The sequence below is a fragment of the Sus scrofa genome, chromosome 10, assembly GCF_054392235.1.
Source record: "Sus scrofa isolate SSC_HxYL_T2T_F1_AM1 chromosome 10, Sscrofa_HxYL_maternal_Yorkshire_Landrace_v2.0, whole genome shotgun sequence".
Classification (NCBI taxonomy): Eukaryota; Metazoa; Chordata; class Mammalia; order Artiodactyla; family Suidae; genus Sus; species Sus scrofa.
The window spans coordinates 51,839,741-51,983,919 of NC_139392.1; the positions used below are offsets into that span (position 1 = coordinate 51,839,741).

A 144,179-nucleotide genomic window follows, 5' to 3' on the forward strand; every position below is an offset into this window, starting at 1 on the left:
ATAGGTCACAACTATGGCTTGGATGTAATCCCTGCCCCCAGGTACTCCATATGCAATGAGACAGCCAAAAAAAAGGTGTTCCCATTGTGGCTCAGTGGGTTAAGGACCTGATACAGTTTTCATGAGAATGCGGGTTCAATCTCTGGCCTTGATAGTGGGTTAAGGGTCTGGTATTACCACAAGCTGTGAGTAGGTTGCAGATGTAGCTTGGATCTGGTGTCTCTGCGGTGTGGCATAGGCCTGCAGCTGCAGCTCCAATTCAGCCCCTAGCCTAGGAACTTCTATATGCCACAGGTGCAGCCATTAAAAAAAAAGAAAAGAAAAACAAATAAAAATAAAAGGCATTCAAATTAGAAGGGAAGCAGTAAGTAAAACTATCACTATTTGTACATGACATAATGCTATATTTAGAAAACACTAAAATCTCCACCAAAAAACTAGAATAAATGAATTCAGAAAAGTTGCAGGATATAAGATGAATGTGCAAAAATCTATCGTTTTTTATTTACGTGATAATAAACTATCAGAAAGAGAAAGCAAATTTTAAAAAAATTCCCATTAACAATTTCATCAAGGAGATCCTGCCATGGCGCAGCATGTTAAGAATCCAGGAGTTCCCGTCATGGCGCAGTGGTTAACGAATCCGACTAGAAACCATGAGGTTGCGGGTTCGGTCCCTGCCCTTGCTCAGCGGGTTAACAATCCGGCGTTGCCGTGAGCTGTGGTGTAGGTTGCAGGTGCAGCTCAGATCCCGCATTGCTGTGGCTCTGGTGTAGGCTGGTGGCTAAAGCTCCAATTGGACCCCTAGCCTGGGAACCTCCATATACCATGGGAGCAGCCCAAGAAATAGCAAAAAGGCAAAAAAAAAAAAAAAAAAAAAGAATCCAACTGCACTGGGAGTTCCCACTGTGGCTCAGTGGATTAAGAATTCAATACAGTATTTATGATGATGTGGGTTCAATCCCTACCCTCATTCAGTGGGTTAAGGATCTGGCATTGCTGTAAGCTGTGGTATAGTTCATGGATGTGGCTCAGATCCAGTGTTGCCATGGCTGTGGTGTAGGCCTGAAGCTGTAGCTCCAATTTGACCCCTAGCTTGGGAAGCTTCAGGTGTGGCCATTAAAAAAAAATTTCAACTGCAGTGGCTTGAGTCACTCTGGAGTGAGATGTTTGATCCCCAGCCCTACACAGTGAGTTAAAGGATCCAGCCTTACCACAGCTGCAGCATAGGTTGCAACTGTGTCTCAGACTCATCTCTGGCCTAGGAATTCCCATTTGCCATGCCATGGGTATGGCCATAAAATATATATTAAAATTTTTTCACCAAAATGAATAACATATCTAGGCATAAACTTAAGCAAGGAAGTGAAAGACCTAACTCTGAAAACATTGAAGGAAACTGAAGTGGAAGCAAATAAATGGGAAGATATTCAGTGTTGATTGGAAGAATTAATGTTGTTTTAAAAAGTCTATACCACATAAAGCAATCAACAGATAAAATACCCATGACATTTTTCATAGAACTCGAACAAGTAATCCTAAAATTTGTCTTGAACCACAAAAGACTTTGAATAGCCAAAATAATCTTAAGAAAGAAGAACAGGACTGGAGAAATTATGTTCCCTAACTTCAGACCATATTGCACAGCTACAGTAATCAAAACAGTATGGTACTGGCACAAAAACAGACACATAGGTCAATGGAACAGAACAGAGAAAGCGGGACTGAGAGATGGGTTTTCGAGACACTAGTCTGCCATCTCCTCAGCACTCCAATTAAAATCATTATTCCTTGCCTAACAACTCGTCTGTGAATTTATTAGCTTGTCATGTGATGAGCAGAATGAACTTGGGTTTGGTATCAAGACCACAGCTCTCATAATTGTGGCCTCTTCTGCCAGGTTCTGGTAATATTACTTACCCTCACTATCAGACTGGTGATGGTAATGGTTCCTTATCATCATCAGTTATAGGATGTTTGACCAACCCTACCCAATTTTTCTTTTTTTTTTTTTGTTCACCCCAGGCATATGGAGTTCCCAGACCAAGGATCAGATCCCAGCCACAATTGCAACCTATGCTGCACCTGCAGCAATGCCACTGCCAGATCCTGTAACCCACTGTGCCCAGCCAGGGATTGAACTTTAGTCCTGGTGGCTGCAGAGATGCCAACAATCCTGTTGTGCCTCAGTAGAAACTCCTACCCAACATTTTTTGGAGACACATTTATTAGACTCAAGTTTCCCTTTGTTTCTTGACAAATGACACCTGTTTCTTGAGGTAACCCTGACAACAACCTGGATCATAAACCCCATAAGGATAGGAAATTTAATATCTTTTATTTAATATTGCTTTCATAACATCTAGAAAGATGTCTGTTGCATAGTAAATCTTCAATAAATGTTTGTTTCATGAAGTGATAATTTTCTATCCATGGGTGATCTTTATGTTAAAGTCTATTATGATTGATTTAATATAATATTGATTTTGGAGTTCCCATTGTGGCTCAGTGGAAATGAATCCAACTACTATCCATGAGGTTTGATCCTTGGCCTAGTTCCGTGAGTCAGGGATCCGGATGAGCTGTGGTATAGGTTGCAGATGCGACTTGGATCTACTGTTTCTGTGGGTGGCAAAGGCAAGCAGCTGTAGCTCTGACTCGACCCCTAGGCTGGGAACTTCCATATGCCACTGGGTGCAGCCCTAAAAAAGCAAAAATACATACATATACATATATGTAATATTGATTTAATACAATTTGACCAGCATTTTTGTGCTTATTTATAATTCATTAATGACAAAGGATAATGTCAGCAAAAAGCAAACAAACTTATGTGCACAGAAATCCAAGATCAATGGAATTTAATCAACAACATTTGTTGAAACAATAAAAGAATTCAGCTGGAAACCATGTGGTTTTTTTGAGATAAAAAAAGTTTAAATTTTTGTTTGAAAAATAGCTTGTAAAGAAAGTTTCACATTTGTGACTATACCAGTGGGTATGAATATATTTACATAGGAAATGTGGAAAGGTGTAATCAGATATTACAGGTGGTTATTATATTTAACTTTTCTATTTTTTGTTAGTTTAATTTTATAATAAACAGCAATTTTAAACAATTATTTGCTATTTATAACATACAGCAATCACTAGGAAATAATGTTTATGCATAAATCCAACAGATTCCCTGTATACAGTTACAGCTGCAGCACTGTCCTGAAACCCCACCCCACCCCCAAGAGAACCTCCACACTGGATTCTAGGCATCCAGTACGGGGCTTAGGGGTTAATGGTGCTGTTGGCTGCTTAGAAACAGGGTACAAGCCCCACATGAAAAATAATAAAATTATAATTTTACAGCTATTTAATTTCAATCGCCCTGCCATTTTTTTTCTTGCAAAATCAATTTTCCTACATAACTCCAAAATTCTATCACACTTTACCTAAGTATTGGTAATTTTAATATTTTCAAAATCCAATACATATTCAAGTTTCCCCAACTGCTTCCAAACCACTTATCAAAAAACAAACAAACAAAACTGCTATTTCAATCGGGAGTCAATAGAGGACCACACTTTGCATCTGGCAGTTAAGCTCAAGTTTAACCCGTTCTCTTCCAGGTTGTTGAGATCCTGGGCAGGAGACAGCACTTTCTAGACTGACCCCTTCAGCTTTCTAAACTGCGCAAATGCCAAAGTAGCGACCTCCAGAGCGGACGCGGAGGTGTATGGGAAATGTAGTCTCGAATCAGTCTGTTTTACCTCGCGGCACTCTGGGAAGGAGAGGCTAGGCTTCTTTTGCGCGTGCGCAGCAGTAGTCCCGTCACCTCACTCGTCTTCTCTGGGCTCCGGGAAGCGGTTTGGGAACCTGGGGGGTCTGCTCGGAAAGTGAAGGAGGCGCACCTGGGGTGAGAGTGCGGGTGACTAGCTAGGAGGGGTGCATTTGTGCCTAAGGATGGGAACGGAAAGTCTTTGGGACTCCCTCCAATGAGCGCTAGTGTATGAGCCCCAGCAGGCCCTCTGCCTGTTGGAAGGCTGGTAGCGGGGTACCCCTGCCCGCTGCTCCTGGGGCGCAGGTCAGGCTGATCCGGTTAAGAGCAGATGTTCAGGAGTTCCCTTGGTGGCTCAGCGGTAAGGAACCCGACTAGTAGCCATGAGGACATGGGTTCGATCCCTGGCCTACTCAGTGGATTAAGCATCCAGCCTTGCCCCAAGCTGTGGTGTAGGTCGGAGCAGTGGCTTGCATCCGGCTGCTGTGGTTGTGGTGTAGGACAGCTAAACTCCGATTGGACCCCTAGCTTGGGAACTTACAAATGCCGTAGATGCGGCCCTAAAAATACCAAAAAAAAAAAAAAGCAGATGCTCATTGTAGGCCTGGGGGTGTGGGGACCGTGTGCCCAGCCTCGCCTGCAGCCTTACAGGGAAAAAAAGCCCATGTCAGCAGCAGGGGGGAAATAATTGCATTTATGGTACTGAGGGTGGTCCTGGCCTCTGTGATGAGAGCCCCAGCTCTGGATCCAGAAGGGCCTTGGTAAATTCCCCCTGTCACCTGTACGCAGGGTGACAGAACCTGGATAAGAGTACAGTTTCTCGAGTGAAAATGGTATTAATGATGACTGTTTTATAGCATAGATCAGAGGCATCACTTGTAAATTATTTAGACAAATGCCAGATACTGAGCACTGGGTAAGTGACAACTGCTATTGTAGTTGGAAGACACTTTATTCTTTTCATTTGATGGCTTTATGTAACCCACACAACCACATTAACAAATACCGAGGCACAGATTGGTGGAACGATGCTCAGGTCACACACAAGCCAGCAGTGAGGGAGTTTGGATGCAAGGGCATGTGTGCGGTTTACTTACAGCCTCAGGCTTTGTCTCAGTATCACACCTGCCCAAAACCATCATTGTAGCCTTAACAGCACTTAGCAAAGTGGCCTGTCCCCAATTTCCAGAAATATGAAGGAACGTGAATGTAGATGGATTCCAACCATGTGTCAAATGTATTCTGGGACTTCTAGTGTCTCTTCAAGTCACTTGGGTCAGAGGTCCCAGGCCCCTTCTGCATGGTCAGGCTCTCTTTTAAGTCTGATATTATAATGAATTCCGAGAGTTAGACTTTTACTCCTAAAATGAATTTTTTTCTTGGATCCATGTTCCAGTTACCGTGAAACAAATGGACCCTTGTGAGGTAGGAAGCAGGGAGTCTCTATAAACAGGAGTCTTAACCTGGAGGAGAGCACCGCCTGACCTTAAACCTGTCTCCAGAACTTCAGAGCAGAGACAGAAGAACCCAGAAAGGAGCAGATCCTAGATGCGTAAGGTCAGAAGTTGTTCTTAATCTCCCTGCTGAGAATGAGCCAGTCTTGGAAATGACGCCACCTCTAGAAGCCAGCAGACTTATGACACTTGGGAGTTTGGACAGCCTTGAGAAGAACAAGGTGAGCTGGGTGGCTTAGGGACAGGCCACTTAGGAAAGGCCACTTTCTTGGAGACCTTGTGAAGGTGGGGGCATAACCAGGCAGAAGGAGGAAATGCTGTTTCCAATCTCCTCAAATGGCCCCCGCTCATGACACATGCTCTGCTGCTGTTGCATGTGTCCATCACTATATGTGACACTAGTGACCTCCTGACCTCACAGGATCCCAGAATGATGATGTGTTAAGGGTTTTTCAAGGTCACCTATTTCTAACTCTTCAAAACTTTAAAGACATTGGGCCCGAAAGGTTCAATGACTTGTTCAGGGAAGCTCAGTTTGCGACAGAATCAGGAGGAAAACAGTGCGCTTCACTCTCACAGGTAAGTCACCAAGAGCATCTTATCAAAAGGGCCTTTCCATAAATACATCACAGCTGAACAATTAAAATTTCCTGCCTTAAGGCATCCCATCTCCTTTACTAGGCTTTCTCTGGATTGTTTATACCAGGGAGTAAACAATATTACTAAGAAAAATAGATAAATGACAAAAAGAAAAATGAATAAATGATGCATACTGAGTATTTTTCTTCTAAGTTAATTTTTTTTTTTTTTTTGGTCTTTTTAGATCTGCACCCATGGCATATGGAAGTTCCCAGGCTAGGGGTCAAATCAGAGCTGTAGCTGCCAGCCTACACCACAGCCACAGCATCTCAGGATCCCTAATTCACTGAGCAAGGCCAGGCATTGAACCCAAGTTCTCATGGATACTATTCAGGTTCGTTACCGCTGAGCCACGAGGGGAACTCTGTCTTCTAAGTTAATTTTAATGAACAAGGTCTTATCCTTTGGTATATTTAATTTAACAAATCTGCTGTTTTTATTTTTGTTAGAAAGACACATGAATTATTTTTAAAACAGTTGAGAAAAGTTCACATTCATTCAGTAAAAAGCTGTAGATTTGGAATTCCTGTTGTGGCTCAGTGGGTTAAGAACCTGACTAGTATCCATGAGGATGTGTGTTCAATCCCTGGCCTCACTCAGTGGCTTAAGAATCCAAAGTTGCCATGATCTATGGTGTAAGTTGTAGTTGTGTCTTCAATCTGATGTTTCTGTGGCTATGGCTCCCGTATGACCACTAGCCCAGGAACTTCTGTATGCAGATTTATGCCTCCTGGTCATCTCTGAGTCACACAAAGACAAGTGGTGCCACCTGTACCTGAAACCTCTCGTGCCTTTACAAGGCACACAGGGCCCTGTGTCTATAAGGAAAATGTGCTGAGGTTTTTGGGAGGTGAATCTAGGAGCTATCAGGAGGTTAAATCTCATGACACCCATCTTTTGTCCCCCTCAGCTGCACCACAGTTCTCAACCCTCCCAAGAGCACAAAATGAACATACCTCAGGTGAGCTCTTTATTTTTTCCCCATTTTGCATTGTAATGGACCTAGAAGGTTCAGAGGATGCATGCATTAAATGAAAAAGGAAAAATAGAAATAGATCAAGTCAATCTAGAAAGAAAATATGCACTGTTTTACTATTAACTGTGATGTTCACTGTCAGCTTTTGGTAGGTAACCTTTGTCGGGGTTGAGAAAGTTCCCTCCAGGTACTGGTTTGCTAAGATTTCATGTTAGTCATGAATATGCTTTGAATTATATTGATTACATTTTGTGTATCTATTGGATCAGAGCTATAGCTTATTTCCTTAAACCTATAAATACTATACATAGTATAACAGATATTGTAATGTTAACTTAAATCCCTATATAGACCCTAATTGCTAATGAGTGTGACAAGTTGCTTCTTAGGTATTTTCCTAGGACTTTTTGCTAATACTGTATCTACAGGTTGGATTTGACTATATTTTCTTGTTTCTCTGTCCAATTATGGTATCATGGTCATAGTCTCATAAAAGGAAATGTGACATTTTCTTGCTCCTTTTCTTTAATAATAATTTAGATGAGAAACTTGTGTTACATGTAGATTGTGTGAAACTCACCTATCAATTTGGGCCTTATGAAGAATTTTTGCATGAAGATTTTATTTTATTGGTCATAAGTCTATGCTGGATTTGTATTTTTTTAGTATAACTATGGCCATTACAGTTTTGATAGAAAACTGTTCATTTTTATCTGTATTTTCATGAGCTTGTTGGCAGTATTTCTTAGGATTTCAAAGTCTTTATCTGTTATATCAATACTTTCCTTTTTTGATCAGCTTTAAAATTTTATTTTAGTATAAAGACTGCCACTCAGAAGAGGACAAAGTAGGTTCTAGCTGGCCTAATATAAAACTAAGAAATTCTGTGTCTGAGGGTCTTAGTAGTCTGTCCTGGCAGTGGAATCTAAATGTTGGGAGTGGAGAAACATACACTTGCCATGTTTTGTGCTCTCTACCTTTTCAAACCCATCCGTCAGCATCATTTGTTGACAAGAATATGCTTTTCTCCATTGAATTGCATTGGCATCTCAGAGGGAAATTAGCTAGCAACCTATATAGGGTCTGTTTCTGGACTCTGTTCACTCCTGATGTTCTTATTTTTCTTTTGTTAATACCACTTTGTCTTGATGAATGCCTATTTATAGTAGCTCTTGAAATCAGATAATATGTGTGTTCCAACTTGGTTCTTTTTTAAGAGTGTTTTGGATATTCTAGGTACTTTGCGTCTCTATAGAAAGTTTTGGGCTTTGGGGGTTTTGTTTTTGTTTTTGTTTTTTGCTTTTTAGGGCCACACCTGCAGCATATGGACGTGCCCACGCTACGGGTGCAATTGGAGCTACAGCTGCCAGCCTGCACCACAACCACAGCAACGCTGGATCCAAGCCGTGTCTGCGGCCTACACCACAGCTCATGGCAATGCCAGGTCCTTAACCCACTGAGTGAAGCCAGAGATGGAACCTGCATCCTCATGGGTCCTAGTCGTGTTCGTTAACTGCTGAGCCATGATGGGAACTCCTATAGAAAGTTTTAAAACAGCTTATCTATCTCAAGAGAGTTGGCTGATATTTTGATTTTGACTGCACCGACTATAGAATCTATAATATAGATCAATTTGGGGAGAATCTTGATCATAGTGAGTCTTCTAATTCCTGAACACATTATCTCTCTGGGGAGTTTTGAGGGTTTTCATTTTTATTCTTTTGAGTCGAAAGGATAGTTTCGAATAACTATCTGGGAGTACCTGGCGACTCAGTGGGTTAAGGATCTGGCATTGTCACTTCTTGGACAGGGGTTTGATCCCTGGCCCAGGAACTTCCACATGACATGGGCACAGCCAAAAAGAAAAAAAAAAGGAAAAAAAAGAATAACTGTTCATGTTTTGAAGATAGACTCTAGTGGGATAGTAGTGAAAGCAGGAACAATATAGGAAGCTATTTCTGTAATCCGAGCAAGAAATGATGATCATAAGGGTGTTAGTTCCTTTGAAGTGGTCAGATTCTGTATGTAATTTATGGTAGAGTCAACAGTCTGAGTGCTTTTTCTCCAAAGCCTTACCAAATAGAGTCTGCCATCAAACTTTTAGAATTTTTACCAATGTGGTATAAAAAATGATGATTCAAGTTTAGTTTTAAAAGCTTTCCTCTCGGAGTTCCCGTCATGGTGCAGCAGAAACGAATCTGATTGCAGGTCAGTGGGTTAAGGATCTGGTGTTGCTGTGAGCTGTGGTGTAGGTCACAGATGCAGCTCGGATCTGGCGTTGTTGTGGCTCTGGTGTAGGCCAACAGCTGTAGCTCCAGTTAGACCCCTAGCTTGGGAATCTTCATATACCATGGGTGCAGCCCTAAAATGACAAAATAAATAAATAAATAAAAGCTTTCCTCTTCTTATAAGTGAGGTGGAACATCTTTTTTTGTTTGTAATTTTATTTCTTTTTTGTTGAACTGTTTATCCTTCATCTGTTTTCTTATCCATGTGCTGATTTTACTTATTATATTCAATGTATCTTTTATATATGTATCTTTTTGTTAAAATATAGTTGATTTACAGTGTTGTACCACTTTCTGTGTACAGAAAAATGACCCAGTCATACATATATATGCATTATTTTTCTTGTATTATTGTCCATCATTGTCTATCCCAAGAGGTTGGATATGGTTCCCTGTACTCTACAGTATGATCTTAGTATTTATCCATTCTAAATGTAATAGTTTATTCAGTATATCTTTATAACCCTTTTTCAGTGATATAGATTGCATAATTTTCCTAATTTTTTGTGTTTTTGCCCTGCTCATGATTTTTTGTTTGTTTTGTTTCGCCATAAAATCATTTGATTTTTCTTTTCTTGGCCACACCATGCAGAAGTTCCTAGACCAGAAACTGAACCCCCACTACAGCAGTGAACCGAGCCACAGTAGCGACAATGCTGGATCCTTAACCACTAGGTCATCAGGGAACTTCTTTTGTATTTTTAAAATATTTATTGAAGTATAGTTGACATACAGTGTTGTATTCATTTCCGGTCTACAGCAAAGTGTGTGGAAGTATTTGGAGATACTTTTGACTGTCCTAACTGGGGATGGCTCTTAATATCTAATCAATAGAGGACAGGGATTCTGGCAAACATCCTAAAATACACAGGACAATCTTCCACAAAAATAGCATTATCTGTTTCGGGGTGTCACCAGAGCCAAATTGAAAAAATCCTGCTCTAGAGCATTGCTCTTAAAATATAAATCTGGTGGTATGTAATACCTCCTGGGCTTACATGTATCTTATTGGTCCTCCCAGCAGAGATTTTCAGGTTAGGGTGTATATATCCTACAGAGTGCTCAGCGTAATCCATTGGTGCCTGGGAAATATAAACAGGAATCCTATTTGTAATAACTGTACCTGAAAAAATAAAGGATGAAGCTTTCTCAGTGTATTAAGTGGCAATATATGTGTTTTGTTTTATTTTGTTTACTTCTTTATTGTCTTTTTAGGGCTGCACCTGCGGCATATGGAAGTTCCTAGGCTAGGGGTCAAAGCAGAACTATAGCTGCCAGCCTACACCACAGCCAAAGCAGCAAGGGATCTGAGAGGCACTTGCGACCTACATCACAGCTCACGGCAACGCCAGATCCTTAACCCACTAAGCAAAACCAGGGAACAAACCCACATCCTTGTGGATACCAGTCGGGTTCATTAACCACTGAGCCATGATGGGAACTCCATAATTTTAAAATAAGTATAAATCAATCAGAACATGAGAATAATTTTTTTGACTAATCGTATCCCCGAATGTAAGACAGACTTAGTCACCCTTTATAGCATTTTGTTTTAAACTCCAAACAGTAAACTTAGTAGGAGTTAGCTTTCAAAAATAGTTTCCTTGTCCTGATTCTGAATCCTCAGATTGATTAGAAATGTGCTGTTACAGGCAGCAGTGTCATTCAAAGACGTGACTGTGGCGTTCACCCAGGAGGAGTGGCAGCAGCTGGACTCTGCGCAGAGGACCCTGTACAGAGATGTGACGCTGGAGAACTACAGCCACCTCGTCTCAGTGGGTGAGCAGACCTTACCATGTGAATCCCTTGAGAACGCAGTTCTGTGTTTCTGATTTTTAAATGTTAATCTCTTCTGTCGAGGAATAGTAAATGGAAAATAAAATTGAGCACTTGTCAATGGACAAGTCAGTGAGCTTTAAAAGATTACACAACAGATAGAGCAAAGTCATGATTTGGAATATTTTCATCATCTCCCCCAAATTCCTTGTACCCCTTTGCAGTGAGTCCCCTCCCTGCATCCCTACTTCTCAGGCCCAAACACTCACTGATCTGCTTTCTATTTCAGTAGTTTTTTCTTTTTTTCAGATTTTATAAAAACGGATTCCTAAAATAGGTACCTTTTTTGGTCTGGCTTCTTTTGTTTAGCATGATGCTTTTGAGACTTGTGCATGTGTGTCTTATCCCTAGTTTATTCTTTTTATCCTGAGCAGTATTCCTTTGTATGCATATACCACAGTTTGTTATCCTTTCAATTGACAGATAACATGGGTGTTTTTCCAGTTTGGGGCTGTTATGAATAAAGCTGCTGTGAACCTTCACATATAAATCTTTGTGTCAACATGTTTTCATTTCTTGTGTAAATACCTAGGAGTGGGCTTGCTGGGCCTTCTGGTAAGTATATATGTAACTTTATCAGAAACTGCCAAATGTTTCCTAGTTGAGTCTACTGTTTTTCATGCCTATAAGCAGTGTCTGAGAGTTTTCATTGCTCTTTGATTACCAACATTTGGTTTGTTAAGTCTTGTTACTTATAACCATTCTAGTTGATGTGAAGTCGTAATGTATCTTATTGGGTTTCAGTTTGCTTTTCTTTGGTAATGAACAGAGAACCTCTTTTTGTGTGCTTTTTAACCATTCGTAAATCTCTTTTAACGAAGTGTCTCATCAATTCTTTTGCCCATTTTTTGTTTAATTTTTTTACTTTGATCTTATTGTTGAGTTGAAGGAGTTCAGATCTTTATCAGATGTATGCTTCCAACATATATCTTTTTTTCTCCCATCTCTGGCTTGCCTTTTTAAGAAGAAAATATTTTCACCTTGTCTTTGGTTTTTATATATGCTTTACCATTTTTTATATGACATATTTAAGATTCATAGAATTAGCACAACTGTATTCTTCACAAGTTTCCCCTAATGGTTATAATATTATATAACTATATTATAGTTATAGTCTAGCATAACTATAATATGTAAATAGGCATTTGCACAATATATGTGAACAGTTCCGTGCTGTTTTATCATATGTAGAGATTCATGTAACCACCACTGCAATCCAGATACAGAACTATTCCATCACCACAAAAACTTATCCCATGCTATCTCTATTATCATACCTATCACACAGTTGAGAGAGGGTGGATAGGTATGATAGTGTATGCCAACTATTAATCTACTCTTCATCTCTGTTATAATTTTCCCATTTCCAGGACATTTATATAAATGGGAATCATCTTACAGTATTTGACGTATTGAGATTGAGAGCCAAGTTGTAGTGTGTATCAATAGTTTACTTCTTTTTTTACTACAATGGTATTCCACTCTCTTAATGTGTCATAGTTTGTTTAGCCATTCACCTATTAGCAGACATTTTGGTTGTTTATAATTTTAGGCTATTGTAAATAAAGATCCTACAAACATTCACATTCACATTTTTTGTGAAAATAAATTATTGTATCTCTGGGATAAATGCCTAGGAGTGTGATTGGAGTTGTAAGTATATGTTTCGTTCTTTATGAAACTGCCAAACTCTATCATCAAAAAGACCACAAATAGCAGATGTTGGTGAGGATGTGGAGAAAAATGAACCTTTATACCATCTTGATGGGACTGTAAGTTGGTGCAGCCACCATGGGAAAGTTTGGAGGTTCCTCAAAAGATAGGAGTTCCCGTCATGGCTCAGTGGTTAACGAATCTGACTAGGAACCATGAGGCTGCGGATTCAATCCCTGGTCTTGCTCAGTGGGTTAAGGATTCAGCATTGCCGTGAGCTGTGGTGTAGGCCGGTGGCTGCAGCTCCAATTAGACCCCTAGCCTGGGAACCTCCGTATGCCATGGGTGCAGCCCTAGAAAAGACAAAAAGGCAAAAACAAAAAAGCTAAAGACAGAACTACCATATGATCCAGCAATCTCACTCCTGGGTCTATGTCCAAAGAAAATTAAAACATTAATTCAAAAAGATATATGCACCCCAATGTTCATAGCAGCATTATTTACAACACCCAAGATATGGATGCTACCTGAATGTCCATCAATGTGTATATATAATGGAATACTACTTGGCCATAAAAAAGAATGAAATTTTCCCATTTGCAACAACATGGATGGACTTGGAGGGATGCTTAGTAAAATAAGTCAGACAGAGAAAGACAAATAGTATATTCTATCACTTATATGTGGAATCTAAAAAATGAACAATCTAGTGAATATAATTTAAAAAAACCAGATTCACAGAACACACTAGAGATTACCAGTGGAAAGAGGGAAGGGAGGAGGGGTAAAATAGGGGTAGAAGATTAAGAGGTACAAACTACTGTGTATAAAGTAAATAAGCTACAAGGATATATTTTACAGCATGGAATATAGCCAATATTTTATAATAACTGTAAATGAAGTGTAATCATTAAAAATTGTGAACCACTGTGTTTTACACCTGGAACTTACATAATGTTATAAACAAACTATCTCAATTTTAAAAAACAGAAATTGCCAAACTGTTTTCCAGAGTGGCCACACCATTTTGCATTTCCATCAGAAATTTATGAGAAATCCAGTTACTTTCTGTCCTCTTAGGGCCACACCTGAGGCACATGGAGGTTCCCAGGCCAGGAGTCAAATCAGGGCTACAGCCACTGACCTATGCCACAGCCATAGCAACGTAGGATCTGAGCCGCGCCTGCCACCTACACCACAGCTCATGGCAATGCCAGATCCTTAACCACACTGAGCGAGGCCAGGGATCAAACCTGTATCCTCATGGATAATAGTCAGATTGGTTTCCTCTGCACCACAACAGAAACTCCCACTATTTTTTATATTAGTGGTTGTAATACTACTTGTATTTCCTTAGTGGCTAGTAATGTTAAATATTTTTTCATACATTCATATGCCATCTCTATATCCTTAGATAGTAAATGTCTGTTCATTGCTCTTGTGTATTTTTTTTTCTATCTTTACTGAGGTGTAGTGACATAAATTTCCTATCCATCACCTGACATAACCCCCTTGCTTGGGGGGACAGAGTGGGGGAGTGTAAGAACACTTAAGATCTACCCCATTGGCAAATATGATACAGTATTGTTAACTATAGTCGCATTTGTATATTAGATCTCCTAGCTTATTCATCTTAGATAATTGGACTTTGTACCCCTCCACCAACATCTTCCCATTCCCTGTCTCCCAATCCCCTGGAAACCAACATTCTGCTTTCTGTTTCCATGAGTTTGACTGTTTTGAATTCTACTAAGGTCATGCAGTATTTGTCTTTCTGTATCTGGCTTCTTTCACTTAGCATAATGTCCTCTAGTTTTATCCATGTTGGGACAAATGTCAGTATTTCCCTCCTTTTTGTGGCTGAATAATATTTTATTGTGTGTAGATACACCACATCTTCTTTCATCTTTTATCCATCACAGGACATTTTTAGACTGTTTCCATATTTTGACTATTTTGAATAATGCTACAGTGACCATGGAGTGCAAATAGCTCTTTGAGATCCTGGTTTCACTAAATTTGTATATATACCCAGAAGTGGAATTACTGGCACATAAGGTAATGCTAGTTTTAGTTTTTTGTGGGAGCTGTATTGTTTTGTGAAATGGCTGTACCAATTTACATTCCCACCAACAGTGTACAAGGGTTCTGTTTTCTCCACATCCTCAACAACACTTACCTTTTGTCTTTTTGTTAATCACTATTCTCCAACAGGTGGGAACTGATATCTCATTGTGGTTTTGATTTGCATTTCCCTGATGATTAGTGATGTTCAGCACATTTTTCTAAAAACCACCGATCATTTGTATGGCTTCTTTTGAGAAAAGTCAACTCAGGTCCTTTGCCCATTTTTAATTTGGTTATTTGCTTTTTTGCTATTGAACTCTATAACTCCCCTATACTTCTGGATATTTACTCTTTATAATTATTATTATGATTTGTAGGTATTTTCTCCCACTCTGTTCTTTTTCACTCTGTTTATTATTTCCTCCTCTATCCAGAATCTTTTTCATTTGATGCAGTCTCACTTGTTTGTTTATTTATTCATTTATTTATTTATTTATTGTCTTTTGTCTTTTTTTGTTGTTGTTGTTGTTGTTGTTGCTATCTCTTGGGCCACTTCCGCGGCATATGGAGGTTCCCAGGCTAGGGGTTGAATCGGAGCTGTAGCCACCGGCCTACGCCAGAGCCACAGCAACACGGGATCCGAGCCGCGTCTGCAACCTACACCACAGCTAACGGCAACGCCAGATCGTTAACCCACTGAGCAAGGGCAGGGACCGAACCCGCAACCTCATGGTTCCTAGTCGGATTCATTAACCACTGCGCCACGACGGGAACTCCTCACTTGTTTATTTTTGCCTTTGTTGTCTGTGCTTTTGGTGCCATATAATAACCATTGCCAAGACTACCATAAAGGAGCATTTTCCCTATGTTTTCTTCCAGAAGTTTTACAATTTCAGATCTGACATTTAATTCCTTAATCCATTTTGAGTTGATTTTTGTATGTAGTATGAGACAAGTGTCCAGTTTTAACTTCTACATGTGGATGTCCAGTTTTCCCAGCACTGTTTATTGCTTTCCCCATTTTGTGTCCTTAGCACCCACTGTAGAAGACCAATTCACTATAGATGTTTGGATAGATAGCTGGGCTTTCTGAATGGTTCCGTTGGTCTGGAACTCTGTCTTTATGCCAGTGCCATACTGTCGTCATTACTGTAGCCTTATAGTATATCTTGAAGTCAGGAAGTATGGTGCCTCCAGCATTGTTCTTTCTCAAGATTGCTTTGGCCATCCAGGGTCTTTTGTGTTTCCTATATGAATTTTAGGATAGTTTTCTCTATCTCTGTAAAGAATAGCATTGGGATTTTTGATAGGGATCACACTGAATCTGTAGATCACTTTGGACAGTTTAACAGTATTTATTTCTTCAGTTTGTGAACATGGGTGCCTTTCCATTTATCTATATGTTCTTTAATTTCCTTCATCAGTGTTTTATAATATTTAGCATACAAGTCTCTGACCTCTTTGGTCAAGTTAATTCCTAAATACTTTTTAATTTCCTTTTTTGATTACTCATTCTTGGATTATAGAAACACAGCTAATGTTGTGTGTGTTAATTTTTGGATCCTCTGACTTCACTAAATTTGCTTATTAGTTCTAATAGGTTTTTTTGGGTTCTTTTCAGTTCTCTACATACAGGATTCTGTCATCTGCAAACAGAGATAGTTTTACTTCTTATTTTTTATTTAGATGCCTTTTATTTAATTGTCTAATTGCCCTGGATAGGACTTCTAATGCTATGTTGAATACAACTGAGAGTGGGCATCCTTGTTTTGTACCGAATCTTAGAAGGAAAAATTTCAAGTTTCCCCATTAATTGTAAACTTTTCATATGTGGCCTTTACTATGTTGAGGAAATTTTCTTCTATACCTATTTTGTTGAGAATTTTAATCATGAATGGGCGTTGAACTTTGTCCAATGCTTTTTCCACATCTGTTGAGAAGATATTTTTTTTCTTTCATTTATTTAATGTGGTGTAACGCATAGATTGATTTGCATGTAGTTAACCATCCTTGTGTCCCAAGGATAAATCCCACTGTTCATGGTTTAAGATTCTTTTAAATGTGCTATTAAACTTAGTTTGCTAGTCTTTTGTTGAGAATTTTTGAATCTCTATTCATTAGTAGTATTGGCCTATACTTTTCTTGCAGTGTCTGTTTCTGGGTTTAGAATCGAATCACTGTGATACTGACCTCATAAAACAAGTTTAGAAATGTTTCCTGTTCCATATTTTTAAGAGTTTAAAAAGGATTGGTATTGATTCTTTGAGTGTTTGGTAGAATTCTACCAGGAAGCCATCTGTCCCTGGGCATTTCTTTATCAGGAACTTTGTGATTACAGATTAAGTTTCCTTATTTTTCATAGTTCTGTTCAGGCTTCTATTTCTTCATGATTCCGTTTTGATAGATTGTATATTTATGGGAATTTATCCATTTCACCTAGGTTTTCTAATTCCTTGGCATGGTTGTTCATCATAGTCCTACATGACCCTTTTTATTTCTGAGGCATCTCTTATAATAGCTATTTTCATTTCTGATTTTATTTATTTGAATTTTTCTCTCTCTCTTTTAGTCTAGCCTAAGGATTTGTTGATTTTTGCTTAGCTTTTCAAAAAACCAACACTTAGTTTCTGTTATTCCATTCTCTATTTCTCCTCCAATCATTATTAGTTCCTTCTTTCCACTAACTTTGGGCTTAATTCTTTTTTCTAGTTCCTTGAGATGTAAAGTTAATTGTTTCTTTGATATCCTTCTTTTTAAATGTAGACTTTTATTACTATAAACCTTCTTCTTAGTACCAATTTTGTTGCCTGTCATAAGTTTCAGTATGTTGTTTTTGTTTTTCTTAAGATACTTTTAAAATATTCTTTGTAGTTCCTTTTAGACCCAATATTTATGCAAGAGTATGTTATTTAGTTTCCACATACTCGTAAGTTTCTTACTTTCCTCCTGTTGTTGATTTCTAGTTCAGAAAGGATTCTTAGAATGATTTCAGTCATATTAAATTTGTTAAGACTTGTTTTGTGACCTAGCATCTATCCTGCAGAATGATCCATTTGAAAGAATGTGTATTTTTCTGTTGGGTGAAACATTCTGTATATGTCTGTGTATATATATGTGTGTATGTGTGTGTATGCACACTCTGGAGTTGGGTAAATATATGTATATAATTGTTATATATTCTGTGGAATTGACCTTTTTATCATTATATAATGACTTCCTTTGTCTGCTATAAGTATAGCCACCTTTGCTTTTTTTTTTTGGTTACCATTTGTGTGGAATATCGTTTTCCATCCCTTCATTTTCAACCTATGCTTGTCTTTAAATTTAAAATGAGGCTCCCGTATATAGCATATCTCTGAATCTTTACTTTTTATCCATTCAGGTACTCTATGCCTTTGATTGTCTTTTAATTTTTATATTAGCATTAAAAATAATTTATTACAGTGCTATATTACTCTGTATTTATTTTATTTACGTTCATTAGTGAGGTTATTTTGTGTTGATGTTTTATATTTTTTCATTTCCTTAATTTAGCATTTCTTGTAAGGCAAGTCTAATGGTTACAGACTCCATAAGTTTGTCTTCGTCTGGAAAAGACTTTATTTCTTCTTCATTTGTAAAGGATAATTTTGCCAAGTGTATTATTCTAGGTTGGCATTTTATTTTCTTTTAGTGTTTTGAATATAGCACTCTGCTCTCTCCTAGTCTGCAAAATTTGTGCTGAGAAATCCATTAAAAATTTTGTGGGAGTTCACTTCTATATGATGAGTCACTTCTGTCTTGCCATTTTCAAAATTCTCTTTGTCCATAGCTTTGACAATTTGATAAAAGTCTCAATGTACTTTACTTTAGGTTAGTCTTATTTGGGGCCTTTGAATTTCGTGAATCTGGATGTCCATTTCCCTCCCAAGATTTGAGAACTTTTTAGCCATAGTACCTGTATTTATTCTTTTTACTTTTTAATTGAAATATATTTGACATATAACATTGTATAAATTTAAGGTGTACAACTTGTTTGACACATTTATATATGGTAATATGTTTGGCCATTTAGCACCTCTAGTACACTACATAATTACCCTTTCCTTTTAGTAGTTGGAATAATTAAGTTACAGTCTCTGCAAATTCGATGATTATAATGTAATATTGTTGCCTGTATTTACTGTACTGGGCATTATATCTCTAGGGCTTATTTACTACTTGTTGCAAGTTTGTACCCTTAAACAACATCTGTCCTGCCCCTTCCCCACCATCTCCTGGAAGCTTGATTTCATTCTCTATATTTACAAGTTTGGCATTTTAAAATTTCAATTATAAGTACTATCATACAGTATTTGTTTTTCTGTCTGATGTATCTTACTTAACATAATGCAGATGTGCTCAAGGTCCATCCATGTTGTTATACATCAAATGGCAGGATGTATTCCTTTTCATGGTTGAATGTTCTGTTTTATTTATGTACCACATGTTCTTTATTCATTCATCTCTCAGTGGATATTTATGTTGTTTCCGTATCTTGGCTATTGTAAATAATGCAGCAGTGAACGTGGGGATGCACATATCTTTTTGAGTTAGTGTTTTTGTTCCCAGAAGTGGAATTGCTGAATCATATAGTAGCTCCACCTTTCAACTTTTTGAGGAGCTTCCAATACTCTTTTCCATAGTAGCTACACAAGTTTATATTCCCATCAACAGCGCTGACACTTGTTATTTATTGTCTTTTTGATAATAGCTTTTCTAACAGATATAAAGTGATACCTCATTGTGGTTTTAATTTACATTTCCCTGATGGTTAATGACATAAAGCATCCTTTTATGCACCTGTTGGCCATCTATATGTCTTATTTTTAAAAAGTCTACTCAGATCTTCTGCCCATTTTTAATTGAAATGCTGTTTTGTTATTAAATTGTATGCGTTCTTTATATATTTTAGCTATTATCAGATATGAGGTTTGTAAAATTTTTCTCCCATTCTCTATGTTGCCTTTTCATGTTGTTAGTTGTTTCTTTTGCTGTGCAAAACTTTTAAATTTAAGGTAGTACCATTTGTGGGTTTTTTCTTTTCTTGTTTGTGCTTTTGGTGTCATATCCAAGGACCTTCTTCCTTGTGTTTTCTATTAGGAATTTTATAGTATCAGGTCTCATGTTTAAGTCTTTGATTCATTTCAAGTTAATTTCTTTTTTGGCGGTACACTCAGCACACAGATGTTCCCAGGACAGGGATTGAACCCATGCTACAGCAGCAACTCTGCAGTGACAACGCCAGATCCCCAAGCCCCTGTGCCACAAGAGAACTCCAAAGAAGAGCAATTTAAATATTCTTTTTTTTTTTTTTTTGGCAACTCCTGCAGCATGTGGATGTTTGGGCCAGGGATCAAACCTATACCACAGCAGCAATCCGAACGTCTGCAGTGACCATGCTGGATCCTTAAGCTGCTGCACCACAAGAGAACTTCAAGTTAGTTTTTGTGAGTGGTATAAGTTAGGGTCCAGTTTTATTGCTTTGCATGTGTTTATCCCGTTTTCTTAGCACATTTATCGGAGAGACATCTTTTCCCCATTGGGTGTTCCTGGCTCCATTGTCAGATATTAGTTGACCCTATAACAGAGATTTCATTCTATTACCTCTGTTCCTTTCCTTTGGTCTGAATTTTTGTGCCAGTACCATACTGTCTTTATTACTGTAGCTTTGTAGTATAGTTTGAAATCAGGGCATGTGATACCTCTAGCTTTTTTTTCTGTTTTTTGGGGTTTTTTTTTTTTTTCTCAAGATTGCTTTGGCTGTCTGGGGTCTTTGTGGTTCCATACAAATTATAGGATTTTTTTCTATTTCTGTGAAGAATACCATCAGCATTATGATAGGGATTTCATTGATTCTATAGATGGCTTTGGGTAGTATGGACATTTTAACAGTATTAATTCTCATCATCCATAAACACAGATCCATTTATTCGTCTTTTTTGATTTCTGTCAGCAAAGTCTTGTAGTTTTCATCGTAGAGATGTCTTACTTCCTTTGGTTCAGTTTATTCCTAAGTATTTTATTGTTTTTTATGCTATGGTGAATGGCATAGTTTTCTGTTTCACATTTCATTCTTAATATAGAAATGCAACTGATTTCTGCATGTTGATTTTGTACCCTGAAAATTTACTGACGTTGTTGATTAATTCCAACAGTTTTTTTGGCTGAGTCTTTGGGATTTTCTAAATACAGAATTATAATATCTACAAATAGCAATGATTTTGCTTCTTCCTTTCCTCTTTGGATGCCTTTTCATTCTTTTTTTTTTTCTTTCCTAACTGTTCTAGCTAGAACTTCCAGTACTATATTGAATAATAGTATGAGAGTAGGTATCCCAGTCTTGCTCCTGATATTAGATGAAAAGCTTTTCAATTTGCCATATATGGCCTTTGTTATATTGAGGTATATTCTTTCTATATCAAATCTTTTGTCATGAAGGAATGTGAGATTCTTTTTCAACATTTGTTGAGATGATCATGTGATTTTTTTCATTTTATTAATATGATATATTATGTTTATTGAGTTGCCTTTGTTGAACCATCCTTACATCCGAGGGGTAAATCCCACTTGATCATAATGTATAATCCTTCTTATGTGTTCTTAAAAATGCTTTACTAATATTTTGTTGAGATTTTATGCCTCTGCATTTGTCAGGGATATTGGTGTATAGTTTTCTTCTTTTTTTTTTTTTCTCTCAAAGACAGTGTCATCTTTATTAAAAAACAGATAGGCATAGCAGCACTTACAAAACAATAGTTCATAAAAGGCATTGCACACTGTCAACTGATATATGAAAAGGGCAGACCCCCAGCACAGCTGGTTGTGGGCTGCACATCACAACACTCAAAACCACCTGCTCCACTTAATACAACACAACCCAGAACACTCAAGGGGAGGCCAACAGCAACATGGTACTCCTCAACTTCAAGCCTTTGTTATTTGTGTGACTAGTCAATCAAGTCAAGTATCACCCTCTTAGCAGCATCTGGAGCACTCGTTGGTGTTCTGGAGGTGGCTGGTGTACTTGACCCACTTATTAGAAAATCTAAACGTTCAATAAAAAACACTTCTCCCTGTTCAATGCTATCCACAGAAACCTATGGTGGAAGAGATGTGCTCCTCCATTTAAATATCTGTAAAAGCTAATGCAGGCCTCTGCTGCAGCAGACAGGAGAGAACCCGGAGCAGGCACTTCCACACACCTGTCTTTGGTGGAGGATGCTGGTGTGGTCATGCTGTTCCCTGCCCACTGCTCTGCTTCTTACTGCTCTGCTGGGGGGGTGAGGACTCCAGTGGGGAGAGGAGAAATCCTATTTTCTTCAGACAATATGGCTTTCTTTGCTTGGGCTTTGTCCAGCAAATCCAAGCTGTTTATATGGGTCTGGATGTTATGGATATCTTCAGCAGGAACCCCTCTGAAGTGCTTAAGTTTTGAGCTTCCTGTCTCCCTTATAACCATGGCAAATGGAACCATCCACTTGACACACTTCTCTATATCACACCACTGATACCCTGAAACCTTCTTCATCAATTCGGATGAAGAGGAATGATACAAGGCAGAAGCAGCAGGTACATCATAGGAAAATTCTAAGCAGCCAACATCCAGGATACAGAGATCTAAAAGCTCTGCGATCTGTATGAAGATTTGCTGGGGATACTGTGGCAGGAGCACTTCCTAAAAATCATTTAGATATACAACCTGCATGTATACATTCAGCCAGGACACAATGGTCAGGGGACTTAAATGCCATTAAGGGCCTTCATAATGATTAATTCCATGGTAAGAATTTCATCTCCTGATCAAGCCCCATCTGTCACATAAGCAAACTGGTGCAACTTTGGAGGATAGATTTCCTCAAGTTTGGCAGCAATAAATAAAGATGAAATCCCAATAAGCTGTAAAAGCGTTTTTACAACGTTTTGTTGTGTTGCCATACACTGATCGAAGAAATCCTGTGCCAAGTAAAATGTCTCTCTCTTAACACACCTCCATTAACCAATCCAGAAGAATCTCTCGCATTTTAGGCTCCAGAAGAAGGTGCCACTGCATAAGGTACTTATCCCTCAAGTTCATCTTTTCCTTGTTTAACATGATTTTCCATACCTCCTCTCTATTTGCCCAGTTCAGTATGCGAGGCTCTGGATGGTGTGCAACTCTGAGGCTTATACACAGAATTAGGGAATTCAAGCTCATCCTCTTTGTCAGGTGTGGGAACAAAGGAGCACAGGTTTTCAAAGACTGCATTATTGACCCAAGGCTGATTGCCACACTGGCTTCGCACAGTTCTGTCAATTTTGGCCACTTCTCCATCTGGAGCTTGCAAAAAAAAAAAAAAAAAAAAAAAAAAAAAAAAAAAAAAAAAAAGGCCATATTTGCCTTCCTTTTCCTGGAGCGAACAGAGACATCAGTGCCACTTTCTTCTTTCATAGTGTCAGGTTCCTTCGCATCCCTTTCCTTCTTCTCCCTCAGCATGGCGCTGGGCACAAGTTCAGACCTCAGGCCCTAAGCCGTCTCCGCGGCATGCAGGCAGGCGGCGCGAGCCGGAGCCGAGGCCGGAGGCTGGAGGCAGGAGGCAGAGGCGAGCGGGAAGCCGGGAGGCGGGAGGCGGCGGGCGAAGCGCGCGGCGGCGGCGGCGGGGGGATCCGCGCCTGCCCCCATCACCGCGCTGGCAGCGGAGCCGGCTGCTCCTGCGCCCCGGTAAAAGCTAGTTTTCTTCTGATGTCCTTATCTGGCTTTGAAATCAGGGTAATGCGGCCCTCATAGAATGAGTTTGGAAGTAACTCTTTTCCTCAGTTTTTCCGGAAGAGTTTGGGAAGAATTGGTATTAATTCTTCTTTTGACGTTTGGTAGCATTTGTAAAATGAAGCCACCTGGCCCTGCTATTATCTGTCCTGGGAGGTTCTTGATCACTGATTCAATCTCTTTGCTCATTTATTGGTCTGTTCATATTTTCTGTTTCTCTCTGATTCAGTCTTGATAGGTGATGTTTCTAGAAATAGCTTTGATTTCCTTAAATAACCTTCTGGGTTCGTTCTTTTTTATTATTGTTTCTTTTTTTGCTTAACTTCTTATTTTATTTGTATAATATTTTCCTGATTTCACTAGGTTGCCAATCTGTGTTTTCTTCTAGCTTGCTGATCTTCCTTAAAACATTTTTTTTTTCTTTTGTCTTTTTGCCTTTTCTAGGGCCGCTCCCGCGGCATATGGAGTTCCCAGGCTAGGGGTCCAATTGGAGCTGTAGCCACCAGCCTACGCCAGAGCTACAGCAACGTGGGATCCGAGCCGCGTCTGCGACCTACACCACAGCTCACAGCAACGCTGGATCCTTAACCCACTGAGCAAGGCCAGGGATCAAACCCGCAACCTCATGGTTCCTAGTTGGATTCGTTAACCACTGGGCCACGACGGGAACTCCTTCCTTAAAACATTTTTGTCAGAAGGTTTGTAGATCTCCCTATCTTTGGGGTTTGCTACTGGAAATAACATTGTTTCCCCTTGGTTATGTCATGTTTCCTTTATTTCTCACATTCTGTCTTTGCATGTGAAGGAGTAGTAACCTCTTCTAGAGGACTAGATTTGGTAGGGAAAAACCTTCACCTGTGGGTGGTATGAGGTGGGCAGCTGGTTGGGAGCCAGCTGTGGACTTCAGGCTGCAGTCCACTGAAGTCAGCATTCTCAAAGATTGTTTGCAGCAATTTAAATCTCTGGTACATTTTTAGTTAATTTTTCATAAGGAGTGAAGTTTAAGTAGAAATCACTTTTTTACCTATGGATATCTATTTGCACATGTACCATTATCTTTCACTGAGTTCCTTTTTCGGTTTTGTCAAAAATCATTTTGGTTTACTTAGGTGGATCCATTTCTGAGTTCCTTAAATCAGGTAGCATGCTGCTTCCCACATTATACTTATTTTTCAGTGTCGTTTTAGCCATTCTAGTAACTTTGCCTTCACATATAAATTTTGGAATAATATCATTATGTTTTTCTAAAAACTTGCTTGGTGTTTGATAGGAGTCACATTAAATGTTTAAGTTTTTAGTTTTGTGACCATCTTTGCTGTGTTGGCATTCAAAATTCACTAAATATGCACACACATACATGCATACACACACAGACACACACATATATTTAGATCTTTGATTTCTTTTATCTGTGTTTTTTAGTTTTTAGCATAAAAGTCCTATACATGTTTTGTTATGTTATTCTTTTATGCTGAGACCTTGCTGAACTTTCTTAGGATTGATGAAAACAGACACATTTGCCTTGTTTCCAACCTCAGAGGGAAAGCATCCTGTCTTTTACCAGATGATGTTACCCGGAGATTTTCTACAGCTGTTCTTCATCAGCTTGGGGAAGTTCCCCTCTAAACCGAGTTTATAGAGAGTATTTATCATGAATGAGTATTAAATTTTGTCAGATACTTTTGTTGTATCTACTGCTGTGATTATGTGATTTTGCTTATTTACCCCATTAACATGGTAGACTATACTGGCTGATTTTCAAATACTAATCTAACCTTGCATACTTGGAATAAACCTTACTTGGTCATGTCATATAATTCTTTTTATTTATTGCTCAATTATATAGTTGCTAATATTTTAAAAGTAATTTTGCCTCTCTGTTCATGAGAGACATTGGTCTATTGTTCATACTGTCTTTATCTAGTATTTATATCAGGATAATGCTGGCCTCATTGTTTCCTCTTTTCTGGAAGAGATTGTGTAGAAGTGGTGTTTATTCTTCTTTAAATATTTGGTAGGATTCTCTAACAAAAGATCTGGACCTGGAGATTTCCTTTTTTGGTGTTTTAACTATGTCTCTATTGGGAAAACTATGGAATTTTGCTTTTCTTTGTAGCAATTGTGCCATTTTATCTAACAAGTCAAATTTTTAAGTGTAGAGTTCTTCATATTATCCTCTTAATTTTCACTTTAATATCTGTAGGATCCAAACTTATATCCCTGTTTTATTCATCATATTGATAATTTGTTCTCTCTCAAAATTTGTCAGTTTCATCGCTCCTCAGCCACCTTCTTCTATCACTGATTTTTCCTTTTTTTGTTTTCAATTTCATCGATTTCTACTCTGTATTTTTTGTCTTCTGCTTGAGTTGGGTTTCTTGTGCCCTTTTATAATTTCTTAATGTGAGACTGTTTGACACCTTTTTTTTTCTAATATGATCATGTACTGCTATGAATTTCTCTCTCAGCACTGCTTTAACTGCATTGTACAAATATTGTATCAAGTCACTAAAACAAATCCTTAATTTATATCTCCTAATATATCTCCTTCTCTGATAGGGCAATGATGTATATAGTATGTGATCTTGAAGAAATAAAATTAAAGTCTGACAACTATTTACTAATACCTATTATTTGTTGGATCCCTGTACAATCTTGAAGATATATGATAACATACCCTCAATTTTCATAGGGTGGTTTTAATACTCAGTCCAGTTGTTAGACTAAGCACTAGAAAAGTAATTATGAACAAAATACAGACTCTCTGTACTTTCAGGGAGTTCAACAAATTGGGGGGAAACTTAATTAAATTATATAAATAAATATAACTAAATTTGCTAAGTACCAAAAGGAAGCAAAAGTATGCAATGCAGTTTCTCCAATATCAGTACTTGACTTCAGCAGTGCAGTGAAACCTTGCCATAAAAAAGGTGTGATATTTGTTGATACTGGATGAAGGCTACATCAGGAGAGGGGTTCACTGGACTATTTACTAGTCTAATAAAGTTTTTCAAACTCAAAAAGAAATATTAAGATAAAAGTGACATTTGAGCAAACCTCTAAGGAAAGTGTAGGAAGAAATGAAATAAGGAAATGTAAGTATTCCAAGCAGAGAACAGAACAAGTACCAAGATTCTTGGTAGAAGAGAATATAGTAAGCATAGGTCCTAAAATAGATTAGTGAGGCTAGGACAAAGACAGCAAGAAGGCATATGGTATAAGACGTGGAAGAGGACCAAGAGAATGTTCTGAAGCCATATCCTAAAGTTTTTAAGCAATGGGTAGATAGTAGGGTTTTAAATAAAATAGACAGTTGGGTCTGCCTTTAATAAATATACATTTTTGGCACTAAGAAAAATTCCAGCTGCATTAGATTTTACCCATCAATCGCATCTCCAGGAATCTATCTTTCCTTCACTGATACAATATGACGTATGTACAGAATCATTCATCACAGCACAGCTGCATTAGATTTTATCCATCAATCTCATCTCCAGGAATCTATCTTTCCTTCACTGATACTATATGATGTATGTACAGAATCATTCATCACAGCACAGTTGATAATACAGTAAAACATCAACAACCCAAATGTTCATCATTGACTATTTGACTGAAACTTGCCACAAGTGAATAATATACAGCCATAATATAGGATGTGTTTATACACAGATAAGGAGTAACATTCAGTATATATTAAGTCAAAAAGAGAGAAGCAGTGCAGTGTATAGAAAGATACCTTTTGCGAAAGAAAGGAAGAGAGGTAAGAATATATGTAACTGCTTTTATTTCCAAAGATGAAATGCTGAAAGAAAATCAGAAAGTAATAATGAGAAGGAAAGAAATGAGTGGAGGGGACAGGAATGGATGTGAGACTTTGAATATACCTTTTTATACAATCAGGAATTTGAAATACATAAATATTTTACATATTTAAAAGTTACACAAAAAATGGATTGGAAAATCACTATTATCAAAATGACTATATTACCCAAGGCAATCTACAGATTCAATGCAATTCCTGTTAAATTACCAAGGATGTTTTTCACAGAACTACAACAAAATATTTTAAAGTTTGGAAGCACAAAGACTCAGAATAGCCAAAGCCATCCTGAGAAAGAAAAATGGGAGTTCCCATCATGGCGCAGTGGTTAACGAATCTGACTAGGAACCATGAGGTTGCGGGTTCGATCCCTGGCCTTGCTCAGTGGGTTAACGATCCGGCGTTGCCGTGAGCTGTGGTGTAGGTTGCAGACGCGGCTCGGATCCCGAGTTGCTGTGGCTCTGGCATAGGCTGGTAGCTACAGCTCCGATTGGACCCCTAGCCTGGGAACCTCCATATGCCGTGGGAGCAGCCCAAGAAATAGCAAAAAGACACACACAAAAAAAAAAAAAAAAAAAAAAAAAAGAAAAGAAAAGAAAAATGGAGAGGAATGAGGCTCCCTAACTTCAAACTATACTACAAAACTACAGTCATCAAAACAGTATGATACTGGCACAAAAACATAAATATAGCTCAGTGGAACAGGATAGAAAACCCAGAATTAAACCCACACACCTGCAGTCCCCTATCTGTGACAAAGGAGGCAAGAATATACAATGGAGAAAAGCCAGTCCTTCAATAAGTGGTGCTAGGAAAACTGGACAGCTACATGTAAATGAATGAAATTAGAACACTTCCTAATACCATACATCAAAATAAACTCAAAATGGATTAAAGGCCTAAATATAAGACCAAATACTATAAAACTCTTAGAAGAAAACATAGGCTAAACACTCTCTGACATAAACCACAGCAATATCTTCTCAGATCCACCTCCTAGAGTAGTGACAATAAAAACAAAAATAAACAAATAGAACCTAATTAACCTTAAAAGTTTTTGCACAGCAAAGGAAATACTAAACAAAACGAAAAGACAAGCCACAGAATGGGAGAAAATATTTGCAAATAAAGTGACTGACAGGGAATTGATCTGCAAAATGTATAAAGACCTCCTGCAGCTCAATACCAAAAAAAAAAAAATTAAAAAATGGGTGGAAGTTCTAAACAGACAATTTTCCAAAGAGGACATACAGATGGCTGAAAGACACATGAAAAGATGTTCAACATCTCTAATTATTAGAGAAGTACAAATCAAAACCACTATGAGGTACCACCTTACACCAGCCAGAATGGCCATCATCAAAAAACCTACAAACAATGGTGGAGGGAGTATGGAGAAAAGGGAACCCTCTTACGCTGCTGGAGGGAATGTAAATTGGTGCAACCACTATGGAAAACAGTATGGAATTTCCTCAAAAAACTAAAAATAAAATTACCATTTAATCGAGCAATCCCACTCCTGGGCATCTAGCCAGAGAGAACCATGACTTGAAAAGATACATGTAGTCCAGTGTTCATTGCAGCACTATATACTATAGCCAAGACATGGAAGCAGCCTAAATATCGATCAGCAGAGGAGTGGATAAAAATGTGGTACAGGTACACAATAACACTCAGCCATGAAAAGGAATGAAATAATGGCATTTGCAGCAACATGAAAGGGACCTATAAATTGTCATGCTATGTGAAGTTAGTCAGACAGTGAGACACAAGTGTTATATGCTATCACTTATATGTGAAATCTGAAAAAAAAGGATACAGTGAACTTCTTTGCAGAACAAAGACTTTGAAAAACTTATGGTTACCAAAGGAGACAGGTTGGGGGGGGGGGGGAAATGGGCTGGGGAGTTGGGGATGGAAATGCTGTAAAATTGGGTTGTGATGGTTGTTGTACAACTATAAATAAAATTCATTGAGTAAAAATTTTTTTTGACAAAAGTTGCACAAAAACTTAAATTTTGGCGACTGATAGTTTCAAACAAGATACATTAGATGTACTTCACCCTGTTCCTCCTCTTAATACAGATAAAACCCTAGGCATTATATATAAAACAAACATAAGACTTTGGACAGTGGAGAGAAGAAAACAGACTGGCTAGTGATCTCAGATCTAAGAAAAAAACACTTTGTTTCCTCAGTTTTACTTTTGCCTGACATATTTGAGCTTGGTGCTGTATAAAATGAGCATCCCAGAAACACCAGTAGGCACAAGCAAAAAAAAGCCCAAGTAAAGTCTGCTTCCTCTAGACAGGGAAAGGGAAGGGTAGTATAGAAAGTCAGAAAATTTAGGTGACTTCCCTACCTTAGCTAAACAACATGGAAAAAATCAAATCTCACCTCCATTGGTAATGACTGACATCCATCATTCTGCAAGGAGTACTTAGTCCAAGGACTGGACTAAGTATTCAAACCAACTTCTGAAAATTGAGGGTGTGTTATTATGTATTCAAGACCTTTCCATTAATGTATTAATAGAGGAGACCTAATGGAGAGCCAAGACTTCCAGCACTGACTGACAGTAAAAAGTGGCCCCAATTCCTGCCCTATGGCATCCATAGAGGCCAAGTCGAGAATCTGGATTTCAAACCTCACCTGGCAGTAAGAAATAGTATCTCACTTTCTAATTGCCACAGTGTCAGAGGGTGCCTACTAGAACAGAAGATAATGAAGATCCATAATCTGATAATGCTTAGAATGTTCAGGATGCAATTGAAAATAATAACAGTAACAAGGTATAAGATGACTATAGCATGTGGGCAAGTTAATGACAGCAGTAGCACAACGGATGGCAAAGGTCATAGGGTATATGCTGTTATAAGGTGCCTGAACTACACTTTAGACACCAGGAAACCACTAGGATTTTTAAAGAAGTATATATGATACACTAAGAGAAGAAAAAAAAATGGATACATATAAAACAAATGGCTATAAGATCATACCCTAAACACAAAAACTCAGCTTAAAAGTAAAGAGAGATAGAGAAATATGCCATGCTAACACTAACCAAAAGAAAATCAAAGTAGATATATTAATTTTAGACAAAGTATACTTAAAAATATGGAAGACTATCAAGGATAGAGAAACAGTGCATACTAACAGAGAGGTCAATTCTCTAAGAAGGCATAACAGTGCTAAACATTTATATACATAACAAGAAACTCAAAATACAGGAGGAAAAAAACCAATAGAACTGGAAAGAGAAATAGACAAATCCACTATTAGAGTTGGAGCTTTAAACTCTGCTGTCAGTATTGATAGATTAAGAAGACATAAAGTTAGTAAAGATAAAGATATAGATGACCTGTACAGCCCTATCAATCAATTTGGATATACTGACTAGATAGATAGACAGACAGACAGACAGATATACACACACATATAGATTATTCCAGCGAGAAGAGAATACACATTATTTGCAAGTATGCATGAAACATTAACCAAAATAGAACACATTCTAGGCCATAGAGCATACTTTATCAAATTTAAAAGTGTAGAAATTAAAAATATATTCTCAGACAACACCAAGAAATTAAGTACAGAAAGATAGCTGGAGTACTACAAAATATTTTGAAATTAATGAACATATTTCTAAATGATGCATGAGTCAAATAAGAAATCACGAAAGAAATTTTGAGAATGTCTTTAAATGAAAAAATAATTTGTGAGATGCAACTGAAGCAGTACTCAGAGCTAATTTATAGCACTATGTGCATGTAATAGGAAAGAAGATCCAAAAACAGTAACCAAAATATCTGCCTTAGGATACTAGAAAAAGGAAATTAAACCTAAAGCAAGCAGGAAAGGAAAATGATAAAATCAAAGCAGAAATCAGTGAAATTGAAAATAAGAAAAAATGGAGAAAAATAAACAAGTTATCTTAAAAGATCAATAAATTCATTACTCTCTAGCTAAGCTAACAGAGAAAAGAGGAAAGACATGACGTACCAATATAAATTATGAAAGAGTGGTCATCACTACTGATCCCTTAGACACTAAAAGTATAATAAGGGAATACTATAAACAGTTCTGTGCCCATAAAGTTGATTATTTGGATAAAATACACCAATTCCTTGAAACACAAACTTCCAGATGTACTCATGATGAAATACCTAGCCTGACTAGTTCTTTCTATAAAAGAAATTTAATTTAGAATTTAAAACTGTCTAGAAAAGGAAACACAAGGCCGAGATGATTTCACCACTGAATTCTACCAAATTTTTAAGAAGTAATATCAGTTCTATACAAACTCCTCCAAGAAAGTAAAGAAGAGGGAACAACCCCCCTGCCACTATTTCCTGAGTCCAGTATTATTCCAGGGTACAATGAGAAAATTACAGACTAACATTTCTCCTGAACTTAGATCTAAAAATCTTTTATAAATATTAAGAAACCAAATCCAGCAATATATAAAACAGTGATATATCCAGATAGGTTTCATTCCAGAAATGCAACACTCTGAGTCTACATTTATAAATAAGGCAACTACATTTGTAAATGTAAATCACAATAACAGTAAGAAATACTAAATGATCCTATCAGTGGAGATATTTAAAATTTTTACTAAATTCATAATGCATTTGCTATAGACTGAATGTTTGTTTGTCTCCCCTGCCCCGAAATTCATGTTTAAATCCTAACCTCAAATGTGATGGTATTTGAAGGTGGGGCCGCTGGGAGTTTATTAGGTCATGAGGGCTGAGCCATCGTGAATGGATTAGTGCCCTTAAAAAGGGACAGAGAGAGTTCATTCACCCTTTTTATCATATGAGGATATCTCAAGAAGATGACCAACTATGAACCAGGAAATATGCCCTCATCACACAGTGAATCTACTAGCACCTTGGTCTTGGACTTCCCAGCCTCCAGAACTATGAGAAATAAATTGTTGTTTATGAGCCACCCAGTCTATGGTATTTTTGTTACAGCAGCCTGAACATACTAAAACACCATTCATGAGGGGGGGGAAAGGGCCACTCTCAAAAAATTAGGAATATAAGACTATGACCTGATAAAGATCCAACACCAACATGAGACTTTTTGTTTAGGGAATAAGGCAAGTAATAATTTCTCATCACTCTTATTCATTGTCTTACTGAAACACATAACTATAACAGAAGGGTAAGAAAAGAGGGAGGAAAATATATAGATTGAAAAGGAGGAAATAAAACTCTGTATTCACAGGTTATATGTACCATAGATACCAAAACAATCCTGGAAGTAATAAGCAAATATAATAACTATACAGGATCCATGGTCTATTTGCAAGTTTTTGCTTTCCTGTATATTAAAAATTAACAATTGAAACTTAAGGCTTAAAAAAAAAAAACAATTGCACTAAAAAAGGGGAAGTACTTAAGGATAAATCTACAAAATATAAGATGTGTTTGCAGAAAACTACAAGGCACTGGTGAAAGAAATTAAAGAACAATTAAATAATGGAGAGATATTTTGTATTTATGGATTGGGCAACTTAACTTTCTCAAACGTGATCTATAGATTCAAGGCAATCTCAATCATGACTCCAGGAAGTTTTTACTAATAAACTGATTCTAAGATTTATATGGAAAGTCAACGGCTATATAATAGCCAAAATAAATCCGAAAAAGTACAAAGAATGATATTTTCCAACCTCAAGGTATGTGATATTGTTGAAAGAATACTCTTGTTATTCAGTGGAACAGAATGGAGAACTCCAATAGATACACACAAATATAATCAAGTGAATTTTGACAAAAATGCAAAGGCAATTCAATGGAGAATGGATAGCCTTTCATCAAATAGTGCCAGAGCAGTTGACTGTTCATATGTTATAAAAAACAACAACAGTATCAAATGTAGGCCTCATATCTTACCCAGAAATAAATTTTAGTGGATCACAGACGTAAATGTAAAATGCAAAACAGAAACTTCTAGAAGCTAAAAACTTAGGAGAAAATCTGTGTGCTGGAGTCCTTGATATGTTTTTACATGTCATACCAAAAGAAGATCCATGAAAGAAGAAAAAAATTGATAATGTTCAACTTCATTATGCTTTAAAAGTTTTCCTTTAAAAGACACTGTTAAGAAAATGAAAACACAAGCCACCGACTGGAAGAAAATTTGCTAATCAAATACCTAAAAGTCTTGTAGTCAGAATACACAAAGAATTCTTAAAATTCAAAAGTAGGAGAGAATGATGTCAGCAAAATGTTGAACTAGAAAACTTCAAGCTCTCATTCCCCCATAGAAACACTTCAAAAAAACACTTTGTTAGAACTCTGAAAAATGAAGGTTTACAGCAACTAGACAAAAAGTCATCTACAAAATGGTAGGAAATTTTTGTAGTGTTTTTACTCACTCTTGTCCCTCACACAGCACTACCCTCCCACCCAGTGCAGTAGTGGTCTTGGTCTTGAGCAGGTGGTTTCCCAGGTCCTCTCTCCAGAAGGAGCAGAACATACCTTATTTGCAAGTTATTGTGTATGTCTGTTCAGACCTGTCTGTGGGATAACTAAAGGACTGAATCAAGGTATTCATCTGTTTCATGTAATGTAGAATGCAAGCAGAAAAAGTGACAGGACTTGCTCCTAAAAGACACAAAGCAGACTACAAATCCATAGATGCCTGAGGCAAGAGATAATGAGTGGAGATATATAATAAACCATCTAAGATCCAGAGGATAAGCTGTGGAAGGACTTTTTTAAAAATTAGGATATTCAAAAGCAGCCAAGTACCTGGGTAAATTTAGAAAGCCATGCACTAGCCTAGGCAAGACACATACTCAGAAAAGACTTGAGAAGACCTTAAGCTTCCACCTCAGGCTGATAAGTGGTTATGGAGTGCCACAGAATATATCCAGTTTGCAACAGCAGGGAGAGGTGATTCTCAATTTTTTGTGTTGTTTGTTTCTTTACCAGTTTTGCTTTTAGCTCCTAACAAGGAAACCTGTCCAAGTAGCTGAGATGGGACAATTAAGATGACAGAGTAGTAGGACATGAAGCTCATCTCCTCCCACAAATACATCAAAAATACATCTACATGTGGAATGATTTACACAGGAAATCTACTAAACACTGGCAAAAGAGCTCAAGATTCTGATAGAGCAAGGGGGCAAAAAGTGAAAAACAAACTGGGATGGGAAATGCACCCCTAGGAGGGAGCTGGGAAAGAGGAAAACTTCCTGCACCCTGGGAAGTCCCTGAACCACCCAGGAGATCGGCTGGGTAGAGGAGGAACTTCAGAGTCTTGGAGGTGAACAGAGCAATCAGTTTGTAGCAACTATGTTCAATAATCCTGCACAGATGGTCAGTGCCACCACCCTCCACTCCTCACCCTGAGATGTGCATCTACTGCTGTGGTCAGGGTCTGGGAACTGGAGATCAGACTCAGGGATAGAACTGAGGCTGGCCAAGTAGAAGAAACTGGGGGTTGGTGGCATGGAAACAGCATGGAAGGACCAGAGCCTAGGGTGAGCACATTCGAGGGTGTAAGCTGAAGAAAACCAGCCCACCTTAGGGTCTAGGCAACACATTTAGGGGTGTGGGACCATGTTCTCAGGCAGCAGGACACTACCTACACCAGATCCAGTAGGGGTCTCACAAGCCACTGTTGCCTGGCACTGGGAGTGGTTGCATGAGCCACTTGACTCTGAGTAGGGTCTGGCGAGCTCCCCTCACTTGACACCAGGAGTGGTTGCTCAAGCTTCTCAACTCTGAAAGGGGTTGCACAAGCAGCAGCCACCATTGCCTGGTATCAGGAGTGGTCAGACTCTGGGAGGAGTTGCAAGAGCAACTGCCACCATACCCTGGCACCAAGAGCAGTTGTGTGAGCTGCCACTGGTACCCACCTGGTCCGGGAGTGGTTCTATGAAGTGCTACCACCTCGGTCACAGACCCCATCCCTAATAGCCACCTGTCTCCATCACACAAGCCACTGCCACCTCCCTTGCTGACACCATCCTGAGCTGGCACCCAGTTCCAGGAGAGGTCGTGAGCCACCGCTGCTCCCATAATGTGCTCTGGGTGTATATGAGTGGGTACAACACTGCTGAAAACTCCTGGGCTGGGCACCAGCTGCCACATCTGCACACCTGCTGTCCAGTGAACTTCAGCTATAGAAAGACAATATGAGATGACACAGAAATGTGTTTTAGACAAAGGAAGAGGATAAAAACACAAAAACAACTAAAAAGAGGGGATAGATAATCTACTGAAAAATAATTCAGTGTGATAATAGTAAGGATGATCCAGGATCTCAGAAAAAGAATGGAGACATGGATCAAACGTTATGAGAAATGTTTAACAGAGATAGAAGATTTAAAAAAGCAAGGACGACAAATACAATATCTAAAATGAAAAATACATTAGAAGTAATCAATAGCAGAATAACTGAGGCAAAAGAATGAATAAATGAGGTGGAAAACACTGGTAGAAGTCACTGCCACAGAAAGGAATAAAGAAAAAAGAAAAAAATGAAAAGAATTGAGGACAGTCTAAGAGACCTCTGGAACAACATTAAACTTACCAACATTCACATCATAGGGGCCCCAGAAGGAAAAAGAGGGAGAGAAATGGCCTAAAAAAATATTTAAAGAGATGATAGCTAAAAAATTCCCTAATATGGGAAAGGAAACACTCACTTAACTCCAGGAAGCACAGAATGCACCATACAGAATAAACGCAAGGAGAAATATGGCAAGACACATAGTAATCAAACTGACAAAAATTAAATGCAAAGAAAAAGTATTAAAAGCAGCAAGGGAAAACAATAAGTTACATACAAGGGAACCCCCATAAGGTTATCAGTTGGTTTTTTCAGCAGAAACTGCAGGCCAGAGGGAGTGGCACAATATACTTAAAGTGATGAAAAGGAAAAAAATCTACAACCAATAACGTCCAACAAGGCTTTCATTCAGATTTGAAAGAGAAATCAAAGCTTCATAAACAATCAAAAGCTGAAAGTATTCAGCACCATCAAACCAGCTTTACTGCAAATGCTGAAGGAGCGTATCTAGGTATAAAAGAAAAGGAGGCGTTCCCGTCTTGGCGCAGTGGTTAACAAATCCAACTAGGAACCATGAGGTTGCGGGTTCAGTCCCTGCCCTTGCTCAGTGGGTTAACGATCCGGCGTTGCCATGAGCTGTGGTGTAGGTTGCAGACGTGGCTCGGATCCCGTGTTGCTGTGGCTCTGGCGTAGACTGGTGGCTACAGCTCCAATTCGACCCCTAGCCTGGGAACCTCCATATGCCGTGGGGGCGGCCCAAGAAATAGCAAAAAGACAAAAAAAAAAAAACAAAAACATTAAAAAAAGAGAAAAGGACACAACTAGAAACAAGAAAATTACAAATGGGAAAGCTCACTAGTAAAGGCAAACAAAGTAGAAGTGGGAAATAATCCACAGAAAAATATGGTATCAAAAACAGCAATCATGAAAAGAGAGGATGAACACTGAATATTGGAAATTCATTAGAAATTAAGCAACTAAAACCAGCAACTTAAAACAATTTTGCTATATATAGAATGCCATCCATATCAAAATTTCATGGGAACCACAAACCAAAAACTATAATAGACACATATTAAAGAAAAAGCAATCCCAATAGGACCCTAAAGTTAGCCATCAAGCCATAAGAGAACAAAAGAGGATGAGAAGGAAAAACTCCAACGTTAACAAATGGAAAACAATTAAGAAAATGGCAGTAAGTACATATATCAGTAATTACCATAAAAGGATTAAATTATCCAACCAAAAGACATAAATTAGCTGAGTGGATACAAAAACATATCTATGCTGTCTACAAGAGACACACACAGGCTGAAAGTGAGGGGATGGAAGAAGATATTCAGTGGAAATCAGAAGAAATCTGGAGTAGCAATACTCATAGTAGACAAAATAGACCTTAAACAATGTTAAAAGAGACAAAGAAGGACACTACCAAATGATCAAGAGATCAGTCCAAGGAGTTCCCTTGTAGCTCAGTGGGTTAAGAATCCAGCAGTGTCACTGCAGTGACTTGGGTTGCTGCAGTGGTACACATTTGATCCCTGGCCCTGGAACTTAGACATACCACAGGCACTGCCAAAAAGAGAGAGAGATCAAAAAGAAGACATAACAATTGGAAATATATATGTGCCCAACATAGGAGTACCACATTATGTAAGGCAACTGCTAACAGTCATGAAAGGAAAAATAAATAGTAACACAATAGTGGGGATTTTAACATCCCACTTACAGCAATGGACAGATCATCCAGACAGATATCCATAAGGAAACACAGGTCTTAAATGACACATTAGACTGAATAGACTTAATTGATATTTATAGAACATTCTGTCTGAAAACAGGAGAATACACATTATGTTCAAATGCACATGGAACCTTCTCCAGGAAGATCACTTCTTGGGCCATATACCAAGCCTCAGTAAATTTAAGAAAACTGAAGTCATACCAAGCTTTTTTTCCAACAACACTGTGAGAGTAGAAATCAACTACAAGAAAAAAAAATGCAAAAAGCACAAACATGTGGATGCTAAAGAATAGGCTGCTAAACAACCAATGGATCACTGAAAAAAAATCAGAGGAAATCAAAAAATACCTAGAGAAAATAAAAACATGACAATTCAAAAGAAAAATCCCAAATAAACCTAACCTTATACCTAAAGCAACTAGAGAAAGAAGAATAAACAAAACCCAAAGTTAGTAGAAAGAAAGTAATGATAAAGATCAGAGCAGAAATAAATGATATAGAGACAAAGAAAACAATAGAAAAGATCAATGAAACTAATAGCTGATTCTGAAAAGATAAGCAAAATTGATTAATCTTTAGCAAGACTCATCAAGAAAAAAAGGGGGAAAAGGCTCAAATCAATAAAATCAGAAATGAAAATGTAGACTTTTAAACAAACATAGCAAGAATACAAAGGATCATAAACTACTACATGCAACTATATGCCAATAAAATGGACAACCTAGAAGAAATGGACTAATTATTAGAAAGATACAGTCTTTTTTAAAATCATTTTTAATTTTTCCATTATGCTTGGTTTATGGTGTTCCATCAATTTCTACTGTGCAGCAGAGTGACCCAGTCACATATATATACACATTCTTTTTCTCACATTATCCTCCATCATGTTCCATCATAAGTGACTAGATACAGTTCCCTGTGCTATATATATATAGCAGGATCTCATTGCTTATCAACTCCAAATGCAATAGTTTGCATCTAGTAACCCCAAATTCTCAGTCCATCCCACTCCCTCCCCTTCCCCCTCCCCCTTGGCAACTTGTGAGTCTGCTTTCCAAGTCTGTGAGGTTTTTTTTCCTGGGGAAAGGCTCATTTTTGCCATATATTAGATTCCAGATATAAGTGATATCATATGGTTTTTGTCTTTCTCTTTCTGACTTACGTCACTTAGTATGAGACTCTCTAGTTCCATCCATGTTGCTGCAAATGGCATTATTTTGTTCTTTTTATGGATGAGTAGTATTCCATTTTGTGTATATACCACAACTTCTTAATCCATTCATTTGTGGATGGACATTTAGGTTGTTTGCATGTCTTGGCTATTGTGAATAGTGCTGCAGTGAACATAGGGCTGCATGTATCTTTTTCCAGGAAAGTTTTGTATAAAGGTACAATCTTCCAAGACTGAACCAGGAAGAAATAGAAAAGATGAACAGACTAATCACAAGTACTGAAATTGAAACTGTGATTTTAAAAATTGCAGCAATCAAAAGTCCAGGACCAGATGGCTTCACAGGTAGATCTATCAAACATTTAGAGACGAGTTAACACCTATCCTTCTGAAACTATTCCAGAACATTCCCAAATTCATTCTATGAGGCCACTATCACCCTGATACCAAAACTATGCAAAGATATTGCAAGAAAAGAAAATTATGGGCCTATATCACTGATGTACATAAATGCGAAAATCCTCAACAAAGTACCTGCAAACCAAATCCAACAATACATTTAAAAGATTGTACCCCCTGATCAAGTGGGATTTATCTCAGTGATGCAAGGACTCTTCAATATCTGCAAATCAGTGAGTCTGACATACCACATTAACAAACTGAATAAATCCACATGATCATCTCAATAGATGCAGAAAAGGCTTTTGACAAAATCCAACATCCAATTCTAATTTTTAAAAAAAAACTCCAGAAAGTGGGCATAGAGAGAAACTATCTCATCATAATAAGGGCCATATGTGACAAACCCACTGTGAACATCATTCTCAATGGTGAAACATTGAAACCATTTCCTCTAAGATCAGGAACAAGACAAAGATGTCCATTCTTGCCACTTTTATTCAACATAGTTTTGGAAGTCCTAGCCACAGCAGTTGGAGAAGAAAAAGAAATAAACGGAATCCAAATTGGGAAAGAAGTAAAAATTGTTTGCAAACAACATGATACTACACATAGAAAATCCTAAAGCTACCAGAAAACTAGTTAAGCTCATCAGTGAATTGGTAACCTCTTGCATTCCTATACACTAACAATGAAAGATCAGAAAAGGAAATTAAGGAAGCATCCTATTTACCATGGCATCAAAGAGAATAAAATACCTAGGAATAAACCTACCTAAAGAGGCAAAAGACCTGAATTCTGGAAACTGTAAGACACAAATGGCGGAAATCAAAGATGGCACAAACAGATGGAAAGATATACCATGTTCTTAGATTGGAAGAATCAATATTGTCAATATGATTATACTACCCAAGGTAATCTACAGATTCAATGCAATCCCTATCAAATTACCAATAACGTTTTTCACAGAACTAGAACAAAACCTTTTTAACTTTGTATGAGAATACAAAAGACCCAAATAGCCAGAACAATCCTGAGAAAGAAAAATGGAGCTTGAGGAATCAGTCTCTCCTCAACTTCAGATTATAGTGCAAAGCCACAGCCATCAAAACAGTATGGTACTGGCACAAAAACAAATGTAGATCAGTGGAACAGGATAGAGAGTCCAGAAATAAGTCCATGCAGTATGGTCAGTTAATCTATGATAAAGAAGGCAAGAATATACAATGGAGAAAATAGTCTCTTCATTAAGTAGTGTTGGGAAAACTGAACTGCTACATGTAAAGAATGAAATTAGAACTTTTTTTTATACCAAACACAAAAATAAACTGAAAATGTATTAATGACCTAAATATAAGGCTGGATACTATAAAACTCATAGAGGAAAACATAGGCAGAACACTCTTTGACATAAATCACAGCAATATCTTTTTGGATTTGTCTCCTATAATAAAATAAAAGCAAAAGTGAACAGGACCTAATTAAACTTAAAATATTTTGCACAGCAAAGGAAACCATAAACAAAATGAAAAGACAACCCATAGAATGGGAGAACATCTTTGCTAATGAATTGACAAGAGAATAATCCCAAAATAACAAATATTGCATACACATTTATATCGAAAAAAAGCCTTGAATTAAAGCATGGTCAGAAGATCTAAATAGACATTTCTCCAAAGAACACATATGGCCAATAAGCCCATGAAACGATGCTCAACTGCCAGAGGCTAGCTCCAGCAACTGGGTCCGGCAGCCATGGTATATACATCCCGATAGGAGATGGACAGCATTGGCGAAAGAATGGAGACAGACTCTTTGTCCCTTCTTTCAGGGCGTTGGACTGCTCAAATTTTACTGGCATAAGTGGTTAATTATATAGACAATTTTTCACTACAGATTACATCATAGTGTTAAAAGTACATTGGTTAACCATTAGGCTTTGTTTTTTGATCACACGGTACAGTAGCAATACACCATGTTTTAAAATCTTTAGTTTAACTAAATTTAGTGAGCACAATTCAAGGACAAACAGGCACAGCATATCATGTGGGAAAGAGGAGACCCGGCACAAACCATCTCATGGCCAGCCAATTCCCACAAACTGAAGAAGTTACCAACACAAAAAATCTCATTTTCAAACTAGTGTCTATCTTCAAAGTGTCCTTGGCAGGAAGACAGTGTGAGAAAATACAAATCAACTTAGCTAGCTACTGCTAAAAGTTTCTAACATCAAGGACAAAACTCACAGCTGGGTTTCTTTTGATCATGAATAATATATGTCTAACTTCTATGAACCTCATTAAAATCCTAACTCTAAAGTTTACTGTATAACTAGTTAGTAGATAAACACTATGTTTTTAATAAAGTTGGATTTAAATAGGGGAAAGTCTTTAGAATGAAATTCATATTATATTATTATTGTAATTTTGTTAAATCACAAATCACAGGAAAATAAAAATGGGAAATAAGAATAATAAAGCAAATAATCAGGAAAGACTGAGGAAAACTGAATAACAGATAAAACAACAGAAAAGACTAGGTCACCCGAGAAACAATCCATGTTCTCCGGCGCAAACATGGAAATTGTTTTCCCAGGAAAGCCCCAATTCTTCCCTCAGCATCAATACGAGAGCTGTATAACCTGAGGCCTGTCCTCGGCTTGTACCGTACAGGCAGGCTTTCATCCTGACCAGAAGCCCACCTTCAGCATGCATCATTCAGGCAGGCTTTTATCCTGTCCAGAGGCCCACCTTCGGCATGTACCGTTCAGGTGAGCTCCCTTCCTTGGTTAGGAACCTGCTTTCAGGTTTTTCTGTCATCAGGCAAGGTCCTTTTTTTTTTTTTTTTTTGAGTCCCTGCATCTCCTCGGCTCCCCACACTCAACATCACTAATTATTAGAGAAATGCAAATCAAAACTGCAATCAGGTATCACCTCACACCACTCAGAATGGCTATCATCAAAGTGTCTACAAACAATAAATGCTGGAGAGGGTATGGAGAAAAGGGAACACTCCTACACTGTTGTTGAGAATGTAAATTCATGCAACCACTATGGAGATTCCTTAAAAAACTAAATAGAGAACTACCATATGGGGCCACTTGAAGTTCTCTCAAGGGAGGAGCAGGCTGAGGGCCAGTGGACAGCCAATGAGGACCCAGAGCAGGAGTGGCAGGGGAGCCTGCAGCAGCCAAAGCACAGCCCTGAACAACACGGTCAAAGCTCCTAAAAACCTAGGCGTGCACTCATGCCATTGTGCTGGCAGCCAGAGTGATGAAGATTGTGGCCCCCTGAACACAGTTCTACTCCAATAGCTGCTGCCAGGTCATCCTGATCAGTTCAGTGGTGCTGTTGATTCTGCTGAGCATCATGGCTGATCACGATCAGTATCACTTTTCAAGCTCTGAACTAGGAGGTGACTTTGAGTTCATAGATGATGCCAACATGTGCATTGCTATTGCAATTTCTCTTCTTGTGATCCTAATCTGTACAGTGACTACTTAAGCAACACACACAGAGCCTGGATCATCCCATCCTTCTGTTACCAGACCTTTGATTTTGTCCTGAATATCCTTGTTGCAGTCAGTGTGCTTGTTTATCCAAACTCCATTCAGGAATACATGATAGCTGCCTCCTAATTTTCCTTACAAAGACAGTAACATGTTGGTGAATCCTACCTGTTTGATCCTTATTCTTCTTCTGTTTATCAGCATTATCTTAACTTTTAAGGGTTATTTTATTAGCTGCATTTGGAACTGCTACTGATATATCAATGACAGGAACTCCTCTGATGTCTGGCTTATGTTACCAGCAAAGATGCTTTGGTGCTGTTACCCCCCTCCCAGAGGATGATGCCCTGGTGAATGGTGCTGCCAAGGAGCCACTGCAACCTCATGTGTCTGCCCATGCCTGGAAGTGGAGCACTGCTAAGAACAACAGCTTGACTCTCAGACATCAGAGCAATAGTTCTTTAATTTTACTTCTGAAATGAGCACTCTGAGCTTATTTGTTGCTGAAATGCTACCATTTAAATATTTAGATGTTAAGTTGAAACTTTCTTTAGTTTGAATCATATACTTTAGCTAAAGCACTGTGATAGAACTATAGAATTCTCCCTGTGGAGTAGGATGGGCTCCCCTAGTCTCCCCTCAGCATTGAAACTTCCCAAAAGTCTGGATGAACCTTGAGTCAGAGGAGTGTTGTACACAGTGAACCCCAAGGAGTTTATGACACTTCTCTCTGTTCCCACGTTCTCTTTTAAAAGTATACAATAAAATCAAAATCAGGCAATGCATTTCCTAGGCCATTCCAGTATATAGAACAAACCATTAGGAGAACAGGAATGTTTATTGTGTAAGAAGTCAATATATATACATAAATAAAATAAGAATTTCCTTTAAAAATAAAAAACTACTATATGATCTAGCAATCCCACTCCCCAGCATCTGTCCAGAGAAAACCATAATTTGAAAGAAGATATGCACCTCAGTGTTCATTGCAGCACTATTTACCATAGCCAGAATATGGAAAAAACTTAAATGGCCATTGATTGATGAATGGATTAAGAAGATGTGGTGCAAATACACAATGGAATATTACTCAGCCATAAAAAAGAATGAAATACTGCCATTTGCAGCAACATGGATAGAAATGATCCTACTGAGTGAAGTAAATCAGAGAAAGACCCTGTCCTAAGGGATCACTAACATGTGGAATCTAATTTAAAAAATAATACAGGAGAACTTATTCACAAAACAGAAACAGCCTCTTGAAAGATTTTGAAACCAAACTTATGGTTACTAAAGGGGAAATGTTGTGGGGAGGGATAAGTTAGGAGTTTTGGATTAACATATACACACTACTGTAGATAAAATAAATACGTGACAAGGAAAATGTAGCACAGGGAAATAACCTATATGGGAAAAGAATCTAAAAAGAAATGGATGCATGTATATATGTGTAAATGACCTTGCTGTACACCTGGAACTAACACAACATTCATTGTAAGTTAACTTTACTCCAGTAAAATTTTTTTAAAAAATGGAGAGTCCCCGTTGTGGCTCAGCAGTAATGAACTCACCTAGTATCCAAAGGACATGGGTTCAATCCTTGGCCTCTCACTGCTGGAGTCCCGCTCCAGCCGAACCAGGGCCTCCTGAAGGATGAGCAGCATCGGCAAAAGAATGGACACAGGCCTGGCGTTTATGCAGGATGGCTCGTTTATTGATTGAATTAACCAAGCTTATATACAATTTTTATTTTCCTTTGGCATACGTCATGCATCATACATCTGGTGATATTTTTTAACTTTCCACTCCGTCAAATGTTACCTTATGACCCAGTACATGACCAGGTACATTTGTGAACACAAACAATGTTCTTTTTTGAGCTTTCCACTTGACTTTTTAGAATTAAATGTACTCATGTTAATGGTCTAATTTTGTGGGTAGCCAAAATATGAACTTATTAACTTTATAATTAAGAATATTTTATGTGTCTAAAACCTAAGGCCAAACTATATTCTATTAGTAAAGGTTAATCATATATCTCAAAGGTTATTTTGATTCTTATAGAACTAGAAACCACAGCATTGACACTCCTTGAGGTTGGGCCAATAGGCCGGGCATAGCAATATACAATTGACTGAGAGTAGGTAATTTCCTGACCTGTATTCAATTACATGGTGCAAACCGCACAAGTTTTTCTATAACTAAGGCCCAGTATCTACCCTATTCATCAACTAGTCCCTAGCATAGAAAAGAACTACCTGTTGGAGCATGGAGAGACCTGTGCCTCAAGCCTCTATTATGCCTCCAGGGTTCTTTCACAGGTTAAACAATAATAATCCAAACATGAAAGCATTCTATTACGGTCTCTTTGGACAAAAGGGAGGAAACTCAGAAGTGGATGATGATCATAGAACAAGGGGATAGTAAGAATTTGTGGGTAAGCACTAGGCCCCGACATTTACCCTCCCTGGGGTCTTTTTTCAGGAAATTTTATTTAGCAGCAATTTCCCAGCTCCCGCAGTTTTTATTAATAGCATAAGCAGGCAGTGAAGAAGCAGCAGGACCATCGCTTTCCCAGACATGCTGTGCAGTCTGGGGTTCTCAGTCTCCTGGACTTTGTCAGCAGGCAGACCTTCATGAACAGCTCCCAGCATCTCACAGTGGGTTAAGGATCTGACATTGTTGTGAACTGCAGCATAGGTTGCAGTCATGGGTCAGATCTGGCGTTGCTGTGGCTGTGATACAGACCCCTAGCCTGGGAAATTCCATATGCCACAGGTGCAGCCCTAAAAAGAAAAAGGAAAAACATTTTTTAAAAATAAAAACACTATGAACTAAAGGAACAGAGACATCAGTGATCGCACACTACATGCAATTGACTTTGCAAAGATAGTTTGGAAAATTCCCAAAACAGTTGGACTACTATAGCTTCCAACAATTCAAAACATAAAAACAGCAAACCCAGGAGAAGAAGAAAACCTGATTTCCAGAGTTGCCATTTTATAATAATCAAATGCCCAATGTTCAGCAAAATATCACAAGATATACAAAGAAATGGGAAAATATGGCTCATTGAAGGGTGTAAGATTCTTTGACAGAAAAAACCATCTTTGAGTGACCCAGACATAGACTTGCTGGGCAAACACTAAGACAACTGTCTTAAATATGACCAAGGAGCTAAGAGAAAACATGGGAAAAGAAAGGACATCAAGAAAATAATATATAAGTAAAATTAGAGTAGCAAAAAAAAAAAAAAGAGAGAGAGAGAGATGGAAAAAATTAAAAGGAACCAAACAGAAAATCTGCAGTTGAAAAGTATAATATCTGAAATGAAAAATTCACAGGGACTTCAACAAGAGACAACAGCAGGCCAAAAAAAGAATCAATGAACTAGAAGATAAGACAATTGAAATTAATCACAATTGGATTCATCTCAGATAAGCAAAATCAAAGGGAGTTCATTACCACTAGATCTGTTCTACAGGAAATATTAAATTTATTTCAGGTTGAAATAAAAGGATGCTAGATCTAGCATGTTAGTCATCATCTAGCATCTCTAGTAAAGGCAAATGCATGGACAAATGTATAAGCCAGTATTATTTTAACTTTGTTGTAAGCTCCACTTTTTATTTTCTACAAAATGTAACAAGTACATAAAAATTATAGATCTATTTTACTGGGCTCACAGTGTTTACAGATATAATTTGTGAGCTCAATTATATAAAAATAGAGGACAAAGCTATAGAGTTTTTTATGATTAAAGTTAATTTGACATCAATTTAAATTGTTATCACTAGATGTTATATATTACCTCCATGATAACCACAAAAAATCTACAGAATATTCACAAACAAAAATGAGAAGGAAATCAAAATGTACCAGGGCAAAAAAATTTATCTAAACACAAATGATGCCAGCAATGGAGGAAATGAGGGCAAAGAAGCTATACTTCTCCCCTTTAATGCTTGTTCCTAATGATTTCCTTCTAAAGAGTGGAGAGGGTAGTTGGGGGATGAGGGTAGGAAATAACTTTACAGTGGACATCCCTGATACACACTACCTTAGCTATGTAAAGCTAGTAGCAAAGTGACAGAAGTAAGTCATTCCTTGTCAGGAAGTACTTTAAGTGTAAATGGATTAAATTCTGTCAAAAGATCGAGATTGCCAAGATGAATTCAAAACAAAACAAAGCATGATCCAAATCTATGATGTCTTCTACATCTTAATTTAGATCTAAAAACACAAATAGGTTGAAGATGGGAAAAGATTTTCTATGCAAATAGTAAACAAAAAACAGTAGGAGTGGTTATACTATCAGTCAAAATAGACTTAAGAAACCATAAGTTTTTCAAAGTCTGTGAGTCAGTATCTGTTCTGCAAAGAAGTCCATTCTGTCCTTTTTTCAGATTCCACATGTCAGTGAAAGCATTTGATGTTGATGTCTCATTGTCTGACTGACTTCACTCAGCATGATAATTTCTAGGTCCATCCATGTTGCTAAAAATGCCGGTATTTCATTCCTTTTAATGGCTAACATTCCATTGTCTATATGTGTGTACCACATCTTCTTGATCCACTCCTCTGTCGATGGACATTTAGGTTGTTTCCATGTCTTGGCTATTGAAAAGAGTGCTGCAATGAACATCGGTGTACATGTGTCTTTGCAAGTCGTGGTTTTCTCTGGATAGATGCCCAGGAGTGGGATTGCTGGATCAAATGGTAGTTCTATTTTTAGTTTTCTGAGGACTCGCCATACTGTTTTCCACAGTGGTTGCACTAATTTACAATCCCACCAACAGTGTCATAGGGTTCCTTTTTCTCCACACCCTCTTCAGCACTTATTGTTTGTAGACTTTTTGATGATGGCCATTCTGACTGGTGTAAGGTGGTACCTCATCGTGGTTTTGATTTACATTTCTCTAATAATGAGTGATGTTGAACATCTTTTCATGTGTTTTTTTGGCCATCCATATGTCTTCTTTGGAGAACTGTCTGTTTAGATCTTCTGACCATTTTTGGATGGGGTTGTTTGTTTGTTTTTGGTATTGAGCAGTAGGAGGTGTTTATAAATTTTGGAGATTAATGCCTTGTCAGTTGATTCACTCGGCAAAGATTTTCTCCCATTCTGTGGGTTTTTTCATTTTGTTTAGGGTTTCCTTTGCTGTGCAGAAACTTTTAAGTTTAATTAACTGTTACAAGGGACAAAAAAGGACATTATATATTGATAAAAGTGCCAATCCACCAAAAAATGCATAATCATATATGTGCCAAACATCAGAGCCTTGAGATATATGAAGACAGAATTGAGGGGAGAAGCATACAGTTCTACAGTAATAAACCCTAAAGTATTTCACTTTCAGTAATGGAGTAAACAACCCGACAAAAATAAAGGACTTGAACAACACCATAAACCAATGGAACCCAACAGACATTTAGAAGACTCCACCCAAGTTCAGTAGATTACACATTTTTTTAAGTGCACATGGATAATTCTCCAGGATAGACCACAAGTTTTAACACATTTTAAAAGATTAAGTCATACATACTATCTGTTCCAATCACAATTAATGAAACTAAGAGATCATTACCAGAAGGAAAATGAAATGTCTTAATTATATAGAAAATCATGAGTCAAAGAAATCACAAGGGAAATTAGAAAATACCTTGAGAGAGTAAAAATGTTAACACAATATACCAAAACATATGGGATGTGGTGAATGTCACACTAAGATGGGAATTTGTAGCTGTCAACACATATATTGAACAAGAAAAAAGACCTCAAATCAATAACCTACTTTTACACTTTAAGGAACTAGAGAAAGAGGAGCAACATAAACCTAAAACTAGCAGAAGGAAGAACATAATAGAGATTAGAAAAAGACAAAGAATAGTAAAACAATAGAGAAAATCAATGAAAACAAAAATTGGTTCTTTTACAAAGTAACAGAATTCACAAACCTTAGCTATATTGAATAAGAAAAAAAGAAGGCTCAAATTACTAAAAGCAAAAGTGAAATTGGGGCAGTACTACCAATTTGACAGAAATAAAATAATCCTGAGACTACCTTGAGTAATTATGTGCCAGCAGGTTGGATAACCTAGATGAAATGGTCAAATGGTCAAACCCATTGTCTTCCAAAACAAAATTATAAAGAAAATGAAATAGATCTACAAGTAGCTGCTAGTACAATTGTCCCATAAAAGGAACCACAGTTCCTTGGAGCAGTGGCTGGTGTTAGGACTAGGGTGTGGAACACACAAGATGAGTGTGGAGGAACATAAGGAAATACTCAAAAAAACAGAACTTTGGGAATATGTCAAAGAACACAAGGAGCCAGACTGAAAGAGATCCCAACAGGTAAAGCTGCATCAATTTGAGCAAAAAAATAATAAAGTATTTGTTTATAACCCAACATATAAACTACCTATGAGTGCATACTGATAAAAGTGATTAAGTAAGTGAATAAGTTAATGCGAGAGGACAGAAAAATGTCTGACACAAAATACTAGCAATTTGTGTAATTAGTATGTAATTAGTACTAGTGATTAATATGTAGTGACTCCACCTTCAAGGAGGTGGAATATAACTCCCCACCCCTTTAGTGGTCTGTGCCTAGTGATTTCCTTCTAAAGAGTGCAGGGCGGATAGTTGAGGGTAGGGGTGGGACATCCCTGGCAGACACTACCTCAGCCAGGTTATCATCAATGATAAGTCATATTGATAGCATGTACCTGATAAGATAGGGTAAGAAGCGGGGGGGGGGGGTAAGAACACCCCCCCACACTGCCATGTATATTTAGTTTAATTTTTTATAAGCTTTTTTTGCTGGTGTGGTAGATACACAGAGGGGAGATTTCTCTACCGCGAATCAGCTGCACACCCCGTCAACCTTCCGTCAACCACACCTTCCGTTTTAGCCCCAAACCGTAAGAGTCGGTCACTTAACGTTTTTCTTCTGTCAGAATTGGAGAATTAGCCTGTTCATTTCAGCGAGTTTTTAGGATATTGAGATCTTTTCTGAGCACCAAGTGATTAGATTGTGCAAGTTTTGTAATAATTTGCAGCTGAAACTCATGATACATTTTAATCCATTGAAGACTCATGGGAATGTATCAGCCAGAGTAGCAAGTACTTTTTGTTTTTAAACCAGAGTCTACCATTTTCCGGAATGGGAGGGGTGTTTTCCCTCTGGGGTGTTTCTCTGAAAAATATAAACCCATTTTTCAGCTATGAGAAAAACATTGGACAAACAGAAACTGAAGGACCTTTTTACAGAGTCCTCTAAACTGTCAAGATTATTTAAGAAAAAAAAATTATCCCTTAACAGTCTAGAGGAGGCTAAAGAGACATAATAACTAAATGTAATGTGGTATCCTGGATGGAATTGTGGAACAGGAAAAAAAATGATTAGGTTAAAAAGCACAAGAAAATCTGAATAAAGTATAAATTCTATTTAATAATAATTAATATTAATAGGTATACAAATCTAGTATTAATAGGTATACAAATCTAGTAATATAAAATGTCAACAGTAGGATAAATAGTTTGCAGTTTATACAGGAATTCCTTCTCTGCAACTTTCCTGTGAATTTTAAGGTATTCTAAGTAAAACATTTATGTTTTTTAAATTTTGGGGGGCCACACCCACAGCAATGTAGGCATTCCCAGGCCAGGGATCGAACTGTGCCATCGCAGTGACCCAAGCCACATCAGTGACAACACTGGATCCTTAGCCTACTAGGCCACCAAACAACTCCAAAGGATCTGTATTTTTAATGATTTCATGACATCTATGTAATGGTTTATTGGGTGTGCCTCTTTTCTGTGATTAGGAGGTTCCTTTAGCATTTACAGTATATATCTCTAACTTGTTATGGTTTACCTTCAACTACTAACTTATTATGCCATATATATTTTAAGAATCTTACAATAATTTTCCATTTTTTACCTTCCATCTTTGGCAGTGTTATTGTGATCATAGTAGTATGATCACAATACTATGTATATTGTATAGTACTATGTATATTGTCATAGTACTATGTTGTTATTTTATTTTTTTGATGTAGGTTCATTTGCTCTCTTTTTTATTTATTTATTTTTTGCTTTTTAAGACTGCACCCATAGAATGTGGAAGTTCCCAGGTTAGGGGTCAAATAGGAGCTATAGCTGCTGGCCTACACCACCACCAGAGCAACGTCAGATCTAAGCCGTGTCTGTGACCTACACCACAGCTCACAGCAACACCGGATCCTTAACCTACTGAGTGAGGCCAGGAATTGAACCTGCATCCTCCTGGATACTAGTCATGTTCTTAACCCACTGAGCCACAACGGGAATTCCCATTGTTGTTATTTTAAAAGACAATTTACTATTTTTAAGAGAGTTCTGAAAGTGAGAATTAATATGGGTTAATATGATCCTTTCAAGGTTTGCTTTAAGCTTTGTTATATTGGATTCGGAGCTCATTTTAGTCTAGGACTAATTTGGCTCCTCCACTAAGGCAGTAAATACCCTCTGCTTATTCTAACCAATTAGCCATAGATTAGGAAGTTTTTTTACCCTGGCTAGTAGAAACAGAAGCGTCCCACCTCTCTGTGTGTTTAAGTGATGTTTCAGTCTACGTGTTTTTCACTGGTCTTTCTCCAACCTCAAGTGCTTTCAAAAGTTGGTACTTAGGAGATCCTTCTGCAGATCTCCAAGACTCTGTATCAGTATAGCTCTTTCTTCTCTTATATTTTATCTTACAAATCCTAGTTTTCATGGCTTCCTTAAAATCCAGTTCTGTTGCCTTAAATGACTGAGTCAGCCAGGCCCTGTTTTGGTGGTCCCTTTTTGTGCTATGGATTGCAAACTCAGCAGTATTCACAGGGCTCACCTCATTTGTTTATTCCAAGTCTCCCTGTCTGTTCTGTCTGTTTTCTAAAATTATTTCAAATAATTTGTATGGTTTTTAGATGTCTGATATGGAGGGGTAAATTAGTTCCTTTTACTCCATTATGGCCAGATATGAAATCTGTCCCTGTGAGATCTCTTTCAAAGCACAGACATTGACCATTTTAGAACTTAATGTTATTTAGGCTTGTGACTCAAGAGTTTAAGAAGGATGATCCCTTATGAGTGTAACAAATGTTTTTTGTTGTCATTCCCCGCCCCTAGAAAAAGTTGTAGCAAGCATCCCCAGTGTGCCACTTCTAAAGCTGTACCTCTCTGCACATTCAGAAACAGTGAAACCTGTGCAGCTAACTCAAGTACTAAAGTATTTCCCATTTACAGGGTACTGCTTTACAAAACCAGAACTGATCTTCATGTTGGAACAAGGGGATGATCCGTGGTTATTAGAGAAAGAATTTGTAAAAAGGCGTTCCCCAGGTGAGTTATTGAATACTGGCAGAAGGCATCCAGGAAAATTAGATCCAAAGTGATCAGCTAAAAGTGAGCAATTTGAAATGTTTTTCTGCACTCTTCTTTTAGAGGCTTTTACACTTGAAATTTTAAAAATAATAGATCTAATAAAATGTGGAAGGGGGACAACTGATGAAAGGAATGGAATGTCAGCATGTTAATATTCTCATCTTTAAAAGACGGGAGCTATAAAAAAAAGGAAAAAAAATAAAAGACGGGAGCTAAGCTGAAGCTGAAAAATTAAGTAATGGATGTATATTTAACAGTAAAAAGATAAAAACTAAGAAAAATTAATAAAACAACTAAAACTGAGAGTAAACTGAGAGAGAAATAAACCATTACTTTTAACATTATAGAACAATAATAAACTACTAGAGACAATCTAAATAAGTAGATGATTAAGGAATTACATAGCGTTGTTAGAAAGGATAACAACTGGAGCAAACTGCATCCTTCCTAATTGTTAGAAGTTAAATACATTTGACAGAGCAAAGAGAACAGACCTGTTACTAGAAAAGTTTCTTATAAAGCTATATCAAGGGTCCCCTGATCACCATTAGATACATTAATTCACCTGGAGGACTCAGAATATAGGCATACTCATGACTTTGTATCATATAGTGAAATGATACAAAGAAAAATCAGCAAAGAGAAAAGGTGCATGGAACAAGGTCAAGAGAAAGCCAGGTGCAAGCTTCCAAGACCTCCAGCAGTAGTTCTAAGGACATGTGAAATGTCACCCTGGAAAGCTCGTTAGAGATGAGGGGCCCAGAGTTTTCACTGGAAGGAGTTTTTAAAGTTCTGGGAATCCTGGGAACCACTGTGAAATCTAAGTTCCCATATGCCAGCCAAGGGCTAATCTTGTAAGTAGGTCTTTCTAAGGGTGGCAGTCTCGGGCCTGCTGTGTTAAATATTTCCTGAACAAAAGCTATGCAGACACACTATATGACATGGAATAAGACAGACATATCTGCCATATCAACTGCCAGTGTAAATGAATTAAATATACCCAGTGAGAGGAAAATACTGTCTTTTTTTTTTTTTTTTTTTTTTTTTTGCTTTTCAGAGCCACACTTGTGATATGACAGTTCCCAGGCTAGCAGGTTTCATCAGAGCTGCAGTTGCCAGCCTACACCACAGCCACGGCAAGATCTGTGACTTATGCCTCAGCTCACAGCAATGCTGGATCCTTAACCCACTGAGCGAGGCCAGGGATAGAACCTATATCCTCTTGGGTACTAGTCGAGTTCATAACTCGCTGAGCCAAAACAGGAACTCCCATGCTGTCATATTTTATCAGAGATATACCCAAAAAATAATTTAGGAAGTTTGAAAATTCAGTCATGAATTAAGTCAATAAATATAAAAACAACTCAGTGTTTATCTAATTAATACTTAAGGTTCAACTCAGATCAGAAACAGGTGAGAAAAAGGACATTTTGAGGATGCTAAAGAAGATAATTTTTAAAGGATATTTAAAAGTTTTAAATATTAGTCACCAAAGAAATTACCAGCAAGATTCATAAAACAAAAAACTGCAAGAGTTGTAAGGGGAAATAGGAACACATTAGATATAGTCACCCTTAATCTCCCTCTCTGATTTCATTCCACAGCCTGTGGACTCTAGAATAGTGCTTAGCAAACTATAGCCTGCCAGTCAAATCCTGCCTACTGCTTGTTTTATTAAAGAAGCATTTATTGGAACACAGCCACATCCATTTGTTTATATATTCACACTAAAAGGCATAGTTGAGTAGTTGCAATAGAGACTGAATAACTGGCAAAGCCTAAAACATTTACTCTCTGGCCTTTTATAGAAAAAGTTTTACCAATCTCTGGTATAGAAATTATAAATTCCATATTTTATAAAATGAATCTACTATGTTTGAAAACAAAGCTATACAAAGACACTACATAACTGTTCTGAAGACGAATAAACTTTTGTTTGTTTGTTTTGGTTTTTGGCCACACTTGCAGCATGCAGATATTCCCGGGCTAGGGATCGAATTTGTGCAAGAGCAGTGACCCAAGCTGCTGCAGTGATGCCAGATCCTTAACCTGCTGCACCACAAGAGAACTCTCCAAGTAAACCTCCTTTTAAATTATCTTGGAACATTGACAAAAACATAAAAATATTTTAGGCAAATATCAATACATTCTACAAAATAAAGATGTTATTGTTAAATAATACTATTGCAAACAATATGACAAAAAGTTAAATCCCTCTATCTTAAAATTAATAATGGATACATGGAGTTCCCGTCATGGCACAGTGGAAACAAATCTAACTAGGAACCGTGAGGTTGCAGGTTTGATCCCCAGCCTCGCTCAGTGGGTTAAGGCTCAGGCGTTGCCGTGAGCTGTGGTGTAGGTCACAGACATGGCTTGGATCTGGCATTGCTGTGGCTCTGGCATAGGCCAGCAGCTACAGCTCCGATTCAACCCCTATCCTGGGAACCTCCATGTTCATGGGTGCAGCCCTAAAAAGACAAGAAAACAAACAAACAAAAAAAAGATATTGACCTTTAAAAACTATTTTATCAAAGAATAAATTAGAATTGTCTACTATCCAGATTTTTTTAATGAAAACCATGTTTTTAGACCCTTTGTGCTATGGATGAAGTAAAACTTAGAGGAAACATTTTTATCCTCATATACTTATTTTTTTAAGCAATAAAGTTTTTAAAGAAACCTTAGCAAAGAAAAGGGTGTAATGAAGATAATAGTATAAATTATAAAGCCAAAAGGTGGTTCTTGAAATAGAAGCAAATAAAATTGCTAACCTCAGCTAGAAAATGGGAAGAAAGCACTATTACTCATTTTAAGTTTGGGCTCAGACTCCTACTTCTATAATACAATCTTGGAATACTTTAGCTTATGCTTTATCTCTTGCTTCTGTGAACTCTTAAAACCCATTTAATGGATGTATCAAAAGAAGATGAGATTCTCTGCCAGACAGTTGCTGCATGAGCTCCTTTCCTCATCGGGATTATAATCTCCCCAAAAGAATAATCTCTGTTTTACTCTTCCTTTCTGGTATTCATCATATAAATATTTTTAATAACATCGTAGGCTGATTCCAAAGCCAGGTAGAGAGAGATTTCATACTGACTTACTCAGAAAATACTATCCACAAAGTTCTGAGACTTTTTAATTATTGGATGTAGGTTGGTATTTGGATCTGAATCCTTATGTGTGAAAGAATCCTCTAGGTAATTCTGAGGCACAGTGTCTTTTATGGACCACTAACTGAATTTATATTACAGAGAGATCCAAAGGATATCACAGCAAGGGTTTTGTTTTGGAAGGGTGAGCAAACTGCATAAAATATGTTTTGCATTACATAAGGTGCCATTGATTTAAAGGAGAGCCGTTATTTTGAGTAAACCAAGAAAAAGAAAATGCTGCTCATTTAACTATGACTTTGCCATCCATTTTAAGGTTCCTCCTGATTTCAGTGACTTCATTTACTTTAAAAATTGTGAGTCACATACATGGGTGCTCTCTACATATCCCTTGTTAAAATGAGTGATATAGGTGGTAACTTTTTTCATATTTTAAAATAAATGTTGCTTAAATTTTGAGAGGATATTACAAGCCTTTTTTGTTGTAAGACCTGGGAAAATAGCTTTGCTCTGCCTGAAGGGCATCTAGATTCTAAATAGTTCTAAGGCTAGAGTGGAGGATAATTTAGGGAAAGGATGTGAGTATAAAGTTATTGTTGGAAATGAACCATTTAATGAGGACTGATAGCCCTGTCAAGATTAGAACAAAAAATACCATGTACTAGTGGATTGGTAGCTAGAATATATAATGAGCATTTAGTTAGCATATAACTTTCTTTTCCTGAATTACATCACTTTAATCTTTCATCTCTTGGTATCTAATATAATATATCCAAAGCCTTCAAATATTTTTAGCATAGGCCTTACATTTTTGCATGGAGTGTGGGTAGCAGGAGGATAATAGCAGTCAAACATGAACAAGAAATTTATAATAAATAAATGTAAAGAATACTTGTAGGAGTTCCCATCTTGGCACAGCAGAAACGAATCCGACTAGGAACCAGGAGGTTGTGGGTTCAGTCCCTGGCCTCACTCAGTGGGTTAAGGATCTGGCATTGCCATGAGCTGTGGTGTAGGTCACAGATGTGGCTCTGATCCTGTGTTGCTGTGGCTGTGATGTAGGCCAGCAGCTGTAACTCCGATTGGACCCTTAGCGTGGGGACCTCCATACGGCGCGGGTATGGCCCTAAAAAAAGCATAAAAAGAGAAGAATATTTGTAAAGTGTCTAGAGCCAGTTTGAAACATATGATCCTTAAGATTCTTACAGTGAATTTAAACTAGATATGCAGGAAAATAGAATTAAGTATTGGACAGGGGCAAGACCAGTTTGGGAAAAATTGAAAATAGAGAAGTTAAGATTTTGATGATTAAAAAGGATTCTCTGTTGAACAACCTTGATATAATACCAAGGTACCAAAACCGAGAAAGAGAGATGACTCCAAAATAGGTGGAAAAATTGCTTTGACTCTCACCAGTTTTTTTTCATTTCCACTGATACTCTTATGTTTCTGTTTCTGTTTCTTCCAACGTGAGACAGTTGGTGCCATGATAAATTTATTTTAGTGTCAATGTGTTGAATGGAAAAAATGGAGCTCCAGTTATAATCATATAGACTAACAGTTATCATTTTTAGCTATATTTGACTATGAATGTAGACTCTGGTGTTCTTCCCTAATGCAAACTCTATCTCAGGTAAAGACAGTGAAAGCAATTCTTGATTGATATTTTTTATTATCTACTAGTGCAAGATCTTTGTTGAATTCATTCCAATTTGTCTGTTCCTAGGATCCAACTCTCTTAAATATATTCTCCTTTCTTAATTGTTCCTTTCCTTTATATCCTCTTCTGTACCTGGTTTTAAGAATTAAACTTTAAGATATCAAATATGTATGTATCTTCGTTTCTAGACTCCGCTCTTTCCACTACAAAAAGTTTAACAACAAAAAGAGAACATACACTTGAAATTATTTTGGAGGAACTAAGCCAGAAACCAAGGAGTCAGATACATAATGGGGCATATATATAAATTTCAATCCATAATAAATGTATTAAACATCATAAAATATTTTAAATTTTCTTATTTTTAGAAGAATCCCAACCTGATGAACTCTTAGAAAGGAGCCTAGAAAACCACGGCAAACATTTGAAGCAAGTTTTATTCACCAACAAATCATTGACTACAGAGCAGGAAATTTCAGGAAAACCATGTAATCTGGAAATAAACATTTTTCCTGCAAACACAATGCCCTGTAAATTTGACAGTACAGGGTCTACTTACTTTCTTCGCAACTCATTGGCCCCACACTGTCAGTTTTCAAGAAAGAAAACTCATGTATGTGAGAAGTTGCTCCTCAGTGTTAAGGATGGCAGAACTAATACTGGAGAGAAATCTTTTGCTTATACTAGCAGTGTGAAAGCCTCCAGACATAAAGACAAAGTTATTCAGCATCAGACAATTCAGACTTTGCGGCAAGCTTTTAAATATAATGAATGTGGGAGAGATTTTCTTGAAAAGACTACCATTGCTACACCTAAGAGTACCCACCCCAAAGTGAAATCTTATAAATTTAATAAATTTGGGGAAAATCAATGTGATAAATCAACCTTGATAGTATCTCAGAGCAATCATCCAGAGGAGAAGAGTCACTATGAGTTTAGTAAATACGAATGTACTGAAAACGGAAATAATTTCAGTAGGAACACTCAAAGGACAGACACAGAAGGGAAATCTTTCAGCCAAAAATTACACATTAGAGAACAGCAAAAGATTAATTTAGGGGTGAAACCCTTTGAATATGGAAAGAATTTCAGCCATAATTCAGCCCTCCCAGTGCTCCAACAAATTCATGCAATAGACCAATCCTCTGACTATGACACATGTACAGAGACATTAGGTTACCAGTCAACTTTCAGTGTACATCACAGAACTCCAATAACAGTGAAACCCTGTGAATGTAATGAACGCGGAAAATCCTGCACTATGACTTCACGCCTGATTCAGCTTCCGAAAAGTCATACAGAGAAACCCTATGAATGTCATGAATGTGGGAAAGCTTTCAGTGAGAAGTCACGCCTAAGAAAACATCAGAGAACTCACACAGGAGAGAAACCCTATAAATGTGATGGATGTGAGAAAACCTTCAGTGCAAAGTCAGGCCTAAGAATACATCAGAGAATTCACACAGGAGAGAAACCTTTTGGATGTAATGAATGTGGGAAGTCTTTCAACTATAAATCAATTCTCATAGTACATCAGAGGACGCACACAGGGGAGAAACCCTTTGAATGTAGTGAATGTGGAAAATCATTCAGCCATTTGTCAGGCCTAAGGAATCATCAGAGAACTCACACAGGAGAAAGACCATATAAATGCGATGAATGTGGGAAGGCTTTCAAACTGAAATCAGGTCTGAAAAAGCATCATAGAACTCATACAGGGGAGAAGCCCTATAAATGTAATCAATGTGGGAAAGCTTTTGGTCAGAAATCACAACTCAGGGGACATCATAGAATTCACACAGGGGAAAAACCCTATAAATGTAATCATTGTGGAGAAGCTTTTAGGCAGAAATCAAATCTCCGAGTGCATCACAGAACTCACACGGGGGAGAAACCCTATAAATGTGATGAGTGTGGAAAAACTTTCAGGCAGAAATCAAATCTCAGAGGACATCAGAGAACTCACACAGGGGAGAAACCCTATGAATGTAATGAATGTGGCAAAGCTTTCATTGAGAGGTCAGTCCTAAGAAAACATCAGAGAATTCACACAGGAGAGAAACCTTATAATTGTAATCACTGTGGAGAAGCTTTTAGCCAGAAATCAAACCTCAGTGTACATCAGAGGACTCACACTGGGGAGAAACCCTATAAATGTGATAAATGTGAGAAAACTTTCAGCCAGAAATCAAGCCTTAGAGAACATCAGAAATCCCACATGGGGAATTAAACATATAAATGTAATGAATGGAAATCAAGTCTCACAATACAAAATAAAATACATAGGAGAGAGCCCCTATGAATAGAATAAAACACTTGGAATTTCGTCTGGATGATACCAGCTTTCACTAAACATCAGAGAACTTAACACAAGAGAGAAATTCTTGGAATACATTTCATATGGGCTGTTTCATCCTGGGTGCAGTCCTCATTGTACATCAGAGAACTCAATTCAGCAAAGAAACTCTAAAAAGATAATGAATACAAGAAATACTTCATACATTTAATCCTCAAAAAACTAACACTGCAGAAGAACTCTGGGAATGTAATGAAAATGTGTAAACTGTGCCAGCAATCAAAATTCATTCATCAGCAGAGAAATCTAACAGTGAGAAGACTGAGAATGTAATAAATATGTGATAACCTTTAGCTAAAATCCAGCTTTCTCAGTAAAGCAGAAAATACATAACGGTAGAGACCTCACAGTATATCAGCAGAGACAAAATCAAGGTTATAGATGTGGGGAATCTTAACTATAAGTCACATCTTTATTTAACTAACAGAGGGTAACAACATATCGTTATGACATGTAATGACTATTAATTGTTCAGGAACCATTTCCTCTTCTCCCTCATGCCACACCTAGTCTAAATTTCTCAACTACCCTGCCATCCAGATGAGATCATATTTTTAATGTCTGGATAGTGATAGTTAAAAATATGAGATCATATTTTTAACCAATGACAACTCTTACTAAATACATCTCTTGAAGTCTTTATATTTTCTCCTATCCCTTAGAATGGAGTGAATGTTACCCCCAGCAAAACCAAGGGGCTCATGCACAGAAGATGAAAGAGTACAAAATAGAAAAAAATAGGACCAAAGAGTGACTGTTGAATGAAAGTTTCTCCTACATGTTCACAGATTTTTGCCATAATGAAATAAACTTGTTCTCTGCTGAGCTTCTATAGGTTTGGGGTGTACTTAATACTGACATATACTTACCCACCCTTAGTTAACAAAACCTATGAATATGATTTCTGTGGGCACATGAACTCAATGTATATCAGAAACATAACACAGGAGAAACCTCAGACAGCATCCTGAATGACCATAATTTTTATCCACAACTCTTCCCCCTTAGGTAAATATCAGGGAAAGATAATCTGATATTTCAACATATGTAGGTAATCCTTTACCCAGAAAATGAGCTGTCATAAATATCTGATAATTGAGTTGTGAATGTGTGAAAGCTTTCAACAAGTCATGAAACTTTAATATCCCTCAGAGTTTGTTATAAGGGACAGTTTTATCAATTTGAGAAAGGTAAAAATAGCCTTTGTGTTATATCAAAACTATTGTTTCACATGTTATATTAAAACATTTAATGAAATATAACAATATTGGTTCGTGAACATTCACTAGACTAGGAAGCTTTAAAAAACAAGAAATAAATTGCATAAACTGCACAATATTGAATGTATGTGAATATTTTCTGAGTTCTCTCTCTGTTGTTCGTCCATGTAAGTTTTTATATGTGTGCCACTTAGGTGTTTGTTTTGCGTGTATTGGAACTCAACTGCATTATAATAGAGTTATGTACCCCTTACTTGGTAACTACTCTGGTATGATTTGCCCCGTGTGTATTAATAACAAATCTTTTAAAGAAAGTATCTGAAAATTCAGAATTCTATACCACATTGCCTTTCTCCTGCTGCCTCCTGACACAGGCATATAGGAAAGGCCATTGTTACTAAGCTGTCTTTTTCCAACAAAGTCAAACAACATTTTCTGTGTACTATTATATCATCTCTGGGTCACTAATAGAAATACCATATTGAAGCATATACAGATAGAAATGTATATAAATGCTACGTCTGTGTTCTCTCTCTCTCTCTTCAATGTCACTAAATATTTTCTCAGTGGTATCAAGTATACTGATGAGCCCTTTGAAGGCATTCTTCATTTATTGTATGTTTTTTATTTCTAGCATTTAAACTCTTTCCATCTCTCTGCTGAAATAACCCAGCTGATCTTGCATGTTGTTTAGCTTTTACATTACAATCACTTTATATGACATTTGGTATTCTTTGTCTCAGTTAAGCAACTGCTTGGGCTACTGTTTCACGCTGCAGCCACCTAGCTCACCAGACTTTGGGCTGTTTTTGTTTGTTTGTTTGTTTTGTTTGCCCTGTAACCTGATGAATGTGATGTATTCAAGAAAAGTTGTTAATGTATAGTCTTCGCAGCTGTTTTCATGTTTTAAGAATAGGAGCAATGCTCTTTCCTGTTCTCTAATGATCTGAACTGTAACTGAAAGTTGTTAGTTGATTTTTGGTGTATATTCCAGGGCAATTTGATGGGAAAAAAAATATTTTTTTTCAAAAATGGTGATTAAAATAATTGGATATTCATATATTTTAAGTGCACCTTGATGTTTATACCTAATTAAAGATTTATTCAAAATAAATCACAAACCTAAACCAAATAGCCAGCAGTACAACATTTCTGTTAGGAAACAAAAACTGCTTAGAGGCACACACTTTTTTTTTTTTTTTTTTTTTTTTTTTGCCATTTCTTGGGCCGCTCCTGCGGCATATGGAGGTTCCCAGGCTAGGGGTCCAATTGGAGCCATAGCCGCCAGCCTCTGACACAGCCACAGCAACGCAGGATCCGAGCCTTGTCTACGACCCACACCACAGCTCACGGCAACGCTGGATCCTTAACCCACTGAGCAAGGCCAGAGATCGAACCCACAACCTCATGGTTCCTAGTCGGATTCGTTAACCACTGAGCCACAATGGGAACTCCGAGGCACACACATTTTTAAGATGTAACACAAGCGTATAAAACATAAAAGTGAAAAAGATAAGTTGGAATTTATGAAATTTAAAAATGTCTGCTTTTCAAGATTTTCTAATGGAAACAGTAAAATCACATGCTGGGGGAAGATGTTTCTATTAGATATATCTATCAAAAGGTGTGCATTTACAATATGTAAAGAATATTCATGATGCAATAATAATACAGAGTTTAAGTGAGGGAAAAGGAAAAAGATTAAAACAGGCATTTCACAAAAGAAAATATACAGATAACCACTAAGTACTAGGAAAAATGTCTAAAACTTTAGTCATCAGGGAAGTACAAATTAAACCTTCAATAGCACTAAAATCTATTTGATGGTTCCTTGTAAAGATAATGATATCTTACCTAAAATCAACAATTTCAATTCTAGATATTTACTCCCAGGAAAACAAATAATTGTATAAAAACAAAATCTGGAGTTCCCGTCGTGGCGCAGTGGTTAACGAATCCGACTAGGAACCATGAGGTTGCGGGTTCGGTCCCTGCCCCTGCTCAGTGGGTTAACGATCCGGCGTTGCCGTGAGCTGTGGTGTAGGTTGCAGACGCGGCTCGGATCCCACGTTGCTGTGGCTCTGGCGTAGGCCGGTGGCTACAGCTCCGAATCTGCCCCTAGCCTGGGAACCTCCATATGCCGCCGGAGCAGCCCAAGAAATAGCAACAACAACAACAACAAAAGACAAAAGACAAAAAAAAAAAAAAAACAAACAAAATCAAAAAATAAAATTTTTAAAAAGAATTATATAAAAATGTCCATAGACTCTTTACTCATAATAGCCCAAAGTTAGAACTAAAATTTTTAGAATTATAAAAGTGAATTTTGAATCCCCAGTATATTGTGAGACCCAGATTCTGATTTTGCCACATGGCTTATTGACTTCACTACTTGAGTATTTATTCCCTTCCCCCTTCCATATGGCTGTGTGACCTTGGGCAAGGCAGTTCTCCTTGGTGTCCCTCAGTCTCCTCATTTGTGAGAGATGCATATGACAGCAATTACCTACAGTCCTTCTTGGAGGCATTTTCTGAGTTAACCTATGTCAGTTACTTAAAACAATGGCACAGAGTAAATGAGCAATAAGTAATTACTAACCATTATCTATTTTACTACTGTTATTAAAAATCAGGAGTTCCCGTCGTGGCGCAGTGGTTAACGAATCCGACTAGGAACCATGAGGTTGCGGGTTCAGTCCCTGCCCTTGCTCAGTGGGTTAACGATCTGGCGTTGCCGTGAGCTGTGGTGTAGGTTGCAGACGCGGCTCGGATCCCGCGTTGCTGTGGCTCTGGCTTAGGCCGGTGGCTACAGCTCCGATTCGACCCCTAGGCTGGGAACCTCCATATGCCGCGGGAGCGGCCCAAGAAATAGCAACAACAACAACAACAACAACAACAAAAGACAAAAAAAAAAAAAAATCAAAGTAAGTGTCTGTAAATAATTAAAAATCAAAAATCAACTGTATTAATGTATAATTCATATATGTATTTTTGGTGCCTTTTAATGCATTTTGAAAATTTATACACCTTTGTAAACACTACCACAATCTATATAGAACATTCCATTATACTAATGGTCTGCTCTATCCTTAAAGAGCATGAAGCCAGATTATAACTGACGATAAAATAATAAATTAGGCCTAAAGGAGATTCAGCCTTGATATGATGGGTAGGTGGGAGTTTCTCACACTCTCAGAGTCTTTTCTCTATCTGACACCATTCCTAAAATTTTGGAAGACTGTGGTCTACATGCTGGTTGACATGCCTCAGCCCCAAACATTTTCTAAGTGTCCAGTTTCCAAGAAATTGCTTTTCCACAAAGACAGCAGAAATCGCCCCCCATTATTCAACCTCTCCTGTCACCTGCCAGAGGTTCTCTCTGATGGAAGCTTTTTAAAGTCCAAACTAAACTGGAGTATTGTCACTTGGGTTCTCTCTTCCAGGTCCTTCCAGGGTAGAAGTTCCACACCACATGTGTAAATATTCTAGAGAGAAGTCATGCTTCAAGATGGGACTAACAAACATGCATGTGCACGTGCGTGCACACACTCACACACACACACACACACACACACCCCTTTCAATGGCCACTGTTTGCTTACTATACTGGAGGTGATTTCAGGTGGGACCCACTGATGATGCCTTTTAAGCCAGGAACTGCATCCTGAGTTCTCCTGCATAATGGACTCACATCATGGTAAACTCAATGAGGAATATCATCCCCATAGGTGTGTTAAAACCTTAAAAAAATCACTGTTTCAAGTAGTAGATGGTCTCCTGCCATTGTACAGAGTTCATGGGGGCATGACTTAGGCCAGAATTTGAGAATTCATCTTCTGGGTCAGGGAGAATTTTGACAGGACCTTGAGACAAGATTGAGCTGAATTCTCAGAGGCCCCTCCGTATTCTTAAGAAAAATTTAACTGCCATCAGTGGTGTGGGAATGACTGTACTTGTAAATGCTTCAGCAGTAGGTGAGGTGAAATCAAATGGAGTGATGAGCCAAAAACAACTTTTATTTGACAGTATTTATTTTCATATCAAAGTTATTAGAATAGCACAAAAGCAGACAGTAGTCACAAGACATAGGAAAACAGGTATAGAAGATTATAGGTAAAAGATGGAATCCACAGTACATAAGTATGTTCCAGAAACCATTAAGTTGCCATTGATTTTAATTGTGAAACCCTTATTCCCTACATTAATGCTTTATATCTACATATTATATTTAAAATGGGAGTGAGGGTTTCAGGCCTTTATTTTGCCAGTTTGCTTCATGTATTTTGGTGACTTATCCTTGGAAAAGGCAAAATCCAACATCCAATCTCCATAAGAGGATGAGCAATGTCTTATCCTGAGCCCACAAGCCAAGTGGTTGTTCCATGGAAGCCCCTTGGCAGCTGCAGGTCCTGAGCAGGAAGGTGACCCTCCTGGCACAGAGAGCACAGAGGTTGATATCTCCAAACAGGCCAACCAGGTAGGCCTCAGGGGCCTCCTGTAACCCCCTGCTGGTCCAACACCAGAAACACAAGCCAGGCTACAAGTTCTGAGCAACCTCCTAGACCTGTGTCTGTGATGGCTGTTGAGGATAAGAAGCCCCAGGGATTTCTGGTTCTGCCTGATTTGACAGAGAGCAACAATCCAGAGTAGGTAACAGTGTGATGCTCGTGGGGGTACTGTCTCGCCATTATGATGCCAGGGGCTTTTAGGATCCTGGGCATCGTTATGTAGTTTTTGCTAGTCTGCCTGGTGTATACCACTTGAGGCTGCCAAGCAGTGTTTCCCATACATCTGCCTTTTCTGTGCTGTATTCAAGAGCAAGAGTAGCCTCCGTGCCTGAAAGAGTGCAAGGCAGCTGCTGACACATAGTAGTGCTTTAGCTCAGGACCACATCTAATTGTGTCCTCCTTTAAGCTTGGGCACATCACACCTACTTAACATTAAAGCATTACTATGTGTCAGCAGCTGCCTTGCACTCTTCGTGCTTTGCCAAAGAAAGGAGTGCAAGAATGATGTTTCTAACCAACACACTGGAAATTTGTTTTCATATTTTTTTTTCCTTGGGAAAAAAATGAATACATTTTTAAGTAGTCTGGCTTATCCTGACTCTGGCAAATTTTTCCAATCTTTTCATATTATTTAGCTATAAATTGCCCCTTAGCACTGTTTTCACTACATCCCATGATTTTATTATAACCTCATCCTGTTATGGTCATAAAAGAAATTTTGTATCATAGCTCTCTCTGCTGAGACTCAATTTGTGACCTAACATATAGTCTCTTCTGGAAAAGGTCCTGTTGTCCATTTGATACAGTGTTCTATATAGGTCGGATCTAGATGGTTTCTTGTGTTGTTCAGGTTCTCTATTTCCTTATTTATCTTCTATCTAGTTTTATGATAGTACCTTATTGATAATGAAGTACTGAAGTCTCCCTATTACTGTAGACATGGTTGATTCTCCCTTCGATTCTGTTTTCTGAGCCTACTTCTCTCCCTGGGTATTTATGATGAGTTTCTAAATTTTCTTATATATGTGAGTGTTTTGGAATGATCAGGCTCCCAAAAATTTTTTAAAAAAGAAAAATTAAGGGATTTAAAGAAAGGTGCTGGACCTATACATCCTCTAGAAGTTGCATCAGCCAGATACTGAGAATGGCTTCCTGGAGTTCCTGCTGTGGTGTACCAGGTTATAGATCTGGCATTTTCTGTGCAGCAGTGCAGGATCAATCCCCAGCCTAGTGCAGTAGATGAAGGATCTGGCTTTGCTGCAATTGTGGCATAGGTTGCAGCTGCATCTTGGATTTGATCCCTGGCCTGGAACTTCCATATGCCTCAAGTGTAGCCAAAAAAGAAAAAAAAAAATGAATGACTGCCTACCTCTGTGTCTGCACCTCTGTGATCAGAAGCAGCAGTCAGCAATAAACACAGGTCCCAAATGTTTGGGGGACAGGGTCATTATTGCTCCATGAAAACTGCTTCATGATTGCCTGTAGCAGGGTTGAAGGTATGTGAGATGAGTTAACTACTGTGGTGCTAAAAGCTGAAACTGACTAAAATTAACTTAAATTTATAGAACCAACCCATCTCTTGAATTGCAAATCAGGAGACTCCAGAGTTCCAAAATAGTTACATCAGACAGATTCAGCAAGCATAATTATTGTCTGGGAGGGGAGATAGATTCCTGGTCCTTCTTAGTTCTATCATCTTCCCTCTAGCTCCATCTTCTTTACATATTTTTAAATTTATAATGGTTAATTATTTATTTAAAGGGCAATGTTTTATTTCTGTAACATTTTTAGCCATATTAAGTTCTATCACTTATTTCTGAACAATCTCCAGTTTGTACCATGGAAGTTCTCAGTGCTACAGAGAACTCAATCATTGGAAAGCCAAGTATATTATTTCTAAGAAGCTAAATGGTTTGGGCAGGCTTTTTTAAATTTTTTTAAATTTTTTTATTTTTGTTTTTTCTTTTTAGGGCCTGCATGTGCAGCATATGGATAGGGGTCAAATGGGAGCTGCAGTTGTCGGTCACAGCCACAGCAATGCCAGATCCAAGCCATGTCTGCAACCTATACCTCAGCTCGTGGCAATGCCAGATCCATAACCCACTGAGCAAGGCCAGAGATAGAACCCGCATCCTCATGGTTACTAGTAAGGTTCATTACTGCTGAGCCATGATGGAAATTCCTACAGGATTAGTTAAGCCCATAGGAAAGATTTTTAATTTGGAGAGTGGTTTTCTGGGAGCTAAATCTTCCTACCCAATCATCTGGCTGTCTTGCTTTCAATTAACATTATTTCCACTCCATCTGGTGAGTGACATTAAGACTCTTGGTGAAACAACTACAGGAGCCCTGGCAACTTTTATTTCCCTAATGACATGGCTTTCAGGTGGCCTTTCTTTCTATGGAAGGACTGATTAGTGACAGTAATAAAAAAAAAACCCATTAATACCTGTGGACATTGGGCAAACTCATCATGAAAAGTTAGTACTTTTTGTCTTTTAACAAATCACCACAGCTAATTAGCATTAATTCCCTCAAGTTTCTTATTCACATGTAGTAATAAAAATTAACCCACTGCATGAAGCACATATGTTGTATTTTAAACTAAGAAGTAGAGAAATATGAAGAGCAATATTACTGAGTAATATCACTCAAATTAATATGCTTATTGCCATAGCATTCAAGTCTTTGTGTCTTAGCTTCTGAATGTGTTTTGTGCAGTGGAAAACTTTGGCACTTTGGTGAAGACCATGGTCCTTGATAAAGTTTTTAATGCATAAAGTATAATAGGATCACAGTGAAAACCAGATATATTGAAAGAAATTAAATATTTTTTTAATTTTTTGTGGTATAGTAGTAAATGTGGTATTTTATTCATGCATCAAATACCCAAATCCAGGGACAGATTTATAAATTGTCATGATTTCAAAGTAGAGATGAGCAGAGGGAGATAAAGTGAAGGAATACAAAAACTTGAGCTCACCTCCTCTCATGAAAACCCCAAAATCACAACTAACTCTTAAACAACAATTGACAAAAAAAGACTAGAACCTACCAAAAAGGATATTCTATATCCAAAGACAAAAAAGTAGACACAACAAGACTGGGGGGCACATTCAAGATATAATCAAAATCAATACCTGCTGGGTGAGTGACTAATAATCTGGAAAACTGTATTTCAGATGCTCTCCCACAGCAGTGAGAGTTCTGAGTCCCATGTCAGGCTACCCAGCCAGAGGATCTGGCATCCGAAGGAGAATATTTGCCCTTGAAAGCCAGTGGGGCTTGATTGAAAGAACTTCACAGGACTGGGGGACATAGAAATGCCACTCTTGGAGGTCTCATGTGCACCAGGACCCAGAGAAAAATCAGTTACTTCATAGGATCCTGGGCCAAACCTAACAGCTGGTCTTGGAGGGTCTCCTGGGGAAGTAGGGAGTGGCTATAGCACTGTGGGGACAAAGACACTGGTGGTAGAGCTACTGAGGAGTTGAGGTGTGAGCTTTCTTAAAGGCTGCCATTTTGACACAAAAACCTTGCCACACCTCAGATCAAACTATGAACAGGGTGGGAACAAGCCCCACCCCTTAGAGGACAGACTGCCTAAAGTCTTCCTGAGTCCAGAGCCACTTCTTAACACCCCGCCCACCAGAGGGACAGGACCCAGCTCCACCCACCAGTGGACAGACATCAGTTCCTCCCACCAGGAGGCTTACCCAAGCCTCTAGACCAGCCTTGACCCACCAGGGGGCAGACATCATAAGCAAGAGAAACTACCATCCTGCAACCTGCAGAATAGAGACTGCAAACACTGAAAATTGACAAAAGGAGACAGTAGAGGAATATGTTCCAGACAAAGGAACAAGATAACACCTCAGAAGAAGAATCGAGTAAAGTGGGGAAGGGCAATCTACCTGAAAAAGAATCCAAGGTAATGATAGTAAAGATGATTATGACACAAGACCTTAGAAAAAGAATGGAGGCACAGAACAGGCAGAGATGTTTAACAAAGATGTAGAATATATAAAGAACAAAGAGAATTGAAGAATACAAGAACTGAAATGAAAAATACAAAGAGGTAGGCCATAGCAGAATAAATGAGGCAGAAGAATGGATAAGTGAGCTGGAAGGGGGGAAAAAGGAGGAAATCACTGCTGTGAAACTGAATAAAGAAAAAAAAAAGAAGTGAGGACAGTTTAAGGGACCTCTTGAACAAGGGGTCCCAGAGAAGAAGATAGAGAGAAAGGGCCCAAAAAAATATTTGAAGAGATAATAGCCAGAAACTTACCTAACATGGGAAAGGAAATACTCAAGTCCAGGAATCACAGAGAGTCTCATATTGGATAAACCCAGAGAAGAAAACAGTGAGATGCATGTTAATTAAACTGAAGCAAAATGGAGTTCTTATTGTGGCTCAGCAGGTTAAGTCCCCAACATAGTGTCCATGAGGATGTGGGTTTTATTCCTAGCCTCACTCAGTGGGATAAGGATCCAGCATTTCCACAAGCTGCAGATTAGGTCACAGATGAGGCTCAGATCCAGTGTTACTGTGGCTGTGGCATAGGCTGGCAGCTGCAGCTACAATTCAACCACTGGCCCAGGAAGTTCCATATGCCATAGGTGCAGTTGTAAAAAGAAAAAATAATTTTGGAGAAAAAATGGAAAAAAAAGGACGATGTTAAAAGCAACAGGGAAAATCAACATATAACATACAAGAGAATCCCCATAAGATCATCAACTGATTTTTCAGCAGAAACTCTGTAAGCCAGAAGGGAGTAGCACAATATATTTAAAGTGAGGAAAGGGAAAAACCTACAACAAAGAATAATCTACTTGGCAAGGCTCTCATTGAGATTTGACAGAGAAATCAAAAGCTTATATACAAGCCAAAATTAAGATATTCAGCACCACCAAACCAGCTGTACAACAAATGCTAAAGGAACTTATCTAGAAGGCAAATAAACTAGGAAAATATAATTACAAAATGAAGAGTGCCCATTATAGCTCAGTGGTAATGAGCCCAAATTAGTATGCATGAGTGGACTTTAAAACAAAGACTGTTACTCACTGGCCTCCCTCAGTGGGTTAAGGATCTAGCATTGGAGTGAACTGTGGTGTATATCACAGATGTGGCTCAGATCCTATATTGCTGTGGCTGTGGCATAGGCGGGCAGCCACAGCTCCAATTCAGCCCTCGTCTAGGAACTTACATATGCCACAAGTGTGGCCCTAAAAAGCAAAAAAAGAAAGAAAAGAAAGAAGAAGAAAAGAAAAAGAAAATTACAAAATGTAAAAATTCACTGGTAAAGGCAAACACACAGTAAAGTTAGCAAATCGTCCACAAGCAAATATGATATCAAAACCAGCAATCCTGAGAAGAGAGTAAAAATGCAGAATACTGGAAATGCATTTGAAATTAAGAAACTGGCAACTTAAAACAAACTTGTATTTATGTAGACTTCTATTTCAAAACTTCATGGAAACCACAAACCGAAAATCTAAAGGAGACTACGCAAAAATAAGAAAAGGAATCTGTTAGTTACCTGGTGACCTAGTGGTTAAGGATCTGGCATTGTCACTGCTGTGTTTCAGGTCAATGCTGTGCTGCAGGTCTGATCCCTGTCCCAGGAATTTCCACATGCTGCAGTTGTGGTCAAAAAAAGAAAGTAAAAGGAATCCAAGCACAATCATGAAGTCATCAAATCACAAGAGAACGGAACAAAAAAAGGAGAGGAAGAAAAAAGACCTAAAAAACAAATCCAAAACAATTAACAAAACAGTGATAAGAAAATACATATCAATACTTACCTTAAATGTAAAAGGATTAAATGCTCCAATCAAAAGACACACTGGCTGGAGTTCCTCCTGTAGCACAGTGGGTTAAGAATCTGCATGCAGTGGAAGGGTTGCTGTGAAGGCTCGGGTTCAACCTCCAGCCTAGCACAATGTGTTAAAGGATCTGGCAATATCATAGCTGTGGCTCAGATTCAGTCCATGGCCCAGGAATTTCCATAGGCCATCAGTGCAGCCATTAAAAAAGAGAGAAAAACAAAATAAAATTTAAAAAAATAAATTAAAAAAATAAAATAAATAAAAATAAAGGAGTTCCCATCATGGCTCAGTGATTAACGAATCCAACTAGGAACCATGAGGTTGCGTGTTCAATCCCTGGCCTTTCTCAGTGGGTTAAGGCTCCAGCATTGCCATGAGCAGCTGTGCTGTAGGTTGCAGATGTGGCTCGGATCCCACGTTGCTGTGGCTCTGGTGTAGGCTGGCAGCTACAGCTCCAGGTAGACCCCTAGCCTGGGAACCTCCATGTGCCACAAGTGCAGCCTTAGAAAAGACAAAAAGACAAAAAAAAAAGAGAGAGAGAGAAAGAGAGAGATGGGCTGGCTGAATGGATACAGAAATAAAACCTATACGTATGCTCTCTACAAGAGACCCACTTCATATCTAGGGATAAATATGGACTGAAAGGAGATGGGAAAAGGTATTCCACGCAAATGGAAATCAAAAGAAAGCTGGAGTAGCAATACTCATATTGGACAAAATGGACTTTAAAATAAAGAATGTTACAAGAGGAGTGTCCATTGTGCCACAGCAGAAACAAATCCAACTAGGAACCATGAGGTTGTGGGTTCAATCTCTGGCCTTGCTCAGTGGGTTAAGGATCCAGCATTGCTGTGAGTGTGGTGTAGTTCACAGATGTGGCTTGGATCCAGCACTGCTGTGCCTCTGGTGCAGGCTGATTGCTATAGCTCTGATTCGACCCCTAGCCATATGCCACAGGTGTGGCCCTAAAAAGACAAAAAGACAAAAAAATAAAAGAATGTTACAAGAGACAAAGGACACTACAAAATAATAAAGAGATCAATTCAAGAAGATATAACAATTGTGAATATATATGCACCGAACATAGGAGCACCTCAACATATAAGGAAAATGTTAACAGCCAGAAAAAGAGAAATCAATAGTAACACAATAATAGCTGGGAACTCCAGCAGCCAGCTTACATCAATGGATGTATCATCCAGACAGGAAATCAATAAGGAAACACAGGCCTTGAATGACACATTATAAAAGATGGACTTAATATTTACACAACATTCCATCCAAAAGCAGCAGAATATGCATTCTTTTCAAGTGGACATGGAATATTCTACAGGACATATCTCATGCTGGGTCACACAAAAAAAAGCCTAGGTAAATTTCAGAAAATTTGAAATCATATCAAGCATTATTTCTGACCACAATACCCTGGGATTATAAATCAACTACAAAACACACACACAAACACACACACACAAATCCATGAAGGCTAAACAATATGCTACTAAACAACTAATATATCACTGAAAAAGTCAAAGAGGAAATCAAAAATGCCTAGAGAAAAATGAAAATGAAAACATGATGATCCAAAACCTATGGGATGCAGCCAAAGAATTTCTAAGAGGGAAGTTTATAGCAATACAATCTTACCTCATGAATTAAGAAATATCTCCAATAAACAATTTAACCTTATATCTAAAGCAACTAGAAAAAGAACAAACAAAATGACAAAGATCAGAGCAGATATAAATCAAACAGAAATGAAGAAAATAATAGAAAAGATCAAAGAAACTAAAAGCTTGTTCTTTGAAAAGATCAACAAAATTGACACACTTTTGATTAGACTCATCAAGAAAAAAAAGAGTGCTCCAATAAATAAAATTAGAAATGACAAAGGAGAAGTTACAAACTGACACCACGGAATCATAAAAGTCTACAAATAGCCAATGCTGAAGAGGTTGGGAGAAGAAGCGAACCCTCCTACACATGGTGGAAATGTAAGTTAGGACAACCACTATGGAAAACAATATGAAGGTTTTCAGAAAGCTATATATAGAATTGCCATATGATCCAGAAAGCCCACTCCTGGGTATATACCTGGACAAAACAATGGGATAATTGCATCCCATTGTTCCTCACAGCACTATTCGCAATATCCAAAACTTGGAAAGAAGCTTAAGGTCCACCAACAGATGAATGGATTAAGAAGATGTGGTACATATATACAATAAAATACTACTCAGCCATAAGAAAACAAAATAATGCATTTGCAGCAACATGGCTGCAACTAGAGATTATCATACTAAATGAAGTAAGTCAGAAAGAGAAAGACAAATACAATATGATATCACATATGTGGAATCTAAAATCTGGCAAAAATGAACCTATCTACAAAATAAAAATAGACCCATGGTCCAGGAGAAGAGACTTTGATTGTCAAGGGGAGGGGGTGGGAGGGGGATGGACTGGGAGTTTGGGGGTAGTAGATGCAAACTATGACATTTAGAATGGATAGACAATGAGGTCCTACTATATGGCACAGGGAACCATGTCCAATCTCCTGGGATAAACCACTATGGAAAGGAATATTTAAAAGTAAAGAATGTATATACGTGTATAACTAAGTCACATTGCTGTACTAAAAATTAGCACGACATTGTAAATCAACTAAACTTTTTTTTTTCTTTTTTGCTATTTCTTGGGCTGCTCCCACAGCATATGGAGGTTCCCAGGCTAGGGGTCTAATCGGAACTATAGCCACCAGCCTACGCCAGAGCCACAGCAATGCAGGATCCGAGCCGCATCTGCAAACTACACCATAGCTCACAGCAATGCCAGATCCTTAACCCACTGAGGAAGGCCAGGGATCGAACCCGCAACCTCATGGTTCCTAGTCCGATTCGTTAATCACTGAACCACAACGGGAACTCCATTTTTTTTTTTTTTTTTTGCCATTTCTTAGGCCACTCCTACTGCCTATGGGGGTTCCCAGGCTAGGGGTCGAATTGGAGCTGTAGCCACCAGCCTACGCCAGAGCCACAGCAACGCAGGATCTGAGCTGCGTCTGCAACCTACACCACAGCTCACGGCAACACTGGATCCTCGACCCAACTAAACTTTAATTTAAAAAATAAAGGAAGTTCCCATTGTGGTGCAACAGAAACAAATCCAACTAGTATCCATTAGGATGGGGGTTCAATCCTTGGCCTCGCTCAGTGGGTAGGGGATCCAGCATTGCCATGAGCTGTGGTGTAGGTCACAGACGTGACTTGGATCCCATGTTGCTGTGGCCATGGTGTAGGCCAGCAACTGCAGCTCTTATTTGACCCCTAGCTTGGGAACTGCCATATGCCACAAGTTTGACCCTGAAAAAAAGAAAAAGAAAATAATAAGACTCAATGCTATGCTGCATACATGAAACCCACTTTAAATATATAGTCATAGCTGGGTTAAAAGTAAAAGAGTAAGAAAGATATTGCCATGAAATACTAACAAAAGAGAGTTAGAATAGATACATTATTTTCAAAAAAAGCAGACTTCAGAAAAGAGAATATTATCAGGAAGCACATTACATAATGATGAAGGAATTAATTATCCAAGAAGACATTACAATTCTCAATTTGTATGCATGTACCAAGAGTTTCAAATACAATGGGTCACAAACAGAGTTCTAAAAGGAGAAATAGAATAACATGGGGGTTAGGAGAACCAAACTTCCATGCATTCAAAAATCTACATATAAGTTATCATCAGCCTGTACCTGTAGTTCCTCTGTATCTGCAGTTCCACATACATGAACTCAACCAACCTTGGATTGTGTAGTGCTGTAGTGTTTACTATTGAAAAAAAAATCCATGTATAAGTGGTCTGGAGCAGTTCAAACCCACAGTGTTCAAGGGTAAACTATATTGCAAATGCAATAAAAATGAGAAAAGAACATATCAAAATTTCCAGGAAACAGTGTTTAAACAGATATTTAGAGCATTTGCTTATTTTAGAAAAGAAGGATTTTTTTTTTTTTGTCTTTTCTATGGCCACATGCATGGCATATGGAGGTTCCCAGGCTAAGGGTCTAATCAGAACTACAGCCACTGGCTGACGCCACAGCCACAGCAATGTGGGATCTGAGCCATGTCTGTGACCTACACCATAGCTCATGGCAATGCCGGATCCTTAACGCACTGAGTGAGGCCAGGGATTGAACCCGCAACCTCATGGTTCCTAGTTGGAGTCGTTAAGCACTGAGCCACGATGGGAATTCCTAGAACAGAAGGATTTAAAACCAGTAACCTAAGCCTCCACCTTATAAATCTAGGGGAAGAAGAGCAAATTAAATTCAAAGCAAGCAAAAAGAAAGAAATAATAAAAATTGGTACATAGCTGGAGGCAAGATGGTGGAAGACTGAGAGGACATGCTCACCCTATCCCACAAATACATCAAAAAAACACATCTACATGTAAAACGACTCTCACAGAACATCAACTGAATGCTGGCAGAACTTAAACCTCAAAAAAGGGCAAGAAACTCTTGACATAATGGGGTAAAAGAAAAGAAAAAAAAATAGAGAAAAGGAATCAGGATGGGACTAGCACTCCTGTGAAGGAGCTGTAAAAAAGAAAGGGAACTCACACCCTGGGAAACCACCTGACCAACGGAAATATCTCCAAGATGCGAGAAAAGTGCAGCAGCGGGTCTAGGAACCAAAAAGCAGAGTGAGAGATGCACAGCTCATCTGAACCACTGGCACAGACACCACAGCCTGAGACGCTCAGGTAGGGGCTGGGCGCTGAGACTTAGGCTCCAGAGGTCAGTCCTTGGAAGTGGGCTGGGGTCAGCAGTCAGAAGACAGCCTAAGGGACTAGAGAGCAGTGCATTGTGGGTGGGGGTAGCAGTATGCTAAGGGCTGGGGAGGAGAAAGCCATGAGAGGAAACCCAGGGGAAGGTCCAGATCTGCAGGAAATACAAGGCGCCATTGTTGGGTAGGGGAGAGGAGGAGGGTTAGGCCGCTATAGGAAACTCCTTGTGCCGCTTCAGTGTGCTTGCTTGCCCACTGGCTGGCAGACAGCAGAACGTCACCAGTGCAACCCGCCAGGCCTGACGTGCTTCGGACACCCACGCCCACCCATGCGGAGCCCCACCACCAGGCTCGCTGCACTCTACGTGCCCGCGCCCACCCGCAGGTAGCTGCCCTGCCAGGCCCACGACAGTCTATGCACCAGCGGTCACCCACGTGGAGCCACCCTGCCAGGCCCACCACGCTCTACACACCCAGGCACAGAGCCACCCCACCAGGCCCACTGCACTCTATGCACCTACAGGTGCCTGTGCGGAACCACCCCACCAGGCCCCCCACGCTCCAGGTACTCGCAAACTTGCGCAGAACTACCAGGCCCACCGTGCTCTATGCACCTGCTGTGTGGAGCCACCCCACCAGGCCTGCCACACTCTGCGTGCCAGTGCACACCTGCATGGAGCCGCCCCACCAGCCTGCCCTGGACTGCAAAAACTGCTGTTTAGCTTCCGCAAATTCACCTAAAAAGAAAAACACAGGCAATGAAGAAGCCCAGAAACCAATCCCAGTTAAAGCAACAGGAGAACTCACTTAATGTAGTCAACAATGAAACAGACCTCTGCAGTCTGACAGAATTTTAGTTCAAAAGGGAGATAGTGAAAATACTGAAGGAATTAAGAGAGGATATGAACAGTAATGCAGATTCCCTCAGAAAGGAACTAGAAAATATAAGGAGGAGCCAAGAAAAACTAGAAAATTCATTTGCAGAGATACACACTGAGCTAAAGGCAATAAAGGCCAGAATGAATAATGCAGAGGAAGGAATTAGTGATACAGAAGATGAGATAACGGAAATCACCCAAACAGGACAGCAGACAGAAAACCAAATGAAAAAACATGAAAGCAATATAAGAGACCCAGGGGATAACATAAAACAGGCCAATCTACAAATAATAGGAATTCCAGAAGGAGAAGAAAAAGAAAAAGGGATTGAAAATATATTTGAAGAAATTATGGCTGAAAACTTTCCAAATCTAAAGGATACTGATATCAAGATACAGGAAGCACAAGGGCCCCAAATAAGTGGACCCACACCAAGACATATTATAATAAAAATGGCAAAAGTTAAAGATAAAGAGAGGGTTCTAAAGGCAGCAAAAGAAAAGCAAAGCATTAATTATAAGGGAACCCCTCTAAGGCTATCAGCTGATTTCTCTGAAGAAACACTACAGGCCAGAAGGGAGTGGCAAGACATTTAAGGCACTGAAAGGAAAAAATCTGCAACCTAGAATAATCTATCCAGAAAAAATATCATTTAAAATAGAAGGGGAAATAAAGAATTCCTCCAACAAACAAAAGCTGAAGGAGTACAGCAATACAAAACCCATTCTAAAAGAAATACTGAAAGGGCTTCTCTAAGTTAAAAAAAAAAGGGGGGGAGAACTAGGATGGAGGAAACCACAATTGGAAAACAATCACTTAAATAAGCCAGCATACACATATAAACATGAAGATTTTAATTAAAAAAAAGACATCAGAATCATACAATGTGGGCAAAGGAAATAAGAAAAAATAGATTCTTTTTTTTTATTTTAATGATGTGTTTGAGCCTCTATGATTATCAGATATAGGAAGGGGTTAACATACTTAAAAAACAAGGCAACCGAACATTACATTCACAAAATCTGAAAAGAAAAGTACTCAAGCATAAAATAAATGGAAACCATGCAACCAAAAAAAGAAAGGAAGAATGGAGAATCATAGAATCAACTGGAAAACGAAGTTTAAAATGGCAATAAAGGAGTTCCCGTCATGGCTCAGTGGTTAACAAATCCGACTAGGAACCATGAGGTTGTGGGTTTGATCCCTGGCCTCACTCAGTGGGTTAAGGATCTGGCGTTGCCGTGAGCTGTGGTGTAGGTTGCAGATGCGGCTGGGATCCCGAGTTGCTGTGGCTCTGGTGTAGGCCTGCAGCTACAGTTCCAATTCGACCCGTAGCCTGGGAACCTCCATATGCCGCAGGAGCGGCCCAAGAAATGGCAACAACAACAACAAAAAAGGTCAAAATAAATAAATTTTTTTAAAAATGGCAATAAATAAATATCTATCAATTATCACCTTAAATGTCAATGGAATGAATGCTCCAATCAAAAGACACAGAGTGGCTGAGTGGATAAAAAAAGCAAAAACCTTCAATCTGCTGCCTACAATAAACCACCTTGGGGCAAAGGACACATATAGATTGAAGGAGAGGGGATGGGAAAAGATATTTCATGCCAACGGACAAGACAGAAAACTAGGAGTAGCAATACTCATATCAGACAAAATAGACTTTAAAATGAAGACCATAGAGAAAAACAAAGAAGGACGCTATTTAATGGTTAAAGGATCCATTCAAGAAGAGGATATTACAATCGTAAATATATATGCCCCTAATATAGGAGCACCCAGATATCTACAGCAAATACTAACAGACATAAAAGGAGAAATTGATGGGAATACAATCATAGTAGGAGACTTTAACACCCCACTCACATCAATGGACAAATACTCTAGGCAGAAATCAATAAAGCAACTGAGATCCTAAAGGAAACAATAGAAAAGTTAGACTTAATGGACATTTTTGGGACATTACATCCAAAAAAAATCAGGATACACATTCTTCTTTTTTTTAAATTTATTTATTTTTCCACTGTACAGCATGGGGACCAAGTTACACTTACATGTATACATTTTTTTTCCACCCTTTGTTCTGTTGCGATATAAGTATCTAGACATAGTTCTCAATGCTACTCAGCAGGATCTCATTGTAAATCCATTCCAAGTTGTATCTGATAACCCCAAGCTCCTGATCCCTCCCACTCCCTCCCTCTCCCCTCGGGTGGCCACAAGTCTATTCTCTAAGTCCATGATTTTCTTTTCTGTGAAAGGTTCATTCATGATGTATATTAGATTCCAATTATAAATGCTATCATATGGTATTTGTCTTTCTGACTTATTTCACTCAGTATGAGAGTCTCTAGTTCCATCCATGTTGCTGCAACTGGCATTATGTCATTCCTTTTTATGGCTGAGTAGTATTCCATTGTGTACATATACCACACCTTCCTAATCCAATCATCTGTTGATGGACATTTGGGTTGTTTCCATGTCTCAGATACTGTGAATACTGCTGCAATGAACATGTGCGGGCATGTGTATTTTTCAAGGAAACTTGTCTGGATATATGCCCAAGAGTGGGATTGTGGGGTGATATGGAAGTTCTGTGTATATATTTCTAAGGTATCTCCAAACTGTTCTTCATGGTGGCTGTACCAGTTTACATTCCCACAAGCAGTGCAGGAGGGTTCCCTTTTCTCCACAACCCCTCCAGCACTTGTTATCTGTGGACTTATTAATGATGGCCAATCTGACTGGTGTGAGGTGGTATCTCATGGTAGTTTCGATTTGCATTTCTCTTATAATCAGCAATGTTGAGCATTTTTTCATGTGTTTGTTGGCCATCTGTATATCTTCCTTGGAGAAATGTCTATTCAGGTCTTTTGCCCATTTTTCCATTGGGTGATTGGTTTTTTTGTTGTGGAGTTGTCTAAGTTGCTTGTATAATTTAGAGATTAGGCCCTTGTCAGTTGCATCATTTAAAACTATTTTCTCCCATTCTGTAAGTTGTCTTTTTGTTTTCTTTTTGGTTTCCTTTGCTGTGCAAAAGCTTGTCAGTTTGATTAGGTCCCATTGGTTTATTTTTGCTCTTAATTTCTGTTGCCTTGGGAGACTGACCTGAGAAAATATTCATGAGGTTGATGTCAGAGAGTGTTTTGCCTATATTCTCTTCTAGGAGTTTGATGGTGTCTTGTCTTATATTTAAGTCTTTCAGCCATTTGGAGTTTGTTTTTGTGCATGGTGTGAGGGTGTATTCTAATTTCATTGCTTTGCATGCAGCTGTCCAGGTTTCCCAGCAGGATACATATTCTTCTTAAGTGCACATGGAACATTCTCAAGAATTGATCACATATTAGGGCACAAAGCTAACCTCAACAAATTTAACAGTATAGAAATTATTTCAAGTATCTCCTCTGACCACAAAGGCATGAAACTAGAAATCAATCACAGGGAAAGAAATGAGAAAAAAACACACTACAAGGAGACTAAACAATATAAAAAAACCAATGGGTCAATGAGGAGATCAAGAAGGAAATTTTAAAAATACCTTAAGACAAAAGATAGTGAAGACACAATCACTCAAAATCTATGGGATGCCACAAAAGCAGTGCTCAGAGGGAAATTCATAGCAATACAGGCCTTCCTCAAGAAAGAAGAAAAATCTCAAATCGACAACTTAACCCACCACCTAGATGAATTAGAAAAAGAAGAACAAACAAAACATAAGGTCAGCCAAAGGAAAGAAATCATAAAGATCAAAGAGAAAACCGATAAATAGAGATTAAAAAAAATAGAAGAAATCAATAAAACCAAGAGCTGGTTCTTTGAAAGGTAAACAAAAAGACAAACCTCTGGCTAGACTCACCAAGAACAGGAGAGGAAAAAAACAAATAAACAAAATAAGAAATGAAAAAGGAGACGTAAGAACAGATACTACAGAAATACAAAAAACCATGGGAGAATACTATCAACAATTATATGCCAACAAATTTGACAACCTAGAAGAAATGGAAAACCTTCTAGACTTACAGCCTGCCAAAACTGAATCAAGAAGAAATAGATCAACTGAACAGACAGATCACTAGAAATTAAACTGAATATGTCATAAAAACACTCCCTACACAAATAAAAGTCCAAGCCCAGATGGCTTCACAGGCAAATTCTACCAAACATACAAATACGAACTTATATACCCATTCTCCTTAAACTTTTCCAAAAGGTTGAAGAAGAAGCAACACTCCCAAAGACATTCTATGGCACCACCATTACACTAATTCCAAAGCCAGACAAAGATACCACCAAAAAAGAAAACTCTCGACCAATATCTTTGATGAATATAGACGTAAAGATTTTCAACAAAGTTTTAGCCAACCAAATCCAACAACACGCAAAAAAGATCATACACCATGACCAGATGGAATTCATCCCAGGTGCACAAATATGGTTCCACGTATGCAAATCAATCAACCTCATATACCACATTAACAAAAGAAAAGTTAAAAACCATAGGATCATCTCAATAGATGCAAAGAAAGCATTTGATGAAGTCCAACATCCATTCATGATCAAAACTCCTACTAAAGTGGGTATAGGGGGAACATACCTTAACATAATAAAAACCATTTATGACAAACCCACAGCAAATATAATATTCAATGGAGAAAAGCTGAAAGCCTTCCCACTGAAATCTGGAATAAGACAGGGATGCCCACATTCACCATATATATAGAAAACCCTAAGGACTCAACCCAAAAACTACTTGAACTGATCAACAAATTCAACAAAGTAGTAGGATATAAGATGAACATTCAGAAATCAGTCGCATTTCTGTATACTAACAGTGAAATATTACAAAAGGAATACAAAAATACAATACCTCTTAAAATTGCACCCCCCAAAATCAAATACCTGGGTATATACCTGACCAAGGAGGTGAAAGACTTATATGCCGAGAACTATGAAACATTAATCAAATAAATTAAAGAAGATGTAAAGAAATGGAAAGATATTCTATGCTCCTGAGTTGGAAAAATTAATATTGTAAAAATGGCCATACTACCCAAAGCAATCTACAGATTCAGTGCAATCCCTATCAAATTACCTGTGTCATATTTCACAGAACTAGAACAAACAATCCAAAAATTTATATGGAACCACAAAAAGCCCAGAATTGCCAAAGCAATTCTGAAGAACAAAAACCAAGCAGGAGGTATAACTCTCCCAGATTTCAGGCAATATTACAAAGCCACAGTCATCAAGACAGGGTGGCACTGGTACCAAAACAGACATATAGACCAATGGAACAGAATAGAGAACCCAGAAATAAACTCAGACACCTATGGTCAATTAAGCTTTGACAAAGGATGCAAGAGCAAGAACAAAAAATGGGAAAAAAACAGTCTTTTCAGCAAGAATTGCTGGAAAACCAGGACGGCTGCATGCAAAGCAATGAAATTAGAACACACCCTCACACCATGCACAAAAACAAACTCCAAATGGCTGAAAGACTTAAATATAAGACAAGACACCATCAAACTCCTGGAAGAGAATATAGGCAAAACACTCTCTGACATCAACCTCATGAATATTTTCTCAGGTCAGTCTCCCAAGGCAACAGAAATTAAGAGCAAAAATAAACCAATGGGACCTAATCAAACTGACAAGCTTTTGCACAGCAAAGGAAACCAAAAAGAAAACAAAAAGACAACTTACAGAATGGGAGAAAATAGTTTTAAATGATGCAACTGACAAGGGCCTAATCTCTAAATTATACAAGCAACTTAGACAACTCCACAACAAAAAAACCAATCACCCAATGGAAAAATGGGCAAAAGACCTGAATAGACATTTCTCCAAGGAAGATATACAGATGGCCAACAAACACATGAAAAAATGCTCAACATTGCTGATTATAAGAGAAATGCAAATCGAAACTACCATGAGATACCACCTCACACCAGTCAGATTGGCCATCATTAATAAGTCCACAGATAACAAGTGCTGGAGGGGGTGTGGAAAAAAGGGAACCCTCCTGCATTGTTGGTGGGAACGTAAGCTGGCACAACCACCATGGAGGTAACTTAGAAAACTATACATAGAACTACCATATGATCAGCAACCACACTCTTGGGCATATATGCAGACAAAACTTTCCTTAAAAAAGATACATGCCCACACATGTTCATTGCAGCAGTATTCACAGTATCTGAGACATGGAAACAACCCAAATGTCCATCAACAGATGATTGGATTAGGAAGGTGTGGTATATGTACACAATGGAATACTACTCAGCCATAAAAAAGAATGACATAATGCCAGTTGCAGCAACATGGATGGAACTAGAGACTCTCATACTTAGTGAAGTAAGTCAGAAAGAGAAAAACAAATACCGTATTATATCACTTATATCTAGAATGTAATATACATCACGAATGAAACTTTCACAGAAAAGAAAATCATGGAGTTAGAGAATAGACTTGTGGTTGCCTAGGGGGAGGGGGAGGGAATGGGATGGATTGAGAACTTGGTGTTAATGGATGCAAACTGTTGCTTTTGGAATGGATTAGCAATGAGATTCTGCTGTGTAGCACTGAGAACTACGTCTAATCACTTATGATGGAGCATGTAATGTGAGAAAAAAGAATGTATACATATATGTGTAACTGGGTCACTATGCTGTATAGCTGAAGAAAAAAACTGTATTGGGGAAATAACAACAAAAATAATAATTAATAAAAAAGAAAAGAGGTACATAAATCATGAAATTGAAAATAGAAAAACAATAGAGGAAAACCAATATATCTAAAAGCTGATTCTTTGAAAAAAATGACAATTGACATACACCTTGCTCAGTAGGATTGACCAAGACAAAAAGAGAAATGGTACAAATGAACAATATCATGAATGAAAGAGGGGGTATCATTACTATCTGCATGAGCATTAAAAATGGTAATAAGCGAATGACATGAAGTCCATGCCCATAAATTCTACAACTTAGATGAAATTAACCAATTCTCTGCAAGACAGAAATTGCCAAAATTCATTGAAAGAGAAATGGGGAGTTCCCGTCGTGGCGCAGTGGTTAACGAATCCGACTAGGAACCATGAGGTTGTGGGTTTGATCCCTGACCTTGCTCAGTGGGTTGACGATCCGGCGTTACCGTGAGCTGTGGTGTAGGTTGCAGACGCGGCTCGGATCCAGCGTTGCTGTGGCTCTGGCATAGGCTGGTGGCTGCAGCTCTGATTCGACCCCTAGCCTGGGAACCTCCATATGCCGCGGTAGCGGCCCAAGAAATAGCAAAAAAAAAAAAAAAAAAGACCAAAAAAAAAGAAAGAAAAAGAAAAGAAAGAGAAATGGATAACCCAAATAATCTTAGACTAAGCAGATGAATTCTGAGAGACATTTAATGAAGAAATAAAGCTGTTCTACACAATCTCTTTCAGAAGACAGAAGCGGGAAAAGAATTCTCATTCATTTAAGTGAATCCAGCATGACCCTGTAACAAAACTGGTAAAAGACACTTAAAGGAAACGATAGACCAATAGCTCTCATGAGCAAAATCCTCAGTAAAATAGCAAACTGAATGCACTGCAATGACATGGAGTTCATCCCAGGGATGCAACCTAGTTCACACTAAAAAATCAAAATATAAATCACCAGGCCCAGATGAAGTCGCTGACGACTTCCATCAAACATTTAAGGACGAGATTATACCAATTCTCTACAATCTCTTCCAGAAGATAGAAACAGAGGAAATACTTGCTAATCTGTTCCATGACAGCCTCGCCCTAATACCCAAACCAAAGACATTACAAGAAAACTAACAGCCCAATATCTCTCATTGATGCAAATGCTAAAATTCTCAACAAAATATTAGCAAACTGAATCATTTGATGTATAAAAAGAATTATACACCACAACCAAGGGGGGGCTTATCCCAAGTATGCGAGGCTGATCCCATACTTGAAAATCAATGTAATGTAATGCAGTCTATCACATCAACAGGCTAAGGAAGACAAATCGCATGATCATATCAATAGATGCAGAAAAAGTATTTGACAAAATCCAACACCCATTATGATGAAAAATTCTCAGCAAACTTTAAATAGAGGAGAACTTCCTCAACTTGATAAAGAACAGCCGCCAAAAAACCTATAGATAATATCATACCTGGGCAAGATCCCACTTAAGATCAGGAGCAAGGCAAGGTTGTCCCCTCTCACCACTCTTTTTCAACATCATACTGGCAGTTCTACTAATATAATAGGACAAGAAAAAGAAATAAAACATACATATTTGGAAGTAAGAAATAAAATCATCCTTGTTCACAGATGACATGGTTGTAAAAAATATGAAAGAACTGAAAAAAATCTCCTGGAACTAACAAGAAATTATGGCAAGTATGCAGAATACAAAGTTAATATTAAAAAATACCAATTATTTTCCTATACACAAGCAATGAACAAGAGGACTTTGAAATTAAAAACACAACACCATTTACATAAGCACCCTAAGACAATGGAAAACTTCGATATAAATCTGATGAAATAAAACTTATATTTAAAGGCAGGACAGGAGTTCCTGTCATGGCGCAGTGGTTAACGAATCCGACTAGGAACCATGAGGTTGCGGGTTCAGTCCCTGCACTTGCTCAGTGGGTTAACGATCTGGCGTTGCCGTGAGCTGTGGTGTAGGTTGCAGACGCGGCTCAGATCCCGCGTTGCTATGACTCCGGGGTAGGCCAATGGCTACAGCTCGGATTAGACCCCTAGCCTGGGAACCTCCATATGCCGCAGGAGCGGCCCTAAGAAATAGCAAAAAGACAAAAAAAATAAAAAATAAAGGCAGGACAAGGAAAAAAATTAAACATAAAATTCTCACTGTGTGTCTGTTTGGGTCTCTTCCCTCCTACCCTAATGTGCAATGTATATCTGCATTACATGTTAACCAAACCTCCTCCAAGATGGAAATGCCTGCTCAGCCATAAAGGTCAATAAATTTTTTTCCTTTCTTCTTAATGTAACTTCTTAAAAGAATAGCATTTAGGTGTTTCCATCGCAGCTCTGCAGAAACGCGTCTGACTGGCATCCATGAGGATGCAGGTTCAATCCCTGGCCTTGTTCAGTGGGTCAAGGATCCGGCTTTGCTATGAGCTGTAGTGTAGGTTGCAGATGCGGCTCAGATCTGGTGTTGCTGTGGCTGTGATGTGAGCCAGTGGCTACAGCTCCGATTTGACCCCAAACCTGGGAACTTCCATAAGCCATGGGTGCGGCCCTAAAGAGACCAAAAAAAAAAAAAGAATAGCATTTATATAAAACATCAATATGTCATTTTAATATACAATCCTTTGTCTCAAAAATGTATATGACAGTGCCTTTGACTTCTAACAGGTGGAACAGTTCTCAGAACTTTCCAAGAGTCTGTCTCCTCTGTTATAAGCCTTAGTTTGGCCCAAATAAGATTCCCTTTTTACTTTCAAACTTGATTGTGAATTGAACTTTTATCAACATTTCCTCGGCATAACTGGCAGGATATCAGAGACACCTGGAGTCTACCCCAAACTGGCACGCAGTACCAGCATGGGCCCTTTGAGCCCCACCTACTTCTTGATATTCCTTAGGTGCTTTTTTGAGTCCTCCCGATATCCAGATGTAATTGCTTTATGTCCTGAATTTTAATCCAGCTGTTTTTCTTGGGATTTGAGCCCTGACAAGGTATCAGAACATTTGCTAGGAACCTAGGGCAGAACCTTGGAGTTAGTGGGCCTTTTCCAAAATTTTGGCCTAAATTGGAAAACAAGTTATTATACACAGTTTATATACAGTCTGTACAAATCATTTGCTAGCGAAATGAGAGGGTGCACCTGCTCAGCTCCAAAGAAAAAAGACATTTTCTCCTTCCAGCCACAAACATTCTCAGACAACTGAGACCCTAGCAGAAATATCTGAGGATCAATCCTTGTTATGTGCAGTGGTCCCACAGAGGATCCCACTACCACCATTAAGCAAATTCTGGTTACCAGGGGACACAGTAAGACTGGCCACCTACTGCTTTTAGCACCCAAGGCAATTTTAGCCTATCAGAGAGAGAAATCAAGATGTGTAAGAGTCAAATCAACCCAAGGGTAATCCTTGGGGAGCTAGACTCAGAAGCAGCATGCTTTCAGTCCATCACACTGCACTCAGAAAGTTGCTGAGATGATATCTGAATTAGGCTACCACATTAATAAATGGAAACCATGCCACAGGCACCAAATAACTCCCTGATTGACAGCCACTCGCTGGAACCCTAGCTGGCTTTCGGTACAACTGGAACAAAGTCAATGCTTGCAAGTACTCATCTTAACTCTTAAACGGCCAGAATGGAGCTCTTTGGACATTCCAAAACTGTATAGGAAGTCAACTTGATAAAATATCTTTTCAAAATTCTCACCCTGAGAAAACAAAAATATTCCTATCAGAAAGCTTGAAGTTGGGAGTTCACACTGTAGCTCAGCAGGTTACAAACCCAACTAGTATCCATGAAGATACGTGTTTGATCTCTGGCCTCGCTCAGTGGGTTAAGGATCCGATGCTGACGTGACCTGTGGTGTACGTCACAGACAAAGCTTGGATCCCTCATTGCTGTGGCTGTGGTGTAGGTGGGCAGCTGCAGCTCCAATTCAACCCCTAGCCTGGGAACTTCCATATGCCACAGGTGCAGCCCTAAAAAAAAAAAAAAAGAAAAGAAAGAAAGAAAGGAAGAAAAAAGCTTGAAGTCATAACTCTTACTATGTCCTTGAAATGTAAACACTGTCCACACTGCCTGTGACTATAGCATTGGCTCAGTTAGTAGAACCTAAAACTGAAAGGGAAAAAAAAGAGGGTAGTAGAAGCTTTTAAAGATATATATACATATATATAAATTTTATTGGAACTTCCCTTGTGGCTCACAGCGTAACTACTCAGTGTTGCTTCTACAGTGAAGGTGGTTCGACCCCCAGCTCGGGAATGTCCATATGCCACAGGGAAAAAAATTTTTTTTATTAAGCTATAGTTGACTTACAATGTTGTATTAATTTCTGCTGTACAGCAAAGTGACTGTTATAAATATATATTTATTCTTTTTCATATCTTTTTCCATTATGGTTTATCACAGGATGTTGAATATAGTTCCCTAAACAGTTCTCAGAGCTTTCCAAGATTCTATTTTTGAGGTTATAATCCTCAGTTTGCTTCAAATAAAATTTCCTTTTTTCTTCTTTACTTGAATGTTAATTGAACTTTTAGTGATAAGTCTAACAAAATATGCACAAGATCTATAAGAAAAACTACAAAACTCTGATGAAAGAATAACTAGATAAATGGAGAGATATTCCACATTTATGGATAGGATGACTCAATATTGCCAAGATGTCCCAATTTGATTTATAGAGTCAATGCAGTCCCAATCAAAATTTCAAGTTATTTTGTAGATATAAACAAACTGATCCTAAAGTTTATAAAAAGTCAAAAGACCCAGACTAGCTATTACAATGTTGGAAGAGAAGAATGAAGTCAGAAGACTAATGTTACCAAACTTTAAGACTTAAAGTTATGGTAATCAAGATAATGTGGTGGTGGTGAAAGAATAGACTAAAAGATCAGTGGAACAGAAGAGAGAGCTCAAAATGACCAACACAAATTAGATTAGTCAACTAATCTTTGACAAAGGAGCAAAGGTAACATAATGGAGAAATGACAAATTTTTCAATAAATGATGCTGAAACAAGTGAATGTACAATGCAAAAAAAAATCTATCTGGGAGTTCCTGTCATAGCTCAGTGGTTTACGAATCCGACTAGGAACAATGAGGTCGAGGGTTCGATCCCTTGCTTTGCTCAGTGGGTTAAGGATCAGCATAGCCGTGAGCTGTGGTGTAGGTAGCAGATGCGCTCGGATCCCGAGTTGCTGTGGCTCTGGTGTAGGCTGGCAGCTACAGCTCTGATTCGACCCCTAGCCTGGGAACCTCCATATGCCATGAGAACAGACCATGAAAAGGCAAAAAGACCAAAAACAAAAAATCTATCTGGACATTATAACCTTTACAAATATTAACTTAAAATAAATTGTAAACCTAAATGTAAAGTACAAAACTATAAAACTCCTAGGAGATAACATGGGAGAAAATCTAGATGATCTCAGGTTTGGTAATAGTTTTTTAGATATAACGCCAAAGATACGATCCATGCAAGAAATGATTAATAAGCTGGACTTCATTAAAATAAAAAGTTTCTGCTCTGCAAAAAGCACCAACTGGCAAGAAGATGAGAACACAAGCCATGGTCTAGGAGAAAATATGAGCCAGAGACATATCTGATAAAGGACTTATCCAAAATGTGTAAAGAACATTTAAAGCTCAACAATAAGAAGAACCCAAGTAAACATGGACAAAAGATCTGAATAGACACCTCACCAAAGAATATAAGGATATCAAAAGATACTCAACATCATATGTCATTAGGGAACTGCAAACTAGTACAGTGAAATACCACTACACACCTATGAAAATGACCAAAATCCAAAACACTGACAACAACAAATGCCAACCAGGGTGGGCAGCAACAGGAGTTCTCATTCCCTGGTGGTGAGAATGCAAAATGGTTCAGCCACTTGGAAGTTAGTTTGGCAATTTCTTACACAACTAGGTATAATCATGCCATATGACCCAGCAATCATGCACCTTAGTATTTACCCAAAGGAGCTGAAAAATGTATGTCCATACAAAAATTTGCACAGGGATGTTTATAGCAGCTTTATTCATAATATCCAAAGCTTGGAAATAACCAAGATGATCCTCAGTAGATGAATGGGTATATAAACTGGGGTACATTCAGACAATAGAATATTATTCAGTACCAAAAAGAAATGAGCTATTAAGCCATGAAAAACCATGGAGAAACTTAAATGCCTATTAGTAAGTTTAAAAAGCCAATCTGAAAGAGCTACATATTAAGAACTTAAGAAATTCAGAAATTTGTTTTTAAGCACCTATAGCTTGAACCCCTGTGAAAATTATTTATTATAATATGAATGCTGTGGATATGGCCTTACTTTGTTCTAATGAGGTTACTGAATGTTTTTTCCACTGAATTGAAGCCAGTTCTGCTACACACTACATCCTCACTTTTTCTTCTTCCTGGACTTGAACTTTTATTGCACAACCATCAGTTATTAAATATTTTAGCAGTAGCATACATGTTAATATGGACACATTGCTATGCATTTTTTATTCTTTTCTAATCATTACCAAATGTTTTTATTGGTATGAAAGTTGGAATTGTTCCTTTAGGTTTGACAAAAAATATATATATAAATGTTAAAGAAAATACATAAATGTCAAAGAAAAAAACACACCTGGATTCATAAAATTGCCCTAACTTGCTGATAACATTAGTCCTTTTTTCTCGCTGATCGAAACTTATGCTTTTTCCCGTTGCCATATAAAATAATCAGTGTTACAAAATATCAACCAAGAAAAGTGTGTATGTGTGTTTATGTAAGAATAAACTGAGGTTTCTAATTTAGTTCTAATTTCAGAAGTGTGCACACAAATTTTAAGCAAATCCATTGCTAGGACATGCATAGTTTGCATGATAATCATTTCCTTATTTGAGTTATGTGTATTTTCAGGTATTCCTTTTTCTTTCTTTCTCAGAAATAAATTCTGAGGATTAGACACCATTCTTTCATATTAATCATAGGCGCCATTTCCTAGTATTTGTTAGATTTTAGTTTCATTTACAAAAATTGTATATATACATGATAAAGTTAATTGTCTATCAGGATGCACAAAATGGGGGCCCACATTGAAAATCTAAACCTTAGTCAGCCTGCACTTATGGGACATACCATTGTCAAGGAAACTTAATATAGACCAATCAAAATCCTCCCACTCAGCTTTAACTAGCTTAATTTTTTTTTAAACAGGTACATCAATACTACGTTTAAGAAAAAAATGAAGTTTAATTAATTTGACCATTGTAGACAAAGTAAATATTTTACGCGTCTACTTTGATTTCCTCAGTAATTTGGACTGATTTTATTAACCAAAAATTTATCGCTAAGAGAACTAATAATGACACTATTTAGCTAGCTTACTTTAACCTAGAAAATAGGACCTGCCTTTGAGGAAAATCTCGGACCTCCTAGCCAATCATGTCCTGTTTCTATGTTGACTCGTGCCCGAAACCTCTAAGAATCCTATTCCACTGCTTGTTTCTAGAGGTAGATATTTTTAACGTTGTCTATATTTGCCTTTTCTAGTTATTTTATTACAAATATATAATACAATGGTTAAGTACTTTAATACGCATTTCTTTAAAAAAGTAAATTTACCTACCTAATCCCAATTTTATAACAACAAACGTAACGATAACTTCCCTTAAAGTTTCTAATATCCTGTCTACAGACAAATTTCCCCAATTGTTCCCAAATGGCTTGTTTTCTCCGAAGAGGATCATCGATGGAGGATCACACACTGAATTTGCAGTAATATCAGAGTTTAACCCATAACCTCTGGAGCTTTGGTAGAATCTGGGATCCACTTATGAGTACAGACCGTTGATAACGTCTTACTGCTCCCTAAATCGCCCGCGCCCCCCGCCCCCAGACCCATATTTGCAAGCACTTGCGGTGTTCATGGGAAATGTAGTCTTGAGCCGCACCGGTGGTCGCGCCGCATTCTGGGAATGGGCATCCCTGCGCTTGTGCAGTCAGCCCTACTTTCCTGCTTCCGCTGTCTGCCGTCTTGCGGGAGCGGAGGGTTCGCACTCAGGTGAGGAGGTTTCAGGTCTGGGCGTCCAGGCAGGAAGGGTAGGTTTGTGCCCACGGCCAGGTAATAGCAAGTCCCGGGAACCCCTCCTGCGCCACGGCTGGACTCCCTCCGCCTGTCCTCTATCCCGGCCAGGAGGTAGACCTGGGGAAGGCGCATGGGATCGGGCTTCAGGGGCGCAGGTGGAGCTGATGCCAGTCAGAGATGCTCGGCGCGGGCGGGGGTGTGGGAGCCGACCGCAGTCGGACCTGGGAAAAGCCCTTGCCAACGGCCGGAAGGGAATGCGCATTTATAATACTGGTTGTGAACCTGCCACAGAGCGCGCCCAGGCCCTGGGTCTGTGTTGAGCTCCCCAGCTTAGCAGCCAGAAGAAGCGAGGAAATGCCGCCTCTGTCACTTTGGCGTAAGTCAGCTTTCTCATCTAAAAATAAGGTTGTTAGTAACTGCTTAGTGGCATTGTTCAGAGAAAAGTCATCACCGTAATGCGTTTAGCCAAGTACTAGGTAATAAGCACTGTAAGTAGTACTTAATAAGCCAACCAATAATGTTGATTCATATTTAGGACACAGTTTGTTCTTTTCATTCAGTATTTAATCCTCACAACCACTCTATTTATAGGTATAAACATATCATTAAAAAAGAAAATGAGAGGAGTTCCTGTCCTGGCGCAGCAGAAACAATCAATCCGACTAGGAACCATAAGGCTGCATGTTCGATCCCTGGCCTCAGTCAGTGGGTTAAGGATCTCACGTTGCCATGAGCTGTGGTGTAGGTCACAGTCAGTGACTTGGAGCTGGTGTTGCTCTGGTTGTGGTGTAGGCCAGCAACTACAGCTCTGATTAGACCCCTAGCCTGGGAACCTCCATATGCTGCATGGGTGCAGCCCTAAAAAAAGACAAAAGACAAAAAAATTTTTAAAAAGAAAATGAGGAGTTCCTGTTGTGACTCAGTGGGTTAGGAACCCGACTAGCACCTGTGAGAATGTGGGTTTGATCCCTCCCTCAGAGCCTCCAGGTGATGCCATGAGCTGCCCCATAGGTCACAAATGCCGCTGTGGCATAGGCTGGCAGCGGAGGCTTTGTTTCAGTCCCTAGCCTGGGAACTTCCATATGCTGCAGGTGTGGCCCTGAAAAGAAAAGAGAAAAAGAAAATGGGCTCCTAGAGGGGTGAGACCCAAGGTCACAAAAGTGAGGAAGCTAGGATGTAAAAAAAAGATACGCTTTAGTCCCAGATTCAAGCTATTCCTAAGACCCTGCTTACCCAAAACCCAGCATTGCAACCATCACACCACTAGCAGAGTGACTTGCCCCCAGATCCCCAGGACTGTGATTGTAAAGTCAATGCGAACTAAATCCCACTCTGTAACAGGTATGTTTATTCTGGGATTTCTGGCCTGTCTCCAGAGCCTCTGGGTTAAGACTAAGGCTCCGAGCAGCTTCTGCACTGTCCATGCTGTCTTCTGTTTTCAGAATGCACAGTCTGATGTTCTAGTGCAGTGCTGTCCAATAGAAAGACGCGTGCCACGTATATAATCTTAAATGTTCTAGCAGCCACATTAAAAACTAAAACACATGAAATTAATTTTAAGAATATATTGTGTCTACCTCAAAAATGTATATCGAAAATGTTACTGGAGTTCCCATCGTGGCGCACAGAAATGAATCCGACTAAGAACCATGAGGTTGTGGGTTCGATCCCTGGCCTCCCTCAGTGGATTAAGGATCCAGCACTGCCGTGAGCTGTGGTGTAGGTCACAGATACAGCTCAGTTCTGGCATTGCTGTGTCTCTGGCATAGGCCGGCAGCTACAGCTCTGATTCGACCCCTAGCCTGGGAACCTCCATATGCCTCAGGTGCGGCTTAAAAAGACAAAAGACCAGAAATAAATAAATAAATAAATGTTATTTCAGGAATTCTCATCGTGGCTCAGTGGGTTAAGAACCCGGCTCATATCCATGAGGATGCAGGTTTGATCCCTAGCCTCATTCAGTGGGTCAAAGAATCCTGCGTTGCTGTGAGCTGTGGTGTAGGTCACTGATGTGTCTGGGATCTGGCATTGCCGTGGCTGTGGCATAGGCCGGCAACTGCTGCTCTGATTTGACCCCTCGCCTGGGAACTTGCATTTTAAAAAAAGGTTATTTCAGGAGTTCCCGTCATGGCGCAGTGGTTAACGAATCCGACTAGGAACCATGAGGTTGCGGGTTTGATCCCTGCCCTTGCTCAGTGGGTTAATGATCCGGCGTTGCCGTGAGCTGTGGTGTAGGTCGCAGACGCAGCTCGGATCCTGCGTTGCTGTGGCTCTGGTGTAGGCCAGTGGCTACAGCTCCGATTCAACCCCTAGCCTGGGAACCTCCATATACTGCTGGAGCGGCCCGAGAAATGGCAAAAAAGACAAAAAATAAAATAAATTTTTAAAAAAGGTTATTTCAGCATGTGGCAGTAGCCACATTTCAAGTGTTCAATAGTGGGATGTGGCTGGTGGCTACAGTAATGGATAGAACAGTTCTCATGAATTCCAAGAGGATTGGGTCTAAGGCCCTGCACTGGTGGTTCCCAACCAGGGTGATTTGGCATCCCAGAGGACCTTTGGAAATGTCAGGAAACAATCTTTGGGGTTGTCACGATTGGCACCTGGTGGGTAGAAGCCAGAAATGCAGCTTGACATCCTACAATGCACAGTATAGACCCCCACAACAAAGAGTTATCGAGCCCACAGTATCATTAGCACTGAAGCCAAGAAACCCTGCTCTATTTGAAAGTCTCCACTAAAGTGAATTTGTTTCCTAGGCTTAAGTCTCATCACCTCTGCAACAAAGCAGCTCATTCGTGGCAGGAAAGAGGGATCCCTGGGGACAGGAATCCCACCTGGAAGAATAGCCCTTCCCACAGAACTCGCCCTCATCAGAGCTTCAGAACTGATGCAGAAAAACCCCAAAAGGAGCAGGTTGTGATTTGCTCCACCAGAGGTAGTTCTTAATCATCTTACCTAGAGAGAGCCAAACTTGGTGATGTCACCACATCTAAAAACCATCACAGACTGTGTGACCGTGGAAACTGTGAATCAGTTTGCAGAAGGTGGTGAGCGGGGGCAAAAGGGATGGGTGACTGATAAGACGGCACAGGTAGAGCCACAGCCAGAGTCAAGGAAGTTCTATCTTCAGTCCTTTAAATAACCCCCTACTTTCTTCATTCTTCCCTCACTCTTTCCAGATTCTGAACCACTCTCACACCATATTCATCCCATGTGGCGTCTAGAGATGTGCTGAGGCCTCCTTTGTCCTGAACATTTAGAACCACAAAATGATAATATAGGGATGGATTTCTGTTTGACTCTTAAAACCTTAAAACAAAATATTGAGGAGTTCCCGTCGTGGCTCAGTGATTAACGAATCCGACTAGGAACCATGAGGTTGCAGGTTTGATCCTTGGCCTCACTCAGTGGGTTAAGGATCCAGCGTTGCCATGAGCTGTGGTGTAGGTTGCAGACGCGGCTCGGATCCCGCGTTGCTGTGGCTGTGGTGTAGGCTGGCAGCTACAGCTCTGATTCGACCCCTAGCCTGGGAAGCTCCATATGCCACAAGAAGCGGCCCTAGAAAAGGCAAAAGACAAAAATATATATATATTGAGCTTGAGCTGTATGTCCCCTGGTCCCCAGGACAAAGCTAGGACCAAAGCACAGTGCTGTTCATTCTGTCACAGGTAAGTCACTGAAAGTGTTTGATCAAAAGTCTTTTTGAGAAATGGTAAAAAGTTAGAAAAAAAAGGTTTTAAAATATTTTGTCATTAAGCATCTTTATGTTCACAGTTTTTTTGTTTGTTTGTTTTTTGGGGTTTTTTTGGTCTTTTGTCCTTTTAGGACCAAACCTGTGGCATATGGAAGTTCCCAGGCTAGGGGTCTAATCAGAGCTGTAGTCACCAGCCTATGCCACAGCCACAGCAATGCAAGATCCAAGCCGCATCTGCGACCTACACCACAGCTCACGGCAACACCGGATCCTTAACCCAATGAGCAAGGCCAGGGATCGAAACTGCATCCTCATGGTCGGATTTGTTTCTGCTGCGCCACGACAGGAACTCCCGTGTTCAGTTTTCTGTTGATTTCTAACTCAAGATGTCAATAATATTAATAGGATATTAATATTAATCTTCTGTTTTAACTTTTGTTAACTAGTCAGAGGGGACATACATTTTTGGAAATCAATAGGAAAATAATGTACTGTCACCCAGTGAAAAACAGCAAGGCTACAGCCATGTGATCATTCGGAGATGTACATACTCAGAGGGCTGTCTCTATGTGGTGCTTCCTGCCCATTCTCGGTGATCAACAGAACATTTTTCCACAGAGAGACCTGTTCCCCAACTGGTGTGATGCGAGTTTTTTTAGACAAGTGGAGGCAGAAGCTCACCAGATCTTTCCTGCCTCCTTCTCCCTGCTGCCAGCTTGGTCTTCACAGTTCTCTGCATTCTCCCAAGAGCAGCAGAAAATGAACATATCTCAGGTGAGTCGTTCATTGACATCTTTTTTAATAATGGTTTTTATAGGTGGTTAATGAATCTATAACGGAGTTATAGAAGTGGGTCAGAATTATTCGGGGAGGATAATACAAAAGTAGAGGAATAGCACAGCAGAGTTAGCACGTGACTAGATACAGGTCCCCAAGTGTCACAGATTTTCTAAAGTACAGGTGCAAGTTTCTTCCAACTTTTTTCATAGCCGCAGCAGAGCATCAAACAATATTTGTTTAAAGATTTGCGTTGCTGAGAGGCTTAAACCAAACCTTCTAAAGTCATCAGAGTCAGGAGAAATGTCTTTGTTGGTTTTCCTGGAGGTGATGGTGTACATCTTTCCGGGGACAACCCCGAAAAAATTCCCCTGGAAATAGAGGGCATATTGGCAAAGCGGGGCATTTGTTAACACAGGCATTCAGGTAACTAAAACGGAAGTTGAGGTACATATTTTTCTGATCATCCTGCTGAATCCAGGCATAGTGCTTAGACTAATTAGAGCTCAGCATGAATGGCCTGTACGTTCATGTCTTTAAAACAGCTCTCCTGCTGTGTAGCACCGGGAACTATGTCTAGTCACTTATGACGGAGCATGATAATGTGAGAAAAAAGAAGGTATGCATGTAACTGGGTCACCATACTGTACAGAAGAAAATTGACAGAACACTGCAAACGAGCTATAATGGAAAAAAATAAAAATCAGTATATTAAAGAAAAAGAAATTAAAAAAAAACTGCTCTCCATAAATATTTCTCTCAAATACCTGTCATAAAGAAGTAGTTTATGGAAGTTCCCATTGTGACTCAGCGGTAAGGAGCCCAGCTAGTATCCATGAGGATGCGGGTTCGATCCCTGGACTCGCCTAGTGGGTTGAGGATCTGGCATTGCCGTGAGCTGTGGTGTAGATTGCAGACATGGCTTGGACCCCGAGTGGCTGTGGCTGTGGTGTAGGCCGGCAGCTGCAGCTCCGATTTGACCCCTAGCCTGGGAACTTCCATATGCCACAGGTGCAGCCCTAAAAAGAAAAGGAAAAAAAAAAAATTGCTTCAGCAGACAGTCCTCTTCTTTGGCAAATGTTACCACACTTTCTGTTCATACATCAGTTTACTGCACAAAGCCTGGGTGTCTCCTCTGTGCCTGTGATCTGCACGCACCAGGGACCTAATTACAGTCAAGTCCAATGCGCCTCGCCTGTTCCTTATGTCACTGGACCTGTCTGCAGTGCCTGACTGTCCCCTTCTCTGTACCTCTGGAAGGTCTCCTGCTTTAGTGTGTGTTACACCCTCCTCTGCCACTGTCCTGCCTCTTGTTTGTTTCATGGAGTCACCTTCCTTTTCTTAGCCTTTCATATGTCTCATCCACAAGTTTCCATTCCTTCTCACTGTTCTTCTAACAAGTCTTCTTGACTCACTTCATCCCATTTCTGGTTTTAATAATAACGTATTTACTAGTTCTCCCAAATGAGGCTCTGCAGCCCACCCTGACCAGTGACACCTTTTGTGATGATGGAAATAGTCTATCTGCACTGTCCAAAATGGTGACCACCAGCCACACGTACCTCTTGAGCACTGGAAATGTGGCTAGTGTGGCTGAGGAACTAAATTTCTTTTTTCTTTTTAGGGGTGCATCCCCAGCATATGGAAGTTCCCAGGCGAGGGATCACATTTGAGCTGACCTATGCCACAGCCACAGAAACACCACAGCTCACAGCAACATCAGATCCTTAACCCACTGAGCAAGGCCAGGGATTGAACCCACATCCTCTTGGATACTAGTTAGGTTCGTTACTGCTGAGCCATAATGAGAACGCCCTAAATTTTTTTTAATTTATTTATTTTCTTATTTTTATTTTTTCCACTATAGTTGATTTACAGTGTTCTGTCAATTTCTACTATACAGCAGAGCGACCCGGTCATATATATATATTCTTTTTCTCACATTATTCTCCATCATGTTCCATCACAAGTGACTGGATATAGCTCCCCGTGCTATACAGTAGGATCTCATTATTTATCCACTCCAGATGCAATAGTCTGCATCTATTAACCCCAGACTCCCAGTGAGAACTCCCCAAATTTATAATATAAGTTCTAAATAGTCACATGTGACTACCATACTGGACAAAGTTGACTCACCATTTCTCTGTAGGCATCTAAAAGGGGTCTCTAGCACAAGTAATTCAAAGGAAAAGTTAACATTTAAAGCCCTTCCCAAACTAATCATCATCAATTTTCCTTATGTATAATACACCTGCATTCAGCCAGGCACTCAAGCCACAAAAATGGGATGCATCCTTATAACTGCTCTTGCCTGCATGCTCACACTCTCAACTCTTGCCACATTGGTCTCTAAGCATGTCTGGGTACTTTTCCTGTTTGTGTAGGTCGAAGATAACAATTTTATATGGTTCAACTTAATATGTATTTTTTTATTTTTATTTTTTTTCTTTTTGTGTTTTTAGGGCTGCACCCGCAGCACATGGAGATTCCCAGGCTAGGGATTGAATTCAAGCTGTAGCCGCCGGCCACAGCCACAGCCACAGCAATGTGGGATCCGAGCCGAGTCTGCCACCTACACCACAGCTCGAGGCAATGCCAGATCCTTAACCCACTAAGCGAGGCCAGGGATTGAACTTGCGTCTTCATGGATACTTGTTGGGTTCGTTACCCACTGAGCCATGACAGGAGCTCCATTTAATGTATCTTAAATGCATTCCTCTACTTTATTCCTCCTACTGTTCTCTCAACTGAACTGGTGGAGTAGAGCTTTTTCTTTCCTTCTTTCTTTTTTCTTTTTACGGCCACACTCACAGCATATGGAAGTTAAAACCAGGCTAGGGATTGAATCAGAGCTACAGCTGCCGACCTACACTGCAGCTCATGGCAACGCCGGATCCTTAACCCACTGAGCGAGGCCAGGGATGGAACCTGTGCCTCATGGATACTAGTTGGATTCATTTCCGCTGCATCTCAACAGGAACTCCTGGAATGGCTTCTTTAATAATCTGTCCCATCTCTTTTTCAACTACTCGGGGTCATCTCCCACATGGGTCGTTCATCTAATTTCTAATGAGGTAATGTCTCATCCATTTGTAAGTCACCTCAGTGGCCTCTCATCTCTAAACAATGAAGTTCCCAGTTTCTCAGGATAACATTCAGGCCTTGGAGACATTTCAGTTTTCCTTTCATCTTTTTACTTTATTGCTGCTCAGACTTTTTTGACAACTTTTATTGCCTAGCCAAGATATTGCAAGGAGGTGACATGCTATAGTTATAGCTTAGCCAATACAGATCCTTTTCTTTATATTTTCCTAGTGTAGTATTTATGATCTAGGGGGAAATACGACATTTAAAAAATTCAGTGCATAACTTCATTATAAAGCAAAACCAAATCCTTTAGTTTTTTAAACACATACTACTGGTCCTGACTCTGCCTCATAGCACATTCTCATTGTCTTTTTCTGATTGAGTTTTAGAACCAAGTCTTTGTTTCATTCACTTGGTGTTATGGATTGGTTTGGGTCCCCCTTAAATTCATGTGTCACAGCCCTAACCCCCAACATGATGGTATTTGGAAGTAGGGCCTTTAGGGGGTAGTGAAGGTTATATGCGGTCGTATGGGTGGGATCCTAATCCAACAGGCTTAGTGGTCTTATAAGAAGAGGATGAGAGATAGACTTCACATATAAGCCCCAGGGAAAGGCCATGTGAAGACACAGTGAGAAGGTGGCATCTGTAAGCCAGGAAAAGAACCTTACCAGAACCCAGCCATGCTGATACCCTAATCTCAGACTTCCAGCCTCTAGAACTGTGAGGAAATAAATTACTATTGTTTAAGGCACCTGGTCTATAGTATCTTGTTATAGCAGCCTGTGCAGCTAAGTGGACTGGCTCTTTCTTTTTTTCTTTCTTTTTTTTTTTTTTTTTTTTTAGTTTTATCTTTAATTATGGTAAAATAGAGATCATGTAAAACTTACCACCTTAGCCATTTTTTAATTGTACAGTTCAGTGGTGTTAAGTACCGTTATAATGTTGTGCAACTGGTTTCCAGAACTCTTTTCATCTTGTAAAACTAAAGCTCTATATCCATTAAAAATCACCTCCCAGGAGTTCCCGTTGTGGCTCAGTGGTTAACAAATCCGACTAGGAACCATGAGGTTGCGGGTTCGATCCCTGGCCTTGCTCAGTGGGTTGAGGATCCAGCGTTGCCATGAGCTGTGGTGTAAGTTGCAGACGTGGCTCAGATCCCACATTGCTGTGGCTGTGGCGTAGGCCAGTGGCTACAGCTCTGATTAGACCCCTAGCCTGGGAACCCCCATATGCCTCGGAAGCAGCCCAAGAAATGGCAAAAAGACAAAAAAAAAAAAAAAAAATCACCTCCCATGCCCCCCTCCCGTCTGCCCATTGTAACCACCATACTATTTCTATGAATTTCACTATTCATATAGGTGGAATCACATAGTATTTATCTTTTTGTGACTATTTTATGTCATTTAACATAAAGCTCTCAAAGTTCATCCATGATGAATCATTTATCAGAATTTCCTTCCTTTTCAAGGCTGAATAATATTACATTGCACGAATATACCACATTTTGTTTATCCATGAGGTTGGACGTTGAGGTTGCTTTGCCTTTTTGGCTCTTATGAATAATGCTGCTATGAACATAGCTGTACAGAATCTCTTCAAGACTCTGCCTTTAATTCTGGTGGATATATTGCTGGATCATGCAACAGTTTTATATTTAATTTCTGAAGGAACTGCCATACTGTTTTCAATAGTGGCTGCCCCATTTTGCATTTTCACCAGCAATGCACAAAGATTCCAGTTGCTCCAGATCCTTGTCAACACTTGCTATTTTCTGTTTTTCTGATAGTAGCCGTTCCAATGGATAAGAGGTCTGGCTCTTTACTTTTGACCTGTCATGAAGCAGCTTTGGTTGCCCCATCCAGGAAAACAATGCCTTTTTCTTTCCCCTTGTCTCCCACTGGGCTAATTTCCATCCCTCTTCTGAATTTGCACAGCCTCCATGTCTTTCACCTGTCCATACTTCATACATTGGTGGAAAATTATCTGGTATGTGTTGGTCTTTCTGGTTAGACCATTAGCTTCAGGATCTGGAACTACCATGGGTCCATCTTCATAGGCCCTCAGCTTCCCTAGATGAGATTGCTCATTAAATTCTGTTCTGAATAAAAGGTTATCTCCTCTGTGGAAGTGGGCCACCAAAATAATATGGATTTACACTTTTTCAGAGCACCACTGCATTGCTCACAATATAGAGCCCATTCCATTATTATCACCTGTTACACACCTGTGCACACTTGTTTTACTTGTGAGAAATAGGCCTGTTCTTCTGAACAAGCCCTCCAAGAGGATGGTTTCCGGACTTTCCCTCTGTATTGTGCTCCCTCTACTATGTTGTCATTTAGCCTCTTCACCTTTAAGACCAGATCAACTCTAAACTCTCTGTGTGCTTGTAAGAAGGACCAAACTTGGGAGTTCCCGTTGTGGTGCAGCGGTTAACGAATCCGACTAGGAACCATGAGGTTGCGGGTTCGGTCCCTGCCCTTGCTCAGTGGATTAACGATCCGGCGTTGCCACGAGCTGTGGTGTAGGTCGCAGATGCGGCTCGGATCGCTGTGGCTCTGGTGTAGGCAGGTGGCTACAGCTCCGATTGGACCCCTGGTGTGGGAACCTCCATATGCCGCAGGAGCGGCCCAAGAAATAGCAAAAAGACAAAAAAAAAAAGAAGGACCAAACTTTTTGTGGACAAATAGTCCCCCTTGGAGGAGATAAAACACTGGAGATACGAGGAATAATGTGAAGATTTCTTCCAACATGAGAGGTCAAGATTAAGGGAATTAGCAGATCGGTTAATCAGTTGCATTGAAGCAGTTCGTCAAAGAAAGGCCAGATCGGTGGTGTAGGCTCAGTTGATCCAAGGTAGACAGTTGAAAAGGATTGTGTCAGTCCTGAAGAAGGGGTAGAATTTTAGTCGTTGCCAAATATGGGGAGGTTACTAGATTCTGAGAGAATGACATAAAGTGGACTGAACAAGGGATCCAAGGCCCAGTAAAAATCTTTGCCTATTACACTTTGGAATTTCCCTATTATTCCTAGGGAATGCAAAGAAAGATGGAGAAAATGCTGGGACCAGACTAGGCATTTAAGTTTGTTACTGCTGCCGTAATAAAGCACCCCATGGATGGCTTTACACAACACAATTTTCTTTTCTTGTGGTCTGGAGGCCAAAAGTCTGAGATCGGGGTACAGAAAGTCTTGGTTCTTTCTGAGAGCTGTAGAAGAATAAGATCCAGGCCCCTTTCCTTGGCTTATAGATGGCTGTCTTCATGCAATCTTCCCTCCATACATATCTGTGTCCGAATTTACTCCCTGGTGTTCCTGTCCTGGCTCAGCGGAAATGCATCTGACTAGCATCCGTGAGGACATAAATTCAATCTCTGGCCTTATTCAGTGGGTTAAGGATCCGGCTTTGCCGTGAGCTGTGGTATAGGTTGCAGATGCAGCTCAGATCCCACATTGCTGTGGCTGTGGTGTAGGCCAGCAGCTGCAGCTCCGATTAGACCCCTAGCCTGGGAATCTCCATATGCTGCAGGTGCAGCCCTAAAAATACCCAAAAAAAAAAAATTCCTCTTCTTAGAATGGCACCAAACAAACCAGATTATGGCCTACCTTAATGACCTCATTATATGTCAAATAAAATCCCTGTCTCCAAATACAGTTACCTTGTGAGGTACTGGGGGTTAGGACTGCAATGTATTAATTTTGAGTTGGACAAAAGCCCCCACCTAACCCTAGAAGTCCTTGGATGCCACCCTTAAGGGTTTGATTTTGTCGTGAGTTCTAACGTATGACATGGGGAAGGAATTCATATAATAAAAGCAGTTTTGTTTTTAATGTAGAAGTGCTAGCATAACGGGAAAGACATGAAAGGGTTAAGGTAAAGAGTCCATATGACTAGTTTTTCTGACAGGAGGGCAGAATGGTGACCCATGTGTAGACATGTATGAAAGCTGAGATTGTGCATAATTTCATATTTTTTAAGTCTTTTTTTTGGTGAATCAGTCTTCTTTTTTGCTAGTTTTAAAGGCTTTTTAAATACTGTAGAATGTACCCCTTTTTTTTGACCTGTGTGAGATATTTTTCCGTTTCATTATTTGCCTTTGGACACATTTTGTCCAGAGTCAGCCAAGTTCCTTGATTTTTACTAGTGGTATTTTGAGAAATTTTTTAAATATAAAAAGATATAATGGAGGGAATTATCAACTGTAAAATTGTCAAAGACAGATACACACATGCACGTGCACACACGTTTTTGTGTGGAATGCCCTTTTTTTTTTTAATTTCTTATGGAATGAATCCAAGAGTGGAATTTCTGGGTTATAAGGTAACACTACTCTTAGCTTATTCAGAAACTGCCAAACTGGTTTCCGCAACACGTGCACCATTTTATATTCCCACCAGGACTGTGTTAGGTTCCAATTTTTCCACACTGTCCCCACCATTTGTTATTTACCTTTTTGTTTTTTTAGTTATGCCCATCTTAGTGCGTGTGAATCTCATTCGGGTTTTAGGTTTTGATTTGCATTTCCCTAACAATAGTATTGAGCATCTCTTCATGGCTTGTTGACCATTTGGAGAAATGGTCTATGCAAGTGCTTTGCCCATTTTTAAATCAGAATGTCTTTTTGTGTTCAGTTGTAAGTGTTCTTCATATATTCTGACTGCTAGATATTTATTACATATATAATTCGTGAATATTTCCTCCCATTCTGTGGGTTGTCACTGCACTGTCTTGATAGTATCCGTTGATACACAAAAGTTTTTAATTTTGATTAAGACCAGTTGATTGTTTTCTTTATTTTCTTGTGCTGTGGTGTAATATCTAGGGAAGTATTGTCAAATCCAAGGTCATAAAGATTTCTTCCAAAAGTCTCATAGCTTAAACTTTTTTTTTTTTTTTTTTTTTTTTGGCTGTTCCCAGAACTCGAGCAGAATTTCCCAGGCCAGGGATCAAACCCACACCACAACAACAACCTGTGCCACAGCAGTGACAGCACTGAATCCTTAACCAGCTGAGCCACCAAGAAATTCCCATAAACTCTTTTTTTTTTTTTTTTTTTTTTGTCTTTTTAGGGCTGCACCTGCAGTATATGGAGTTTCCCAGGCTAGGAGTCCAATTGGAGCTACAGCTGCCAGCCTACACCACAGCCACAGCAACGCAGGATCCGAACCATGTCTGTGGCCTACACCACAGCTCATGGCAATGCCGGATCCTTAACCCACTGAGCAAGGCCAGGGATTGAACCTGCAACCTCATGGATGCTAGTCAGATTCGTTTACCACTGAGCCACACGGAAACTCTGAAAGAATAACTTTATCATGATATATTATTATTCATTTGGTTTTATCATTCTTACATTCAGATCTGTTTTTCATGTTAATATAACTACAATATTTTTGTAGTGATTATGTATCTTTTTTCTATCCTTTTCCTTTAAATTTTCACACCTCCCTCTCTATAAATTGCATTTTCCTTATTATTTTTCTGCTGTCAATCTTTCCCTTTTTTTTTTCTTTTTTTTTTTTTCTTTTTTCTTTTTAAGCCACACCTGCAGCATATGGAAGTTCCTGGGCCAGGTATCAAATCCAAGCTGCAACTGAGACCTATATGCCACAGCTGTGGCAACACTGAATCCCTAACCCACTGTACCATAGCAGGAACTAACTCTTGTCAATCTTTCCTTTAAATGGATTCATTTGTCCAGAGATTGGCAAATTTTTTTCTGTAATGGGTCAGGTAGTAAATATTTTCAGTTTTGATACTAAGCTCTGTTTATCTTAGCATAAAAGCAACATAGACATACAAAATGATTGGGGGAGGTGGCTGTGTTCCAGTAAAACTTTTATTTAAAAAAGTGGCAAGCTGGATTCAGCCAAAGGTCATAATTTGCTGACTCCTATCCTAGCACATGTAGTAGGTATATTGGGGTATGGGCTAAAAATTGTAGAAGTAGTTATATGTATTTTCTAAAAAATAAATTTAAGGAGTTCCCATTGTGGCGCAGTGGAAACAAATCCGACTAGGAGCCATGAGGTTGCAGGTTCAATCCCTGGCCTCATTCAGTGGGTTAAAGATCTGGCATTGCCATGAGCTGCAGTGGAGGTTGCAGATAAGGCTCAGGTCTGGCATTGCTGTGGCTATGGCGCAGGCCAGCAGCTATAGCTCTGATTAGACCCCTAGCCTGGGAACCACCGTGGGTGCAGCCTTAAAAAGATAAAAGACCAAAAAAAAATTTTTTTTAACAAAATGTTTATTAATATACTTATTGATGGTACAAGTATATAACTCATAAATATATACAAATTATTAACATCTTTACTAATTGAGCACCTCCAAAGTAGAAGCTAACATTAGATCCAAAGTGGGCGTCCTTTATTTTCATTTGTTTTAAGCTCTTTGAGCAGAAGAAATGTTTTCATGTGTACTTTCTGTGTGACCCAATTCTAAACTCTTCAGATTAAACAGAAATGTACCCTTACAGGCATCAGTGTCATTCAAGGACGTGACTGTCGAATTCACTCAGGAGGAGTGGCAACAGATGGGTCCTATTCAGAAGACCCTGTACAGAGATGTGATGCTAGAGAACTACAACAACCTAGTCTCAGTGGGTGAGCATATAAACATAACTTACCCTCATAACTTCATATGGAAGGCATTTCCTTTTTATGCACCGGGACACATGAATACTTTAGTTGTTTTTTTTTTTTTTTTTTGCTTTTTGCTTTTTAGGGCCACACCCACAGCAGGCAGAAGTTCCCAGGCTAGGGGTCAGTTTGGAGCTACAGCTGCTGACCTGCACCACAGCCACAGAAACACTGGATCCGAGCTGCTTCTGTGACATACACCACAGTTCACAGCAACACCGGATCCCCAACCCACTGAGCAAAGCCAGGGATCAAACCCACATCCTCATGGATACTAGTCGGATTCGTTTCCACTGAGCCACACCAGGAACTCCGAATAGTTTCGATTTTAATGTTACTTAGCCTTTCCATTCAAGAGTATAATGTGGAGTTCCCATTGTGGTGCAGTGGAAACGAATCCAACTAGGACCCATGAGGTTACAGGTTCGATCCCTGGCCTTGCTCAGTGGGTTAAGGATTCGGTGTTGCCATGAGCTGTGGTGTAGGTCACAGACACAGCGTGGATCCCACATTGCTGTGGCCGTGGCATAGGCCGGAGGCTACAGCTCCAATTAGACCCCTAGCCTTGGCATCTCCACATGCCATGGGCATGGCCCTAAAAAGACAAAAGGACAAAAAAAAAAAAAAAAAAAGTATAATGTAGCCGAGCCCTGCTGAGGAATAGGAATAGAAAGCGTTTGTGTTGTCAACTGCCAGTGATAAATTCAGATGAGGACCTTCATGATGCTGTTCCTGAAGGTTTTTCCACTTCTCGAGATTGAAAAGCTCGTCATCTTGGCCTAAGTACTCAACTCTTGCTTCTTTACAGGGAACTGCATTTTCAAACCAGAGGTGATCTTCAAGTTGGAGCAAGGAGAAGAACCTTGGTTCTTGGAGGAGGAATTCTCAAACCAGAACCATAAAGGTGAGTTACTGAGCAGTTATAGGCAGGATTCTGTGGGGTAGTTTCTCCTCCTCCTCCTCCTCCCTTCTTCCTTCTTCCTTCTTCCTTCTTCCTTCTCCTTTCTTCTTCTTTCTCCTTGTCCTCCTTCTCCTCCTCCATCTTCTTTTTTGTCTTTTTTGGGCCACACCTGCTGCATATGGATCCCAGGCTAGGGGTCAAATGGGAGCTACAGTTGCTAAACTGACTCCAGAAGGTCAGTTTAGCAGTAAACTCCTTCCTGTTTCAAGACTTTTTTCACAGGTCCCAAAGCCACAAAAAGCACCAGCCAAAAGACAATGATTAATAAACTTGACACATTAAGCGTTCCTGTCGTGGTGCAGTGGAAACAAATCTCACTAGAACCATGAGGTTGTGGGTTCAATCCCTGGCCTCACTCAGTGGGTTAAGGATCCGGAGTTGCCATGAGCTGTGGTGTAGGTTGCAGATGCAGCTCAGATCTGGCATGGCTGTGGCTGTGGCGTAGGCAGATTAGACCACTAGCCTGAGAACTTCCATATGCCACAGGTACAGCCCTAAAAAAACAGCAACAAAAAAAATGAAAAAATAAACTTGACACATTAAAATCGAGAATTTTGTTCATAAAAGATACTATCAAAAGGATGAAAAGACAGGCAGGCCACAGCGTAGCAGAATATGCATATAATACAAGCAACCTAGAATGGATAAGCATCTTGAGAATGTAAAAACTTCTGTAAGTCAATATGGGAAAGCATAGCAACTCAGTATAAGTTAAGTAAAACTTAATTCGGTACAGGTAAAATGCTTTGAACAGGAGCTTTCAAACAGCTATTAAATCTTTGAAAATGTGTTCACTCTCTCATTACTTTTCACAGAGTGCAAAATAAAGTATAAGGTGAAATAAGTGACACGTATGATATGAAAGTAGATTAACAAAGCTGGCAATGACAAGTCATGGGGAGGACGTGAAATATTAAAGACCCTTATTTACTGAGCAAAAATGTAAACTAATAAAACCACTGTGAAAGCAGGAGGATATTATCAAATAGTACATATCTGGAACCTGGCAATTATTTTCTTAACAGAAAGGTATGATTGTGTTCTCTAGAATGAATAAAAGAATATTTAGGAGTTCCTGTTGGGGGCGCAGTGGAAATGAATCCAACTAGGAACCGTGAGGCTGCAGGTTCGATCCCTGACCTTGCTCAGTGGGTTAAGGATCTGGCGTTGCCATGAGCTGTGGTGTAGGTTGCAGAGGTAGCTCTGATCTGGCATTGCTGTGGCTCTGGTGTAGGCTGGCAGCAATAGCTCCGATTAGACCCCTGGCCTGGGACCCTCCATATGCTGCTGGTGCGGCCCTAAAATGACAAAAGACAAAAACAAAATAAAAAAAAAACTGCACTCATATCAAACTGAAATGTGAAAATTTACAGTGAGGTAATCGGGTTCACTTATCTCCAGTTTTGTTTTTTTTTTTGTCTTTTGCTATTTCTTGGGCCGCTCCCGCGGCATATGGAGGTTCCCAGGCTAGGTTCCCAGGCTAGGGGTCGAATCGGAGCTGTAGCCACCGGCCTACGCCAGAGCCACAGCAACGTGGGATCCGAGCTGCAACCTACACCACAGCTCACGGCAACGCCGGATCGTTAACCCACTGAGCAAGGGCAGGGACCGAACCCGCAACCTCATGGTTCCTAGTCGGATTCGTTAACCACTGTGCCACAACAGGAACTCCTCCAGTTTTGATAGATGGAATAAATCACAGCTGGAATTGAGTGGTGAATCTAATTTAATTGGCAGAATCAATTTTTTCTCTCATCAGTATTACACTTGTTTATATTTCTGTGACTCATAACTGCAGTAGGTTAGATCTTGAACTATAAACTTCCCCATTTAATCCTGAGGAGGTTGGTGGGTGTCAATTTAATTAGATTTTGAAGGACTGAATGGAAATAAGAAATGATACCAATTTGGAAGTATGAAGAGTCTTGAGTATTCTATCAGTAGAGCCTAGATAATGTTGGACCTCTACTGTAATTTACTTCCTCAAACCAAACCATTCCCCTGTGGGGTATAACTCATTCATGCTCATTATCTCCTAATTTATCATGTTACTCCACTTAAGTTTATAAGTCCCTGTTGTATTCCATACCTGGTTTTCTGGCTCTCTAAAATAATCACTCCCATGAAAGTCTAATTTCTCTCACTTCTACACCCAGGTAGGAAGATCCAACTTATCACAACCCAAATACAGATATGTATTTATAACCATTTTCCTCTCTCATTTTTGCTATTTTAATATTTATTTTTCTTTTTAGTATTATTAAAGTATAATTGATTCACAGTGTTTCCTCAAGTTCCGTTGTACAGCAAAATGACCCGGTCACACACATTTCCCTGTGTGTGTGCTGTACAGTAGGAACCCATTGCTCATCCATTCCAAATATAACAGCATCCCCAAAACCCCCAAAATGCCCATTCAACCCACTCTCTTCCTCCCCCCACCCCCGGAAGCCCAAGTCTGCTCTTCTTACCCGTGATCTCTTTCTGTTTCTGTTTTTTGTTTGTTATTTTTAGATAGGATCATCTGTTCCACATTTTAGATTCCACAAATAAGTGAGATCATATGGTATTTTTCTTTCTGGCTTACTTCACTTAGTATGAGGGTCTCTAGATCCATCCATGTCGCTGCAAATGGCATTAGTTTGTCTTTTTTATTTTTTTATGGCTGGGTAATATTCCATTGTATGTATGTACCACATCTTCTTAATCCATTCATTTGTTGATGGACATTTAGGTTGTTTCCATGTCTTGGCTATTGTGAGTAGTGCTGCTGTGTACATAGGGATGCATGCGTCTTTTTCAAAAATATTTTAATATTTTTTTAAAGGAGGATGAATGTATAAATTCTCTTTCCCCCTCTCTCTCTGTCTCACAAACACACACACACACACACACACAAATTAATCTTGAGAAACCAAAAATGAAATGCAACATAGGCGTTGTTTATAAGCCCCACCCATAATAAATGTAAAATTCAAACAGTGTTTTCATTTTTTCTGGTTTAGAAGATTACAGAGATGATAATCTAATCAAGAGGAACAAGAAAATCAAAGACAAACAATTGCAGCAAGTAATACTTATCCATAGTAAACCACTGCCTAGAGAGAAAAAGGAAGTTTTGAGAAAATCATTTATTCAGCACGTAACTCCTGTTTCTTCAACAAAAATGCCCTGTAAATATGACTCATGGGGAGTGAAGTTCCAAAATGTTTCTCAGTTGATCATTAATAATAGAAAATATTCAACTAAAAAGACAGATTGTTGTAATGTATGTGAAGATTTGTCTTTCAGAATTAAGTTTGAGAGAAATACTGGAGAGAAATTTCATGAATATAATACAAATAGGGGAACCCTCAGTTATAAGGAAAATCTTCCTAAGCATCAAAAGTGTCAAACATTGAAGCAATCTTTTGAATTTAATGAAATTGGAAAAGGCTTCTATGATGAGGCTGCCTGTGTTAAGTATAAGAGTACTCATACAGAACACTCCTGTAAAGATAATGAATTTAGGAGAAACTATGATAAGACAATTCTCCTTGACTACGAAAGAACTAGAACAGGGGAGAAACACTCTCATCTTACCCAGTGTGGGAAATCCTTCTGTAAGAAGTCAGTTGTCAAGGAATACACTAAATTTAACATGACTGTGAAGCATCATGAATGTATTACAAATGGGAATAATTTCAGCAGGAAGTCATACCTCACTCAACCACAGAGAACTGTCACAGGAGAGAATCCACTGGTATGTAATGTCAGAAAACAAACTGAGGATAAACCTTTTGAATATCATGAAAATAGGAAGTCCTGCCCGATAACAGCCCACAAAGTACACCAGAGAACTCATGCTGAAGTAAAACCCTATAAATGTAATGAATGTGGAAAATCCTTCTGTCAAAAAGGACATCTCATTCAGCATCAGAGAACTCACACTGGAGAGAAACCATTTGAATGTAATGAATGTGGAAAAACTTTTTCCCAGAAGTCACACCTCAGTACACATCAAAGAATTCACACAGCAGAGAAGCCCTATAAATGTAATGACTGTGGGAAAACATTTGTCCAGAAGTCAACCCTCAGGGGACATCAAAGAATTCACACAGGAGAGAAACCCTATGAATGTTGTGAATGTGGGAAAACTTTTGTTCAAAAGTCAACCCTCAGAGATCATCATAGAATTCACACAGGGGAGAAATCCTTTCAATGTAACGAATGTGGGAAAACTTTTGGCCAGAAGTCAAACCTCAGAATACATCAGAGAACTCATAGTGGTGAGAAAACGTATCAATGTAAAGAATGTGAAAAATCCTTCTGGCGGAAAGACCATCTCATTCAACATCAGAAAACTCACACGGGAGAGAAACCTTTTAAATGTAATGACTGTGGGAAAACTTTTGCCCGGACATCAACCCTCAGGGTTCATCAGAGAATTCACACTGGAGAGAAACCATTTAAATGTAATGAATGTGGGAAAAAATTTGTCCGGAAGGCAATCCTGAGTGATCACCAGAGAATTCATACAGGAGAGAAACCCTTTCAGTGTTATAAATGTGGAAAAACATTTGGCCAAAAATCAAACCTTAGAATACATCAGAGAACTCACAGTGGGGAAGAATCTTATGAATGGAATGAATATGGAAAATTGCCTAAGAAATCAACCCTAAATGTATGCCAGAGAATTCAGGGAGGAGAAAAACCATATTGATATAACATGGGAAATCCTTCTAAGAGCCCAACCCATTTGACATCAAAAAATTCACACGGGAGAGAAACCACATAAATATGAATATAGGAAGAATTTTGCCCAAAAGGCAACTCAGAGTATATCAGAGAATTCACACAGAATTTCTTTCAAGGTACTATGGGAACCCTATTGGATGGAGTCATGCCCTGTTAGATAACTCATATTACATGTGCTGGGTAATCTTCACATAGTAAGAATTTCCTTTTTTCTCCAGGCTCTAGCTAAGCTAAATTTCCTTATCTCCTTTTCATCTAAGTGGTGCTTTTCAAGTGGCTGGTAGACTGAGAATGCTTATGTTGTGTGCCACACCTAGTTCTGACAAATAAAAGGCTTCCCTGGTCAAAGCAGTATCTCAGCCATACATGAAATAGTAGTAGCTGTCCCTTAGAGAAGAAATATGTCCCCCACCTCGCTGCCTGAAGCAAAGCTGCTGGTTCAGTAGGACCTTCAACCTATAAGTACTTTAATTGGGCCTGGGAGTTCCATCGTGGCTCAGTGGTTAACAAATCCAACTAGGAACCATGAGGTTGTGGGTTCAATCCCTGGCCTTGCTCAGTGGGTTAAGGATCCAGCGTTGCCATGAGCTGTGGTGTAGGTCCCAGATGCGGCTCGGATCCTGTGTTGCTGTGGCTCTGGTGTAGGCTGGCAGCTGCAGCTCCAATTGGACCCCTAGCCTGGGAACCTCCATATGCTTCAGGAGTGGCCCTAGAAAAGGCAAAAAGACAAAAAAAAAAAAAAAAAAAAAGAAAATGGGCCTGGTTCATTGCTGGTTTGGCAGACAGTGATTATTCAGCCTCAGTGCCATTATGCAGACCCTAAAACAGATGTGGCTGCTCCTGTCACTGAGCAAAACACAAAGATGTTCTCTACTCTGGCTGTCTTCCCTTTGATGAAACTCAGTGCATTTCCATGGCCTCTTTGGCTCTTACTGCACCTTGCAATTTGACCTGCCTATTGTAAAAACTATAGGATTATAAAAAGCACCTCTTTGGCACTGTCAACTGTGGGGAGAAAGTCACAGCTGCTGAGAACAACATCTGGGTTTTTCAGCTAGATTCACATGGTAAGTAGACCATTCTCTGATAAGACTGACTGGAATCAAGCTGCTGATCAAGCCCCCCCCCCACCCCCAACCCTGAGTGCCAGGATTGCTACCCAGATCCATCATCATAGTGATGGTGACACATTTGCCATCTTACCCTGGGTACAAAGTAAAGGTCTCTCTACATATCCATTGCTTCCTTTGATGTCATTTGATATAAGAATGTACAGTTTTTTCCTTCTGGATTAGTAGCCAGTGCTCCATATGCCATTTGATTAACTCACTCCTTGCCTCCTGATTTTACATATCTTCACATACTAACTTGCCAATTGCAAAGATACTGCATATGACTGCTCATGACCCATTCCCTACTTTCTGTTATATTAGTAACAGAGTCTCCTTTTATGAACAGGGAGGCCACATACCTCATATGAGCCAAAATGCCCTCTTTCTGGCCTGAATGTTTCACTGAAGGGTATTTGAATCAAGTTTAGAAAAAGAAAATACCTCTTAGCACTTTGGAAATAGAACATCCCAGACCAGTTACATAGTTACTCTAGAGCTGCCAGCAGCCTTGCCAAGAATATTTGCCTGCAGTAAGAGAAAATAATGTCCAGTTAGTATTGTAGTCCATGAAAATCAAGAAGCTACTGTTTACTCCATTTTTATAACAGTTGGTAATACATAGAAAGTTATTCATAAAATTTTTGTTTCTTAAGATTTGTAGAATCATCTTCATATCTCCCTTTTTATATATAATCTTTTAGGATTATGATTAAATCTGCTATTATGTGCCTCTCCATATAACTAACACATTATCAACTGGAGACCGTGTCTATGCTGTAGTCACAAAAGCTCCCTTCTCCCTGCCTGGTTTATCTCCTTTCCAAGTATTCACTTGTATTCCAACAGATGGGTGCCTCATCTAGAGACACTGACAGAGTGAATTTCCTGTCTTTCTCCTACTAAAGATCTTCAAGCTAATAAACGTCTCTATCAGGGCAGGAATTTTATCTGCTGTGTTCATAATATGACCCAAGCGTTATGAACAATTCCTTTACAAATTAGGCACTCAGAAATGCTTGCTGAAGTGATAGCTGAACATTTTTTGATGCTTCAAATTATTTTATGAGATTATTCATCATTTATTATAAATAAGGAAAATTATTGCTATAAGCTCCCACCCAGACTTGTCTCTTTTGGATATTTTCTAAAATTGCTAAAAGGAACATAACTTGTTAATATTCAGAAGTGTTCGGTACTGTTCTTCAGATCTCTTTCAGCCAAGACAAAATTTATTTTCAATAAATTAGTACTCCCAGTTCAAAATTATGTCTGCGTAATTTTTATATTAGCATTGGAGAGAGTGTGGGGTTTCTGGGGGAGAAGGGCTTTGCTTCCACACAAATATATTTTAGATACAAAGCAATTGTGCAAAACAATAATAATAATAAATCAGATTTTCAAGATCAACCAAATGGGAAGACAAGATAATTGATTTTGGGGATTGTGTCTTTAATTCATTATACTTGTAGTTCCACTCATTTTTACCTTCCAATCAACCTCTTGACAGTTACAAGAAGATTTTTTATTTTCTCAGGTTCAAGAATATCTCCTAGGGGATATGTATGACTCCAAAAGAAGGGGTATTATGCCTATTCTGATCTGCCTCTGCCTCCATATGTGTCTTTCCTTGTCAGGTATATGATACCTTTACTCTCACATTCAAGGTCTCCCTGGAAGCCTAGCAGAAGTAACATATCCTATCCTTCTACCAAGGCAGCGTCACACTATAATGGAAGAGAAACGTATTTGTTTTCTTGTTGTCTCCAGCTGGCCAACTGGCTATTTTAGTGATCTTCCTTTTTCTAAGGAAGTATTCTAAGAAACTGACAATTGTATAATTACTTTATCAGCTGACTGACATGATACACAATAAACTATGGTAAATACATATACAGAGAGAGAGAGAGATTTTTGTCTGAACTTTTTCAGCACATTTCATTCATACACACACACATACGTTATATTCACACTATTAACAATAACTAGGAGTTCCCATTGTGGCTCAGTGGTTAACGAATCTGACTAGGAACCATGAGGTTGTGAGTTCGATCTCTGGCCTTGCTCAGTGGGTTAAGGATCTGGTGTTGCCGTGAGCTGTGGTGTGGGTCGCAGACAGGGCTCAGATCCCGCATTGCTGTGGCTCTGGCGTAGGCCGGTGGCTACAGCTCCGATTGGACCCCTAGCCTGGGAACCTCCATCTGCCGCGGGAGCAGCTCAAGAAAAGGCAAACACACAACACACACATAAAATAACTAGAAGATGGAAACCACCCAGGTGTTCATCAGCAGATGAATGGATTAAAAAAATGTGGTACATCTGTAAAATAGAATGCTATTCAGCCATAAAAAAGAAAGAAGTACTGATACATACTACAGGACAAATGAATCTGGACAAATGCTAAACTGAAAGAAGACAAATGCTAAAATTAGGCTTCACAACAAAGAATATTTCCAGAGTATAAGGTGCCATTACATCATAAAAGACTCTGTCCACCAAGAATAAAACAATCCTGTGTGTTTAAAATATCAACATGCATGAAACCAAAACTGAGAGAAAAAGTAGACAAATTATTATAGTTGTTGAATTCAACATCCCTCTCTCAGTAATTGATAGAACCACTAAATAGGAAATCAACAAGGATATAAAAGAACTGAACAGCACCTCAACCAACTGAATATAATTTGCATTTATAGAACACCCAGCAACAGCAGAATACACATTTCAAGAACAAATGAAACACTCAATAAAATAGAACATATACAATGTCAAATTAATTGTGAAATTTAAAATTGATATGCAGATTACATCCTCTGGCTACAATGAAATCAAACTAGAAATGAGTAACAGAAAGTCAGTAAAAAAAATCTTCAAACACTTGGAAATTAAACAACACACTTCTAAATATTCTATGTAACAGGGAGTTCCCATTTCGCTGTAGCAGAAATGAATCCAGCTAGTATCCATGAGGACGTAGGTTCAATCCCTGGAGTCGCTCAGTGGGTTAAGAATCTGGCATTGCCGTGAGCTGTGGTGTAGGTGGCAGACACAGCTTGGAACTGGCGTTGCTGTGGCTGCAACATAGGCCAGCAGCTACAGCTCCAATTAGACCCCTAGCCTAGGAACATCCATATGCCATGGGTGTGGCCCTAAAATGCAAAAAAGAAAAAAAAAATGATACTGCCTAAAACTTACATTAGAAAAAAAAAAAAAAAAAAAGGTCTAAGAAAGGTCTCAAATCAGTAGTCTAACCTCACATCTCAAGAAACAAAAAGAGGAGAGAAAAGTAAATCCAAAGCAAGCAGGATCAAAGAAATAATGTAGGAGCAAGATTCAGTCATGTTGAGATGCTGAGAAGAGAAAATCTAAGAAACCTGAACTTCATCTCTTGGAAAGAGAAATAAAATTGATAAAACTCTACTATGACTGAAAAGGGATAAAAATTACCAAATTAAAAAATGATATCACTACATAAATACTAAAAGGATAATTATGGAATACTACAAAAAACTCTGCATGTCAGTTTGACACATTGTAAAACTGACCAATACTGAGGTCAATATCTCAAAGCCACAAGTTACCAAACTCGAGGTAAAACAGATCATCTGAATTCCCCAATGACAATTACATACATAGAATTCATAGTAAAAAAGCATTCCAGAAAAAAAGCGCTCAGGTCCCGTTGACAGCAGTAGAGAATTCCTCCTTATTTAAAGAATTAACACCACTTCTACCCAAACTCCTCCGGAATAGGAGGGAATACTTTATAATTCATTTTATGAGGCTAATGTTACACAAAAACAAGACAAAGTTAATAAGAAAGAAAACTAAAGAATTATACCTACTGGAGTTCCCATGGTGGCTCAGTGGTTAACGAATCCGACTAGGAACCATGAGGTTGCGGGTTCGATCCCTGGCTTTGCTCAGTGGGTCAAGGATCCGGCGTTGCCATGAGCTGTGGTGTACGTCGCAGACGCAGCTCGGATCCTGTTTCTGTGGCTCTGGCGTAGGCCGGCGGCTACAGCTCCAATTGGACCTCTAGCCTGGGAACCTCCATGTGCCTCAGGAGCGGCCCAAGGAATGGCAAAAAGACCAAAAAAAAAAAAAAAGATTTATACCTACTATGAGGAGTTCCTGCCATGGCTCAGTGGTAATGAACCCAACTAGTAGCTATGAGGTTGCAGGTTCAATCCTTGGCCTCGCTCAGTGGCTTAAGGATCTGGCAAAATGGTGAACTGTGGTGTAGGTCGCAGACACAGCTTGGAACCCACGTTGCTGTGGCTATGGTTTAGGCCAGCAGCTGTAAATCTGATTCGACCCCTAGCCTGGGAACTTCCATAAGCTGCCAGTGCAGCCCTGAAAGAAAAAAAAAAAAAAAAAGATGTATATCTACTATGAATTTATATAAAAAAAAAACCTCAATGGAGTTCCCTGGTGGTTCAGTGGGTTAAGGATCCAATTTTGTCACTGCTGTAGCTCAAGTCACTGTTGTGCTGCAGGTTTTGATCCCTGGCCTGGGAACTTCCACATGCCAGGGGTGCAGCCAAAAAAGAAAAAAAATACTCAGACCTATTAGCAAATCAAATCCAACAATATATAGAAATAAATATTACAACAAAGTAGAATTTATTCCAGGTATGCCAGGCTCATTCGACATTTGCAAATAAATTAATGAAATCCACCATTTTAAAATAAAAAGAAAAATGAGGAGTTCCCGTTGTGGTGCAGTGGTTAACGAATCCGACTAGGAACCATGAGGTTGCAGGTTCGGTCCCTGCCCTTGCTCAGTGGGTTAACGATCCGACGTTGCCGTGAGCTGTGGTGTAGGTTGCAGACGCGGCTCGGATCCCGCGTTGCTGTGGCTCTGGCGTAGGCCGGTGGCTACAGCTCCGATTCAACCCCTAGCCTGGGAACCTCCATATGCCGCGGGAGCGGCCCAAGAAATAGCAACAACAACAACAAAGATAAAAAAGACAAAAAAAAAAAAAAAAATGACATCATTTTAATGCAAGAACTCTTTGACAAAATTCAATGCCATTTTATGATTTTTTTTAAAAAGTCAGCAAACTGGGAATAGAGGAGTATGTCACCAACTTAAGATCATCTATTGAAGACACAGCTAATGTAGTTTGTAAATGTTCCTCTTAAAATTAAGACCAAGGCAAAGACGTCCACCTTCTTCACTCTTATTCAACATATTACTGGAAGTCTAGCCAGCACAATAAGGCAAGAAAGAAAAGGAAATAAATGTATATAGATTGTAAAAGAAAAATATAAATTTTTACCTGTTTACATGGCATAACTGTCTATATGGGTATAGAATCCCAAGGGATACAGGAAAAAAATCCCAAAACTAAAAATTTCCTAGAATTAGTAAATGAATTCAAGGTTGCAGTTTACAAGATCAACACAGAAAATACATATCTGTTTTCTCTACACACACACATGTGTGTGTATCTAAACCTAAAACCCTATACAAACTTTAAGTCAAAATGGATCATAGATTTCAATATAAAATGTAAAACTATAAAACTTTAGAAGAAAAATGGGGCATATTCTTCCAGAACTTAGTCATGTCAATGTAATTATAATAAATAGAAGACAAATATAGAATAGAAAATTGATAAAATAAAACATGTACTCTGGGAGTTCCCTTTGTGGCTCAGCAGAAACAAACCTGACTGTTATCTATGAAGATTCTGGTTCGATCCCTGGCCTTGCTCAGTGTGTTGATGATCCGGCATTACCATAAGCTGTGGTGTCAATTGCAGATGCGGTTTGGATCTGGCATTGCTGTGGCTGTGGCATAGGCTGGCAGCTGCAGCTCCAATTCGACCCCAGCCTGAGAACTTCCATAGGTCACAGATGCAGCCCTAAAAAAAAAAAAAAATGTACTCTGTGAAAGACAATAGCAAAAACATGAAAATGAATATAAGCCACAGAAAATAATTTGCAAACCACATATCTGACAGAGGACTTGTATTCCTACTATATAAATAATTTTTTAAATAGTAACAGAACAACCCATTTTAAAATGGGCAAAAAGTAATCAATTGATTAAATAAAAATAGGCAAAAGAGGAATTCCCATTGTGGCTCAGTGGCTTAAGGACCCAACATTGCCTCTCTGAGGGTGCAGGTTCAGTCTCTGGCCTTGATCAGTGGTGTAAGGATATGGCCTTGCAATGGCAGATGTGGCTTGGATCCAGTGTGGCTGTGGCTGTGGTGCAGGCTGCAGCCGAAGTTCCAATTCAGCTTCCATATGCCACAGGTGCAGCCATAAAAAGGAAAAAAATTAGGCAAAAGGCATGAAAAGAGTCTTTACCAATGAAAATATGCTTATGTGTATGGCATAACTTTAAATTTTCTATATATAAAATGACGTTCTGACATCTTAAAAAACCCTATTACCTGGGGAGAGACTGCTCTTCCTGGGACAAGCTGATTCTTAAATAGTAAGTGATTCATCTGGAAGCATCTATTTGATATGCAAACTCTTCAACTATACCTCTCTCTGGCCAGTACATCCCAGTAGGCAACACTCCTCACCCTTAATAATCACAGGGCCAGAAACAGGCAACTTGGAACCACTCCTATAAAGGCTACTGGATTAGTCAAATTAGGCCAAGCTAAACTGTTTACTCTGCCCAGCCTTGCTTTTCCCAACCCCAACAAAGACTCATGATTCATGATTCCAGCAGCCTCCCATCTAGCAGGTAGACGCCCTGAAGAGTTCTACTAGATGACTTTTATAAGCAGAAAGAAGCAGGACAAGGTTTATTCTAGCAAAAAGTGGATCACTTATGGCAAGGTCACCTTCCTTTGTGCATGGCACAAGTCTATCAGGCAGACTGCCTCACTAGTTTTGACCAGGTAATTCCAGACTGACTTAAGATTCCATTCCTGAGAGAGGCTGAAACTGTAATTAAGTTATGCATTAAGTCCTGGTTTGGAGACATGGGGCTTAGCATCATGACTCCATTTGGGGCCTCTTGTCTCTTTTTTAGCAGAACTAATAAATTCAGTAAAGTTTCAGGTTACAAAAATCAATACACAAAAACCTGTTGTATTTCTGTATACTTATCATTATTGTGAATTAAGAAGACAATTCTAAAGTTCCCTGGTGGCTCAGCTAGTTAAGGATCTGGTGTTGTCAATGCTGTGGTTCTGGTTACTGCTTTGGCATGGGTTCAGTCCTGGATCAGGAACTTCTGCATGCCACAGCCAAAGCAAAAACAAAAACCACAGTCCCATTTACAATTGCATCAAAAAGGATAAACTACCTAGGAACAAATATAGCCAAGGAGGTAAAAGATCTGTATATGAAAGCTACATGATATTAATGAAAGAAATTGAAGGAGACCAAAATAAATGGAAAGATAGTCTGTGCTCCTGGATTGGAAGAATCAGTATTGCTAAAATGACCATACTACGCAAAGGAATCTACAGATTCAATGCAATCCATATCAAAATTCCAATGGGGAGTTCCCGTCGTGGCGCAGTGGTTAACGAATCCGACTAGGAACCATGAGGTTGCAGGTTCGGTCCCTGCCCTTGCTCAGTGGGTTAACGATCCGGCGTTGCCGTGAGCTGTGGTGTAGGTTGCAGACGCGGCTCGGATCCCGCGTTGCTGTGGCTCTGGCGTAGGCTGGTGGCTACAGCTCCGATTCAACCCCTAGCCTGGGAACCTCCATATGCCGCGGGAGCGGCCCAAGAAATAGCAACAACAACAACAACAAAAAGACAAAAGACAAAAGACAAAAAAAAAAAAAAATTCCAATGGCATTTTTCACAGAAGTAGAACAAATAATCCTAAATTTGTCTGGAACTATTAAAGACCCCGAATAGTCAAAGCAACATTGAGAAAGAAGCACCAAGCTGGAGGCAATACACTCCCTGATTTCAAAGTACACTGCAAAGCTATAGTGATTAAAATAATATGGTATTGTCATAAAAATAGACATATATATCAGTGGAACAGAACAGAGACCAAGAAATAAACCCATATGCATATATGGTCAATATTTGACAAAAGAACCAAGAATAAGGAATGGGGTAAGGAGAGTCTCTTCAGTAAATGGCACTGGGAAAAATGGACAGCCACATGCAAAAGAACAAAACCTGACAACTTCATTACGCCATACACAAAGAGTAACCCAAAATGGATTAAAGTCTTGAAAGTAAGATCTGAAACCAAAAAACTGCTAAAAGAAAACTTCGGCAGTAAATTCTTTAACATAGGTCTTGGCAATGAATTTTTTGAATCTGACACCAAAAACAAAAATAAACAAGTGGGACTACCCAAAACTATAAAGCTTCTGTACATCAAAGGAAACCATCAACAAAATAAAACGGCAGCCTACTGAACTGGAGAAGATATTTGCAAGTCTTATATCTGATAAGGGGCTAATATTCAAATACATAAATATCTCATAAAACTCAATACAAAGTAAACAATCCAATTAAAATATGAAAGAACTGAACAGACATTTTTTCCAAAGAAGATATACTGATAGCCAACACACACATGAAAAGATACTCGATATCACTTATCATCAGAGAAATGAAAATGAAAAACACAATGAGGGAGTTCCCATCATAGCTCAGCAGAAGCAAATCTGACTAGCATCCATGAGGATTCAGGTTTGATCCATGGCCTCGCTCAGCAGGTTAAGGATCTGCCATTGCCGTGGCTGTGGCATAGGCTGGCAGCTGTAGCTCCAATGTGACCCCTAGCCTGGGAACCTCCATATGCCACAGATTCAGTCCCAAAAAGACAAAACAAACAAAAAACACCACAATGAGGTGTCACAATGGCTTTTACCAAAAAAACAAGTGTTGGCAAGGATGTGGAGAAAGGGGAACACTTGTGAACTGTTGGTGGGATATAAATTGGTGCCACCACTATATAAATCACTATGAAGACTCCTCAAAAAATTAAAAATAGGAGTGCCCATTGTGGCTCATTGACTAGTATCCGTGCGGATGCAGGTTCGATACTTGGCCTCGCTTAGTGGGTTAAGGATTTAGGGTTGCTGTGGCTGTGGTGTAGGTTGGCAGCTGCAGCTCCGACTGGACCTCTAGCCTGGGAACTTCCACATGCCACAGGTATGGCCCTAAAAAACAAACAAACAAAATTTAAAAATAGAACTATCACATGATCCAGCAATTCCATGGATGGATATTTTCCCAAAGAAAAATTAAAAAAAAAAAAAACTAGAAAAGATACATGAACCCCCATGTTTACTGCAGCATTATTTATAACAGTCAAGATATAGAAACAATATAAGTGTCCATTGATGAATGGATAAGAAAATTGTGACGTACATATATGAGAGAGCTATAAAAAAGAATGAAATCTTGCCAATATCAGGGCACTATGCTGAGTGAAATAAGTCAGAGAGAGAAAAACAAATACCATACAACCTCTCTTATACTTGGATTATAAAACAAAACAAAAATAGATTATAGGTATGGAAAAAAGATTGGTGGTTGCCAGAGATGGTTGATGAGGAGAGGAGGGCATGGAAGTGAAAAGGTTAAACAATAAATAAACAAACAGTGTAGTGTCTATACCTAATACTGTATTATATATTTTAAAGGAGAGATCTTAAAAGTTCTCATTACAAGAAAAGAGTAGATCTTAAAAGACAGGAAGTAGATTTTTTTTTTTTTTTTGCTTTTTAAGGCCACACCTGTGGCATATGGAGGTTCCCAGGTTTTTTTTTTTTGCTTTTTAAGGCCACACTCGTGGCATATGGAGGTTCCCAGGCTAGGGGTCGAATCAGAGCTGTAGCCGCTGGCCTATGCCACAGTAAAGTCAGATCTGAGCCACATCTGCAACCTATACCATAGCTCACAGCAACGCTGGATCCTTAACCCACTGAGCGAGACCAGGGATCAAACCTGTGTCCTCATGGATGCTAGTCAGATTTGTTTCTGCTAAGCCATGACAGGAACACTGAGAGAATAGATCTTAACTTTTCTCATTATAAGAAAAAAAAAAAGGAACTGTGAGGTGATGGATGCTAACCAGATTTATCATGGTGATTTCACAGTATACATGTATATTGAATCATTTGTACACCTGAATTTAATGATATATGTCAACTAGATCTCAATAAAAAATAATTAAAATAAATGGGGACAGAAAATGCACAACATAATAACTGTTGAAACCGAAAGTCAACAGTGTGATTTTCCTGGTTTTCATATTGTACTGTAGTTAGGAAACATGAGGGAAGCTATGTAAAGAGCTCTGTATACTAACTTTGGAACTGCCTGGGAATCTATGATTATTTCAAAATAAAAGACTTAAAAATAAATGCTAACTGGCCATATCATGGGACTTATTATTATGCACAAGTGGATTTTGTAAATAATTCAAGATTTACCCCAATAATTCATGAAGAAAAACCTTAAAGCCCTGCATGTGTTTTTATTGGGCGAGGAACAACAGGAGGCACAAGCAGAAATGTTGAAAAGGAATCCACTGGGCAATTTTCTCACTGTTCCTCTCTTCCTTTTAGTTGATATAATAACCTTTGACATGTGTATATCAAAGCAGCAAGCTTCAGAATTTCTCAGCCAAGAAACAGGAGGAATTTCATACACTTTCTAATTCATTAACTGATTTAACTCATTTCAACTGATCAAAATTTGTCTCCTTGGGGCTTTTCACAGATTCCCAAATGGAATTCACAGGAACTTCCCAACACTTGCAGTCAGGGTGCAGCCCTTAATTCTTGCCTCTCCTCACGCTTTATGCCTAAAGAGCTCCTGGTGCATTTTCTTTTTTTTTTTTTTTTTTTTTTTGTCTTCTTACCATTTCTGGGGCCGCTCCCGTGGCATATGTAGGATCCCAGGCTAGGGGTCAAATCGGAGCTGTAGCCTCAGGCCTACGCCAGAGCCACAGCAACGCGGGATCCGAGCTGCGTCTGCAACCTACACCACAGCTCAGGGCAACGCTGGATCCTTAACCCACTGAGCAAGGGCAGGGATCGAACCTGCAACCTCATGGTTCCTAGTCAGATTCATAACCACTGTGCCACGACGGGAACTCCTCTGGTGCATTTTCATTTCTCACCGTCCCCCTGTGTTGGGACACAGCCCCCACTACCACCACATTAGAACACGGCTTTCCTGTGAGGATGCAGTTACTGACCCAGGGTCTCCAGCTGCCTTCTGGGCTCCCAGCCTGCAGAGTGGGGCGATAGAGTCAGCGAAGGCTGCTAAGCCTGAGGACAATAAAGCTCCGTTATTTAACACATTGTCCCCAATATAGCAGAAATCAACACAACATTTTAAATTAACATACTTCAATAAAAAATAAAAATAAATTTCCCCAATAGAAGGAAAATGCAACATGCAGATGAAAATCATGATCCTTGCAACTGAGGACTCCTAGAGGTTAGTCTACTGATGATGACAGAGGTCGCCTGCATACTACCCTTCACCCCTTGGGTTGTGCTGCCAAATGCAAGTCTCTGATGCACAGTGAGACCAAACAATACTGAAACTCAGAGCTGGGAGAAAAGGTTTATTGCAGGGCCATGCAAGGAGACTCCTGCCATAAAAAGCCTGAACTCCCTGAAGGTTTTCGGCAAAGCCCTTTTAAAGGCAAGGTGATGCTGTACAGTGGGGAAAAAAAAATTATAAAAAATTAAATAAATAAATAAATAAATAAAGGCAAGGTGAGGGAGGGGCATGGTTTGTTGTTGCACACTTCTTGGTGTTGGATCCTTTGTTCTTATAGCTGTCCACATCTGTCAGGTCACAATGTTCTTGTTATTCTCTGTTCAACTCAGGTCAGGGGCAGGCTATCCTGTATCTTTCAAGCTATAGGCAACATTCTGTTACAAAAGGTACAGATCATGACTTAGAGCAAGCAACAGAGCATAAAGGTTAAAATAAAAGCAACAGAGGATCCAGCATTGCTGCAGATGTGGCCCAGGTTGCAACTTTGGCAGGGGTTCAATCCCTGGCCTGGGCATTTCCACATGCTTTGAATGCAGCCAAAAAAAGAGAAAAAAAAGGAACAGATCTAATGTGGCGTCAAGTTTGTTCTTCCCTATTACAGGCACTCCCCACTGCATTCATTGGTGAAGCAGATCCTCCCAGTGTTGCAGAAACCGTGGCAGTGGAAGGAGACAAACGGTACTCAGAGATGTGGAATAGCAAGATTTAGTCAAACACCAGTGCTCACCTCCAGAGTCTGAGCACCAGGTCTTTGTTCTCAGTAACTTTTATACAATACAGACTTGGAGGTCTCAAGGTTTTCCCACACAAATAGCTCTGGACTCCGCTTCCCCAAGCAGAGTTCCTGCCTAAGGAACTGAGCAAGCAAGGTTACAGAAGAGAAACTGATAAGCAACAAGGACAGGAGGCATGTAGTTGCTACAAGAATACCAGAAGGGTGGTATGAGGCCAGCAAAGCTGCTGACAGGAGGGTAGCTGCCTCTTGGGGGTGGGGTTCCTCTAGTTAAAATTCTTACTTCATTGTGATGGAACATGATGGAGGATAATGTGAGAAAAAGAATGTATATATATGTAAAACTGGGTCCCTTTGCTGTACAGCAGAAATTGACGGAACACTGTAAATCAAGCATAATTAAAAATTTTTAAAGAACTGTTAACGAAACTATCTGCCAAATTTTACTGTAATTATCACAGTACAGACAATACTTTACAAAATTTTAGGCAACAAAGTATAATATGGTCACTTATATTTTCAGTTATTGTAAATGTTTACTTTGCCAAAACCTTGCTTCTTTAAACTTTTAGTATTTCTAGGTCTGTAATTTTCAACTGGGGGAAGTATTTCAGACTTACTGATGGAGTTTTATAAAAAGGCAATTCTCCAATCCCTACTGCCAACTTACTGATTCTCTTTACTTGATATTCTTGTACATTAATGGCATATTATCAGTGTATTGTCTCAAGATTATGTTACATGCCAAGAATTTTCATCTATATATAATTTTGTTCATGCATTTTAATGAGTTAAATGTCACATTCACCGACTTCTTTGAAAATAGGCTAATTATTTGTCCTTACAGATATTTTGCCTAAAGTTTCTTTATAAATGGCTTTATTTTTCCTATCATAGAAATAATCAAATTTCCTTGCCCGTGCATTCTCTTAATAGTAACCCAAGCAGACTTTTCCCACTTCAAAATTATTAGCAACAGTTTAACCAAAGCCATAATTTCTAAAACTGATGCTTGTCTGCAGCTCTGCTGTAACCGCGGCCAGAGCTAGTGTCATCAACATAAAGTCAATTTCAGAACCTTAGAAAAGAGGCACTACCAAGTACTTCAAACTACTGACACTTCAGTGAAAAAAATCTTACAAACATGCTTTTGAATTGACATCATTTAGAAAACTTTCAGGTCATTTACACTGAGTTAAAATTGTTAAGTCAAGATGCAGACAATTTCATGAGACTGGTCAACCAAGATCCAACAAAACAAGAATTATAAGTAACCAAATAATCACACATTCATCATATGTAACTAATGGAGGAAACAAACTTGACTTGGGCATTTGTATTTGGGATAGTCTTTCAGAGTGAATCAATATGAACTACCTCTCCTCTACCTGGCTTTGGACCAGTAACAGGACATTAGGGGTTCAATCCCTGGCCTCCTTCAGTGGGTTAAGAACCAGTCCTTGCTGTGAACCGTGGAGTGGATCACAGACGCTGCGTGGATCTGGGGTCACCGTGGCTGTGGTATAGGCCAGCAGGTGCAGCTCTGATTCGACCCCTAGCCTGGGAACTTCCATATGTAGCAGGCAAGGAGTAAAAAGGAAAAAAAAAAAAAAAAAGGTTATGCAGATCTAACAAAGTGGTTCTGAGGTTTATTATAAAACAAATGGCTTCTCAGTGTAACAGTTATCGCTTAGTTGACCTTACAGATGAAACTTATCTCTCAGAAGATTTGCCACTATTTCCAGCTAAGAAACCACTCTTCCCTGGGTTCTTTCGGTCACCCCTACCTAAAGGGGACAGAGCTGGAATTTATCTGGGTCTTTCTGGCTCCAGAAATCTGGGTCTCACTAGAGAATACTCCTTCCCTCCACCCCCCCGCCCCCCCGCTTTTTGGGACAGTCATGGTGGGAGTTCTCTTGAGTCAAGGGGGGTTAAGGATCTGGCATTGTCACTGCAGCCTTGGCCCAGGAACTTCCATATGCCCCGGCAAAGACCAAAACAAACAAAAAAACGCATCTTGCCCTCTAGTCTCCACCAGGAACTTTCCTCTAGAGGGGTTGGGGCACACGGTCCTCTCCAAGCACCCGCTCCTGACGCAGCCCAGCCTCACCTTGGCCCTTGGAGCCCAAAGGACCGCGGCCCCCCTCACAGGTCGAGGGAGGCACACGCACTAAAGAGTCCCGCCTGAGGGACTCGCGCCTCTTCCCGTCCCTTCTCCCCAGACATGAGCCCATCCTTCCATGCCGGTAGCCCCAGATTCCATACCACCCTCGCGCTCTCACTGCAAGTAACCAACTTGCCGCAGCACACAGAACTCGCGGTTAAGAAACGCACTCCAAGCTGGGGACGCAAAGACCGGGGCACCCTGGCAAGCGCGACTAGATCTGCGCATGCGCAGATGGAGTTCCCCCCCCCCCCATGCCTCTCCCCTCCGTGCTGCCCAGGGAGCGAGTTCCACTCGAGACTACATTTCCCAAAAAGCTGCGCTGCTGGTCCCAGCCGCGACTTAGCGGTGTTTTCGTTTTCGGATATAGGCTTGGACCCTCTCATTTGCCGTCTTTGCCTGAGACTACTCAAACTTTAGGAGTTAGACTTGGAATTTATCGCCTAATACAATACAGGGTCCTGGATCAAATCCTGATTGAGGAGTTCCCCACTTGGCTCAACGGTTAAGGAATCTGACTAGCATCCATGAGGACACAGGTTTGATCCCTAGCCTTGCTCAGTCGGTTAAGGATCGGGCATTACAGTGAGCTGGGGTGTAGGTCCCAGAGGCGGCTCGGATCCTGCCAGCTCCGATTTGACCCCTAGCCTGGGAACCTCCATGTGCCACAGGTGCGGCACTAAAAAGCAAAAAAAGAAAAAAAAAATTCCGATTGGAAAAAAAAAAAAAACAGCAGCTGCCAAAGACACTGGAGACAATCGTGGACGTTTGACTATGCACTGGGTCACTCTTAAATATAAAAATGATATTGAAATCAAAACGAAAACATAGTGAAGTATTTAGGATTGAAATTATGTCTTTGTAAATTAACGCATTTTCAGGAAAAGATTAGACAAGGTGAATATGGCAAAATGTTAAATTTTTTTACATTGAGGAAATGGGTACAGATAAAAGCATATTTCACCACTTTCTAAGTGCTTGAAAATTTTTTTTTATTTTTGCTTTTGTAGGTTCCCAGGCCGGGAGTCTAATTGGAGCTGTTGCTGCCGGCCTATGCCAGAGCCACAGCAACGCGGGATCCGAGCCCCATCTGCAACCAGTAGGGGTGACAGCAACACAGGATCCTTAACCCACTGAGCAAGGCCAGGGACCAAACCCACAACCTCATGGTTCCCAATCGGATTCTTTAAACCACTGCACCACGATGGGAACTCCACATTAGCTCCTTTAAAACAGCTGCCTGAGGAGTTCCCATTGTGGCCCAGTGGAAACAAACCTGGATAGGATCCATGAGGACTCAGGTTCGGTTCCTGGCCCCCTCAGTGGGTTAAGGGATCCGACCTTGCTGTGAGCTGTGGTGTAGGCCAGCAGGTGTAGCTCTGATTTGACCCTGTATGCCACAGGTGAAGTCCTAAACAAAACAAAACAAAACACACAGCTGTCTGAGAAAACTCAGATCTCCCCAAAGAAGTTGTTTGCTCCAGCCAATACATGAAGCTAGGGTCTCCCTCCTGCTCTCTGTGAGAGGATAGGAACCTTATTTCAATAAGTTCCAGGGAGCAAACCATATGGATTTCATGGACCAATCTTTTGCATTTTTGAATTTTTCACTTCCCACACTCTACTGAGCCCCCTCTCCATTCATTACACCTTTATAACTCCCAGTCATCTCTGGGAGTACAAATTGAAGTTGAGTTCAGTTCTCACTGGACTCCTTTCCCTATTGCAATTGAAAATTACCAATAAAACCTCTTCTCACCACTTTAGTATCAACAGGAAAAAAAAAATACACAGCATGAGGGTTTTTGTGAGTTAAGTTTTATTGGGGGCAAAATGAACCCTATAGCCTGGGAGACAGCCTCTCTGATAGCTCCTGGGTATTAGCTCCAAAGAGGAGGGGGGAAAATTGTGACCTCTGCACAGAGGTTGGAAGAAAAATTTTCTGGATTCAAGGCAATGTGAAAAAAGACAAATTTATTGAGGGGCGCGATACTGTTAACACAGTGGGCCAACTTCTTGATAATCAGAGAGAGCTGACAATGAGCATGTGGTCATGTCTGTTTTTCTAGCCCAGGGGGAAGACCAATATCAAGATACACCTGCTGACCTGCTGATGAGTTGGGGAAAGGGGGGTCTTGCAAAACACCTGCTGGTTGGCTGGGGGCATATAAGGCCCTATAGGGGTGGGGTGACAAGTGGGTCAATAACTCTCCTAATAGGGGTCAGGAAGGAGTAGACCAGGTTGCTCGAGGTGGGGGAAGGGGCATTACAGTGAGACAGGTGGGGTGATGGTAAGGGTCTGGTTATTCTTGCCTTGGCCAAAGGCTTTGAGTTCAATCTCCTTGAGAGGGGCTTGAAGGCCCACAAAAATCATTGTTTTATATGATTTTAGTGAAGGGGGAGATGTGCAGTCAAGTACACATTTTGACAGAGGCTTGCTGATCACCACAAGGAATAGATGTCACCTTAATGATTTTAGGGCCTTTGTAGATATGAGAAGATGCAAGTATTTGTTTCATTTGGGGGGGGGTTGCCTTTTTTTTTTTTTTTTTTTGAGCCACACCTACAGCAATGAACCACACCTGCAACCTACACCACAGCGCACGGCAACGCCAGATCCTTAACCCACTGAGTGGGGCCAGGGATCAAACCCACATCCTCATGGATACTAGTCTGGTTCGTTTCTGCTGAGCCACAGTGGGAACTCCTGAGATGCAAGAATTTGGACTCCTAAAAATGTCTATCTGAAGACCTGTTGTGCCAGTTTTGCCCAGAGCACTCTTATTCCTGATCTCCACCCTGAACTCCTTTCTTGGTGTGTTGAAGGTCAGCAAGTAGCTAGTGACTTAATCCTTGTAGAGGTAGATGGCAAGTGCCAGGTTTGTTTGTTTGTTTTGCTTTTTAGGGCTGCATCTGTGGCTTATGGAAGTTCCCAGGCTAGGGGTCGGATTGAAGTTGTAGCCACCAGCCTACACCACAGCCACAGCAACGAAGATCCGAGCCATGCCTGCAACCTACACCACAGCTCACAGCAATGCCAGATCCTTAACCCACTGAGCGGGGCCAGGGATCGAGCCCTCATCCTCATGGATATGAGTCAGATTTGTTTCCACTGCACCACAGTGGGAACTCCCCAAATGCTAGTTTTTAGTTGGCACTAATGTCCAGCTTTGTTTATCTTTGACATATAAAACAATAGTATCTATATGATCTTTCCAAAATCATATAAGACCCAAAAATATATAAAGCTCAAAATAAGAAAATGGTTATTATGTAAATCTTCCACATCCCAGAGATGACTCTCACTAAACCTAATGTGAGCATCCTTTTGTCTTATTACCAAATTAGAGACGTAGTACAGGAATTTCTTTTTACTAAGTTACTTCTATTAAGCATATTTTTGGTAAACATTGTTTTATAGCATTAGTCATCTTTATGACAATGAGAAATAGATTTCTTTCTAGTTAGATCCCATTCACACTGGGAGGAAAAAAAAAAGAATAGAGTTACCCAGAAGTTAGTGCAATCTGTGAGAACACAAACATAAAGCTTAGCTCTTGACATTAAGGAAAACTAGAATAAATGCCAGTTTTCTTTTTTTTTTTAATGCCAGTTTTCTACGTGAGAACACTACACATGCCTTGCCACAATTCAGATTAGGATTTCAAAATGTTTTGTCCGCTTTTCTCTCTTCGATTTTTTTTTAACTTTTTGACCTAAAAGAATTATTTGATACATCATTAGGACAAAAGTAAACAATATAATGATCAGAGAAGTATGGAAATACACGGCAGTGTTTCTCACACTTTAATACCTATACTATTGCTAAACCAGTCCTTCTTTTTATAACTGGTCAAGTAGAAGTAATGGGTATTTGTAATTATATCCTTCCACCATGCACTCTATGTGCCTTCTACCTTCAGCTTGTCATAATTCTTTCCCTGGTATCAATTAGAAATCTCAGGTGGCCAAAAAGTGTTTAAAATAATAATAATAAAATAGAGCAATAGTATTGTTGGAGTTCCCTTGTGGCACAGCTGGTTAAGGATCCAGCATTGTTACTGCAGCAGCTCAGGTTGCTGCTGTGGTACAGGCTTGATCCCTGGCCCAGGAATTTCCACATAACACTGACTTGGCCAAAAAAAAAGGAAGAAAAATAATGTCAAGTTTGTCTGCTCTGTGCTCTCTCCCTCGGTCCTTGCCTACACCCAACAAGGATTTGGAGGTGCAGGCCAAGAATCATAGTAGCATCGCTGGGATAGAGCCAGTGGGCTTTGCCACGCAAGGATGGAAGCAGGCAGTCTGGCAGGAGGTTGTTCTGGCCGGGAGGTGCTGCAGCAGCACCAGGGTAGATCCAGTGGTCTTTTCGCACAGGGGCGGCGGCAGGAGGTCTCTCTGGGAGGAGCAATCAGGTCAGAATGGGAGTGGTTTGGGGTTGAAGAGAATTTCCCCTTGAAGGACACCTCAGTGTAACAGCTCTGACCTGGGCTCTTTTAATGAGCCGTGGCCGGGGGAGCAAAAAATGCTGCTGCCAGTTGCCTCCGAGGTCACAATCAAGAGTCAGGTAGCAGTGTACAGCAAGTTTTAGTTATGCCCTCAGAGAGAGTGGGCCACCCTGGGTAGGGACTGGCGCTGGTTGCAATTGGGTCTCTCCTTATATTCCTATAGGAGACCTGTATTCTCTTGCCCCACACCCACTAATTTCCTGTCCCAACTCCACTGTGCCGTGCATTCATTAATGGGGTGCATTTGGATCCTCTGATTGGTTTCAGGTGAGGATGCCTCATTTGCATGGGAAAAAATTTTTTGTTTTTTGGTTTTTTGTCTTTTTAGGGCCCCACCTGTGGCAGATGGAGGTTCCCAGGCTCGGGGTCCAATCGGAGCTATAGCCGCAGGCCCACACCAGAGCCACAGCAAGGCCAGATCCGAGCAGTGTCTGCGACCTACAGTACAGCTCACTGGCAACACTGGATCCTTAACTCACTGAGTGAGGCCAGGGATGGAACCCACAACCTTATGGCTCCTAGTCAGATCGTTTCCGCTGTGCCGCAACGGGAACTCCCGGGAAAAAGTTTATAAGGAGATGCTGTGATGAGCAGTCGTCTGGTATCTGTAAGTGTCTTTATTGTTTGATTGCAGGCCTCCTGTTTTTGGTAAAAAAAAAATAAGTGGCCTGTTTTGAATCAGAAGGGTCAGAGTCCCTATCCTATCCTAAGTAACAAGATGAAGAAAACTCAGGTAGGGAGTTCCCTGGTAGTCTAGGGGTTAGGACTCAGCACTTTCACTGCAGCCCAGATTCAGTCCCTGATCTGGGAGTTGAGATCTCCCACATCAAGCTGCTGCACACCAGGACAGAAGAAAAGGAAAAAGAAAAAAAGAGGATGGAGAAACCACTATCACTGGGAGTGGAGATACCATTTCTGATAGCAGTGGGGGAAGCCACTTTTACTGCAGATGGGGCCAATCCCACAAGCAAGGATCACACGTCAGAATTTAGGGGCTCAGGAGGTCCTGTTGTGGCTCTGCAGAAACAAACCCAACTAGTATCCACGAGGATGTGGGTTCCATCCCTGGCTCCACCCAGTGGGTTAAGGATCCAGCATTTCTGAGAGCTATGGTGTAGGTTGCAGATGCGGCTCAGGTCTGGCATTGCCCTGGCTGTACTGTAGGTCGGTAGCTGCAGCTTCAATTCAACCCCTCGCCTGGGAACTTCTGTATGCCGCAGGTGTGGCCCTAAAAAGACACACACAAAAAAAGAATTTAGGGGCTCAGTGTCCCCAGTTTCATCAGGGTCTTCCGCATGGCCCATCCCAGTGTACAGAATTGCATTCTTTCCTAAGCAAAGCCCTCACTTTAACAGTAAACAGCTTGTGAGGCTGAGAGTTCAATTTGCATTATAATTCAGCCAACTGCTAGATAAGGAATCTTTGAGTCTCAGCAATATCAGCCCGAGGGCTATGGGAAATAAGGCTGTCCTTCAGGGCAATCACAGAAGCTCTCAGGTCATTTTATGCTGCATCTGAGCTGGGAATTTGAATCCCAGAGCTCATCCTCCTTTTCTTTTACCACTTTGTACAACAACATGCAAAGCAACCAACACACTATATTCCTCGGTTTTCCAAAAATACTCAAAAGTGTCAAACACAGAGTCATTTGCTTTTTTTTTTCTTTTTCGGTCACACCTACAGCATATGGAAGTTTCCAAGCTGCAGCTGTGACCTATGCTATATCTGTAGCAATGCCAGATCCTTAACCCATTGTGCCACAGCAGAATTTCCAGCTCCTTGCTTCTTTTAAATGGTTGAGGAAGAGTATTCAATACAGATATTTTGCATATGGCTATGTACCTTTCACACCATGGACTGGCACTGCTCTCTCCTACTGAAGATGGAGACTACAGCGTCTTTAAATGTGATCAGACCAGAGATCCAATTCTCGAAACCCCAGATTGCCTTTACCAACATACAGTGTTTGTCCCTTTGTGACTGGCTTATTTCACTTAGCATAACGTCCTCAACGTTCATCCATGTTGTAGCATGTGATTTCCTTCTTTTTCAAGCTGATTGAGGCCAACAGGCATATGACAAAATGCTCACCATCACTAATTATTAGAGAAATGCAAATCGAAACTACAATGAGATACCAACCTCACACTGGTCAGAATGGCCATCATTAACAAGTCAACAAATAACAATTGCTGGAGAGGGTGTGAAGAAAAAGGCACCCTCCTCCACTGTTGGTGGGAATGTAAGTTGGTACAACCACTATGGAAAAAACTGTATGGAGGTACCTCAGATAACTAAATATAGAACTACCATATGATCCAGCAATCCCACTCCTGGGCATATATCTGTACAAAACTTTCATTGAAAAAGATACATGCACCCATATGTTCATAGCAGCACTATCCACAACAGCCAAGACATGGAAACAACCTAAATTTGTCCATTGACAGATGAACGGATTAAGAAGATGTGGTACATATATATAATGGAATATTACTCAGCCATAAAAAAGACAAACCAATGCCATTTGCAGCAACATGGATAGAATTAGAGATTCTCAAACGAAGTGAGATGAACCAGAAAGAAAAATACACCATATGGTACCACTTATTTGTGGAATCTAAAATACGGAACGGATGAGCCTATCCAGAAAAAAAAAGAAAGAGATCATGGCCAAGAAGAGCAGATTTGAGGTTCCCAGAGGGGAAAGGGGGGAGGAATGGGATGGATAGGCATTTGGGGGGTTTTGGGGATGCAAACTGTTATATTTGGAATGGATGGGCAGTGGGGCCCTACTGTATAGCCCAGGGAAATGTGTGTGATTGGGTCATTTTGCTACATAACAGAACTTGAAGAAACATTGTAAATCAGCTATGCTTTAATAACTATAATTTAAAAATGAAAAAAGGAATGCAGCAAATAAAAAAATAAAAATAAACCCACGATCCCATAAAACAGAATAATTATTTAATTAATAATAAAGATGAATGATATGCCACCGCATGTATATATGCTGTATTTTGTTTATCCACTCATTCATCAATGGACATTTGGACATTTTTACTATTTCAATATTGCTTTCACTCTTCAGGGTCTTTTATGTTTCCATACAAATTTTAAAGTATTTTGTTCTACTTCTGTGAAAAATGTCCTTGGTAACTTGATAGGGATTGCATTAAAGTTAGTTGTAAAAAAATAAAAATAAAAAATAAAGTTAGTTGTAAAAGAAAAAAGGGAGTACCTCCTGCAGTGCAATGGGTTAAGGATCCAGTATTGTCTCTGCAGCATCTTGGGTTCAATCCCCATCATTGCCACTGCCATACCTGTGGTATAGTTCACAACTACAGCTCCCATTTGATCCCTGGCCCAGGAACTTCCATGTGCTGCGGGTTCAGCCATAAAAATAATAAATAATAATAAATAAAGTTAGTTGTACTAAATGTAATAATAAACTTATAGGAATGTTCCAGCACCATGGTAACCATTCATTGTTAGTAAATGGTATAACCTACCATCAAGTTGGTTTCTATTTTTTTTTTTTTTTTTTTGTCTTTTTAGGGCTGCACCAGCAGCATATGGAGGTTCCCAGGCTACAGGTGGAATCGGAGCTGTAGCCACCAGCCTACACCACAGCCATAGCAACACAACATCCAAGCAGCATCTGTGACCTACACCACAGCTCACCATGACTCATGGCAATGCCAGACCCTTAACCCACTGAGCATGGCCAGGAATCAAACTTGTGACCTCATGGATGCTAGTCAGATTCGTTTCTGCTAAACCACAACGAGAACTCCTCAAGTTGGCTTCTTATTGAACCTTATTCGCCAGGAACTAGGGGCAGGAACTAGGGGCCAGGAACTAGGGGCAGAACCAATATATATTTTTCATTACTTCACAAGGGGAAGCTCAATTCATCTCCAGTGGAGTGTGTGACACATGTTTCCGGGAGGAGCCATAGTCTCAGGCATTGTATAAGGGGGCAGTTTGAAAAAAGGAAGCCAGCCCGTAGAGAGATGCACAGGCTGAGAAAAAGGAAGGAATTCCTGTTGTTATCTTCTGAAAGGAGCTTTATCTTGGCCTTTCCTGCTATTTTGTTACTTGGAACAATAAATTTCTCTCTCTCCCTCCCTCTCTCTCTCCTTTCTTTTTAGGGCTGCACCTGTGGCATATGGAAGTTCCCAGGCTGGGGGTCAAATTGGAGCTGCAGCTGCCGGCCACAGCCACAGCCCCAGTCACAGCAATGCCAGATCTGAACCTCGTCTGCGACCTACACCACAGCTCGTGGCAACACCAGATCCTTAACCCACTGAGCAGGGTCAGGGATGGAACTGGCATCCTTATGGATATTAGTCAGGTTCGTTTCCACTGAGCTACGACAGAATGCCAATAAAATGTTTTACTTGTTTTTCTTTTGCTTTCCATATTTTTAAATTATAGCTGATTTGCACTGTTCTGTCAATTTCTGCTGTACAGCAAAATGACCTAGTCATACGTGTATACACACATATAATCTTTCATCATCGTCCATCACAGGTGATTGGACATAGTTCCCTGTGCTATACAGCAGGATCTCATTGTAGGTTGGTTCTAAATGTAACAGTTTGCATTTATTAACCCGAACTCCCAGTCCATCCCACTCCCTTCCCTCTCCCCCTCCTGCTTGGCAACCACAAGTCTGCTCTCCCTGTCTGTGAATCTGTTTCTTTTCTACAGACAGGTTCATCTGTGCCATACTTCATTTCCATATAAGGGATATCATATGGTATCTGTCTTCCTCTTTCTGACTTAGTATGACAAGCTCTAGAGTTCCATCCTTGTTAATATGAAAAACAAAAACCCAGTGATTTCAGTACAAAAAACCCCCCACAAAATGCCCAAAACCCAGCATTGGCAGTGTATGCTGGCTCTAAAACCCCAGCTCCAATGCATCTAGGAAAAAAGCATCTCCTCTTAAAAAACAAAGAAAAAAACAAGAAAAACCCTTTCTCCTCCTTCCAGCTGAATTTCTATAGTTTATTCCTAGAAACACCCAAAAAGTAACAGCATAGACAAGATCCAGCTCCCTTTCCCCAGCTTCTGACTATCAGTGAAGGTTTACACCAAGGATGGTTTCTTAGCAACTCTGCTTCTATCACAGTCAGGGAATCAATCCCTAATTTCTGGGAACTTGCAAAACCTCTTCAGGCTTCCTGCGGGCTCTCTGAAAGGTGACAGGGCAGGGTGCCTGAAAGAGACAAGAATGCAAATGGCATTATCTTATTCTTTTTATGGCTGAGTAGTATTCCATTGGGTATATGTACCACACCTTTTTAATGCACCTAAAGGAAATTAGACAGTGAATTAAGGCATTACATGACAAATAGAATTAACCAACAAGAAAAGCTCATACTAGAGTCAGAACCCACTTTGACACAATACCATTTTCTCTCGGTTCATCCAGTTTTTCAAACATGAGAGTTCAGTGCACTTGAGACACAGTAGGTGTTCAATAAATGGGTGTTGTTTGAACAAACAAATGAGTAAACTATAGATGCATCATTATTTCTCTTCAGTGATTTTCTCAAAGATCTAAACAAGTAGATTATATTCAATCTGAAATTGAAATGTTTCCTAAATCCAAGAGTTAGCATTGTCTCAATCTCTGTTTACTAAATTCATAAAGAATCAATGTCCCAGATTGGCAAGTTTTAAAGAAAAGAGAAAAAATATTCTCTTTGATTGGTATTCTTGTGTGGCTACAGGACATTTAAAATCTTCCCATTGCAAATCAACAAGGATTTTATCTGCATGTTACTAAACACCCTAGATATCACAAATGCATTTTATGAAACCGCTTTGCAAGGAGAGCAGACTTGCTCCATTTACTTAAAACTCAAAAAGAGTCATTCTGCTTGCAAAGCCTTTTTTTTTTTTTTTCTTTTTGCTTCTTAGGGCCGCACTCGCAGCATAAGGAGGTTCCCAGGTTAGGGGTCAAGTCGGAGCTACAGCTGCCAGCCTACACCACAGCCACAGCAACTCAGGATCTGAACCGCATCTGTGGCCTACACCACAGCTCACAGCAACACCAGATCTCCGACCCACTGATCGAGGCCAGGGATCAAACCTGCAACCTCATGATTACTAGTTGGATTCGTTTCCACTGTGCCACAGTGGGAATGCCTGCAGAGCATTTGGTTACAATTCCAGGAAGATATTAATCATTAAAATAAGTTACATATCTGGAGACTTTTTTTCATCTCAAATACAAACCTACTGAATTAGGGTCCAATAAAGAGAGAGAAATTACTTACCTGGAAAAAATTAAGATAAAGGACTATTAGCTATATAAAGGCAATAACTAAAGGCAAAAACTCTAAACGACACCCTCAGGTGGAGGAAGAGTGTTTAAGGAAGGAACAAACTTGCCAGGGGCCCCCACCCCATAGCCTTAATCCAGCTTCTTCTGAGATGTGGATTTAGCCTGTTGGATGATGGAGAAATTTGCTGGGTTGCCTGCACCAGAGCTGGCCCACAGTTCAGGCAAGCAGGAAACACTCCTCCAGGTTGCAGATGGGCAGAGACTACACAATAGGCATGCAGAGGAGGCCAAGCATCAGGAGCCCACTGTGTGGTGCTAAGCCTGATGTGTGGTGTCCGCATTGGGTGACGATTGGGATGTCCAGCCATCCAGGGTGCAAGTGGACTGAGGCTGGCAGGTGGGTGAACAGAGAGAGTCAGGGCATCAAGAGCCCATTTCTGAGGTGTTCACACTGGGAGGGCTGCAGCAAGCTAGTCACTGGGCCTGGGCTGGGGCTGCAGGCTAACCAAGGGGTCGCACACTCCTGGGTGCACAGCAGGACAGAGCATCACTGAAGTCCCCACACATGCACCCCTGATCATCACGGATTTGGAACAAGATGAGGCAAAATCAAAGTGTATAAAAATCAAGAAGAGGAGTTCCTGGCGTGGTGCAGCGGAAACAAATCCTACTAGGAACCATGAGGTTGCAGGTTCAATCCCTGACCTCACTCAGTGGGTTAAGGATCCGGCATTGCCATGTACTGGGGTGTAGGTCGCAGATGAGGCTTGGATCTGGCATTGCTGTGGCTCTGGTGTAGGCCAGCGGCTACAGCTCCAATTGCACCCCTATGCTGGGAACCTCAATATGCTGCACGTGAGCCCCTAAAAAGACAAAAAAAGATATCCCTTCAGCACCCCTCTTTTAAAACATAGGCCTTGGAGTCCCCATTGTGGAGCAGTGGAAGTGAAGCTGACTAGTATCTATGAGGATGTGGGTTTGATCCCTGAACTTGTTCAGTGGGTGGAGGATCTGGCATTGCAGTGTGCTGTGGTGTAGATTGAAGACTTGGCTCGGATCCCACATTGCTGTGGCTGTGGTGTATGTCGGCAGCTGTAGCTCTGATTCGACCCGTAGCCTAGGAACTTCCATATGCTGTGGGTACAGCCCTAAAAAGCAAACAATAGGAGTTCCAGTTGTGGCTCAGTGATTAATGAACCCAACTAGCATCCGTGAGGACGTAGATTCAATCCCTGGCCTTGCTCAGTGGGTTAAGGATCTGGTGTTGCTGTGAGCAGTGGTGTAGGTCACAGAGGTGACTCAGATCCCATGCTGCTGTGGCTGTGGTGTAGGCCGGTGGCTACAGCTACAGCTCCGATTAGACCCCTAGCCTGGGAACCTCCATATGCCATGGGTGTGACCCTAAAAAGACAAAAAGACAAAAAAAAAGCAAACAATAAAATGAAATAAAAAATAAAAGTTATTATTATCATTCACCTTTGGTGAGACGACAGGTCGGGAGACAATTGCATAGAAAAGATAATTTCTTTTTTTTTAATGATTTTTATTTTTTCCATTATAAACATTGGTTTACAGTGTTTTGTCAATTTTCTACTGTACAGCAAAGTGACCCAGTCACACATATATACATTCTTTTTTCTTTTTTCTCACATTATCATGCTGCATAATAAGTGACTAGATATAGTTCCCAGAGCTATACAGCAGGATCTCATTGCTTATCCATTCCAAAGGCAATAGTTTGCACCTATTAACCCCAGATTCCCAGGCCACCCCACTCCCTCTCCCTCCCCCTTGGCAACCATAAGTCTGCTCTCCAAGTCCATGTGTTTCTTTTCTGTGGAAAGGTTTATTTGTGCTATACATTAGATTCCAGATATAAGTGATATCATATGGTATTTGTCTGACTTACTTCACTCAGTATGAGAGTCTCTAGTTCCATCCATGTTGCTGCGGATAGCATTATTTTTTCCTTTTTTATGGCTGAGTAGTGTTCCATTGTGTATATATACCACATTTTCTTAATCCATTCATCTGTCAATGGACATTTAGGTTGTTTCCATGTCTTGGCTATTGTGAACAGTGCTGCTATGAACATGTGGGTGCATGTGTCTTTTTCAAGGAAAGTTTTGTCTGGATATATGCCCAAGAGTGGGATTGCTGGGTCATATGGTAGTTCTATTAGTTTTCTGAGTTACCTCCATACTGTTTTCCATAGTGATGGTACCAGCTTACATTCCCTTTCTCCACACCCCTCTGGCATTTGTTACTTGTGGACTTACTAACGGTGGCCATTCTTTTTTTGGGGGGGGGGGTCTTTTTAGGGCCGAATCCATAGGTTATGGAGGTTCCCAGGCTAGGGGTCTAATCGGAGCTACAGCTGCCGGCCTGTACCACAGCCACAGCAACGTAGGATCCAAGCCATGTCTTCGATCTATACCACAGCTCACAGCAACGCCAGATCCTTAACCCACTGAGCAAGGCCAGGGATCAAACCCACAACCTCATGGTTCCTAGTTGGATTCGTTTCTGCTGCACCACGACAGGAACTCTTAATCATGGCCATTCTGACTGGTGTAAGGTGATATCTCAGAGTAGTTTTGATTTCATTTCTCTAATAATCAGTGATGTTGAGCATTTAGGTCATGCCATGTAGGGCCACACAGGAAAGCACTAGAGTCAGGCTGGGGGCAGAGAGAGGCAAGAGACTTTGTTGTGCTTTTCATGGGAAGCAGTGGGAGAGGCAAGGTGAACAGGTTTAGGATTGAGCAGTCTGAGTAATTTTAGTGCGCTTCAGGGTATAGGGGCTGCCACTAGTTGGTTCTGGGGTGACTAGTGCAAAGGAACAGTGTCCTGTAATGGGACAGCCCAGTAAAAAGACTGGTTGAAGCAGACTTCCTGATGTGGCTCAGCAGGTTAACAATCTGACTGGTATCCATGAGGACGTGGGTTCAATCCCCGGCCTTGCTCAGTGGGTTAAGGATCTGGCATTGCCACAAGCTGTAATGTAGGTTGAATACGCGGTTCCATCTGTTGTTGCTGTGGCTGTGACTGAGGCCGGCAACTGCAGCTCCAATTCAACCCCTAGCCTGGGAACTTCCATATGGCGAGAGTGTGGCTCGAAAAAGGAAAAAAAAAAGAAAGAAAGAAAGAAAGAATGGTTGAGGGGTATGGGGCTCTGTATTGTTCAGTGTGCATATGAAAGCTGTGCTTGTAGGCAGGCCCTTTAAAGCTGTCTCTAGGAACTGGTTACTAGGCAGTCCCAGGGTCAATCAGCAAGGCCCCAGATGGCAAACCATCAGAAATAGATGGTTAATACAGCCCCCTACCGACAAAATGTGTTTACTGCAAAAGGGAAATACTTCATTACGAACAGAGCAGGTTCTTCTGCTGATGTCCTCTTTCTGTTTCAGGATCCAATTCAAGATCAGCTCAGATTGCATTTAGTTATCATGACTCCTTATCTCCCCTTTGTGATGGTGTCTTGGTCATTCTCTTTTATGACCTTTAACGCTTCTGAAGCGTATGGGTCAGGTCGTTTATAAAATGTCCCTCAAGTTTTTTCTAGAGCTGGAGTTTCCGTCGTGGCGCAGTGGTTAACGAATCCGACTAGGAACCATGAGGTTGTGGGTTCGGTCCCTGCCCTTGCTCAATGGGTTAACCATCCGGCCTTGCCGTGAGCTGTGGTGTAGGTTGCAGACGCGGCTCGGATCCCGCGTTGCTGCGGTTCTGGCGTAGGCCGGCGGCTACAGCTCCGATTCGACCCCTAGCCTGGGAACCTCCATATGCAGTGAGAGCAGCCCAAAGAAATAGCAAAAAGACAAAAAAAAAAAAAAAAATTTTTTTTCTAGAGTTTTATTATACTATTGTTTTCTTCTTTTCTGATGTCTAAAGTTTTCTAGAAATTCTTTTATAGTAATAATAATGTCTTATAGATGTAGGACATTTTATGCTTTACAAAACAATATCAGTACTTTCCTTTGGGTGATTCTCATCTGCACCTGGAGAAGTGATACAGAGAGAACGTTTCCCATATATGTGAAAGCACTCCTGGAAAGATGCTGTAAGGAGGAGGCTGAAAGCACCAAATTATCCTCTGCTTTAGCTCCTCTCTGAAGTATATACCATGTATCTTGTTGGAGGTTTACAGGAACATCATGACCTGATCTCTGAAGCCAGCCACAAGAACAAAGGGTTTCCATTTCAAGAAATTGGCAACAATCCACCATGCCTCTCCCTCACCTTGCCTTTAAAAATGCTTTGCAATCTTGGTTCAGGGAGTTTGGGATATTTAGCAGAGGAATGGTGGGGCATGAGCCACCCACCTCCTTGCATGGCTCTGCAATTAAAAAGTCTCTGGACCACCTATCATAGTCTCTTATGGTCCAGGAAAAATATATAAATATTCCTTCTTGTTGCTTCTTCCCATATCCAGAGTTACATAATTGTAACCATGGATCTCATATGGAACTATCAGAGGCTCAGTCACACTTTTTTTTAATGCAAGAAACAACTTTTTTTTTTTTTTTTTTGCTATTTTTCAGGGTCACACCCGTGGCTTATGGAGGTTCCCAGGCCAGGGGTCTAATTGGAGCTGTAGCTGCTGGCCTACACCAGATCCACAGCAACTTGGGATCTGAGCCACGTCTGCAAGCTACACCACAGCTCATGGCAATGCTGGATCCTTAACCCACTGAGCAAGGCCAGGGATCGAACCCTTAACCTCACAGTTCCTAGTCGGATTTGTTAACCGCTGAGCCACAACGGGAAATCCCTAAGACTGAAGTTTTAAAAGGCTTCTCAGGGCCAGGAAAGCCATGCCAAGGAACATGTCAAATTTCACCGTACAGGTTTAGGTGAGTTCCTCCCTTTTTTGGAAGTCCCCAAAATACCTTGAGGTTTTTCGCACCTATTAGAAGGTGGCCTTGGAATTCCTGTTGTGACGCAGTGAAATGAGTCCAACTAGTATCCATGAGGATGAGGGTTCGATCCCTGGCCTCACTTAGTGGGTTGGGGATCTGACCTTGCTCTGAGCCGTGGTGTAGGTTGCAAATGCAGTTCAGATCCCGAGTTGCTGTGGAGGTGGTGTAGGCAGGCAACTGCAGCTCCAATTCAACCTCTAGCCTAGCCTGGGAACTTCCATATGTCATGGGTGTGGCCCTAAAAAGACCAAAAAAAAAAAAAAAAAAAAAAAAGAAGAAGAAGAAGAAGGTGGCCTTCCTAATTTACCTGAAAAAGCTGTTGGGAGTCTAAGAGTTTCTAACCACTGGAGAGGTTAGGTAGAGAGAAAGGACAAACGCTTAAACTCTACCCACAAAGGCACAATCCATCAAACTGCTGCAGGTCACTACCAGCCAAAGGGGAAAGATTGCCCCACATCTGGAAAAAACATAGATCAAAAGCCAATAACATCTCTCAGGCAAAACCAAAAAAATCACCACCATATTTATCCATTTATTCAGTCTTACATAATTAATACCTCTTAACAAAGGATCTATGCAATCAGAGTTTCCATTAGACTTTCAAAATAGCTTACCTAGTTTAGCCGAATGACTTAAAAGTTATCAAAAACCTGTTTTTGAAAAAGGTCCTTCTACTTGAAGATGTGGCAGTTTTGCAAATGTTTATTAAAGACTTAAAAAAAAAAAAAAGTTAGGAGTTCCCGTCATGGCACAGCAGAAACGAATCCAAGTAGGAATCATGAGGTTGCAGGTTCGATCCCTGGCCTCACTCAGTAGGTTAAGGATCCAGCATTGCCGCGAGCTGTGGTATAGGTCTCAGACATGGCTCGGATCTGGTGTTGCTATGGCTGTAGTGTAGGCCAGCGGCTGCAGCTCCGATTAGACCCCTAGCCTGGGAACCTCCATATGCCACTGGTGCGGTCCTAAAAGGACAAAAGACTAACATAATAAAATTAAAATAAAATAAAATAAAATAAAATGTTAAAGATCTGATGACAATGCTTTTTCACAAAGAAGCTTATCCAAGTTGCTGTGACATACAGCATTTAAAAATAACAAATAGGAGTTCCCGTCATGGCTCAGTGGTTAACAAATCCGACTAGGAACCATGAGGTTGTGGGTTCGGTCCCTGGCCTTGCCCAGTAAGTTGGGGATCTGACGTTGCCGTGAGCTGTGGTGTAGGTCGCAGACACGACTCGGATCCCTAGTTGCTGTGGCTGTGGTGTAGGCCAGCAGCTACAGCTCTGATTCGACCCCTGGCCTGGGAACCTCCATGTGCTGCGGGAGCAACTCAGGAAATGGCAAAAAGACAAAAAAATTTAAAAATTTAAAAAATAAAAATAAAAACAACAAATAAAATTATAACATTATACCAGGAAAAATCCAAATTTTAGAAACCTTATATAATTTCTAGGGCTATATGAATAACATGGATTCATACTGTATAAACCAAGGAGGCTTGAGAATACTTTGCATGTGTTTTAACATACCAACCAATCCTAGTTAAAAATATATCTTTCTGGAGTTCCCATCATAGCTCAGTGGAAACGAATCTGGACTAGTATCCATGAGGACACAGGTTCAATCCCTGGCCTCGTTCAGTGAGTTAAGGATCTGGCGGGGCCATGAGCTGTGGTGTAGTTTGCAGACGCGGCTCGGATCTGGCATGGCTGTGGCTGTGGCCGTGGCCGGTGGCTACAGCTCTGATTCAACCCCTAGCCGGGGAAACTCCATATGCTGCAGGTGCAGCCCTAAAAGATAAAAATTAAATAAATAAATAAATATATACATATGTATTTAT

At 39.7% G+C, this 144,179-nt stretch overlaps 2 protein-coding genes and 1 pseudogene across 11 annotated transcripts; 2 read left to right on the top strand and 1 right to left on the bottom strand.

The window, feature by feature from the left end:
• Positions 1-3,799: 3,799 nt before the first annotated feature.
• Positions 3,800-61,456, top strand: ZNF782 (zinc finger protein 782). Of its 10 annotated transcripts, XM_084979691.1 has the most exons (8): positions 3,800-3,907; positions 5,166-5,194; positions 5,272-5,444; positions 5,714-5,802; positions 6,773-6,823; positions 10,779-10,905; positions 51,907-52,002; positions 57,189-61,456. In XM_084979691.1, exons 5-8 carry the CDS (start codon positions 6,809-6,811, stop codon positions 59,048-59,050), a joined length of 2,100 nt encoding a protein of 699 aa, XP_084835817.1. In that variant the 5' UTR covers positions 3,800-3,907; positions 5,166-5,194; positions 5,272-5,444; positions 5,714-5,802; positions 6,773-6,808; the 3' UTR covers positions 59,051-61,456. The 10 variants fall into 10 exon arrangements, with proteins under 10 accessions (XP_084835817.1, XP_084835815.1, XP_084835811.1 ...); XM_084979689.1 differs by having other exon boundaries at positions 5,166-5,444; XM_084979685.1 differs by lacking the exon at positions 5,714-5,802.
• Positions 21,842-23,308, bottom strand: LOC102160015 (G1/S-specific cyclin-E1-like; annotated as a pseudogene).
• Positions 61,457-68,748: 7,292 nt separating the features above from the next.
• Positions 68,749-113,506, top strand: ZNF510 (zinc finger protein 510). Its single transcript, XM_021064574.2, has 7 exons — positions 68,749-68,794; positions 75,796-76,284; positions 91,139-91,200; positions 95,540-95,695; positions 105,271-105,397; positions 106,242-106,337; positions 109,400-113,506. The coding sequence occupies exons 1-7, from the start codon at positions 68,749-68,751 to the stop codon at positions 111,094-111,096; spliced, it is 2,673 nt and encodes an 890-aa protein (XP_020920233.2). The 3' UTR covers positions 111,097-113,506.
• Positions 113,507-144,179: the final 30,673 nt, after the last annotated feature.

Bases quoted from the DNA above. Each gene is read 5' to 3' on its own strand.
- ZNF782 (XM_084979685.1), top strand. From the start codon at position 5,376: ATGACGCCACCTCTAGAAGCCAGCAGACTTATGACACTTGGGAGTTTG. The intron at 6,824-10,778 runs GTGAGCTCTTTA...GTGCTGTTACAG, and splicing joins ACAAAATGAACATACCTCAG to GCAGCAGTGTCATTCAAAGA. The intron at 52,003-57,188 runs GTGAGTTATTGA...TCTTATTTTTAG, and splicing joins TGTAAAAAGGCGTTCCCCAG to AAGAATCCCAACCTGATGAA.
- ZNF510 (XM_021064574.2), top strand. From the start codon at position 68,749: ATGTTCCAGACAAAGGAACAAGATAACACCTCAGAAGAAGAATCGA. The intron at 68,795-75,795 runs GTAAAGTGGGGA...ACTGGCTGGCAG, and splicing joins CACCTCAGAAGAAGAATCGA to ACAGCAGAACGTCACCAGTG. The intron at 91,201-95,539 runs GTGAGGAGGTTT...ATTTTTCCACAG, and splicing joins AGCGGAGGGTTCGCACTCAG to AGAGACCTGTTCCCCAACTG.